At 47.1% G+C, this 121,896-nt stretch overlaps 1 protein-coding gene across 2 annotated transcripts; it reads right to left on the bottom strand.

Moving 5' to 3' along the window:
* Positions 1-10,018: 10,018 nt before the first annotated feature.
* GAA (alpha glucosidase) lies at positions 10,019-76,583 on the bottom strand. 2 transcript variants are annotated; one of them, XM_063960751.1, is made up of 20 exons: positions 76,507-76,583; positions 69,343-69,792; positions 60,935-61,080; positions 57,107-57,272; positions 49,165-49,261; positions 42,879-42,998; positions 41,862-41,980; positions 40,336-40,467; positions 40,121-40,231; positions 39,526-39,639; positions 38,573-38,657; positions 29,601-29,718; positions 29,245-29,378; positions 28,992-29,143; positions 26,871-27,019; positions 26,442-26,583; positions 17,443-17,541; positions 12,610-12,774; positions 12,376-12,528; positions 10,019-10,480 (listed from the first exon to the last, which is right to left on the bottom strand). In XM_063960751.1, exons 1-20 carry the CDS (start codon positions 76,525-76,527, stop codon positions 10,418-10,420), a joined length of 2,736 nt encoding a protein of 911 aa, XP_063816821.1. In that variant the 5' UTR covers positions 76,528-76,583; the 3' UTR covers positions 10,019-10,417. The 2 variants fall into 2 exon arrangements, with proteins under 2 accessions (XP_063816821.1, XP_063816822.1); XM_063960752.1 differs by lacking the exon at positions 76,507-76,583 and adding an exon at positions 76,440-76,466.
* Between the last annotated feature and the right edge of the window lie 45,313 nt (positions 76,584-121,896).

Below are 121,896 nucleotides of genomic sequence, written 5' to 3'. Positions count from 1 at the left end.
CAACTATCTCAATGTCACCCCTGCCTTAGTCACCTACTGTCCCCGTCACCACTGCCTCAGTCACTCCAGATCTTCCTGTCACCCCTGCCTCAGTCACCCACTCTCTCCCTGTCACCCATGCCTCAGTCACCCACTATATCCCCTGTCATCCCTGCCTCAGTCACCCACTATATCCCTGTCATCCCCGTCTCCCCAGTTATATGCTACCTCCCTGTCACCCACTATTACCCTATACACTTGGGGTTAAAATTGTATGACCAAGCTCTTTTCTTTTCAGCGCACGCTGTCCCTTTACAAAGTTTATCCCATCAAGGGGCGGCAAAATTTGTTTTTGCTTGCCAAAATAAATAAGCTTGAGCCGGCCCTGGGACACACACACACACACACACACACACACACACACACACACACACACACACACACACACAATAAAAGGGAGTAGTTGAGACACACAGAGAGGCAAGGAACTAGGGGGGGAGGGAGAGACACACAGGGGGACAAAGGGGCATATTCAATAGTATTTCCCCGTGGCTACCACCAGGGGGCACACCACAGAGAACTTCAATGGTTGCTCCGTTTAGAAGCCCAGTAGACATGGGGCTGAAATTTTTTCTCGCAGTCTCCTGAGGTGCGAGAATAAACGTGTGGAAACCCAGCACTTTGGTTGTCTAAACGGGAGTTTAGACGGGTTCAGCTGTTCTCAGTTTAAACGGGTTTAACTGTTTGTAGGCGGCTAAACCTGATCTGTTTGGGTGCGACATGCGTGATGTGCATGGCCACCCAAACACAAATGAATAGTGACCATTGTTTAAGCATCTAAAAAGTCCTGTGTAGACAGCATTTTTTAGATGCTCAAAACAATTGAATTAATGATAATAGAATGATGGGGGAAACAATGCAGGAGGAGATAATGGTTTGGCTGAGAGACGACGATGGGTGGGAGATGATGGTGTGCAGAGAGATGAAGCAGGGAGAGGTGATGGTGTGCTGAGACGACACATGAAGAGGTAATGGTGTGCTCACAGACTACGCAGGGGGAGGTGATGGGGTGTTGAGATATGATACAGGGGGAGGTGATGGTGTGCTCAGAGAAGACGCAGGGGTAGGTGGTGGTGTGCTCAGAGAAGATGCTGGGGTAGGTGATGGTGTGCTCAGAGACGACACAGGGAGTAGGTGATAGTGTGACTGAGACGCAGCAGGGGAGATGATGTAGCTGAGAGACGCAAGGGATAGAATGTGACATAGGTTACACGAGTCTGGTTGAACCGCTGTTCTGTAATGATGACCTTGTTAATATTCCCAAACAAACATGCATCTTCAGGACGATGTGATCTCCTACATGAATAGTGAATACCAACTGAAGACGACGTCTGCCTTAGAGGATACATTTCTTCAGAGGTTCCATATTGTGAGAAACCATCATATAGGTAAGGTTCATGTGGAATTGAAACGAATGGGGCAGATGTATTAAGCCTGGAGAAGTGATAAAGCAGTGATAAGTGAAAGGTGTTAACGCACCAGCCAGTCAGCTCTTAACTGTCAATTTACATATTGGAGCTGATTGGCTGGTGTGTTATTACCCCTGATGGCTGAATGCAGAAGGTTTAAAGCAAATAAAATCTCTGATTACAAAACGTGGAATAACTTTGTAAATGAATGCAAATGGTTTAGAAAACAGAACTCCGGTGATACTTGCAAAGCACATAGGGGGTCATTCCGAGTTGTTCGCTCATTGCAAATTTTCGCTATGCTGCGATTTGTTGCAAAATGTGCATGCGCTTAGTTATTTAACTTTGCTGTGGATTCTGCTGCGCTTTTCAGTCGCACTAATGATTGGTGAGTGATTGACAGGAAATGGGCGTTCCTGGGTGGTAACTGAGCGTTTTCCGGGAGTGTGATAAAAAACGTAGGCGTGTCAGGGAAAAATGCAGGAGTGTCTGGAGAAACGGGGGAGTGGCTAGCTGAACGCAGGGCGTGTTTGTGACGTCAAACCAGGAACTAAACGGACTGAGCTGATCGCAATCTGTGAGTAGGTCTGGAGCTACTCAGAAACTGCAAATAATTATTTATTAGCAGTTCTGCTACTCTTTCGTTCGCTTTTCTGACACTACAGAAAGGTTGTTTTAGATGTCTCAATTGTACGACTTGCAGAGCTCTCACCGCTGGTAAATTTTTTCATAACCCCTTTAGTGGTAAAAAATACTTTATTCAGCATAGGGTCACATGTACCACTAAATTTATCATTTATATGATTACTTGCCCCTGTGGCCTCAACTATGTTGGCAAGACCGACCGCACCCTACGCGAGAGGATTGCCAACCATAGAATGGCCATTAGGAACGCCTTAGCGACTGGTCGGAGTGACCAACCAGTCTCACGCCATTTCTTACAGGCAAAGCATAGTGTTGCCTGTTTAAAATACATGATAATTGATCATGAACCTTTGAGACAGCATGGCGGTGATAGATCGCTCAGATTGCTACAGAAAGAATCCAGATGGATTTATGAGTTACAAACACTTGCTCCCCGGGGACTTAACGAAACCCTGGGACTCCATTGTTTTCTCTGAATTGTACTTGTTGTAACATTATCGGTGTGCTGTTTATATCCTTGATATGCTCTGTTTTATCAGTATTCTCATCTTTATGTCTGCCATCTTTCAGTAAGGTTGGGTACGGACTCCCTGTTCCAAACCGCTGCAATATGTTTTTAAATACATTCACTAATTGTTTGTATCTGTATGGTATTGTGTTACTGTTTGTATTTGCTACACATAGATCGGCATTCCGCTGATCTTGTCTGAAACTGTGGATTTTTGTTTATGGTTGCCCCGGTTACGCGACGAGCGGTGATGACGTCATATGTGGGCGTCGGCACCCGCGCCGGAGCTGTTCTGACACGCTGTGAGCATTTATAAGGTTTGTGTTTCACTGTTTATATTGTCCTGATGAAGAAGTAAACACTTCGAAACGTTGCCTCACCCTGCTTGTTGCCTGACATTATTTCTGAGTGCCGCCCATCTGCTTGCTATTTTGGACCTTAAGCTATTGAGGTACCTAGGAGGGCACCAGGCAAGTAATCGTTGTTATTATGGAGTGCTGCCACAATTGCTATTTATATATTATATATTATATATATATATATATAAAATGATTTTTATACAGTAGAGTTGTGGGTACTGCATATGTGGATTAAGTAAATGAGAGGGGATAAATAATAAGAATTTACTTACCGATAATTCTATTTCTCGGAGTCCGTAGTGGATGCTGGGGTTCCTGAAAGGACCAGGGGAATAGCGGCTCCGCAGGAGACAGGGCACAAAAAGTAAAGCTTTTAACCATGTGGTGTGTACTGGCTCCTCCCCCTATGACCCTCCTCCAAGCCTCAGTTAGGTACTGTGCCCGGACGAGCGTACACAATAAGGAAGGATCTTGAATCCCGGGTAAGACTCATACCAGCCACACCAATCACACCGTACAACTTGTGATCTAAAACCCAGTTAACAGTATGATAACAGAGGAGCCTCTGAAAGATGGCTTCCTACAACAATAACCCGATGAAGGCAACAATAACTATGTACAATTATTGCAGATAATCCGCACTTGGGATGGGCGCCCAGCATCCACTACGGACTCCGAGAAATAGAATTATCGGTAAGTAAATTCTTATTTTCTCTATCGTCCTAGTGGATGCTGGGGTTCCTGAAAGGACCATGGGGATTATACCAAAGCTCCCAAACGGGCGGGAGAGTGCGGATGACTCTGCAACACCGAATGAGAGAACTCCAGGTCCTCTTTTGCCAGGGTATCAAATTTGTAGAATTTTACAAACGTGTTCTCCCCCGACCACGTAGCTGCTCGGTAGAGTTGTAATGCCGAGACCCCTCGGGCAGCCGCCCAAGATGAGCCCACCTTCCTTGTGGAATGGGCTTTTACAGATTTTGGCTGTGGCAAGCCTGCCACAGAATGTGCAAGTTGAATTGTGCTACAAATCCAACGAGCAATCGACTGCTTAGAAGCAGGAGCACCCAGCTTGTTGGGTGCATACAGTATAAACAGCGAGTCAGATTTTCTGACTCCAGCCGTCCTTGAAATGTATATTTTTAAAGCTCTAACAACGTCCAACAACTTGGAGTCCTCCAAGTCGCTTGTAGCCGCAGGCACTACAATAGGCTGGTTCAGGTGAAACGCTGATACCACCTTAGGGAGAAAATGCGGACGCGTCCGCAGTTCTGCCCTATCCGAATGGAAAATTAGATATGGGCTTTTGTAAGATAAAGCCGCCAGTTCTGACACTCTCCTGGCTGAAGCCAGGGCTAGTAGCATGGACACTTTCCATGTGAGATATTTCAAATCCACCTTTTTTAGTGGTTCAAACCAATGGGATTTGAGGAAATCTAAAACTACGTTTAGATCCCACGGTGCCACCGGAGGCACTACAGGGGGCTGTATACGCAGTACACCCTTAACAAAAGTCTGGACCTCAGGAACTGAGGCCAATTCTTTTTGGAAGAATATTGACAGGGCCGAAATTTGAACCTTAATAGATCCCAACTTGAGACCCATAGACAATCCTGATTGCAGGAAATGCAGGAATCGACCCAGTTGAAATTCCTCCGTCGGAGCACTCCGATCCTCGCACCACGCAACATATTTTCGCCAAATGCGGTGATAATGTTTCGCGGTTACTTCCTTCCTTGCTTTAATCAAAGTAGGAATGACTTCTTCCGGAATGCCTTTTCCCTTTAGGATCCGGCGTTCAACCGCCATGCCGTCAAACGCAGCCGCGGTAAGTCTTGAAACAGACAGGGACCTTGCTGAAGCAGGTCCCTTCTCAGAGGTAGAGGCCACGGATCGTCCGTGATCATCTCTTGAAGTTCCGGGTACCAAGTCCTTCTTGGCCAATCCGGAGCCACTAGTATCGTTCTTACTCCTCTTTTCCTTATAATTCTCAATACCTTTGGTATGAGAGGCAGAGGAGGAAACACATACACCGACTGGTACACCCAAGGCGTTACCAGCGCGTCCACAGCTATTGCCTGCGGGTCTCTTGACCTGGCGCAATACCTGTCCAGTTTTTTGTTGAGGCGAGACGCCATCATGTCCACCATTGGTCTTTCCCAACGGGTTACAAGCATGTGGAAAACTTCTGGATGAAGTCCCCACTCTCCCGGGTGAAGGTCGTGTCTGCTGAGGAAGTCTGCTTCCCAGTTGTCCACTCCCGGGATGAACACTGCTGACAGTGCCATCACATGATTCTCCGCCCAGCGAAGAATCCTCGCAGCTTCTGCCATTGCACTCCTGCTTCTTGTACCGCCCTGTCTGTTTACATGGGCGACTGCCGTGATGTTGTCCGACTGGATCAACACCGGTTTTCCTAGAAGCAGAGGTTCTGCCTGACTTAGAGCATTGTAGATTGCTCTTAGTTCCAGAATGTTTATGTGAAGAGACATCTCCAGGCTCGACCACACGCCCTGGAAGTTCCTTCCTTGTGTGACTGCTCCCCAGCCTCTCAGGCTGGCGTCCGTGGTCACCAGGATCCAATCCTGTATGCCGAATCTGCGGCCCTCCAATAGATGAGCGCTCTGCAACCACCACAGAAGAGATACCCTTGTCCTTGGAGACAGGGTTATCCGCCGGTGCATCTGCAGATGCGACCCTGACCATTTGTCGAGGAGATCCCTCTGGAAAATTCTTGCGTGGAATCTGCCGAATGGAATTGCTTCGTAAGAAGCCACCATTTTTCCCAGGACTCTTGTGCATTGATGTACAGACACCTTTCCTGGCTTTAGGAGGTTCCTGACAAGTTCGGATAACTCCTTGGCTTTTTTCCTCCGGGAGAAATACCTTTTTCTGAACCGTGTCCAGAATCATCCCTAGGAACAGCAGACGTGTTGTCGGAATTAACTGGGATTTTGGAATATTCAAAATCCACCCGTGCTGTTTTAGCACTTCTTGAGACAGTGCTACTCCCATCTCTAGCTGTTCTCTTGACCTTGCCCTTATTAGGAGATCGTCCAAGTATGGGATAATTAACACGCCTTTTCTTCGAAGAAGAATCATCATCTCGGCCATTACTTTGGTAAAGACCCGAGGTGCCGTGGACAATCCAAACGGCAGCGTCTGAAACTGATAGTGACAGTTTTGTACGACGAACCTGAGGTACCCCTGGTGTGAGGGGTAAATTGGGACGTGGAGATACGCATCCTTGATGTCCAAGGATACCATAAAGTCCCCTTCTTCCAGGTTCGCTATCACCGCTCTGAGTGACTCCATCTTGAACTTGAACTTTTTTATGTACAGGTTCAGGGATTTCAGATTTAGAATAGGTCTTACCGAGCCGTCCGGCTTCGGTACCACAAATAGAGTGGAATAATACCCCTTTTCCTGTTGTAAAAGGGGTACTTTGACTATCACCTGCTGAGAGTACAGCTTGTGAATGGCTTCCAAGACCGTCACCCTGTCGGAGGGGGACGTTGGTAAAGCAGACTTCAGGAAACGGCGAGGTGGAGACGTCTCTAGTTCTAACCTGTACCCCTGAGATATTATCTGCAGGATCCAGGGATCTACCTGCGAGTGAGCCCACTGCGCGCTGAAATTCTTGAGACGACCGCCCCCGAGTCCGCTTGAGAAGCCCCAGCGTCATGCGGGGGAGGGCTTCTGTTCCTGGGAAGGAGCTGCCTGTTGCTGTCTCTTCCCCTTTCCTCTGCCTCGTGGCAGATATGAATATCCCTTTGCTCTCTTGTTTTTAAAGGAACGAAAGGGCTGCGGTTGAAAAGTCGGTGTCTTTTTCTGTTGGGGAGTGACTTGAGGTAAAAAGGTGGATTTCCCGGCTGTAGCCGTGGCCACCAAATCCGATAGACCGACTCCAAATAACTCCTCCCCTTTATACGGCAAAACTTCCATATGCCGTTTTGAGTCCGCATCGCCTGACCACTGTCGCGTCCATAAACTTCTTCTGGCCGAAATGGACATAGCACTTACCCGTGATGCCAGCGTGCAGATATCCCTCTGTGCATCACGCATATAAAGAAATGCATCCTTTATTTGCTCCAAAGACAGTAAAACATTGTCCCTATCCAGGGTATCAATATTTTCAATCAGGGACTCTGACCAAGCTACTCCAGCACTGCACATCCAGGCTGTCGCTATAGCTGGTCGTAGTATAACACCTGTATGTGTGTATATACTTTTTTGGATATTTTCCATCCTCCTATCTGCTGGATCTTTAAGTGCGGCCGTCTCAGGAGAGGGTAACGCCACTTGTTTTGATAAGCGTGTGAGCGCCTTGTCCACCCTAGGAGGTGTTTCCCAGCGCGCCCTAACCTCTGGCGGGAAAGGGTATAAAGCCAATAACTTCTTTGAAATTAGCATTTTTTTATCGGGGGCAACCCACGCTTCATCACACACCTCATTTAATTCTTCTGATTCAGGAAAAACTATAGGTAGTTTTTTCACACCCCACATAATACCCTGTTTAGTGGTACCTGTAGTATCAGCTATATGTAACGCCTCCTTCATTGCCAAAATCATATAACGTGTGGCCCTACTGGAAAATACGGTTGATTCGTCACCGTCACCACTGGAATCAGTGCCTGTGTCTGGGTCTGTGTCGACCGACTGAGGCAAAGGGCGTTTTACAGCCCCTGACGGTGTTTGAGGCGCCTGGACAGGCACTAATTGATTGTCCGGCCGTCTCATGTCGTCAAACGACTGCTTTAGCGTGTTGACACTATCCCGTAATTCCATAAATAAAGGCATCCATTCTGGTGTCGACCCCCTAGGAGGTGACATCCCCATATTTGGCAATTGCTCCGCCTCCACACCAATATCGTCCTCATACATGTCGACACACACGTACCGACACACAGCAGACACACAGGGAATGCTCTAAACGAAGACAGGACCCCACTAGCCCTTTGGGGAGACAGAGGGAGAGTCTGCCAGCACACACCAAAAGCGCTATATATGACAGGGATAGCCTTATAATAAGTGCTCCCTATATAGCTGCTTTAAATATATATAATGCCACAATTTTGCCCCCCCTCTCTTGTTTTACCCTGTTTCTGTAGTGCAGTGCAGGGGAGAGACTGGGAGCCTTCCTGACCAGCGGAGCTGTGAGAGGAAAATGGCGCCGTGTGCTGAGGAGATAGGCCCCGCCCCTTTTTCGGCGGGCTCGTCTCCCGCTCTTCAATGGATTCAGGCAGGGGTTAAATATCTCCATATAGCCCCCGGAGGCTATATGTGAGGTATTTTATGCCTAAAAAAGGTTTCTCATTGCTGCCCAGGGCGCCCCCCCCCCAGCGCCCTGCACCCTCAGTGACTGCCGTGTGAAGTGTGCTGAGAGCAATGGCGCACAGCTGCAGTGCTGTGCGCTACCTTAAGAAGACTGAGGAGTCTTCTGCCGCCGATTCTGGACCATCTTCTGTCTTCAGCATCTGCAAGGGGGCCGGCGGCGCGGCTCCGGTGACCCATCCAGGCTGTACCTGTGATCGTCCCTCTGGAGCTTGATGTCCAGTAGCCAAGAAGCCAATCCATCCTGCACGCAGGTGAGTTGACTCCTTCTCCCCTAAGTCCCTCGCTGCAGTGATCCTGTTGCCAGCAGGAATCACTGTAAAATAAAAAACCTAGCTAAACTTTTTCTAAGCAGCTCTTTAGGAGAGCCACCTAGATTGCACCCTTCTCGGCCGGGCACAAAAACCTAACTGAGGCTTGGAGGAGGGTCATAGGGGGAGGAGCCAGTACACACCACATGGTTAAAAGCTTTACTTTTTGTGCCCTGTCTCCTGCGGAGCCGCTATTCCCCTGGTCCTTTCAGGAACCCCAGCATCCACTAGGACGATAGAGAAATATATGTATTTTAAATGTGCCGTATAAGTAGTGTTAATTTTTAATTGAGTTTGAAAACTAGGTGTGGAATATAAATAAAAGTGGTTTATTTAAAATTAAAGATGGCCACCGGGATTCAAAACGAGGCTTGGTTTTCTAGGAAACACCTTTGAAATTATGTTCAGACATGAAAATGAGGTATGGTATGGGCTGGGAAAATGGCTGCCGCAGTCTATAAAAGGAATGGGCTGAAAGTGAATCTTGGAACGCACAAGTAAGTGCGCATGCGCTAATCTGCACGGGATTTACAAATTACAGGGACTATTAAAACGGAGTCCACTGAGCAGTCATTCGAACTGAGGAAACCCCTGATGTGGTAGAGGGCGGAGAAACGAGTTTTCAAGGTGACTGAGCCAGGTCATATCATCTTTATTCATCACCATTTGAAACCCGCACCTATTCACGGCGTAATCATCAGTGCATTTGCAATAGCGGCTAAGTACCAGCAGAGGGAGCTGGAGCACTGTGGATGCCTGCAAAAGACTCAATACTCCAGATAGTCTGCACTAAACGGAAAAGGACCAGCAGAGGGAGTGGAATTACGGAGTACTTTTAATATGGAAATCAGCTGGAGGTGATATGAGTGATCTATATATATGATAACATTTACTATATCAATCAGTGTGTGCACACATTATTCATTAACCATCTTAAAGCAATTTCCAGGACACTTGAACGCATAGTGTTCGAAGATCAGCCCATACCTCTATAATACTTATATGTAGTCCAGTGGACATTACAAAGGAATGGTCCTATATAAAGGTTTTATAAGTTTGTGGCACATATTAAATTGTATGATATGAATTGGGGGAATATGCAAATATATGAATTGAGAAATTATATAATTTAATCATGGTTTTTTGATTGAATATTTATGCTGCAGCATATATGTGTGATATTTGAGTCTTTTAAATAAACTATATGAAATTTTATTGGTAATAAATTCACGTTGTTTCATTGATTGGCACAGACAGCGCCCCTCTTTATTTGCTGGAAGTTTACTCCCAGGCAAATTAGTGTGCAGCTACGAGATGGGAGATCAGTTTATAGACATAAAAATGCACAACAGCAAATAAGTAAAATTCCCGTAATAAACAGAAGCACCATGGAATCTAATGATACAAGAGAAAAAAGATTTTCTTGTAAGTTTATTAAAAGAACAGTAAAAGGACATGGAGTATACGCAGTCCTGTGCAATGTGCAGACCCAAAGGAAATTTTTGGGCAAAAGGGTAATAATATTTTTACAAAAACAGAAATTTAGATATCTTACAATGTTTGTAGGCAGCAAAGTTTCCAGTGTATTTCCAGCAGCAAATATTACCCTGAACTGCAAATGACAATAACAGAAGTCAGAACTGTAAATCACGCAATAATTGCATATACATGATTTTCTGGTATTATTGCACATCATCTTGATAATAAAAATGCCCAAATTTAGAATGTCCCACATTTCAATGCGTTTCCCTCTATGGTACCATATATTTAGCAGCTTCAGCAATAAAAGATCCCAGTCTGTAAACTGCAGCATCAAGACCATGTGATTGTAAACTGGATTCCTATAGGTAGATGGAGCTTCGATACTGAGAGAACCTATACAAAAATAAATATATTATTATACCAGAGCAGAGGAGGTATATCAAAAAGTTTGAATATAAATGTATTAATTACAAATCAAATACAATGGTGGGACACATATAAAAACAAACAAATGCACACAATGTATTACAAGTACTGTTTTTTTAAGCAGGCATTTGTAGGGTGGATGAGATATATGTGTATATGATTTATTAATTAAATATTAATATGTTTAATTATTTTTAGTGTATGACATAGCGCTATATATATATAATGTGTACCGTTAAGGGCTACAAATTATAGGGTAAATACTTAGATTAATAATAAATGAAACTAGATAATGGAATATGTGGGGTATGTGTGTATATTAAAAGAAAGTGTGTGTGTGTGTGTGTGTATGTATATATATATATATATATATATATATATATATATATGTAGCGCTATATGTATGTTTGAGGCTTGTATATATTATGATATAGGAATGAGGCTTGACTATGAATGGCAATATGGCCAGTATCCATACTGAGGCTTGTATATATTATGATATAAGAATGAGGCTTGAATACGAATGGCAATATGGCCGCCAATATCCATAATGAGGCTTGTATATATTATGATATAAGAATGAGGCTTGAACACAAGTGGCAATATGACCGCCGAAGGAGATATAAGGACGGAGTCCAGATTGAGGCTTGGAATGCACGAGCTAGTGCGCAAGGTGGCGCAAGAGATCTGAACCATGAACGCAATACAAAGAGACTGGGTGAAGCACAGTCATTTGAACAGAGGAAGCCGCTGAGGGAGCACTGAGGCGGAGAAACGCATTTTCAACTGACTGTGCCAAGAAACGAGCACCTCCAGATTACTGATACATTGGACTATGTAAATTCGTCCCACAGTGTGTTTGCAATACGGGCCATCACCAGCAGAGGAAGCCTGAACACCGTGAGTGAATGCATTTGAGCCATCTATTGCTTCTATACCTGCACATTAAGGATCATACCAGCAGAGGGAGCCTGATCATTGGACCCATACAAGCATTGTACTACCTGGGAGGTGACGTAATAGCAAGTATATATGGTAATTACCAGTAAAGTTATTTTAATGTGTGCACACATGTAAAAAAGGAATCCAAATGAACTTGGGACATTTTCAGGAAATTACCTAAAACAGGAATCCAAATGAACTTGGGACATTTTCAGGAAATTACCTAACTCATGAGTAGTCATTTATTGGGATCACGGAATTAGCGCTGCATGTTAGTGCTAAAAGAAGCATCTATATATATGATCCACTGGGACACATTTATTATCTGTGGACACTGTTTAGCTAAAAGGACTCATTATGGAGTTTAAATATATGAATAGGATATTGGCAAGCCTATAGGAATTTTAGATGTGTTAGATACGTGCAACTGTATTGTATATTATATATGCTGCAGCATTTTATTCATAGTTTTTTATTGAAATTCTTTTTGTGAATAAAAAGATTAAAATCGATTGTGAATTTGAGCATAAGGAAAATTATCAATACTAATTGTAGTAATTATGGGTAGTAGCAGCGCTTTTGGTTTGCTATAGGGATTTCTATCCCTGTCAGTAATTTTTTGGATGGGAAGGGTGAAAAAGGGACAACCGTGGGCCACTGCAGAGTGCCAGCTGGGAGTATACAAACTCCTTCAATCTTAAATGACAACACTCAGTTGGTGCCCATCGCAAAACACCTTGGTTAAAGTGCACACTGCATGCCCTAATTACAGCGCTGCATTGCATGACACACACTGAAGGGTTTGGGGGCCCCCCTGCATACAGTGCTTTCACATAGGTCTGCATTGTGCAGCTACTTTCATTCATAAAGTGCTTGGATTATGTAAACATAAATGGTGGATTTGTACAAGACAGAAGTACCTTGGTATCTGCTTTGTATGTGAAATCTTCAGTGGCCACCTGGTTAACCAGCACTTTGGTGGGAAGACTGAGCACCCCGTACACTTCCACTGATTCCAGCTTTAGGCTGTCTGCTTGGCAGTTCACGTGCAACACCTCGCTCAGCAGTGCATTCTGCGACACAGAACCAGTATGAACTGAAAACATGCTCAATTGTAGTACCAACAACAAGTATTATTAGATCACAGCCCTTACATTTGTAGCAATGAACATCAGTTGAGTATAATCTCTCCTTTCAATGGTTTCCAAACTGTCTCCATCATCCCAAAATAGATCTCCCCGGGCAAATCCCTGATCCGTAAGTGCCACCACCAGTGTCAGACTATTGTTGCGGGTTTCCTGTGTAGTCATACCTGGCACCTGGAAAGACAGGGGAGACAATACTGAGGGTATTCTAATCTAACTCAATACAAGTACAACATAAACATTCAGAGAAAGCATTTGCAGCATGAATGACACAATGACTGACTTACTGACAGAACTTGGATATGTCTTTGTTAGAAGGGGTGTGTGGCAGGATGTATGTGGATGTCATCTTACCTTGGTTCTGCCTGTAATATGTTAAACTGGGATCGACATACCGGGCACAGTGGTGCAAGTATATTTTCTTAGTAGTACAGATAGTAAAAATGGGCGTGGTCATGTGGGGCGTAGCCACACAAAGCTAGGGGAGTGGCTACATGACAATAGGGGCATGGCCACATTATGCCACACACCATAATGCCCCTTACTCATTATGTCACACACCGTAATGCCCATTACATATTATGCCACACACAGTTATGCCACTGACACCATTTTATGTCCCACACACAAAAATGACCCTTATAAATGATGTCCCAGTGGTGGGCTGGTGGTACAGAGTACCACCATCATATTTCTTAATGGTACTACGTACCACCCTGCTTTCAACACTGATCGGGCATATCGTCTAGTGTGTACCAACTAGGTCGCTGACTATGCGCGCTCCCACAGGTCGTCAGCGAAATCCTCAGTCGGGCCCTACATGCAGTCTCGATGGGGAATGTCGTTAGCGAGGGCCATGCTGCTAAATGCAGCATGCCCTCACCGTCACTGGAAGCACTTGCTGAAACTGGCTCCCTCGCCGGGTCCAAATGGGCACGATGTCGCTGGGTACACACATCGCATAGTATGTACTCTGCTTTAGAATAATAAGATAATCTCCGGCATGGACTTTAAGCGCAATGTTCCCAACATCAGTCCTCAAGGCTCACCAATAGGCCTGGTGTTAAGGACAACTCATGTGACTTCACTAGTACAGACAAACAGTGGCAGTTGCTCAATCATTTCTTGAGATAATTATATATCAGATTCTAGAAAAGGGGAGGGGTCACAAACAAACAGCCCCCAATAACATTCCCCCTTCCAGGTATCCCCCCAGCACACTAAAATTACCTGTAACCATACCTGAACTTATATGGTAATAGATTTTCAGATAAATTGGTTGCATGCGTTTGCAAAGACATGTTTAGCTGCTGAGCCGCATCAAGGCTTCTCCGATATCAGCAGTTCTAACACCACATAATAGCAGTGCCCACATAGGGCCATGTGATTTGTCTACAGTAAGGCCTCATGATAAAGTCTCATACTAAATTCCCATTCAGTGCCTCTCTGAAATTCTATTACCAGATAGTACAGGTGAAACTCACTAAAATTACCTGTAAACCATACCTGAACCTAATTTAATAAAACAATATAAATGTAACTAGACAGTTGGCACTAAGAATTCAGATAATAAATACAAACAAAAATGTGGATCCATTAAAATAAAACCAATATTAAAAAAAACAGTCTCACTTATTTAGAATCTTGCAACATGTTTCATGGCTCACCCGATTCCTGCCTAAAGATCTGCTCTGATATGTATGTACGATATGATGTTTGTTTAGGAGTATTGTTTATGTATTTTTGACCTGATGCTTCAAATAAAGATGTTTTATTTAAAAATAAAAAAATAAGCATCTCTTTGTTAAAATGGTTCATACTTGGCTACTCACGATTTTTTTCGGGTAGTCCTCCACACTTATGGAAAAGAAGTGACAGCATCTCCCCCCTCCAACCCGCAGGATGAGGAGATTACACATGGAATCATGGCACCGAATGGAGGGGGTGGGGCTATTCATGGCATTGAACCCCATCTCCTCCCATGGTCTCATGAATCACAGCATTTTGGGGGTGTTGGACCTAGTGACAGCCTGTCCTCAGAAGTGCCAAGTGTCTCATCTCCAGGCTTCTCCCGGAGAGAAGACCAGAAGAGTAGTTAACTATGCAATGGTGCCAACAGAAGGGGAAGGTAGGGGGGGGGGGAGAGGGAGAGTTGAAGTAGTGTCGCAACACCTCCTAGATCCCAAGACATTTCAATGTGAGGAGTACACAGAGAGCTTGAATCTGAGTCAGTCGCTGCTCCTTATACAGCTGTAAATAGCGAGTTTTAGCACACACCGCATGCAGTAATAAATGTACACATTTTTGTGCATCTCCCTCCGATTGGATTGGCGCTCTCTTCGGTTTAAATCGTCATTTCAGGGCAGCAACAGGGCAGTAATGCTGTGGTCGCATGCAAGAGATCTAGCTCGTGGAAGTGTGGTGACCATGTAGATAGATTTCCATGCTATTCTGAGTCACACTTACAGCAAAGGGAATCCAGTTTCCTACTGATCTCTTGCATAGTTTAGGTATAAAGCTGGGCATACATGGCCACATAACATGTCTGTCAGCCCGACAGGCATTTTATGTGGCAACCTCGAATTTTGCAGATATCAGGGACATATACTGTGAGCGCTCTCTCACAGTGTAAGTCGCATGTTATCGGCGCTCCGCCCCCCAGGGAGGAGACATTTCCCTGTTCCTTCCCATGTGAAGAAATAGGGGAAAAATGTCTGTCGGTTGGCCATGGTAGGGCATACACTGCCCAATGCAGCAGACTTTTAGCGACAAAAAATATTGCATTGTGCAGACATGCTGGACGATCCGGAATGCCAAACCCATCGATATAATCGGATCAGTCGCCCGTATACGCATTACAATTATCTTGGCAGGCTGCCGCGATCAGGCAGATTGGCTAGATTATAGTAGTGTGTATGCCCAGCGGGATCCAGTCTTTAAGTAGGTCGACAGTAAGCAGGTCGACATGGTTTCTAGGTCGGCAGGGACTCTAGGTCGACATGACAAAAGGTCAACATGAGTTTAAAAAAAATTTTTTATCACTTTTTCATACTTGATGATCCATGTGAACTAGAATTGGGAATGGTATTCTGTGCCGAACACAGCGGTAGTTAAGCGAGTGACCTTCCCAAAGCCATGCGAGGGAACATAGTGCACTAACTAGGGTTCCCGATCACTGTGCGGAGAAAATGCAAAAAAAGTTAAAAAAACAAACTCATGTCGACCTTTTCTCATGTCAACCTATAGTGTCTGTCGACCTACTTACTGTCGACCAATATTGGTCGACCTAGATACTTGTTGACCTAAGTCTAATCTACCTAACATACCACACCCATGCCCAGCATAAGTAAGAATGACTGACTGTTTCAGCTGTGGATGTAAAAACAGTTTTTGGGGGAGGGGCAGCTTCTCACTTGCAACCGTTCAGATTCTTGCATTAGCAGTAAATATGGCTGCATCATGCAAGTACAGACACTTTGTCTTTCTCCATGAGAGTGGGAAGTTTTTTTTTTAAATAGTCCCTATTAGTATTCATGCCCAATGGTGAATGTATTAAACAGAAAAAAAAAAAACCAAATACTAACAAAAACAACTCTGAATGAATAACTATAAAGTTCTAAAATCAAACTGTAATTAAGGAAAGCTTTCACTGTAATGGCTTATATGTCACTAAGATTTCTTTATTACGAGATCAAGGAATCAGTTTTATAACAATGGTTATGTCAAAATGTAATAATGAACCCTTTTGTGTCTGGGGCAGCTGACCAGACCAGCTCTTAATCTAATGTTTACTGAGCCCAGAGAGACATGTTCCATATAAGTGTAATATGGTTGTTTGGACTGTCTTTAAAATGTCTCTTGATTGGGAACTTTGTTGTATTATTATTTACTCCCCTTTCGCTTTTTCCTATTTGATATAGGGTTGACCTACTGTGAAATTTTTTGTATGTATTGCATATATTGCTTCAATAAAAATATGTTAAAAAAAAAAAAATGTAATAATGAAAGACTGAGGGTCTGATGCAGTGGGTTGCACTATGGGCCTGATTCATGTTCTAAGTAAAGCACAAAAGCAACTGGGCAAAACCATGCTACACCACTGCAGGTCAGGCAGATGTAACATGTGCAGAGAGAATTGCATTTGGGTGGGGTGTATTCAAACAGACATCTAAATTGCAATGGAAAAACCAAGCTAACATTTGTGGGCTACATGCAAAAGCAGGTATTTACCCTGCACAGAAAAAAATATAACCCACCCAAATCTAAATCTCTCTGCACATGTTACATCTGCTCAACCTGCAGTGCAGCATGGTTTTGCCCAGTTGCTTGTTTATTTGCTTTACTTACCAACATGAATCAGGCCCGCTGTGCAGAGAAATTTCTCATCAGCCCTCGGGTTTCTAATTTGTCCTAACCGGTGTCTAGAAACTCAAATGGTCTTATATCATCTCTGCATTGAAACCATCCAAGCCATCAATTTACATACAACTCCCATAATGCTACTACTTCCAAATAGCGACATGAAAATGTAGTATAGAACACTGTCTTTTGAGTAATGCGGACCATACATTAACCGGCGATTTCCGATTCAATGAGCCGATCGCCAGACTCAGATGATCATTGATTTTAATGGGGGAAAATACATGTTCTAAATCTCCGACTCCAACCCACAAAATGAATAAAGACTGTACAATTTGTTGGATTTTGCTTATTACTCGACCCAGGCATTGGCAGAATGGGGAATTGCCTCGATGCCTGATGTATGGGCCCGTTAAGTGTTTACAGAGCGGTTTACTATTTCTAGCACATACAGTTTACGGTCCAAATGTTACAGCTTCTTACCAGTCTGGGCAGAATGCTGCCACCGCGAATGTGAACATTAATAGTATCCATTGGTGCTGGAAGCGTGATCCACTGACCCTTACTTTTAATTTGTGAACCCTGTAAAATGAAAGTGAACATATATTAATCCATGAAATTTTAACATGCATTGCAAAAACTGAAAATGTAATAAAAGGTAAGAACCCTGCTCACAAAAGCAGCTTACAATCTAAAAATAAAAAGGAAATAAACCTCCCACAACAAGTGATTATTTGTACAATGAAAAAGTACTGTATTTCTACAAAGATACACCTCTATTAAATGTTTATGTTGTTCATTTAGTTATCGTGAATCCACACAACTAAATTCTCTACTAGAACACAAGCTGCAGTGACAAAGATGAGAGGGGAGATTTACTAAAGTGTGCTTTTGCAAAACCATGTTTATTGACCGTTTTATACACAGTTTAAAGCATTAGGCTGTATTAAAAGCAAAACCACAATTACAAACCCGCCACTGTGGAAACCGTCATATTTATTTTTACGCCTATGAAGAATATAATGCATGCAATGCATCAATCTGCGCTTTGCAAAACTGAACATCAAACCAGAGAAAAGGTTTAGTGAACAAATGTGAAGTGCCACAAGTACGTAATCTAAATGGTACCCCCATCATGAAAAACTACTTCTAATAATTAATATTGCCTGCCTAGTAAGTTTAATACTGAACCTATAATTAATAAGTCAGTGTTGATGTGGAAGAGATTTAGGGGTATATTCAATTGAAGTCGGAGTAATATCTCCCGATCCACGTGCCTTTTCGGCCATCTCAGTCCGACTTAAAAAAATGTCGGACCGAGATGGGGGATTAGAGCAGGAGAGGGGGGAGAGCCGCAGGAAGACGGGGGGACAGTCGCGGGCAGCCAGGGAAGATCAGCGCTACAGCAGGATGTCACACAGCCGCGCCGCTCACGGCAGCTTCCACCCGGCTCCAGCAAGTGAGATCACGCTTGCTGGAGCCGGGGGGACACTGCCGTGAGGTCGGGCAGCTGTGTGACATCCTCCTGCAGCGCTACTGTAGCGCTGATCTCCTGCGTCTGCCGGCGGCTGTCCCTGCTGGTCTCCCCGCAGCTCGCCCCCCCTCTCCTCCTCTGGGTCGCTCATCTCAATTCGACTTGAAAAAGTCGAATTGAGAGGAGATTTCAATAGGGATGGTCGGAACCATTCCGACAAATGCATGTCGGAATGGATCCGACTTCAATTGAATATACCCCTTATGCTCTGCAGAATACTGCAGGAACCCTAAATGGGGGAGATTTATCAAATCTTGGAGATAAAGTACCAATCAATCCGCTTCTGTGATTGTACAAGCTGTGCTAGAAAAAGGAGTTAGTAGCAGATTGGTTGGTACTTTGTCTCTTTCCAAGACTTTATAAATCTTCCCCAAAATATTCTCCAGTATTAACAGGGCTCTCAAGAGAGTTAAACATTTTCTAATGGGGCGACAGCAGAAAACATATATTGGTTTATATACAGGATCACCAATGGGACCTAGTCATTTTTCAACAATAGATGAAAAGTTGTCCAACAAAACATTTTTCTTACAGGGAAGAACAAGCTCCACTGTTGCATACAGCAGAATGTAGAAACGATTTAGGCCAGCATTTAGGAGCAGGATGGGTATTTAAATATAATCGTTATGGTAAAACTCACCGTTGATAACGGTATTCCTCCTAAGTCCACAGGATAACATCGGGATATGATGATGCGACAGCAGATTTGCACCAAATGGTCAAAGCTTTCAAGACCTCCTGGATTAGGCAAATCAGTTTTCTAAAGGTCAAGACAGGAGCACGCTTCCGTACAAGAAGGAAGAGGTTAGTGAGTGAAAGGATTCTCAAATCAGGTGTGTCAGGGTAGGATCCCGGTGGACTTAGGAGAAATAGCGTTATCAACGGTAAGTTTTACCATAACGATTATTTCTCCGGCAGGGTCCACAGGTTATCCACAGGATGGGATGTCCCAGAGCAATTTAGTGGTGGGGATGCTCCTGATTGGACAGGAGAATCGTTCGCCCCAAATTCAGCGTCCTGTGAGGCAAAAGGTATCAAAGGCATAATGTCTAATGAATGTGTTAATGGAAGACCATGTGGCTGCCTTACATATCTGTTTTGCCTAAGCACCACATTGTGCTGCCCATGACGGACCTACCTTACGAGTAGAGTGAGCAGACATTAGCCGGTACAGGGAGATCAGCTTGAGAATATGCTTCTGAAATAGTCATCCAAAGCCACCTCGGCAGTGTCTTATCAGCAGGCCACCCTCTCTTCTGAAATCCGTAGAGAACAAAAAGAGTCTGTTTTTCTGATGGCATTGGTACGATCCACGTAGATCCTTAAGGCACGGACTACGTCCAATGATGCATCTCCCGCACAAAGGTCCGGCTCCTGGAAGGCCGGGACTACAATTTCTTTGTTAAGGTGGAATCTAGACACCACCTTAGGAAGATACCCAGATTTGGTTCTGAGAACCGCTCTATCTGGATAAAAAACAAAACCAAACAAACCAGAAAAGGAGGATGACGTAACAAGCCCCTAAATCTGAAACTCTTCTAGGTGAAGCAATGGCCAGTAGAAAGAGAACTTTAGCTGTCAACCATTTAAGCTCCACTCGTTTTAGTGGTTCAAATAGTGCAACTTGATGGGCCTTTAGGACTAAGTTTAAGTCCCAAGACACTGCAGGAGGAACAAAAGGAGGTTGAATATGCAGCATTCCCTGGAAAAAAGTGCGCACATCCTGTAGGTTAGCAATTTTCTTTTGGAACCATACAGTCAATGCTGACACCTGTACTCTCAAGGAAGCCACCCGTAAACCTTTGTCCATTCCTGCTTAAAGGAATGCTAAGATTCTGGAACTCTGAAAGACCTAGGGTCAAATTTCCAGTCACTACACCATTGAATATAGGCTTGCCATATTCAGTGATAAATGCGAGCTGAGGAAGGTTTCCTTGCTCTGAGCATAGTTTGTATTTCATGTTGTGAGACTCCTCTTGCCTTCAGGATGGAAGTCTCAAGAGCCACGCCATCAAAGACAGTCGATCCAGGTGCTTGTGATAGCAAGGATCCTGAGAAAGTAGATCTGGACGTTGAGGGAGTAGGAATGGAGCATCCATAGACATACTCTGCAGATCTGTGTACCAATGTCTTCTGGGCCAAGCCGATACTATTATAATCACGGCACCCCTTCCTTGTTTTGTCTTTCACATCACCCTGGGTAATAGGGTGATTGGTGGAAATACATAGGCATGACAAAAGTCCCATCTCACTGACAGGGCATCCACAGAGATTGTTTTGGGATCCTTTGTTCTTGACCTGTATGCAGGAACTTTGTTGTTCTGACGGGACGCCATGAGATCTATCTCCAGTAACCCCTTCTTGTCTATCTGGAAGACCTCAGGGTGTAAAGCCCATTTGTTTGCAAGAATGGTATGTCGACTGAGAAAATCCACTTCCCAGTTTAGGACTCCCGGAATGAACACTGCAAACAAGGCTGGAAGATGACGTTCTGCCCACTTTAACGTGCGACTTACCTCCTTCGTTGCTTTTTGGCTGCGACTTCCTCCTGGATGGCTGAGGTACATTGAGGTACGCTACTGCCGTCGCATTGTCCGTGCAGATTTAAACTGGTTTCCCCTGAAGAATATCCTTTGCCTGAATAAGTGCCACGTATATGGCCCGAAGTTCCAATATATTTATTGCCAGGCAACTTTCTTCCTTGGTCCACTGCCCCTAGAAGCAACTCCCTTCTGACACAACTCCCCAGCCCTGAAGGCTGGCATCCGTTGTCAGAATTTCACAATCTGATATCCAAAAGGGTCTTCCCTTGTCCAGATGGGATGTCTGTAGCCACCAGGCTAATGACCTCGTTACTTCCAGCTTACTGCGTTTTTATTATCTGATGAAAACCATTCCGTTTGGCAAGGATCAGAAGTTGCAGAGGCCTCGAGTGGAACTGAGCATACTCCACCATGTCGAATGTTGATATCATCAATCCCATCACACGCATGCTGCATGAATGGATACCCTTCGAGTGAACTTTGGATATTTTGTTCAAAGGTAAAATTACTCTCTGAAGGCTCGAATCCAACACAGCCCCCAAGTGAGTCATCTGTTGTGACGGAACCAGAGATGACTTTGCCCAATTTATGAGCCAACCGTGTCTCTGCAAACAAGCTATAAGTCTGTTGCAGATGACACAGAAGCAATTCCTGAGATTGTGCCAGGATTAATAAATTGTCAAGGTATGGAAAAATCCTTATCCAATGCTGATGGAGATAAGCTACCATTACCACCATAATTTTGGTGAATACTCTGGGAGCTGTGGCCAGTCCAAATGGTAGGGACTGAAACTAAAAAAAAAGTTGTTTGAAGATAGCAAACCTGACATAGCGCTGATGGGACAGTGCTATAGGAACATGTAGGTAAGCATCCTGGATATCCAGGGATACCATAAAATCCTCCGGCTCCATGGCTAAAATAATGGAACGTAAAGTCTCCATATGAAACCGAGGCACCCAAATGTACTTGTTCAGCACTTTGAGATTTGTTATGGGTCGGAACGACCCATTTGGCTTCTGGACTAGAAACAGGTTGGGATAAAAACTTTGTCCTCGTTGCGCAGGAAGAACTGCAAACGCATAACCGTGAGATACTGCTTCTTGCACCCAGGCATCTGTGGCAGACTGCTGCCAGATCTGTGCAAACTGAAGAAGTTGGCCTCCCACCCTGGGGTCCCCCAGGTGGAGGCCCGCATCATCAGGCTCATGGCTTATCTTCTGATTTGGAAGCCGGTCCTCTGGTAGCCCAATGCTTTTTAGTCATACCAGACTTGTTGGATTGGGACTGTTTGCCATCACCCTTTCCTTTTACTTTTGCTTGAGTCCAAAAGGGCAGAAAAGTTGGCAATCTAGGCTTGAATTTGTGTGTGGAAGGAAACTTCCCTTTCTTGGAGTCTGGTTCTGACTCCAAAACACTCATGCTGAGGCTGATGCGTGAGAGGCAATTGTACCCATATCCAAGGCTGCTTCTTCCATAAACATCACCACCTGTTTGATATGTGCAATATAGGATTTTTGATCTCTAGATGCCATTGAAAGATCCTCCTCCAATGCATCAGCCCAGGCTGCCACTGCTTTTGCCATCCAGGCTGATGCCATGGCTGGTCTTATGATTGCCCCAGGCAAGGAAAAAACGTTTTTTAGACAACTAATCGACTCTCCTACTATCCATAACATCATTTAATGATGTTGATGGCAGAGGTAATGTAGATTTTTGCACCAATCAAATGACATGCGTATCTACTTTGGGAGCCACCTCCCTTTCTAAACAGTCCCTAGCCGGAAGAGGATAATTGGAGTTCCATTTCCATAGAATTCTAAATATCTTACTGGGCGTAACCCATGCTTCTTGCCTAATTTCCATCAGCTGTTCTGACCCAGGAAACTTAGTCCTAACTGTTAAGGGACGTTTAAACACAGGTGCCTTTGAGTTTTAACACAGGCTCTGCCGCCTCCTCTAAGGACAGAATGGTTTTCATTGCACACTAATCAGCTCAGATATGTCTACTGAGCTGAGGCCTTCCTCCTCATCTCCGTATGCAGACCCGAAATGTGATGAGTCCTCATCCTCCGACGAGTCCTTATCTGAAACATGTGTAGACTGTGAAGATGTTTCATGTCTATGTGATTTACTTACCACCGGCCTTTCAGCCCATTTCTGTTGAGAGTCTGCTGCTTTCCCTGCTGGATGTATTAAACCCCAGGTGGAACATTGCATGTAAGGGTTAATAGTGTAAGCTATCCCTGGTATAGAAGCTGGCATTATCCACTCCGTTATACTGGATAATGTCTGTGCAAATGTAGCCCATGGGGGATCAACTTGAACCCCTGCCTGCCTTGGATTATTCAAGAGGATCTGGTGAAAACTAAAGCAATTTGCACACAATCCATTTAGAACCAGATTCTGAGAGGCTAACTCAGCTTTACAGGACAAATATGACATAAGTGTTGGTGCTGCTGTGGAGGGTGTATTTTCCTCACCCTTGCCGCTCTTAGACATGTGTTAAACTACACAGCTTGTGACTGTAATCACTTTAAATTTTGTTTAAGTGACATACAATCCGACCCCACCCTGCTTTGCACCAGCATCGAGGATCGGAATACATAGAAAACTGACAGAATTATAGTAAAGTCAGCAATCACACTAGCAATCAGTCACAGGTTATACATTAGTATTATAAGCAATATGAGCACATAATCAACTACAAATACATTTTAAGTATGTAAGAGAACATGTTCCTACATTACCTTATATAGGAGTTTTAAATGTATTCAGTTGCGCAGCAAAAGAAAACAGCAGCAATAGTTATCAGACTCGTATGCATCAGGCACTTATTCAATTATTCATACACAATGGTAGATAGAGACTTAGTGCTGCATCAGCCGGTTCAGGAGAGTGGGATACAGGGAGACTTTAACTCGCTTCCAGGATCGATCAAATAAGTTAGCGAATGCTGAGTGGATCCAGACGCTATTAGTGTACATACTCGCCCCGTGAACCTACAGTGAACACAGACGCCCAAGTGAACACTGACACACCAGTCACACAGCCGCCTATGCTGCGACTGGGGCCTTTTAAATACACAGCACCTCAGACAGTTGTGGGAACTCCGTTCATGGTGGGAAACTCACAGGAAACTGGTCATGAACCAGGGGGAGGGACGACCAAGGGAACGTCTGACTCCCCACTGCTGATATCAATCCTAGGGATCGCGGACTCATACTAGCCCTGGAGCCTATGATCCTTAAGGCCTAGCGCTGGTGCACCCTAGGTGGCAGCCGCATCAGTGACTGTTCGCTAGTCTCCTCCCGAAACAGTGCAGCTGTGTCCGTGTTCCCCTACTAAGCGGAACAGATGCCTTACCTTCTCCACGTGCTCCGGCCACAGCCTGGTAACGTTTGCTGGACTTGCTAGTACATCCTACACAGACGCCCGCCAAAACAGCACTGTACACGTGGGTAAGCATTGTCACGACCTGGCGGGGAGTTATTGGAGCGACTCTTTCCAATGTACGTATAAGACGCTTTTTAGAAAGATCGCTCAAAAAATATATAGTAAGACTATAAAACAAAATAAAAAAGCTTATGGCTGCTAAAAACCAGCAGCCCATTGAATATGGTCCCTGCTCCTGCCGCACCAAACAAAAAACTGATTTGCCTGAGCCAGGAGGCGGGCATATATGGACGGGACTGCTGCATGCTGGGAGGCCAAAAGCTTTGACCGTTTGGTGCAAATCCGCTGTCGCATCATCATATCCCAATGTTATCCTGTGGATAACCTGTGGACCCTGCTAGAGAAATAAGCAATAGTCACAAGGTGCCTACGACCACCAACAGCACAGACTTTATAGCCGCACATCACTGATAACTGTATCCGAATGAAAAGATAACGCACAAAGGCTTTCTCCTAATGCAACAGTAAGTTCCATTGTTTCAATTGTAGTTTTTATTTCTATTCCTGAGAAACGACACGTGTCATAGCCTAGTCCCAATAGTTTCATTTCTGCTGTTCCTATCACAACTGCAACATGAACACAGACCTCACTCTCTGCACACATATTCTCTACTTAAATTTACTGAGGTCCATTAATATATCTTTTCTTCCTTGATCATACATAGTCCGACCTCCCTGCTGAAAAATCTCCATTTAAAAATAAACAAATTGATCAACTGTCTTCACAAAAGGGAAACAAGTGGCCGGCGAGAGAATTGGCTTGAGAGCTCTGGCTACTCTGTGTCAGCCATTTCACAGCATACATACTTACGTCAATGCTTTCCTCTCCGGGAGATGGCCAGAGAGGAGAAGCAGGTGAGTGGCAACAGGGGCGGGGCCAGGCTAATAGAATCATTACCTCCCCCCCACACCCGCACAGAGCGGAAAACACTATGATTGGCTATTATTTACATAGGGGTGTGGCTAAATTGACACGATTAGTATAGAATCTTGTCATTAGGCCCCGCCTCCTTCACCCGTATCAGAGATTCCCTGTATTTATCTCCGTATTCTGCTCACTTCACAAGGAAGCTAGCAGAATGCAGGAGGGGCGCGGGAACCACCCGAAAAACCATGCGTCTCCTGTAGAATCAGGGAGATTGGGAAGTATATAATTCACATTTGTTGTTCAAGGTGAATGGTATTTGTAAATGGAGGTTTTCCCAGATTTTAATATCTTCATGTTTGACTACTGTATACGGAATCAGCACCAAACTTAAATCTGTCCGACCATGGGCTGAGGGTAGCCCATCCTGCGGCAGATAGCTGCCCAGGATCACACATTTAGCAGATCTGGGGTTCATTTCTGCTCAGTGGCCAGGCTGTGACACCTGAAGTTGGTTGGACTGCACTGACAGCAGTAGGTAGACTGCACTGGGAACTGGGAGGGACGGGTGCAGGGAGCTGCACTGATTGGAGGAGCTGTCAGATCATGCAGGCACTATACTTGCAGCAGCATAGCAATGATTCTGACTGCACATTATATAGGATTACATAATACAGTGTTCCCCAACTCCAGAATTCAGGAACCCCTAACAATGCATGTTTTACAGATCAGTAATACAACAACTACACCAGGCACAGAAACAAGAGACAGATGTGTAAAAATACTTTCAGTCTCATTACTAACGTCAAACACAAATGAGGCATTTAGGACCTTTTCCTGGACATTGTAATGATAGCTTATGAAAACACACACTTATAGATGCAGAGGAATTATATAGCAGTAAAAGTTTATAAAAAATACGGTTGTGTAAATAAAATAAAAAATGCAAACATACCATGACAAAGCAGTGTTATTTTTGCAGTACCCAATACTCAAACCAATCTACTGTACCTGTCTCCTTAACAGGTATATTTGCCTCCTCCGCCTATCTAAGCACAATGTGTGGGGAACAGAAGAAGCACTCACCGTCTGAAGTGAATACCATGTCCCGAGAGGAAAGTACCCATTGACTTCAGTTTTTCCTTGCTCAAGGACTGGGGTAATCAGTAGACCATCTCCCCAAAGGAATTGCCGGTCAATTGTCCATGTATTTTGGTCAGTGGGGAACCTGCAGGAGAGAGATATCTGATCTTATTTGCCGACTCTCCCTGAATGTCATTGAGACACCCTGAAAAATTGTCCCAGGCCAGCTGGCACTCGCACAGTGAGTTTAAGTTAGTTTTAGGACATCCTGGCAAGATGGAGAAGTACACACTCTCCTCAGCACTGCAGGCATAGGTGTGACTTTCACAAACTTGCTGAAGGTTTTTGGTTGTTTTTGAAATTAGGCAAATATGAGTCAGATCCTATATAGTACCCTCAGCAGAGCAGACACAACCAACAAAGTATACTTACTCCAGAAAGAGAGCACGAGCCACAGTCTCCCCTAAGTTGTGGGCTTTATAAAACAATGTGTACAGATAAGGAAGCAGCGAGTATCGTATGTGCAATGCATTCTTCATAGCTGCCTGAGATTCCTTGCTGAAAACATATGGTTCCTGTGGCTGAAAGAGCAGTGAAATGGAACATGTTATACACATATACACACACACTCACCCGACCAGGCTTACAGCTACTTTTTGTAATCCAGCCAACAGGGGTACTTTGATACATTCTACAGGTTGAGTATCCCTTATCCAAAATGCTTGGGACCAGAGGTATTTTGGATATTGGATTTTTCTGTATTTTGGAATAATTGCATACCATAATGAGATATCATGGCGATGGGACCTAAATCTAAGCACATAATGCATTTATGTTTTATATACACCTTATACACACAGCCTGAAAGTCATTTTAGCCAATATTTTTAATAACTTTGTGCATTAAACAAAGTGTGTGTACATTCACACAATTCATTTATGTTTCATACACACCTTATACACACAGCCTGAAGGTCATTTAATACAATATTTTTAATAACTTTGTCTATTAAACAAAGTTTGAGTACATTGAGCCACAGAAAACAAAGATTTCACTATTTCAGTCTCACTCAAAAAAGTCCGTATTTCGGAATATTCCGTATTTCGGAATATTTGGATATGGGATACTCAACCTGTATTACTAATTACTAATGCTCAAACACTATTTCCCTCTCTATGAATGTTGCACAGTTGTGCAGTAGTACAATGGAAAACACTATTCATGGATAGAGGCCACCACAAAACTCGGATTCTCCTGGACCTAAAGCTACAGCACTGTATAGATTAGTTACTTGTGACCTGATATATACCAAGGGCAGCATGTGTGGCCCTCTAACCTTCAAACACAATAGAGGTAACCAAGGGGGTAATTCAGACTGGATCACTGCAGCGGCAGCAATCGCAGTCTAAATGATTTTGTGGCGTGCTGCCGCGCAGTAGGCACACTGCCAGCGCGCACCCCGGGAGCCCAGTGAGATGCTAAAAGAATCTCTGGGTTGCGATTGCTTCTGCCTGATTGATAGGCAGAGGCGGTCACGGGAAGGGAATGGGCATGCCAAAGGAGTTAGAACGCCGTTGGCAGAGCACGGTTCGGAGAGCAGAGGCGGCCCACATTAACACGCATCCACTGCGACCTGGGATGCGGCGAGTAGCGGCCTGCCAGCGCGCAGGAGCTGCGCTGGCAGGTATCTACTCAGCAGGTGCAAAAGCATCGCCGCTGTACAATGCTTTTGGGGGAAGGGTAGGACCAGACATGCGGGACGGACTAGCCCTGTGCTGGGCGGGTCTGAATTACCCCCCCACAGATGACAAAAGACAACACTTATAACAAACTGTAGCACATTCAGATGCTGCATGTCCTCCAAAACGCCATCCAGACTTCCAAGTCTCTGGGAGTGCCACTGTCCACCTACAACTCATTGACAATGACCACTAATCAACAGTTACAATTATAGACTGCCATCTGCCTACAAAGTACAGTATGTTAATCTTGTCTTTGCCAGGCTTCAAGAATGATGATCTTCCCTGTGGAGGATGGAGGGGTGCGAGAGTGCTAGACCCTCCAGTGGCTTTACCTCCCCAGTACCCAGCACTGCCTTAAGTCTCGGCAGCCTGAATATTGGTCTTGGTTTGGTAGAGAAGAAATATATATGTTACATGAAAAGATGCAGACCCAGGCGGGTAATCCAAATAGAGGTGAATTAACATCGGGCGTTAAAAATGTACATTTTTCACAATTATTCCTGATGTTTCACCCATATATTTTTTTACTGGCTATCCAATTTGGTCGCCTGCAAAAAATATATATTTTCTACCAAAAACTGCTTCCGGGGTTATTAACCGTGGCTAATTGGATACCCCCACTGGTGTTTTCACCGGGACAAAGATTGTTGGAATGTCTACATTTCTTTGGATGTAACAGCAATTTAAACACAAGTTCACACGAACCAGGGATGTAGCTAACAAAATATGTGAGCACAAACAGTAAAATGTTGCTATAAAACGTAACATCCAGAGCGGACCATATTAGCCATTACATGTTGTCTTCCCTCACCCGGGCATCACGATTGTTGTGGTTTCTCATGAATGGATAAAAAGCACCAAGTTGACTCCATCGTACACACATCTCCTCTGTGGTGTTTCCAACAAATCCACAAATGTCTGCCCCCACCAGTGGGATACCATACATGTTGAAAAGTAACATAGCTGGAATACAGGCAAAAGAACAGAGGAAACATCATTTTTACTGAAGGGGCAATGTGACATCAGCGTGTAGGTTAGATAGTAATGTGCACTACATAACCTACCTGGCACTGAGTAGTACAGCTGCTCCCAAGTGCTGGCTACATCACCCGTCCAGTGCCCTGCATAGTGGCCATGGCTGGCAAATGTCGATCGTGAGATAATAAAAGGACGCTTTCCCCGGATTTTCACCAAAGCACTAGTAAGAGGTAAATTGTAATCAAAGGATGTCCAAAAAAGGCAATCTTATGTAAACTATTACAGTTTTGAAGGATGTATGAAGAAAATTATAAGAGAACATGGTATAACCCTGGGGCTATGCATACATACATACATACATACATACGGATCACGGGGGATTTATATAGCACTGTTCTAGCAGCCTAATTCCACACATTCAGAATCCTCTCTGCTCACTTACTTGTGGGAAGCTATTGCCTCAGAGAGTCCATACAAGTTGTGCAGGTTGTAGTGTGTGGAGACATGCTGCTTGCTGGAAGCACAGATGGTAGCGTGCTGCAGCGCACCTCCTATTACAGCTGGAACAGTAAATGAATCAGATATTAACAATTGTATCATACTGGGGAAAATAGGAATAGCTGAAGTTTTCCCAACTTGCCATCTAATATAGATTCAACAAGATAAATAAATGTATTCATGGATAACCTGGTAGGATGCTTAACTTATGTTAATTTTGTCTATGTAGATTGTTTTTTAACATAATAGTAGTTTACCTTGCTGTCAGCAGCCACTTTATGCAACTTATCAATTCAGTATATACTGAAATCTGCTTTATCATTACCAACTCTGACTAAAGGGGGGTACACATGGAGAGATCCGTGCTTAAATTCTAAGCAATCTGACTAGATTGCTTAGAACTTAAGCACAGATCTCTCCGTGTGTATGTCCCACCGCTGGGTGAAATGAGCGCCCCCCTCGCTCAGCACACATTGCGCTGTGCTAAGCGGGGGAGAGAAGTGTGCGAAGCGGTCTGTGCTAGATCAGTCAGCACACATCTCCCTCATGTATACAGCCCTTAAGGGCCTAATTCAGACCTGATCGCAGCAGCAAAATCTTTCTGTAATGGGCAAAACCATGTGCACTGCAGGTGTGGCAGATAAAACATTTGCAGAGAGAGTTAGATTTGAGTAGGTTATTTTGTTTCTGTGCAGGGTAAATACTGGCTGCTTTATTTTTACACTGCAATTTAGATTTCAGTTTGAACCCATCCCACCATAATCCAGCGCTCTCTGCAGTGCACATCTGCACCCTCCTACCTCTGCAGTGCACATCTGCACCCTCCTACCTCTGCAGTGCACATCTGCCCCCTCCTACCTCTGCAGTGCACATCTGCCCCCTCCTACCTCTGCAGTGCACATCGGCACCCTCCTACCTCTGCAGTGCACATCTGGCACCCTCCTACCTCTGCAGTGCACATCTGCCCCCTCCTATCTCTGCAGTGCACATCTGCCCCCTATCTCTGCAGTGCACATCTGCCCCCTCCTACCTCTGCAGTGCACATCTGCCCCCTCCTACCTCTGCAGTGCACATCGGCACCCTCCTACCTCTGCAGTGCACATCTGGCACCCTCCTACCTCTGCAGTGCACATCTGCCCCCTCCTATCTCTGCAGTGCACATCTGCCCCCTATCTCTGCAGTGCACATCTGCCCCCTCCTACCTCTGCAGTGCACATCTGCCCCCTCCTATCTCTGCAGTGCACATCTGCCCCCTCCTACCTCTGCAGTGCACATGGATTTGCCCATTAGAGAAAAATATTGCTGCTGAGATCAGGTCTGAATTAGGCCCAGAGTCCCAATTTGTTTTATTCAGGGAACATTACATGTTCATGTCACTGCCAGAAGGGTTATTGGTACAGTAAGCCAACAAAATTACATCAGTCTTTTAGTGTTTGTCAACCTACTATTCATTTTCTATTTTAGCCAACCTGATTGTAGTGTGCAAACCGAACTACATTCTTCATAACTCAGGAACATTCCTTCTGCTTTATTGACATTTAAAGGAAACGAAATAGCATAAGGGTATTCACAGATTCATTTTAAAGGGAGACCATCTGTGTACTCTGCCATTTCTTACAGTAAATATATTGTCCGAATTGGCAATGCTGCATTCCGACGGAGGATGTCGCCGACAACGCGCAGGAGCGTGCACATAGTCAGCAACATTATGCATACACTCTAGACGATATCATGAACAATGTGTCGGAATCAGGTACATCGTCCAAGATATGGTCTAGTGTGCACCCAGCTTTAGTTTTTTTATAGGATACATTGTTTTTTTTGTTTTGTTTTTTTACAATAAAACAGTTTATTTCTCACTACGCTTCTGACTCCACAGCAGTCATTATAACGATCAGTCATCTGCCAGTTTGTAGAGGCATCTTCTGAGATTGCGGTGCAGGAGCACACCTTGTGGTTGGCTGGGTTCTCCATTGTAAAACCCCAATACTCTCAGATTTTAAATATACCTCAGTGTTGCAGTTTGGCCACTAATAAATATAATAGGATCATCAGAAGGACAATATGCTAACATCGGAAACAGATACACACCATAGAACTCCTGCTCCAGGTATGCATAAACACAGCACATTAATCCCTGCTGCTACTCAAGCTGTATGTAGGAACAGGATATCAGAGGTGCATGTGACGGGTGGCACTTGATATACCGGCTGTCGGGATCCCGACCACCAGTATACCAACAAGTATTCTCCCTCTTGGGGTGTCCACAGTTGAGAATAAATAGCGTATCGCACCACCGCACCCGCAGCATGGCAAGCGCAGTGAGCCCGCAAGGGGCTCTTTTGTGCTTGCCCCGCTGCCTGCAATCCGGCGGTTGGGATCCTGCCACCGGTATGTAGGGCGCCGGGGAAACATACCACACCCGCATTTGACACCAAAGTCTTTCCACAGAAAGAACCCAATACTCACTTATTAGAGGACATCAAACCTTTACTATTCAACTACAATACCAATGGCGGGGAGTGTCTGCAAAAAATTTTTTGTCTTACCTGTTAAATCCTTTTTTACTGAAGCCATGGTAGACACTGGATGACAGTGGGTACAGTCAGCTGTTCAGTCAAGGCACCAAGGAGTTAAACTTGTGGAGTGCAGCCTGGGAAGCCCATCCTACCCTATACCCAGCCTGCCTCAGGCCAGTCAGTTTATTTACCATACAAGCCAGGAACAGGAAATGAAGGCAGAATAATAGAACAAGCACCCATACAACCCCAATATATGTAGGGGAACATGTCCATAAACAATGTCGCAAGGAACGGAAGGGTGGGCGCCCAGTCTCGACCATGGCTTAAAAAAAAGGATTTAACAGGTAAGACGAAAATCTTTTTTTCTGTCAGTCAATGGTCTCACACTAGGGACAGTGGGACGTCCCAAAGCAGTCCCGGTATGGGCAGGAACGCTCCAGAGCTGCACTGAGGGCCCGACGCCCAAAGGCTGCATAAGCAGAGCTGAAGGGGTCGAACCTATAGAACCGAAGAAAAGTATGAGCCGAAGTCGCTGCTCTGCAGAGTTGCTCTGCCGAAGCCCCGCGGCGGGCCACCCAGGAAGTGCCAACTGATCTGGTGGAATGGGCCTTAACCAATGCCGGAACCGGCTTCCCAGCCAACAGGTAACCCTGCTGGATCGCAACGCTCAACCATCTAGCAATGGTCTGCTCTTTTATGCACATCATAAAGGACAAACAGAGAATCTGTTTTCGAAAAGTACTAGTGTGTTGCACATAAATCCGCAAAGCCCTGACCACATCCAGTGTAGCCATGGCGGAATTGTCATCTGAGGAATCTGAAGAAGAATAGGAAGGTACCACTATTTCCTGATGTATATAAGAAAACTAGAGACAACTTTAGGAATGTAATCAAGGCATGTACGTAGAACAGCCCTATCTGGATGGAAAATCAAAAAGGGTGATCTTTGAGACAGAGCTCCCAAATCCGAAACTCAGCGTGCCGAGGCGATGGCAAGAAAAAATGCTGTCTTCCAGATGAGCCAGTGAAGATCAACCTCCTCTAAAGGCTCAAATGGGGCCTGTTGTAGAATCCGAAGGACCAAGGACAAATCCCATGAGTTAACCGGAGGTACGTAAGGTGGTTGGATATGAAGAACCCCCTGCAGAAATGTGTGAACAGCGGAGCATCAAGCCACTTGCCTCTGGAACAAAACAGACAGAGCCGAGACCTGTATCTTGAGAGAAGCCAGGCGAAGTCCAGCATCTAATCCCGAATGTAGGAAATGCCAAGAGTCGGAAGAGACGATACTGGAGAGGGTACAGACGGCGAGCAGCACACCACTTAAAATAGGTGCGCCACACAAGATAGAAAATCCGCATTGTGGATTGTTTTCCTAGGAGAGATCATAGTTATAACAACCTTAGAAGAGAAACAACTAGCTCTCAGGACCAACCGTTCAATAGCCAACCCGTGAAATTCAGACGAAGATCCGGATGCAGACAAGGAACCTGAGACAGCAGGTCTGGTTGTTGAGGGAGGTGGCATGGCGGAGCTACGGAGAGGGCGAGTAGACTTGTGAACCAAACTCTGTTTGGCCACTAGGGAGCAGTCAGAATCGCTGTTACCACTTCTGATTTGAGCTTGCGGAGAACCTTCTGCAGAAGTGACACAGGCGGGAAGAGACAAACCATTTGAAAGGGCCAAGGAACCGCCAGGGCGTCTATGAGATACACGCCCGGGTCCCTTGTTCAGGTTCCGTAAAGGCGAAGCTTGTGTTTGTGTCGGGAAGTGAACAAATCGATCTGAGGTTAGCCCCAGCGAGCGACCCCGGATTGTAGACTGCGGAAATGGGCGGTACAAACTTTTCTGCCTATCGCAGAATGTGGCTGACCTCCATCATGGCTGCCAGACTGCGAGTGCCATCTTGGTGGTTTATGTAGGCCACAGCTGTTGCGTTGTCAGACTGGATTTTCAGGGGACGGTGATAAAATGATGGTTCCGCTTGAGACAGGGCTCTGAAGACTGTTTGCAGTTCCAGAACATTGATGGAGAGCTTGCTCTCCTGACACGTCCATCGACCCTGAAAGGAACGATCCTCCACCACAGCGCCCCATCCCCGTAGACTGGCAGCTGTCGTGAGGATGACCCAATCGAGAATGCAGAACGTACAACCCTTGTTCAATTGGGACGTGTGAAGCCACCACAGGAGTGATAAACCGGTGTCCCTGGAGGGGATGATCCTCTGATTTGAGATGCAGCGCAGAGTGATCCCAGTTCTGCAGGAGTTCCAGTTGCAATGGCCTGGAGTGAAACCGTGCAAACTCCACCATCTCAAAGCAAGTGACCATCTTCCCCAGAAGTCACATTCAAAAATGAACTGAACTCTTTTGAGCCAGGAAGGGTCGAATAATCTCCTGGATGGCTCTCCGCTTGTCATCCGGGAGAAAGATTGTCTGTGCCTGAGAATCCAATAGTGCTCCCAAATGAATCATGTGCTGAGATGGTGTGAGGCTGGATTACCGCCAATTGATCAGCCAGCCTTGTGACTGCAAAAATATCAGAGTGGTGCAAATGTGTTCCTGAAGACTGACCTGAGACTGCGCCTCCAGAAGGAGAACGTCCAGGTAAGGGAGGATGCGGATTCCCTGCAACCGCAACTGGGCCGTCATTACTGCCATCACCTTGGTGAACACTCGCGGTGCCGGGGAGAGTCCGAACGGCAATGCCTGGAACTGGCAATAATCTTGCTGAATTGAAAATAACGGAAACATTTCTGGTGACTTTTTCCCGTATGGGGATGTGCAGATACGCATCCTCGACGTCTAAACAGGCCATAAAATATCCCTGTTCCAAGGCCTGCAAGATGATTCTGAGGGATTCCATGCGAAACTTCAGAAATCTGAGAAATCGGTTGAGGGTTTGTAAATTGAGTATAGGACGGAAAGAACCGTCCGGTTTTGGAACAAGGAAAAGGTTTGAATAAAAACCCGTACCACGTTGACGAATTGGAACAGGACAATAACCTCCCGTGATAGTAGGTATTGGACTGACTGCTGGAGTGTCTTGCCGAGGTCTGAAGGCAGACGCATGGGAAAGAATCATCTGGGGGTCTGTTCATGAACGTGGGGGCGTAACCTTTGGATACGAAGCCCGTAATCCACATGTCTGACGTCGTCTGCTGCCAGACCTCAGCGAAGTAAAGGAGACGACCGCCCACCCTAGAGGCCTCCAGGGGGGATACCAGACAGTCATGCTGTAGTCTTTTCATCCGGTTTGGGAGCCTGGCATTTTCCAGACCAGGCTTGACATCCTTTTACCTTAGTAGGTTAAGCAGAGGTAGCTTGGAAACGGGAAGACGGCTGACCACGGGCCTTACCTTGCGGCTGAAAGTAACGAAAGGTAGAAGACTTAGTTTTAGGTGCAGCGGAGGGCATAAAAGCAGTCTTGGAAGCTGCTACTGTGGTTACTCACCGAAGAGCACCTCTCCTGAAAAGGGTTGGGGACTCTAATGCCTTTTCAGAATTTTCATCCGCGTGCCAAGAGTGTAATCAAAGGGCACGTCTAGTCGCTACCGATGAAGCAGAAATCTTGGAGGAAAACGTGCCTGCGTCCAGCACTGCTTCTCCTAAGAAAGTGTTGGCCTCCCTAAAATTGTCAACCTACTTGATGAGGTCAGAGCGTCGCATGTTTGACCGTAGACCCTCCGTCAAGGCATCCAACTAACCGCCAATAGCCAAAGAAACCCAGGCTGAAGCAATAACAGGCCTGAGAGCCACTCCTGCATTGGAGTATATGGACTTCAGGAACTGCTCCAGTTTCCTGTCTGTAGGTTCCTTTAGAGACGTTACGTCTGGTATAACTTAACCAGGCGTGCAACGTGTGCGTCCACAGGTGGCAGAATTTCCCACTTTTTTCGGTCCGATTCCACCATGGGATACAAGGAGGAATTACGTTTGGTCAATAAAAACTTTTTATATGGATGAGACCAAGGCTCCTTAAAAAGATCCTCCAACTGCGTGGAAGGGGGAAAGCCAGACGGATCTTTCTTGTCTTTAAAAAGAGGCGTCTGTGCATCGGGTGGAGCATCGATATAATAACCGCCTTGACTAAGGCTTCCACCCTAGCTAAGCTCATGTGATCATCTGAAGTAGGAGACTCCTAAGCTTCCGAATCCTGTGGATCTTCCCCTTACACTGAAAATTCCTCTAGGAATCCTCTGACGGTATAAGAGGTAGCGCCGATGAGGATTTACTTCTGCGCTTTGATAAAGACCCCAAGGCTTGTTGTAGATTAGTGGAAACCTGAGCCAAGCCTTGGACCGATTGAGACAAACCCTGGACCCATGCTGGTTCAGTAGATTGTTGGTGCTGCTGTGTCTGTGGAAGGGGAGGGTCTGCACCTACCGTTGAAACTGCGACCTGTGGAGCTCTGTTAGCTGCTAGCTGGGAAGTCAATTCCTTCATGGCCAAGGCCAAAGAGGTAGCCCAAACCGGCTCCAACGAAGTAGAACCCTCCGCAGTGGTACTGCCAGGAACTTTGACAGAGCAACGGTCGCAGAGCCCCGTGTGGTCCTGTACCATACAAGAAAATTGGGGGGGGGGGGGGGGGGGGGACAGTGTGGCGGCCGGCAGGGGAGCCAAGATTGGCGGTCGGAGCTGGCAGCGAACGTGATATCTGTGGCGGCGGGGGAGGCACTGCAGGGAGAGAGGTGCCTCGCCGGGGGACGGTCGTCAAGGTACCTCTCATCCCCGATCACCGAAGCCTGCTGCACCGCTCCCCATCTCCTCACCTCAATCCGACTTGTTTTCAAGTCGGATTGAGTTTGTCGGAAATGGGGCCAAAACCTGTCGGATTTGGCCCTGTTTCCGATAGCAGCAGGCGGATTGGCTGGTATTCCACCGATCCACGTGCTGTCCGACAAGTCGGGTTTCCCGAATTGTCAGAAAAAATGTGCCCGTACTGAATAGGTCGGAACCCCTTCCGAAGTATTCCAATCGGAAACTGCCGTCTTTCAGACTCTTATTGAATACACCCCTATATCACTAACTTAGTGCACTACAATACCCCTAGCAGTGTGTAACAGACAGAGAGAAAACTGTCATCATTTATCCAATACATACACCATTAGGTGAAGTATGGACTGTACAACCTGACACCTGGTGCAATGCTGATATAAGGGAGGCAGGTTTGGGTCTTCCCCAAGAGCTTGTGGCAGTGTATGGACCTGCACAAACTCTCCTTCACATAAAGTGCTCAGCGTTCTGCTGCTTCTAAAATGGCCGCGAGTATGTAGAGATGGGAGGGGTGAAGGATGAGGAAGGGAGGAGAAAGCACCCAAAAGCTGCTGTCCTACTGAAAGGAATGCGCAACAGGGCTGGGGGCGGAGCTACGGGATATACCCCCCGCAGCCTCCACAGGGACCATTCCCGCAATGTAATATGTCCCTGGTGGTCTAGTGGTAGCTGAAGAGAAGACCCAGTGCAACTTTCAGGACCGCTGGAGCTGCCTCCCCCCCAGCGGTGTTCGCCGCGCTGTCGGTCTCCCTGGTTCCTGTAAACCTCCCTCTGCTGCGGCTGCTCCCGATGCCTGGGAGGTGCTGGGGCAGCTGGCCGTGGAGACTGGGACCCGGCTTGCAGAACGGAGCGGTGAAGCGGGCAGCGGTAGCGCTACCAGCGCTAGCCACTGCCTGAAGTGAAAGTAAAGCAAAAAAAAATTAAAAAAAGGATGCACTTTCCTGAGCACCAAGGAAAAAAACTGACTGGCCTGAGACAGGCTGGGTATAGGGGAGGCTTCCCAGGCTGCACTCGACAAGGTTAACTCCTTAGTGCCCTGACTGAATGCCTGGCTATACCCTCTGTTCCCAGTGTCAGACCACTGGCTGACAGAAAAATACAGGTGCGCTGAGACAGTTTCTGGGGCGTGTCTCTGTGTATGACGGATGTCGTACACATAAAACATGGCACCAGCGTCGCAGCTCCCACGGCTATTCTGCGCAGCCCAGGAGGCACGCAGGAAGTCAATGTTCATTGCACCTGCTTTGTGGTTGTGATATGCAGGCGCTGAGCATGTTGTGATAGCTTTTGTGGGCATCCCTGTTCACTTGTGGGTGGCTGCTACACTTGCGATGCCTCGCAGTTCCGTCACTAAAAAAAGATTGCTGCTGTATTGGCATTGCAACCACATCTGAATCAAGCCCATTAAGAAGACTTACAGAAACAAGGGCTGTACAACTTCTGGTGGATTAACGCCATTTATATGAAAGTAACTTATTTCAGCTATCAAACAGTGAGCAAGCAAAACCCATTATCAACTCTAATCACAGCTCAAACCATGTGAGGAAAGAGTGAATATAGAAGCAGCCTCCAAATTCTCAGGGTAAATTGGTACTTCCCGTGGGAATATCAAAACTCACCTGGGACATATGGGGGTTTTTCTAGTTTGTTGTCTGGACAGTTATCTACTGAACCCAGGACAAAGTTAGACGGCTCATTCATGTCCTGTCACGGAAAAAAAAAAAAAAAATGAATTTTACCATATTGTATCATATGAGGGCAAAAGATAACCATAACCTAGTAATCAATTCGTGTCACATTTTTTACATTACATTATAAAAGTGTCCACCAGGAGGACAGGTGAAAGGTAGTATTCTGCGCTGCGTAGGAAACATCGCTGCCCAGGTTATCACAATTTTGTATCCAATGTTACAAGCTCTGATAGCCCCTGAGTCTGGAACCCGATGCCAATACATCCATCTGAATGACATGTGACCAATTACAATGATGTTAATTGTCATTAGTGGGTTCTACTAGGGGCCATACACAATTAAATTGGGTGTAAAAATAGCATAGCTGTCTGATAAAATGGCAGCGACTATGGGGAGCTTTGTTTTTGGTTTCATCAACAACTCTAAAAGTTGTGACATTATGTACAGTCACCACTGTCTACATCATGGCACATCTTTACGCCAATACAGTATAACAAAAAACAGAACCCCCTCAAACTTCATTAGATGTAAAATAATGACATTATGTTATTGAAGTGACAATCATTTCAGATATAGCTTACGTTACTCATTCATGTTTTCAAAAAGGATACTACACCATAGATGTCTCTATTATAACAGTACAACAAAAGATTACCATTAACTCAATAGGCCCAATTAAATTCTGTCTCAGTTCTTTCAGTCTTCCCATAATTTCTGGGTTCATAATTAAGGCCTGCGCCTACTTATCAGGTCCTATCTAATAAAGATAGTGAAAACATAACCTCACAGGAGTATATAAAACTATAAATGGACTACAAATTAATATGGATGTATGCAGATATAAGGGTAAGGCAACTGACATACAGTATTAAAATACTTACTATCCACATTCCATCAAAAGGCACCTGGTCATAGAAATTCTTCACCATATCATGCCACCAGCTAAATGTGTCAGGGTTTGTAAAGTCGGGGAAGACAGTAAGGCCTGGCCAAACCTGCATAACAGCGAATAAGAACATAACTGACAAGAGTGGAGAACATACATAGAGCTATGAAGTATATGCATATGTAACATGACTCCAAATCAATATGCCATGCAGCCCATTACACAGCTGCATTTCTGACTGCCATTCGGCCTCTTCATTAGGTTTATGGCTTGTATTTTATTATTACAGCAGATTCCCAGAAACTGTCCAGAGCACATGGCGTTAAATACAGTTCTTTTAAGTAGTGCAAACTAAATTTAATAAAACTCCTTAATGAACAAAGGGTAATTTCAGGCTTGGAAGTCCAAAGATTGTGTGACATTATTAAACTAGCGAGTAGACTGTTTCATGACTGCATACCTATTTTACTCACTACTCACGGTGCAAATATGTACGCCTTCCAGCTGAACAAGTATCCGTGGCAACACTTTGTACTAACAAATAAGGTCATCACTCACAAACCAGTGTAAGGAACCCAACGATCACGTACCTTGCCCACAAGAGGTTGGCCCGTCTCATTAGTAATGAAAACTCTTCTCTTTAATCCCTCATCATAAGGCGGGTAACTTCCAGGGGGGCTGGAGCTGCTTATTGCTGGGTCCTGGAAAATGTCTTAGACTGTTATTCACTACTGAGCCTTTAAATCAAAACCCAGCATTCCAAATAATATCAAACCAGGCCCCTGTTTTATAGAACGCTCCTTACCACAATCATAATGTATTTTAGACCTTGCGCATGGAATTCTTTAACCATCTCTGGATAATCTCTGAAACGTGTTTTGTCATATGTAAAGTCTCGATATTCATCCATGTAGTCAATGTCATTCCATTGTACATCCTGAGGAGAATCACACAGACAAGTTGGTAACTAAAGACAATATTTACAATGAAGCATTTTCAATCCTTAGCACTCACAGGAACTCATAAGTACATGTGTTTTAAAGCTTTGAAAATGTAGAAAAATAAATGTACTTCTGTCCCGCAGGGCAGTCTAAGGGCTCAGCCGCAAGTTCAGTCATGGCTCAAGGAAGTAAGGCTGTATGCGCACTTATATTATATAGGGCTGTGTACAAAAATCTGCGCATCCAGAGGTAGATTAGACCGGGAGGGGTGCGAGTTGCAGTGCCGTTACTGGTGTTTCTGCACTGTTACAACAAAACTCGCCTCCTTAGCACCTAAGTGGTGGCTTGTTAAAGCTAATGCTTTTTCTCAAGATAATATCACCACCAGGTGAAATGTTCCATTGTTGCCAAAAAAAAAGCATACAATATACTTTAGCAGCAGCAAGATAAAAATATTATATAGTAAATAAATAAAACAATGTACAGATCAGCCGATCCTTGCACATTTTGTGCCTTATTTAGATATGGAATCGGTTCACGCGGCAGCTGTATTAAAACTACCATGGTCCCTGCAGTGTGACTGAGGTTGGGGCCATTCCTCCTCTGTGGCTGTCCTACGTCCACGAGACAAGCCAGGGCAACTAGTATCTGCCCCACCCCAATCTCGGTGCCCCTGCATACTTTGCATAGTGGAAATGATACGTCTATTATGTTTTTTTTATAGGGACTACATTATACCCAGAACATTTAATCATTCACATCAGACACTGCCCTTTTTCCTGGGAGTAGTGCCCGGGTTGTGTTGTATTTTCACCACAATCTGGCTGCCGAGAATGATACATACATTATACTTCCCTGACATGCCAGTATGCCGAACATGTGAGCCCAGCACTAAAGCTACAGGATAAGCACGGACAACTGAAGGGTCAGTGGACGGCTAGAGGGTTATTATAACGATTACAGACTGGAACCTGGTCAAAAACAAGTGTGTTGGCTATTTTGTGAATAACTGAAGACTCAGATATCACAGGTTAGCTAGCATATTAGACTTCTTCCGGATTTATTACCCAGTTAAAAAAAACAAAAAACAAAACAACAACGTTCTTTGAGATATATATTTTACAATATTTAATCAAAATTGAGTTTAGAGTTACCCAGGTTAAAATAACTTGATTTTAATTATGTATAAAGATTTTCTCTTATATTTAACATTGAAGTAAAAAAGCATCACAGTTCTACAAGTGCATATACAATGAACATATTTAAACTTAGCATTATGAAATATGCACCTAATAACAAGTGCATGAAATAACTGGAAAGCTAGAATGACAACACATGTATAAGCCGTGACCAGATGGAAAAACACTTCAATTTCACGTTGTTCTCTTACCAAAGGTATACTGGCTTTACTCATATTTCTCACCACTTCCCGCGTAATGTCAGACGTGGAGTAACCCCAGCGGCATAAGTGGAAGCCCAGGCCCCAAAAGGGCGGCATGAAGGGAAGCCCTGCACAGATAATGTCATTGTTACATGGCTTAGGAATGGAGTCGTTCTCTTGTGGTGGTCAGAAAATATTATACATATATAAAATTAGCAACAGAAGAGTAAAGGAAATGTCTTACCAAAGCTAGGAGTAACACACCTGCTTGTACACGTGTGCTATCCTGCAGAGAGGTTTTTTGTTTTTTTTGCGGGGTGCGGAGGGGGGGGGATGTATGAATCTAGAAAAGAATTGCTCTCCCATCCCGAGATTTTCCTCTTTTCCAGTGAAGAAACTGATTGCTGAATTACTAGACCGCAGACACCCACCCAACACTGCAATGATACAGCTGCTCTCCAAAGTACCCATTAACAGATCTATGGTGAGAGATTTACGGAGCATCTCACACAAAGCAGAACTGGTTGAGCTAAACGATGCAATCAGGCACTCGGTTCCCCAAGTTCCACCTGCTTTTGCACACGGTATGTAGTGCATAAATACTGGGCAGCGCTGCCATTGAATGATAATTTTGAGTTGAGCTAGGACACACCACTTTCCAACTCTAAATTGGTCTACTCATTCTAATCATTTGACATTCCTCCAACCTGCATTTAAAAATGTTTTCCAAGATGCAAGTTAGCTCCTTTTGGGACAGATTTATTAAGCCTGCTGAAGTGATAAAGTGGAAGGTGATAACTCACCAGCCAGTCAGCTCCTAACTGTCATTTTTCAAACCCAGCCTGTGACATGGCAGTTAGGAGCTGATTGGCTGGTGCGTTATCACCTTCCACTTTATCACTTCACCAGGCTTAATAAATCTGCCCTATTTGTGCTTTGCCCCTGCCTCTACAATCTGCCCTGACTGTTCCAGTAGTCGCTTCCATCATGTTTCAGCACAGTCTTCTCTGTTCCCATCATTCTTACCAATCGCTTCCTGATACTGGCGAATCACTGCCTTGGGGTCTGGGCCCAGGAACATATAGAAGTCCAGGATTCCTCCTGTAGTTCTCCAGGTCAGGGCTGGAGCTGGCTGCAGAAGAACATCTACAAAAACAAAAAAATTAGGAAAAGAAATAAATAAAAAATATTGCCAAGAGACATTACACCTGGTTCAATCATCAGTCTGAAAGATTTATTTATTACCATATCAATTACCAGAAATGACTGATGAGGAAAAGTGATCATTCAGCATATGATGTTCAATCCATTCATGTGCTTTACAGTGAATAGCACAGGGGTATGAAGTATAACATGCAGGGTATTCAGAACTATACAATAAGTATTGAAAAGATTCATTAGCCAAAATTTTTTTTTTTTTTTTAAAGTGTTGCTGTAAAGAAACATATAGCATAAGCATTTTCACAATTCATAGTGGACAGAAAAAATAAGATTTTACTCACCGGTAAATCTATTTCTCGTAGTCCGTAGTGGATGCTGGGGACTCCGTCAGGACCATGGGGAATAGCGGCTCCGCAGGAGACAGGGCACAAAAAGTAAAGCTTTTAGGATCACATGGTGTACTGGCTCCTCCCCCTATGACCCTCCTCCAAGCCTCAGTTAGGATACTGTGCCCGGACGAGCGTACACAATAAGGAAGGATATTGAATCCCGGGTAAGACTCATACCAGCCACACCAATCACACCGTACAACTTGTGATTTGAACCCAGTTAACAGTATGATAACCGAGAAGCCTCTGAACAGATTGCTTCCAACAATAACAACCTGATTTTTTTGTAACAATAACTATGTACAAGTATTGCAGACAATCCGCACTTGGGATGGGCGCCCAGCATCCACTACGGACTACGAGAAATAGATTTACCGGTGAGTAAAATCTTATTTTCTCTGACGTCCTAGTGGATGCTGGGGACTCCGTCAGGACCATGGGGATTATACCAAAGCTCCCAAACGGGCGGGAGAGTGCGGATGACTCTGCAGCACCGAATGAGAGAACTCCAGGTCCTCCATAGCCAAGGTATCAAATTTGTAGAATTTTACAAACGTGTTTTCCCCTGACCACGTAGCTGCTCGGCAAAGTTGTAAAGCCGAGACCCCTCGGGCAGCCGCCCAAGATGAGCCCACTTTCCTTGTGGAGTGGGCATTTACAGATTTAGGTTGTGGCAGGCCTGCCACAGAATGTGCAAGTTGGATTGTGCTACAAATCCAGCGAGCAATCGTCTGCTTTGACGCAGGAGCACCCATCTTGTTGGGTGCATATAGTATAAACAGCGAGTCAGACTTTCTGACTCCAGCCGTCCTTGAAATATATATTTTCAAAGCTCTGACAACGTCCAGCAACTTGGAGTCCTCCAAATCGCTAGTAGCCGCAGGCACCACAATAGGCTGGTTCAAGTGAAACGCCGAAACCACCTTAGGGAGAAAATGAGGACGCGTCCGCAATTCTGCCCTGTCCGAATGGAAAATCAGATAAGGGCTTTTGTACGATAAAGCCGCCAATTCTGATACTCTCCTGGCTGAAGCCAGGGCCAGTAACATGGTTACTTTCCAAGTAAGATATTTCAAATCCACGGATTTGAGTGGCTCAAACCAATGAGATTTGAGAAATTCCAAAACTACATTGAGATCCCACGGTGCCACTGGAGGCACAACCGGGGGCTGTATATGTAGTACACCTTTGACAAAAGTTTGTACTTCAGGCACTGAAGCCAATTCTCTCTGGAAGAAAATTGACAGGGCCGAAATTTGAACCTTAATAGATCCCAATTTGAGGCCCATAGACAATCCTGCTTGCAGGAAATGTAGGAATCGACCCAACTGAAATTCCTCCGTCGGGGCCTTCCTGGCCTCACACCACGCAACATATTTTCTCCAAATGCGGTGATAATGTTGTGCGGTCACTTCCTTCCTGGCTTTAATTAAAGTAGGAATAACTTCCTCTGGAATGCCCTTTTCTCTTAGAATCCGGCGTTCAACCGCCATGCCGTCAAACGCAGTCGCGGTAAGTCTTGGAACAGACAAGGTCCCTGCTGAAGCAGGTCCCGTCTTAGAGGTAGAGGCCACGGATCTTCCGTGAGCATCTCTTGAAGTTCCGGATACCAAGTCCGTCTTGGCCAATCCGGAGCCACGAGTATTGTTCTTACTCCCCGTAGCCGTATAATTCTCAGTACCCTTGGTATGAGGCAGAGGAGGAAACACATACACCGACTGGTACACCCACGGTGTTACCAGAGCGTCCACAGCTATTGCCTGAGGGTCTCTTGACCTGGTGCAATACCTGTCCAGTTTTTTGTTGAGGCGGGACGCCATCATGTCCACCTTTGGTTTTTCCCAACGGTTCACAATCATGTGGAAGACTTCTGGATGAAGTCCCCACTCTCCCGGGTGGAGGTCGTGCCTGCTGAGGAAGTCTGCTTCCCAGTTGTCCACTCCCGGAATGAACACTGCTGACAGTGCTATGACATGATTTTCCGCCCAGCGAAGAATCCTTGCAGCTTCTGTCATTGCTCTCCTGTTTCTTGTGCCGCCCTGTCTGTTTACGTGGGCGACTGCCGTGATGTTGTCCGACTGGATCAACACCGGCTGACCCTGAAGCAGCGGTTTTGCCAGGCTTAGAGCATTGTAAATCGCTCTTAGCTCCAGTATATTTATGTGAAGAGACGTCTCCAGGTTTGACCAGACGCCCTGGAAGTTTCTTCCTTGTGTGACTGCTCCCCAGCCTCGCAGGCTGGCATCCGTAGTCACCAGGACCCAGTCCTGTATGCCGAATCTGCGGCCCTCTAACAGATGAGCACTCTGCAACCACCACAGAAGAGACACCCTTGTCTTTGGCGACAGGGTTATCCGCTGATGCATCTGTAGATGCGATCCGGACCATTTGTCCAGCAGATCCCACTGAAATATTCGTGCGTGGAATCTGCCGAATGGGATTGCTTCGTAAGAAGCCACCATCTTTCCCAGGACTCTTGTGCATTGATGCACGGACACATTTCCTGGTTTTAGGAGGTTCCTGACAAGTTCAGATAACTCCCTGGCTTTCTCCTCCGAAACACCTTTTTCTGAACAGTGTCCAGAATCATTCCCAGGAACAGCAGACGTGTCGTCGGGGTCAATTGAGATTTTGGAAAATTCAGAATCCACCCGTGTTGTTGAAGCACTACTTGAGTTAGTGCTACTCCGACCTCCAGCTGTTCTCTGGACCTTGCCCTTATCAGGAGATCGTCCAAGTAAGGGATAATTAATACGCCTTTTCTTCGTAGAAGAACCATCATCTCGGCCATTACCTTGGTAAAGACCCGAGGTGCCGTGGACAAACCAAACGGCAGTGTCTGAAACTGATAATGACAGTCTTGTACCACGAACCTGAGGTACCCTTGGTGTGAAGGGCAAATTGGGACATGCAAGTAAGCATCTTTTATGTCCAGGGACACCATGAAGTCCCCTTCTTCCAGATTCGCTATCACTGCTCTGAGTGACTCCATCTTGAACTTGAACTTTTGTATGTACAGGTTCAAGGATTTCAGGTTTAGAATAGGTCTTACCGAGCCGTCCGGCTTCGGTACCACAAAAAGTGTGGAATAATACCCCTTTCCCTGCTGTAGGAGGGGTACCTTGACTATCACCTGCTGAGAATGCAGCTTGTGAATGGCTTCCAATACCGTCGCCCTGTGTGAGGGAGACGTTGGCAAAGCAGACTTTAGGAACCGGCGAGGGGGAGACTTCTCGAATTCCAACTTGTAACCCTGAGATACTACCTGCAGGATCCAAGGGTCCACCTGAGAGTGAGCCCACTGTGTGCTGAAACTCTTTAGTCGACCCCCCACCTCCCCTGAGTCCGCTTGCAAAGCCCCAGCGTCATGCTGAGGGCTTTGCAGAAGCCGGGGAGGGCTTCTGCTCCTGGGAGGGAGTTGCTTGCTGCAACCTCTTACCCCTTCCTTTGCCTCTGGGCAAATATGACTGTCCTTTTGCCCGCTTGTTCTTATAGGAACGAAAGGACTGCGGCTGAAAAGACGGTGTCTTTTTCTGTTGGGAGGTGACCTGAGGTAAAAAGGTGGATTTTCCGGCTGTTGCCGTGGCCACCAAATCCGATAGACCGACCCCAAATAATTCCTCCCCTTTATACGGCAATACTTCCATTAGCCGTTTGGAATCCGCATCACCTGACCACTGTCGCGTCCATAAACTTCTTCTGGCAGATATGGACATCGCACTTATCCTCGATGCCAGAGTGCAAATATCTCTCTGAGCATCCCGCATATAAAGAAACGCATCCTTTAAATGCTCTATTGTCAATAAAATACTGTCCCTATCCAGGGTATCAATATTTTCAGTCAGGGAATCCGACCACACCACCCCAGCACTGCACATCCAGGCTGAGGCTATTGCTGGTCGCAGTATAACACCAGTATGTGTGTATATACTCTTCAGTGTAGTTTCCAGCCTCCTATCAGCTGGATCCTTGAGGGCGGCCGTATCTGGAGACGGTAACGCCACTTGCTTTGATAAACGTGTGAGCGCCTTATCCACCCTAGGGGGTGTTTCCCAGCGCGCCCTAACCTCTGGCGGGAAAGGGTATAATGCTAATAACTTTTTTGAAATTAGCAGTTTTCTATCGGGGGTAACCCACGCTTCATCACACACGTCATTCAATTCCTCTGATTCAGGAAAAGCTACAGGTAGTTTTTTCACACCCCACATAATACCCCCTTTTGAGGTACCTGCAGTATCAGAGATATGCAAAGCCTCCTTCATTGCCGTGATCATATAACGTGTGGCCCTACTGGAAAATACGTTTGTTTCTTCACCGTCGACACTAGATTCGTCCGTGTCGGTACCTGTGTCGACTGACTGAGGTAAGGGGCGTTTTACAGCCCCTGACGGTGCCTGAGACGCCTGGACAGGTACTAACTGATTTGCCGGCCGTCTCATGTCGTCAACCGACTTTTGCAGCGTGCTGACATTATCACGTAATTCCATAAATAAAGCCATCCATTCTGGTGTCGACTCCCTAGGGGGTGACATTACCATTACCGGCAATTGCTCCGCCTCCACACCAACATCGTCCTCATACATGTCGACACACACGTACCGACACACAGCAGACACACAGGGAATGCTCTTATCGAAGACAGGACCCCACTAGCCCTTTGGGGAGACAGAGGGAGAGTTTGCCAGCACACACCCAAGCGCTATAAAAATATATACAAACAACCCTATAAAAGTGTTGTTTCTGTTATATGCGCTTAAATATATATAATATCGCCAAAAATTTGCCCCCCCTCTCTGTTTTACCCTGTTTCTGTAGTGCAGTGCAGGGGAGAGTCTGGGAGCCTTCCCCTCAGCGGAGCTGTGCAGGAAAATGGCGCTGTGTGCTGAGGAGAATAAGCCCCGCCCCCTATTTCGGCGGGCTTTCCTCCCGTTATTGCTGAGACCTGGCAGGGGTTAAATACATCCATATAGCCCTAGGGACTATATGTGATGTATTCATTTTGCCAGAAAAGGTATTTACATTGCTGCCCAGGGCGCCCCCCCCAGCGCCCTGCACCCTCCGTGACCGCCGGTGTGAAGTGTGTGACAACAATGGCGCACAGCTGCAGTGCTGTGCGCTACCTCATGAAGACTGAAAGTCTTCTGCCGCCGGTTTCTGGACCTCTTCGCTCTTCGGCATCTGCAAGGGGGTCGGCGGCGCGGCTCCGGGACCGGACTCCATGGCTGGGCCTGTGTTCGATCCCTCTGGAGCTAATGGTGTCCAGTAGCCTAAGAAGCAAATCCATCCTGCACGCAGGTGAGTTCACTTCTTCTCCCCTAAGTCCCTCGTAGCAGTGAGCCTGTTGCCAGCAGGTCTCACTGAAAGAAAAAAAAAACCTAATAAACTTTCTCTAAGCAGCTCTTTAGGAGAGCCACCTAGATTGCACCCTGCTCGGACGGGCACAAAAACCTAACTGAGGCTTGGAGGAGGGTCATAGGGGGAGGAGCCAGTACACCATGTGATCCTAAAAGCTTTACTTTTTGTGCCCTGTCTCCTGCGGAGCCGCTATTCCCCATGGTCCTGACGGAGTCCCCAGCATCCACTAGGACGTCAGAGAAATAAATAAAATGAAAATGTATATTGATAGATAGGATAGAATACAGTTCCTTTTTTGTAACGGAATATTATCAAGAGTAAATGACTGTTGCCTGTGAGCGATTCCCATCATAAAAAGCATATATTATTATTTTTTCAGTGTTCGGTATCTTGTGAAGAACACTTACCCATGGCATTACTGTTGAGCAAGAACACCCCATGAGCTGAACCATCTTTTTCCAAAGCCAGATAGAATGGATGAGAACCATAGAGGTTTGCATTTGTCTAGAATAGTAAGCAGGCAGATGGTCAGAAAGGCTGTAATACTAGCTGCAAACGGAGCAGAAACATTTGTTACTGAATAATGTAACCACGCTTAATAATAATGTCACACTGCTGTGCATTGATTGAATGTAGTAAAAATGCTCAAAAGCTTTTTGTCACATCTTCTCATAAATGAATGGCTGAAGCGTTTAACCAATCAAGTACATTTGAGACATGGTGGAAAATCTCATTTACATTTTTTATCCCATCACCAAAATTAAGTTACAAAAAAACCCCAAAAAAAAACAAAACAGGATTTTAATACCTACCGGTAAATCCTTTTTTCATACTCCATAAGGGATATTGGGGGAAACTAGTACGATGGGATATAGACGGGTCCAAAGGAGCCAGTACAGTTTAAATTTCTTCAACTGGGTGTGCTGGCTCCTCCCCTCTATGCCCCCTCCCACAGGCAGTTATAGGTAAAAACGTGCCCGAAGGAGAAAGGACATATACGAGAGAGAAGAAACATGATAACAGAGTGGTGAGATTTAACACCAGCACACCACGAACATATAACAACCAGCAACGGCTGGAAACAACAGCAACAGCTGTACAGGGAACCACATAAAGAGAACCTGCAGAAAAGTCAACACACTGAGGCGGGCACCCAATATCCCTTATGGACTACAAGAAAAGGATCTACCGGTAGGTATTAAAATCCTATTTTCTCTAGCGTCCATAAGGGATATTGGGGGAAACTAGTACAATGGGGATGTCCCAAAGCTTCCAGAACGGGCAGGAACAGGCGGAGACTGCTGCAGCACCGCCTGCCCAAACTGGGTATCCTCTTTGGCCAGGGTATCAAACTTGTAAAACTTCACAAAGGTGTTCTTCCCCAACCAGGTAGCAGCTCGGCATAGTTGCAAGGCCGAGACTCCACGGGCAGCCACCCAGGAAGAGTCCACTGATCTTGTAGAGTGGGCCTTCAGAGACCTTGGAACAGGTAAGGCTGCCAACACATAGGCCTATTGGATAGTAAGCCTAATCCAATGAGCAATGGACTGCTTTGAAGCAGGGCAACCATTTTTCTGCGCATCATAGAGCACGTAAAAGGAATCTGTTTTTCTAACCCGAGCCGTGCGCTTGACATAGATCTTCAAGGCACACACAGCATCCAATGCATCCGGAGGAGCAGATGCATCAGAACTGGACGGAATTACAATAGGTTGATTCAGGTGAAACGCGGAGACAACATTGGACAGGAACTGTTGTCTAGTCCGGAGCTCCGCTCTGTCCTCGTAGAAGAGCAAGTACGTACTTTTACACGATAAGGCCCTCAATTCAGAGACACATCAAGCAGAAGCAAGGGCTAGTAACATCACAGTCTTCCACGTGAGGTACTTGTCTTCTACCGTCATCAGAGGTTCAAACCAGGAGGACTGTAGAAATTCCAACAACACATCCAAATTCAAGGGTGCCGTAGACAGCAAAAAAGGGAGGTTGTATGTGGAGTTCCCCTTGCAAGAAGGTCTGAACTTCTGGCAACACTGCCAGTTTCTTCTGAAAGACAATGGAGAGAGCTGAAATCTGGACCTTAATGGAACCCAGACGTAAGCCCTTATCCACACCAGCCTGCAGGAAACGTCCCAAGTGGAACTAAGCAGGTGGATAAGTGCATTCCTTGCACCAAGAGACATCTCTTCTCCAGATATGATAATCTTGTTTTGACGTCACCGGTTTCCTGGCCTGAACCATGGTTGCAATAACCTTCTTGGAAAGGCCCTTGTGAGCTAGGATGTTCCGCTCAACCTCCATGCCATCAAACAAAGTCATTGTAAGTCCGGGTAGACTTATGGTCCTTGTTGAAGAAGATCTCTTCTGTGTGGTAGAGGCCAAGGGTCTTCGACGGACATGTCCAGAAGAGCGGCGTACCACGCCCTCAGAGGTACAACGTGGCAATTAGAATTGCTGGACACCTTGATTCCTGAAATGCTTTAGCACCCTTAGGAGCAATGGGATCGGAGGAAACAGGTAGACCAGCCGGTACGGCCAAGGCAACGGCAGCCCGTCCACTGGCCTCGTCTGAGGGTCCCTGGTCCATGAGCAATACCAGGGAAGTTTCTTGTTGAGACAAGAAGTCATCATGTCTATTTGTGGGCAACCCCACCGGTCGATGATCTGCTGGAACACCAGATGGTGGAGTCCAAAACTCCCTCGGGCGGAGATCATGACAACTCAGGAAGTCCGTCTCCCAGTTGTCCACACCCGGAATGAAGATTGCCGACATGGCTCTTGCATTTCTTTCCGCCCAGAGGAGTATCTTTGACACCTCTAACATGCTGCAGGCTCTGCTTTTTGTCCCTCCTTGTCGATTGATATACGCCACCGTCGTGGCATTGTCCGACTGAACCTGGATCGCTTGTTCCTTGAGCAGAGGAGGGGCCTGAAGCAGAGTATTGTAGATCGCCCGAAGTTCTAGACTGTTGACTGGAAGGAGACTTTCGTGGGCTGACCATCTGCCTGGAACTGCGCCCCTTGGGTGACAGCTCCCCATCCTCTCAGACTCTTCGTGAGGAGGGTCCATCCCTCAATCCCAAAACTCCTTCCCTCCAAGAGATTGGAGGACTGTAGCCACCACAGGAGGGAAATCCTGGTCTGACGTAACAGCTGAATCATCCGGTGCATCTGGAGATGCGATCCAGACAACTTGCTCAGGAGATCCAACTGAAATGTTCTAGCATGGAACCTCCCATACTGGATCGCCTCGTAGGAGGCACCCATCTTTCCTAGCAATCTTATGCCAAGATGTACGGTCACTTGAGTAGGTCGGAGAACCATGCGGACCGTCTCCTGAAGTGTTTTCGCCTTGTTCTTTGGTAGAAACACCTTCTGGGCCACAGTATCCAACAACATCCCCAGGAACAGGAGCCTCTCAATTGGCTCCTGGTGGGACTTCTGTAAGTTGAGAATCCACCCATGGTCAGACAGAAGACAGATGGTGCAGTCAATATGTAGCAGCAAAAGCTTCCTGGATCTTGCCTTTATCAGAAGATCATCCAGATAAGCATTGAAGCGTCATCTCCGCTATCACATTCGTGAATACCCTCGGGGCTGTAGACAGGCCGAAGGGCAGTGCCTGGAATTGGAAGTGATCATCCAGCAGGGTAAACCACAGGTACGCCTGATGAGGAGGCCAAATCGGAAAATGGAGATAAGCGTCCCTGATATCCAAAGAGACCATAAATTCCTGTTCTTCCAGGCCCGCAATCACTGCTCACAGGGATTCAATTTTGAACTTGAACATGCTCAAATAAGGATTCAAGGATTTCAGATTCAGAATGGGTCTGACCGAACCGTCCGGCTTCATAGAAACATAGAATTTGACGGCAGATAAGAACCACTTGGCCCATCTAGTCTGCCCCTTTTTTTTATCCATTTGAACCTTAATTCTTTGTAAGGATATTCATATGCCTATCCTAAACATGTTTAAATTGGTCTACAGTCTTAGCCTCTACCACCTCTGATGGGAGGCTATTCCACTTATCCACTACCCTTTCTGTGAAGTAATTTTTCCTAAAATTTCCCCTGAACCTCCCCCCCCTCCAGTCTCAGTGTATGTCCTCGAGTTCTAATTCTTCTCTTCCTTTGAAGAATGATTCCTTCCTGAACTTTGTTAAAACCCATGATATATTTGAAAGTTTCTATTACGTCCCCCCTTTCCCTTCTCTCCTCCAAACTATACATGTTAAGATCTTTTAGCCTTTCCGGGTAAGTTTTGTGATGTGGGCCATGCACCATTTTAGTTGCCCTTCTTTGTACACTCTCTAATGTATTTATATCCTTCTGGAGATATGGGGGTAAATTTACTAAGGTGGGAGATTTTTAGAACTGATGATGTTGCCCATGGCAACCAATCAGATTCTACTTATCATTTATCTAGCTGCTTCTAGCAGATAATAGATATAATCTGATTGGTTGCTATGGGCAACATCACCAGTTCTAAAAATCTCCCACTTTAGTAAATTTACCCCATGGTCTCCAGAACTGGACACAGTATTCCAGATGGGGCCGTACCAATTGACACCACAAACAGGTTTGAGTAAAACCCCTTGCCGAGTTGCAGTAGTGGTACTGGAACAATGACGTGGGACTGGGCCAACTTTCGGATAGCCTGTTGCAACCAACTTGCATATCCTCCGAAGCTGGTAAGCTTGATTTATAAAAAAAAAAAAAACCTCAAGCTTGTAGCCCTGAGAAACAAGCTCTCTGACCCAGGCACCCGGCAGGAGGTCTCCCAGACGCGGCTGAAGTGACGCAGTCGGGCTCCCACCGCGAGGTGGGTGGGCAGTCATGCTGAGGCCTTAGTGGAAGCAGAACTGGTGGACTGTTCCTGAGAACTGGTTCTTGCAGGTTTTCTGATCTTATCTCTGGTGCCTCTAGTCGCATTGGAGGCACCTCTGGCCTTTGATCGAAATGTGCGAGACCGAAAGGACTGGACAGATGGCCACGGATAGGAGCGTCTTGACACATGCCCACAAGGCCCTGCGCACCGACACTGCCATGGCAGACGTCCTAGCATTAATGTTCCCCATATCCTTGAAGGAATCACAGAGAACACGGGTAGTGTCCTGAATGTGCTTCAGGAGGAAAACCATAGTAACTAAGGGCATATCCCCCAAGAGGCCCCCCTGAATTTGCATGACCCAGGAATGAATAGCATGGGTCATCCAGCAACCCACAATGACCGGTCTTTGTGAAAGGCCGGCTGCAGTGTATATAGATTTTAGGGTAGACTATCTTTCTATCCCCAGGATCCATCATAGTAAAGGAGCCCAGGGCAGGCACTACCGCCTTCTTAGACAGACGAGAGACTGAGACTTCCACCCCAGGGGGTTCCTCCCAACATTTTCAGGGGCAAATGGGAAAGTGCGCACATTTTTTTTGGATTCTTGGAATTTTTTGTCTGGATTTTTCGAGGCCTGTTTTAATAAGTCATCTAACTCTGGAGAATCACGGAAAGTGACATTGGGCTGGTTTTGGACAAAGAAAAACGACTGCTGTGATGCAGCGTCCTCTAGAGGGAGCTTTAACATGTCCCTTATAGCCAAAATGAGGGGTTCAAAACCCTGAGCAGAATCGGAATCCCCACTAATGGGATCCCAGTCATCCCCATCATCTTGAATATCATCTGAATCTGATAGCAGAGCAGGTAAACCACACTTCTGTGAACCTGCACGAGAGGGGGGGCTGTGCATCTGCACTAGCAGCTAAATCTGCAACAGCTTGTTGTAGTAGCTGAGTCTTCTGCACATTAGCAGTGAGTTGGGAAGACATATCTAACATCATAGTCTAAAGAGACCCTAACCAGTGGGGCTGTGGACCCTCTCCCCCAGCCCCTTCACTGATTTGTGAAGATTGACTGCATTGTTCACAGGATACAGAATCAGTAAAGGAGATAATCTGGTGTGACATACTCTGCACAGCTTGTGTTTACCCATGTTTCACAGTAAGCACAATAACAAACACATACACACAGACAGTGATAATGCAAGCCTGCCCTACTGTATGTGAGAGGAGACACAGATGAGAGAGGACACCAGCACACCATGAGCTGCACAGCCCCAGTGAGGCTGTCAGCTTTCTAAACACAATAAACACTAACAATGTAAGTCCTACAGAGGATCAGGATAGTGTACAATAGCGGCTCTCCCTCTTTGCTACACCCTGTACCAGTTTTCCAGCGTGTCTTTGTGAGGCAGGAATTACTGTTTGTGCTGTAGATGACTGCTGTAAGTAGAGGAAGGTGCCAAAACACCTCAAGTCCCGCTCTGTGTTAGCTCCGCCCCCTCTAATGGCGCCGGAGCTATAATGAATATTTATACTGGCAAAGTCTCCTTCATAGCTTAAAACATCACACAAGTGCTGGTCATGCCCTTTTGTGCCAGTTCTACACAAGGGATCTTAGCGGGACCCCCCCAGGAGGGTCCCGTACGTCGCGCCCGTGGTCAGCCACACTTTGAACCGGGGGATCCCCTAGTGGGGCCCCCGGTTTGTACTCACCACCGATGTCACCTTCAGGCAGCGTTAGGGGTGTGCGGCGTGCTGCGGCTGTGACAGCCAAGGCGCAGTGCCCTGCTGAACAACCACCCCTCAGGACAGTGGTCCTGTAGCGGGGAAGCGGCTCTGCACCTCGTAAGGCCGGTGACTGCCCCCCTTCCCCTAACTCACACGGTGCAGGTAAGCTGTTGCCCAGACAGCATACCGAAAATAAGAAAAGTTAAAAGAAAATGAAGAAAACTCTCTGGAGCTGCGAAGATGTGCATCCTCTCCTGAGGGCACTTTTTTCTAAACTGCCTCTGGGAGGGGGCATAAAGGAGAGGAGCCAGCACACCCAGTTGAAGAAATGTAATGTGCACTGGCTCCTTTGGATCCTGTCTATACCCCATCGTACTAGTTTCCCCCAATATCCTTTATGGAGATATAGAGAAGCACCTATAAAATATATACTGTCCACTAGGAAAGTTGGAGTCATCCCAAAGCAGAGGACACGTGGAAACATTATTTCCCCCTGAGTAGACTGCCCTGGGCCAAGAAAGGATTACAGAGGCTTCAATCAATAAATAATGTGGATTACAGCTGATCGACAACAGTTCCAACTGGTTGCCTAAGCCTACCCACATCCTTATAACATGACACCTCTGGGGTTCTAAGTTCTGGTCCTGGCTGGTGACTGACAGTCCCCAGCCTACTGCTATGGGTACATTATGAGTTTGCCAAATACCCAATCACCTGCAGGGTTATACAGAAAGGCCCTCTGGCCATTCCCTAATGCTCACCATTGAATACTGCCTGGATTTAACATTATAGTGTTCATCAATGAACACCGCCAAGATCCAACTTGCAGAGACATTAGATGGGGAGTTAAACGCACAGCTTAGTACAGGGACAGCAATGTAACATAACTGTAAGTACATAGACTTTATACATGAATCTACCAAGCAGTGCTTTGTGTTTGCCAGCATTATTTGGTTAGTTACATATAGATGAACTGTACTGCAATTCCACAGTTCACTACTAACATTATAACTGGTTACTCAGTGTTTCTTCACATATGTAGTACTGGCACCCTACTACTGATAAACCACACATTTATTCTATTACAGGGCATCATTCCTAGGCCCCATACAAACGGGGCAGATGGTGCTGAGCAATGTAACACAGACCGCTCAGCACACATCTCTCCCCCTGATATGCACAGTATGATGTGTGCTGAGCAAGGGAGGGCTCACTTCACACAGCAGTGAAGTGAGCGATCTACTAGATTTGGCATGCTTGCGTGCTAAATCTAGAGTCAGCGTTAGCGACGCGCAACGCTATCGCTATGGGCATACACACGGAGAGATCCGTGCTTAATTTCTAAGCAATCTAGTCAGATTGCTTAAAATTTAAGCACGGATCTCTGTGTGTACCCCCCTTTAATGTTTGAGATGAGATTCAAAGGGGCAGATGTATTAAGCCTGGAGAAGTGATAAAGCAGTGATAAGTGCAAGGTGATAACGCACCAGCCAATCAGCTGCAATATGTAAATTATCACCTTGCACTTATCACTTCCTTATGCTGTCTCCAGCCTTAATACATCTGCCCCATTAGAAAACAGTTAAAAAAGTCAGTTGCCTTTCCACATAATATTTCATAGACAAGGAGTGGCTTTAATACTATATAATTGACTGTCATTTCCATAAAGAGTGAATTTGGAATTTATCCAAGTATTAGTTTATTGAACAGGGAAGTAAATAATAATAGGTGTTTCCACTATTGCAAAGTTAATCTTCTCACAGTAATAGTGAGGCCCGTGTTCCTTACCTCTGGTGAGATGTCTCTGTTCCAGAACGTGAGACGGCTCCAATTGAGGTCTAGGTTGATGGACGTGAGATGCTCCCCCAGACCATACAAATACTGGGAAGGGAGGGATGTGGAAATCTGTATGAACTGATCTGCAAACAGCAGGGGAGCCAGGGCCGTGTTCATCCTGTAATGAGCACACATCAACCTCAAATATGGGGCAGATAAAGTGAGAAAACCCCTGTTCCTTAGGGCACTGAACAGAAAAATATACTATTTCTATAGCATCATTTTTATTTTGGTGGCTGGATATGGGAGCTATATTTATTCTCTGGATGTACTGTTTCTCTAGTGGACCTCCTGAATATTTATAGTAAGAATGTTCCATTATTGCGAATGAGCAGAATGAAAATTGCAGTTGAAACATTCTATAAACCTATGATTCCTTCTTAGAACCATGTGTTTGTGCAATATAAAGAATACACACTAAGCCCCACACTTCTGCATGCGAGTGGATACAAAATGGTGCATGGTAGCTGGGTAATAGTGTTATATGGTGTAAAATATCCTAGAGATATTGGGAACATCATGCGCTTTTGTAAGCCAATCACAGGTGCAGTGGAAGGGGCTAAAAAAAAAAGAGCGCTACTAATGGTAAAGTTGTGTCAATGGGGGTAATTCCAAGTTGATCGCAGCAGGATTTTTGTTAGCAATTGGGCAAACCATGTGCACTGCAGGGGAGGCAGATATAACATGTGCAGAGAGAGTTAGATTTGGGTGTGGTGTGTTCAATCTGCAATCTAATTTGCAGTGTAAAAATAAAGCAGCCAGTATTTACCCTGCACAGAAATAAAATAACCCACCCAAATCTAACTCTTTCTGCACATGTTATATCTGCATCCGCTGCAGTGCACATGGTTTTGCCCAATTGCTAACAAACGTGCTGCTGCGATCAACTTGGAATTACCCCCAATGTTCCCTTTGTGATCAGGACCAGGAAGTGACAGCACAAGAGGGCAGTAGATAACCTCAGACGAACAGAGAATGGATAAAACATTTACGTGCTGTAAGGGCGGAAGTTATTTTGTTTTATCTCTGCACGCTTCGGGCTCAGTGTCTCGCTCCACTCTGCTTCGCTCGCCACAGGTTACTATTCCAAATAGTAAGCAGAACAATTACCCAGAGAGGATAGGTCATTTAGAGAGGGTCCTTTTTAAGATAATCAGTGGGGTTGTTTTCCCTGAACCCAGTCTGATGGTTTATGTACTGGGATGTTTGTTTTTAGGGGTTATTAATTTGCCCCTATATTCATGCATGTACATTTTTTAATGTACATGCATGAATAACTGGGTGGTTTTCCTAGGCAACAGCAAGAACACTGTTATAGTCAAACACACCAAGGTTCATAGGTGTTCATTTATTTAAAAAAAAGACACTTTTTAATGCACATGCATGAATAACTGGGTGGTTTTCCTAGGCAACAGCAAGAACACTGTTATAGTCAAACACACCAAGGTTCATAGGTGTTCATTTATTTAAAAAAAAAGCCACTTTTTAATGCACATACATGAATAACTGGGTGGTTTCCATAGGTAACAGCAAGAACGCTGTTGCAGTCAAACACACCAAGGTCCACAGGTGTATATTCTTTTTAAGAAAGTAACTGTGATTAATACATTTTCATCTCTCTGTTAGAATCTTTCTGAGAGAGGGAAATTTATGTTTAAGGATATAATGTATCTTTTTGGAAAAAGAGATTTGTATTATGTATGGTTTGGTCTGATGTATGAGAATAATAATAAGAAGTATAAACATCTATAGGATGGAGAGTGATTCTATATATTGGATTACTGACCATTCATTAGGTTACATAGATAAACTGATATATGCATTAGGTTTCCAAATTTGTATTTTTATTATTACATATTTGTAATGGTGTTCAAATGTAAATTATATCATGATAAGGGCTATGCAGTATTGATATATCTGAATATATTATATCTTTTAATCTGTATTCATGTGCACTATATTATGGAGACACTATAATGAGCAGTGTGAATGTTGAACTACTACAAGTCTGTTTCAGATTGAGATAATTAATCCAACTAGGTATAAATAGATGGACTGATTAAAGGGCAGCACTTCTGATGAAACAGCCTCATTACCAAGGCTGAGAAACCGGTCAAGCAGTGCCCTGTTTTCACGATTTCTTGACCCTGCACCCAGAGCCACAGCACAGGCTTTCAGCGCTCCGTACTGACAGCCGGCGTCTGTGCAGCAGCATGAGCAGACCAGTGGACACAGGCGGTTCCCAGTCATCACATACGGATGCGGCTTGCTCCGTCATGCCAGCTTCTTACAGACATCTGCTAACCACGGCTCCATTCAACTTAAAGTACATCACTCCTGCATAAGAGATTTCCAACCCCGATACAGCAATTCACCTGTATTCATCTTTAAACGACAGGTGAGGGGTATCTTAACATATGGAACTGTTGGAGCAGGAATCTGCTTAAATTGAACTGTCCTGGAAATGTTTGCCACATTGTAATTTCTATCATAAAGAGTCTGATTCAAGCCCATTGTGGAACTAAAAAAGACTGGTGCAGTGTTGTCTCTAATTGGACAGTCTTATAAATATAGACTTTTTATTATTATTTCATTTTTTTACTCCTTTTTAATTTTTGAAAAGCGCTTTTCCTCCTGGTTAAATTCACAGCTGTTCAGTTATTATTGGATAAATTGAAATCAGTCATTAATGCATGTGACCTTTTTAATTGCTTAATACATGTTTTTTTGCTGGGAGGGATACTGCGATTAATATTTGTGGTATGTCAATACATATGTGATCTATTGAATAAATCAAAAAATTACACCTTTTTCTTTATGGATGGCGCTTCTTTAAACACCCCCCCCCCCCCCCTTTTTTTTTTTTTTCTTGTACAACATTGAGATTTCGCAAACTCCATTTAGTAGCTGCAGTCCGGGGAACAGGTGTAATTCATTGGCAAATACCTATAGACAATTGTGTAGTCTTTTTTTTTTTTTCAAGCGTCTGCAAATCATTTCACTAGCGCCCACACTCTTCCATTTATTCCAAATAGATTGTGACATGGACTCAGGGGTTTATGGGAAAGGTCCTTCCCACGAAGGGTAACTAGACGCTACCCTAATGGTAACAAGATTACTGACAAGAAGTCTACTGTGCACAGCAAATTAGCTTCCCTGGCAACTAGTCTGTGGTGAGAAGACTCTGAAACGTTCACATATACAAATTTGTGACTAACCAGCTCTCTAATAAAAGAAGAAAAAATTGTGTTACGGGATTAGTGGGCTTGCAATAGGCAATTACAGGGACCACTTACAGGTAAATTAGATTTAGTTAGGAAACTGGCTGCTCCAACTACAGATAGAAATAAACAGACAAGGCCTATGGGATAGCAAGCTTGACCAATCATCTGCATGTCAGCAACAAGGATTTTGGTTTTGTCTGTTAGTGTCTATTAAATAAATGATTTCAAAACCTCTGACTAATCATAGGCAATTTACATTATCATTTTAGAAATACATTAGGCCCTGCAACATAAGAAAGCTCAATGTGTGAAGGTCAGTGCTGAAATGTTATGTTTGGGAGAACCCAATGGGGGAATTTCAATTATTTGCAAAGTTCATAGTGAAGGCTCAATTTACTGTGCACCCCATATATGGGGGGAAAGCAGTGAGGGAAAATGAACTACCCTACACTGGCACATTCTTTGCAATAGAATAGCCCCCAATAAGTCTATAACAGCAGCGATCTAGTACATACAGTAGCACAGACTGTGCATGGCAATCACCAGAAGCACTCACAGGATCTGTAAACTGGACTTTCTTCTGACCAGTATGCTGAAGGACTCTGTAGTGGTTTGGACATCATAGAGAGCATTGGCTGCCTTCCCTTTGGTACAAGGTGTGGCTATTGGAACCTCATAGCGTTTCTGAGCTGGGTCCTTTATCTGCGAATGAATATGAAGAAGAAGCAAAACACAAATATTAAAATATAATGTCAAAAAAAATAACTCCCTGAAATTGTCAAAGACCATCCCCATTCCATTTAAATAGGGGCACCACAGTATCTTTCTATTTGCCCCACCTAACTCTAGCTAAGCCACTTTCAGCAGGAAGATATAGGAGTATATAGGCAGAACAGATTCCTACTGTACTAGACAATGGAGCACTGGCTGCAGAGATCAGGATCAGTCATGTTGCCTTAAGTCATGTGTCAGTTTAAATATAGCTGTGGCATCCACTTACCCCTGGAATAATAAACTCCCATACATACACATTTATATTGCCACCCATTAACCAGCAATTAAAGGTTGGACTATGTTATTACATGCTTGAGCTGTGAGGCTAAACAGGTCAATTAAATAGGACCGAGAAAAGGCACGAGACTACAAACTGCTGGTGGCAAGTTAAAGGGGATTTCTATATAAGAGAAAAAAAATCCTGACGGTTGCCCAATGCCTATACCTATTATTTTTATGGGTTATGATTTCCAAACACCAGGTGAGTGGTGTTCTGCCCCCAACCTGCCTGGAAACATGAGTGCCCTCTGTATACATATATTCTAATTGACTCTATGTAGTTTTGAACTGTATGTACTGTTCAGTCTAGGTGCTGATCAGTGAGGGGGACAAATTTCAGTTTTGAACGACAAAATTTTAGATCTAAATCGGCAGGATGTAATGGAGTCTTAAGATCTGCGGAGGAAAGAGATGCCAGCTGATCGCGGACGTTTTCTTAAAGGGGCAATCACTTACAAACGTCCAAGATCAGCTGACATCTCGCTCCTCCACCAATCTCGGACTCCATTACATATCACCAAATGTATCGCTACAACTATTGTAATTATAGCAATATATCATGTCTAAAACTTTGCCCTTCAAAATGTGCCTCAGCACACTTGCGGGGGTACCTTGGACTGGTGGTCCAGGACCAATGTAAATTATTTATGGTCAATGTGATAGGCAAAACCAGTGCTGGTGGCTGCTAATCAAAAAATATGTGGACAAACAGAAGCAAATCTTGTCCCTCACCACACAATAGAACCTATGGATGACATATAAACACAATTTGCTTAATTTAGTATTTCTTTCTAGATGGTGGTAGAGTGGCCAGACGGGAGCCACTCCTTAGTAAAAAGCACATGGCAGCCCACCTGGAGTTTGCCAAAATGCACCTGAAGGAATCTCAGACCATGAGAAACTAAATTCTCTGGTCTGATGAGACAAAGATTGAACTCTTTGGCGTGAATGCCAGACGTCATGTTTGGAGGAAACCAGGCACCGCTCATCACCAGGTCAATACCATCCCTGCAGTGAAGCATGGTGGTGGCCGCATCATGCTGCGGGGATGTTTTTTAGCAGCAGGAACAGGGAGACTAGTCAGGATAGAGGGAAAGAGGAATGCTGGATGAAAACCTGATCCAGAGTGCTCTTGACCTCAGACTGGGGCGACAGTTCACCTTTCAGCAGGACAACAACCTTAAGCACACAGCTAAGATATCAAATGAGTGGCTTCAGGACAACTCTGTGAATGTCCTTGAGTGGCCCAGCCAGAGCCCAGACTTGAATCCGATTGAACATCTCTGGAGAGATCTAAAAATGGCTGTGCACCGAAGCTTCCCATCTAACCTGATTGAGCTTGAGAGGTGCTGCAAAGAGAAATGGGCAAAACTGGCCAAAAGATATATGATGCCACAAGCTTGGCACACCTATATGTGATTTCTTCATTTTTTATTTTTAATAAACTTGCAAAAATCTTAAAAAAAAAAAAAAGTTATCAATATGGGGTATTGTGTGTAGAATTTTGAGGGGAAAAATAAGATTTTAAACCTACCGGTAAATCTTTTTCTCCTAGTCCGTAGAGGATGCTGGGGACTCTAAGGACCATGGGGTATAGATGGGCTCCGCAGGAGACATGGGCACTATAAAGAACTTTAGAATGGGTGTGCACTGGCTCCTACCTCTATGCCCCTCCTCCAGACCTCAGTTAGAGAACTGTGCCCAGAGGAGACGGACAGTACGAGGAAAGGATTTTTGTTAATCTAAGGGCAAGCTACATACCAGTCCACACCGTACAACTTGGAACATACGAACCAGTTAACAGTATGAAACAAAACAGCATCAGACCGAGACTGATCAAAACTGTAACATAACCCTTATGTAAGCAAACACTATATACAATTCTTGCAGAATTTAGTCCACACTGGGACAGGCGCCCAGCATCCTCTACGGACTAGGAGAAAAAGATTTACCGGTAGGTTTAAAATCTTATTTTCTCTTACGTCCTAGAGGATGCTGGGGACTCCGTAAGGACCATGGGGATTATACCAAAGCTCCAGACCGGGCGGGAGAGTGTGGATGACTCTGCCGCACCGATTGAGCAAACATGAGGTCCTCCTCAGCCAAGGTATCAAACTTGTAGAATTTAGCAAAAGTGTTTGAACCCGACCAAGTAGCCGCTCTGCAAAGTTGCAATGCCGAGACACCTCGGGCAGCCGCCCAAGAAGAGCCCACCTTCCTGGTGGAATGGGCCTTTACCGAATTTGGTACCGGCAATCCAGCCGTAGAATGAGCCTGCTGGATCGTGTTACAGATCCAGCAAGCAATAGTCTGCTTAGAAGCAGGAGCACCAACTTTGTTGGCCGCATACAGGACAAACAGTGCCTCTGTTTTCCGAACTCGAGCCGTCCTGGCTACATACATTTTTAAGGCCCTGACTACATCAAGGGACTTGGAATCCTCTAAGTCCCCCGTAGCCACAGGCACCACAATAGGTTGGTTCATATGAAATGACGAAACCACCTTAGGCAGAAATTGAGGACGAGTTCTCAACTCTGCTCGATCCACATGGAAAATCAGATAGGGGCTCTTGTGAGACAAAGCCGCCAATTCGGACACCCGCCTTGCAGATGCCAAGGCCAGCAATATGACCACTTTCCAAGTGAGAAATTTTAATTCAACCGTTTGAAGAGGTTCAAACCAGTGTGATTTTAGGAACTGTAACACCACGTTAAGGTCCCATGGTGCCACTGGGGCCACAAAAGGAGGCTGGATGTGCAGTACTCCCTTCACAAAAATTTTGGACTTCCGGGAGAGAAGCCAATTCCTTCTGAAAGAATATTGATAGGGCCGAAATCTGTACCTTAATGAAGCCTAACTTTAGGCCCAAGGGGGTGATTCTGAAAGAATATTGATAGGGCTGAAATCTGTACCTTAATGGAGCCTAACTTTAGGCCCAAGGGGGTGATTGCTTTTAGCAGCATTGCACACGCTAAGCCGCCGCCTACTGGGAGTGTATCTTAGCATAGCAGAATTGCGAACGAAAGCTTCGCTAATTTTCTCGTAACGATTACCCCGCAGTTTCTGAGTAGCTCCAGACTTACTCTGCCATTGCGACCAGCTCAGTCCTTTTCGTTCCTGGTTTGACGTCACAAACACACCCAGCGTTCGCCCAGCCACTCCCCCGTTTCTCCAGACACTCCTGCGTTTTCACGTAGAACGCCTGCGTTTTTCTGCACACTGCCATAAAACGGCCAGTTTCCACCCAGAAACACCCAATTCCTGTCAATCACACTACGATCAGCACAGCGATGGAAAAGCTTCGTTATGCCGTGAGTAAAATACCTAACTTTTGTGTAAAATAACCAAGCGCATGCGCAGTAAGCGACTAATCGCAGTATATCAAAAATCGGTAACGAGCGAACAACTCGGAATGACCCCCCATATCCACTCCTGTTAGTAGAAAGTGGAGAAAACGGCCCAGGTGGAAATCTTCCGTAGGAGCATTCTTGGCTTCACACCAAGATACATACTTCCTCCAGATACGGTGATAGTGTTTCGCCGTCACCTCCTTCCTAGCCTTTATCAGAGTAGGGATGACTTCCTCCAGAATACCTTTCCCAGCTAGGATTCGGTGTTCAACCGCCATGCCGTCAAACGTAACCGCGGTAAGTCTTGGAACACGCAGGGCCCCTGCTGCAACAGGTCCTGTCTTAGAGGAAGAGGCCACGGATCTTCTGTGAGCATGTCCTGAAGATCTGAATACCAGGCCCTTCGAGGCCAATCTGGAACAATGAGTATTGTCTGCACTCTTTTTCGTCTTATGATTCTCAATATTTTTCAGATGAGTGGAAGAGGAGGGAACACATAGACCGACTGGAACACCCATGGTGTCACCAGGGCGTCTACCGCTACTGCCTGAGGGTCCCTTGACCTGGCACAATATCTCCGAAGCTTCTTGTTGAGGCGTGACGCCATCATGTCTATTTGAGGAAGTCCCCAACGACTTGTTATCTCTGCAAAAACTTCTTGATGAAGTCCCCACTCTCCTAGATGGAGATCGTGTCTGCTGAGGAAGTCTGCATCCCAGTTGTCCACTCCCGGAATGAAGACTGCTGACAGAGCGCTTACGTGATTTTCCGCCCAGCGAAGAATCTTGGTGGCTTCCGCCATTGCCACTCTGCTCCTTGTCCCGCCTTGGCGGTTTACATGAGCCACGGCTGTGACGTTGTCTGATTGAATCAGCACCGGTAGGCCGCGAAGAAGATTCACAGCTTGTCGTAGGCCGTTGTATATGGCCCTCAATTCCAGTACGTTGATGTGTAGACAAGCCTCCTGGTTTGACCATAGTCCCTGAAAATTTCTTCCTTGTGTGACTGCTCCCCATCCTCGTAGGCTCGCGTCCGTGGTCACCAGAACCCAGTCTTGAATGCCGAACCTGCGACCCTCAAGAAGGCGAGTACTCTGCAGCCACCACAGGAGAGATACCCTGGCGGACAGGCTTATTTTCTGATGTATTTGTAGATGGGACCCCGACCACTTGTCCAGCAGGTCCCACTGAAACGTCCTTGCATGGAACCTGCCGAAGGGGATGGCATCGTAGGTCGCCACCATTTTTCCCAGTACTCGAGAGCATTGATGGACTGACTCTTTTTGGTTTTAGCAGGTCCCTGACCATGCTCTGGAGCTCCTGGGCTTTTTCCATTGGGAGAAAAACCCTCTTCCGTGTCCGGAATCATGCCTAAGAAAGTTAGCCGAGTCGTTGGCATCAACTGTGACCTTGGTAGATTTAGATTCCAGCCATGCTGCTGCAACACTCTCAGGGAGAGCGACACGCTTTTCAGCAACTGATCTCTCGATCTCGCTTTTATCAGGAGATCATCCAAGTACGGGATAATTGTGACTCCCTGCCTGCGCAGGAGCACCATCATTTCCGCCATTACCTTGGGCCGTGGAAAGCCCAAACGGCAACGTCTGAAACTGGTAATGACAGTCCTGTACAGCGAATCTCAGGTACGCCTGATGAGGGGGATATATGGGGACATGAAGGTTTGCATCCTTTTATGTCTAGAAACACCGTAAAATCCCCCCCTTCCAGGCTGGAGATAACTGCCCGGAGCGATTCCATCTTGAATTTGAACTTTTTCAAGTACATGTTTAGGGATTTTAGATTCAGAATGGGTCTGACCGAGCCATCCGGTTTCGGGACCACAAACAGAGTTGAATAGTACCACTTCACCTGTTAGACTAGGGGAACCTTGCTAATCACTTGCTGTTGACACAGTTTTTGAATTGCAGCTAAAACTATTTCCCTCTCTGGGGGAGAAGCTGGTAAAGCCGATTTGAAAAATCGGCGAGGCGGCACCTCTTCGAATTCCAGCTTGTAGCCTTGGGATACAATTTCCATCGCCCAAGGATCCACGTCTGACTGAACCCAGACCTGGCTGAAGAGTCGAAGACGTGCCCCCACCGGCGCGGACTCCCGCCGCGGAGCCCCAGCGTCATGTGGTGGATTTAGTAGAAGCCGGGGAGGACTTCTGCTCCTGGGAACTAGCCGTAGCAGGCAGTTTTTTCCCTCTTTCCTTACCTCTGGCGAGGAAGGAAGAGCCCCGACCTCTTCTGGACTTATGCGACCGAAAGGACTGCATCTGATATTGTGGTGGTTTCTTTTGCTGTGGGGGAACATAAGGTAAGAAAGTAGATTTACCCGCGGTAGCTTGGAAACCAGGTTCGCGAGACCCTCCCCAAATAAAACCTCACCCTTGTAAGGCAAAACTTCCATATGTCTCTTTGAGTCGGCATCACCCGTCCATAGGCGGGTCCACAGGGCTCGCCTAGCAGAAATTGCCATGGCGTTGGCTCTTGAACCTAACAGCCCAACGTCTCTCGCAGCGTCTCTCATATATAAGGCTGCGTCTTTAATGTGACCCAAGGTCAATAAAATGATATCCTTATCTAGGGTATCAATGTCAGATGACAAGTTAACTGCCCATGTTGCTACTGCGCTACATACCCAAGCCGACGCTATTGCCGGTCTCAGCAAGGCACCCGTATGTGCAAAAATTGGATTTTAAGGTAGTTTCCGGTCTGCGATCAGCAGGAACCTTGAGGGTTGCCTTGTCTGGTGACGGTAGCGCCACCTTTTTGGACAAGCGCGTCAAAGTCTTGTCCACCCTGGGTGAAGATTCCCACCGTAACCTGTCCTGTGCGGGGGAAAGGATACGCCATTAGAATTCTCTTGGGAATCTGCAGTTTCTTGTCTGGAGTTTCCCAAGCCTTTTTCAAATAACGCGTTCAGCTCATGAGATGGGGGAAAGGTTACCTCAGGCTTCTTTTCCTTAAACATGCATACCCTCGTGTCAGGGACAGAGGGGTCATCTGTGATATGCAAAACATCTTTTATTGCAATAAACATATAATGAATACTTTTGGCCACCCTTGGGTGTAACCTCGCATCATCGTAGTCGACACTGGAGTCAGAATCCGTGTCGGTATCAGTGTCTGCTACTTGGGACAGGGGACGTTTCTGAGACCCTGGAGGGCCCTGTGATACAGCCAAAGCCATGGATTGACTCCCTGTTTTTTCTCTGGACTCTGCTTTGTCCATTCTCTTATGTAATAAAGACATTTGCATTTAAAACATTTCACATATCCAACCAATCAGGTGTCGGCGTCGCCAACGGAGACACCACAATCATCTGCTCTACCTCCTCCTTAGATGAGCCTTCCGCTTCAGGCATGCCGACACACACGTACCGACACCCCCACACACTCAGGGATAGAGATATATATATATATATATATATATATTATATGAGAGAGAGAGAGAGACAGTCCCCCAATAAGGCCCTTTGGAGAGACAGAGAGAGAGTATGCCAGCAAACACCCAGCGCCACCGGACACTGGAATAAAATCCCAGTCAGTACAGCGCTTTTATATAAATATACTCACTGCGCCAAATAAATGTGCCCCCCCCCTCCTCTCTTTCTTGCCCTCTGTACATGTGTTCAGCAGGGGAGAGTCCGGGGAGCCAGCTTCTCTGCAGCGTGCTGTGGAGAAAATGGCGCTGGTTAGTGCTGAGGGATCAAGCTTCGCCCCCTCAACGGCGGGCTTCGGTCCCGCTCAAATCCTTATACTGGCGGGGGTTTTTGCAATATACAGCCTCTGCAGTATATATCTATGCCAGTGTCCCTAGAGGTTTCAGAATTGCTGCCCAGGGCGCCCCCCCCTGCGCCCATACAGTGCCACCAGTGTGTGTGTGTGTAAATGCGGGAGCGGTAACGCTGCGCGGTACCTCATTGAAGATCTGAAGTTTTCAGCCGCCTTTGAAGTCTTCTTTCTTCTCATACTCACCCGGCTTCTATCTTCCGGCTCTGTGAGGAGGACGGCGGCGCAGCTCCGGGACGAACGGCGAGGGTGAGACCTGCGTTCCGACCCTCTGGAGCTAATGGTGTCCAGTAGCCTAAGAAGCAGAGCCTATCACTTAAGTAGGTCTGCTTCTCTCTCCTCAGTCCCACGATGCAGGGAGCCTGTTGCCAGCAGTGCTCCCTGAAAATAAAAAACCTAACAAAAGTCTTTTACAGAGAAACTCAGTAGAGCTCCCCTGCAGTGCACCCAGTCTCCTCTGGGCACAGGATCTAACTGAGGTCTGGAGGAGGGGCATAGAGGGAGGAGCCAGTACACACCCATCTAAAGTCTTTAGAGTGCCCATGTCTCCTGCGGAGCCCGTCTATACCCTATGGTCCTTACAGAGTCCCCAGCATCCTCTAGGACGTAAGAGAAATGAATTTATTCCAGTGTGGAATAAGGCTGTTACATAACAAAATGTGGAAAAAGTGAAGCGCTATGAATACTTTCCAGATGCACTGTAGACCATTATATATCAAATAAGTAAAGGAGTACTATTGTTTGTTGACTATTGAAAATACTCACAGTAATACGCAGTCTTGAATCAGTCTGAAATGAAACTTCCAGCTGTAAGGTCATTATATCAGTGGGCATGAAGGTCTTCACGCTTCGTATGAGCGTGGCAATAAAACCATTTTCTGTCTCGGTTTTGTTGGACATCTTATAGCTGGGGTAGGTGGGTGGGTAAAAGCACCAGGGTTGTCCAATGCCTGGGCCATCTGCTGCAGGAGAATAACAGCACCCCCGAGCCTCGCATTCTTCTTTATTTACACCTTTCTCTGGTGCACAGTCAAACCGACTGCCAGGGTCCACAGTGCACTTTGAAGGGTCAGACCCTTTCACATAAGAGGGAACTGCATAACAAGCTGAAACGCCCATAAGAATAACACTGAGCCCTAATGCTAGATTTTCAGATCTTAGCGGCCTTCTTCCCGGAGAGCTTTTCCCAGGCATCTTGAAGCAGCTGTGGATCCCCTGCAAGAGACCAAACAAGTATTAGGATCTACAACTTCAGGTAACATGTTGCACAGCAGTTTCAAGGAGTTAATTTAACAAAAAACAAATTCTGCAGGGTGCCAGGCAGAAAGGTTAAATACAAGTAAAAAAAAAAAATTGAATAATAAGCACTTCCACTGACATTAGTAACATTTCTGTGCTAAAGCGGTTTTGGTTTGGATTTATTGTTAAATTATCTACTCCTGAATTACAAAGAGGGATTAATGTTTACATGTAACATAGGATGACACCTTTCCAACATTTCAGTTCATGAAAGTTCTGCTCTGCTCGAGCTATCGTGCTACCCTGGTCAACTGTACGTGCTGCTGTTGTAAAGCAAAAACATCTAGGTGCAGCAACGGCTCAGCCGTGAAGTGGTGGACCACTCAGGGGGAGATATATGGCGTTACTTTACGTGTTGTAGTTACCGCATCCCTGCAAGTAGCAATGCTTGTGATCAGAATGACATTATCTAAGTACAGCAGCAACGACAGACTGCCGAAGTGGTGTAGCAAGTTATGAATGGTCAGTGGCACTGACTGTTCCGACAAATGTGTTACCACACCACAAAGCACTGTCCCTGGCTGTTGGTACTGCTGGGAGAAAAAAAAAAAAAATATTAAAATAAAAAGATTGTGAATAAAAAAAATAAAAAGTTTTTTTTTCTTCCCCCTTTAAATAAAGCTGTAGGTGCTGCTGGGAGAAAATGACTGGTGCATGTGCAGAATGTATACAAGCGCCGGCCGATGATAGCTGAAAGGAGAAAGCAATTCGCTAGACAGTGAATTAACCCTCTGCTTTTTCAGTAAATGAAGTTATAATACATCAGGGCTGTGTCTGGCTTCTCCACGATAACATGCAAAGCAGGTCCAGACAATTACTTATTACCCTCACAGTCCTACATCTCCTCAGTTCACACAACAGAAGTGCAGAATCATGCACCAATACTCTTTCCTTCATAGCAGCACTCATTACAGAGCTCCAAAGTGCCTCAACATCAACACAAGGTTTCCATGGACATAAACAAGCCTTAGATGGTCTAGCAATGACAAACATCGCACGTCTCAATGACAAACGTCAATTGGAGTAGTATAAAGCACACCTTGTATTCTGAAGCAGTGGAAATGCTCGAGTGTAGAATCGCGCTCCGCCATCTGGCAGGGTTTGGTTGGAACCAGGAGAATGATTCCTGTACGAATTGGTGGCGGATGGCTATCTTGTGTGGTTTGGCCTGATTCACTTGGTTCCAGGGAAAGGGAACCTTAATGCTATGGCAGGCATGGCCTACCTGTGCCTCGCCATCTGTTGTGAAACAACACATACCAGCATGCTCTGCCACATTTATACCATTCCTTACTTGCAAAACTGTAGCAGGGCATGCTGGGATGTGTAGATTCACAACAGCTGGAGACCCACAGATTGGCCAAGCTTGTGCTATAGCATACAATTCATTTTTAAACTCTGCACAATCTAAAGAATTGTGGGCATCCAACTTTGTGCAGAGAAGCTCTTTCCTGTTTCAGCATGATAATGTCCCCATGCAGAAAGTGAGGACCATAACAAATTGGTTTGCCAAGTCTGGTGTTGTAGAACTTAACTGGAATGCACAGAGCCCAGACTTCAAGCCCATCTAACACCTTTGGGTTGAATTAGAATGCCGGATGCGAGTGAGGCCTTCATTCCCAACATCCTTGCCTAACCGTTCTCTTGTGGCTGATTGGATGCGAAACTGCAACCATGTTCCCACAACTGGTGATAAGCTTTCCCGGGAGAGAAGAAGCTGTCTCAGGAGCAAAAGAGGGAGGGTAACTCCATATTAATGCCCATGGTTTTGGAATAATAAGATGTTCAACAAGAATATATGAATGTGATATTCGGGTGTCCACATGCTTGTGTATATTCATGATGCATAAATGCACTTACAGGCAACTCTAATTCAGTCCTCCAAACTACAGTGGTCCATTGATTGTTAATATTAATTTTCAAGGTTCCACAGACTTTTTTTTTAGATATATTTTCCAAAGTGCCATATAGAAATATTATTTTCTGCATTTAACATACTAATCATATTTGCATGATTAGTGAAAATGATCCCAAGTATTACATATTAACAGAAAACCGAGAACTTGTTAGGGAAATGTAACTAGTGGCACTGAATCACTATAGTGTGAAGCAGGTATACCTTGAGAATATGAACTAATAAAATATTGCATACAATGCTGCAAAACTATATGCAATATATTTGTTTTACAAGCTGCATTTGGTGTTACATGAGGTGAATATACTGTATAATGCAGAGGTTCCCAAACTGTGTGCCGTGGCTCCCTGGGGTGCCTCGGGACACTTGCAGGGGTGCCCTGGGTTGGTGGTCCAGGACCAATTCAAATTATTCATGGTCAATATAATAGGCAAAACCAGTGCTGGTGGCTGCCAGTCATAAAATATGTGGCCAAACAGAAGCAAATCTTGTCCATCACCACACAACTGACCCTAAGTATGACATATAAAAGCGATCTACTTAATGTAATATTGCTTTCTAAATTTCTCAATTAGAAATTTTTGGCCTAGGGGTGCTGTGAAAAAAATTCTGATATTCTAGGGCGCCGTGATTCAAAAATTTTTGGAAACCACATGTATAATGCACAGATCACTGCACTAGGACTATATTTCAATATCCCAACAGCGGTATCCTGCCCACCAGAATGGGGCGAGTGCTAAGAGTCCCCTTGTGGGCTCGGTGCAGGGTGCTAGATGAACACTAAGGGGTCTAGTCATGAAGCAGTGAAAAGTGTGTAGAAGTGGGCCAGTGGAGAAGTTGCCCATGGCAACCAGTGTTGAGGCAACAGTCATAAAGTGAATTCTATAAAATTATACGTAGAAGCTGACTGGTTGCCATAGGCAACTTCTCCACACTTTTCACTGCTTCATGATTAGACCCCTTACTGTTCATCTAGTACCCTGCATCTGTCACAACCCATGCAGTTCCTCTTTGCTAACTGTGGTGTCGCTCTCTGTTCTGGTGCTTCTAGCACACTCTGGTCTGTATGCTGATATAAGTAGTCTTTGTTCCACTGCAAAACTTTCACCCTTATTTTGAGTTGCATGCACTTTGTGGCTCCTTGTAATTGGAAAGGTTGATCACAGACATTAACATGCAAGTGCAGTACAACAGGGGTGTGCAGACACAAAAATGGCTTTTTTGTGATGCCTGTTATTCTTAATGACATGGACCCTGAAATTTGCTCAATATGAGGTGTACATTTTGCATGTGCATAAATCAGGTGTCGATTTTGGAGTGTATGACGAGTGCATATATACTCTAGAATCAAAGCTGCATGTAATTTAAAATAAAGCAGAAATAGTCTACAGCGCTCTGGTGAGCAGTGTTTGGGTTATACTGTATGTCAGCAGCCAGTCAGAAAAGGGAATTGCCAATGTAATTTCAGTACTGTGGAAGCTCCAGTCATAGTGCGTGGCTGAAAATACTGAATAGCTCAGGCAAACCTGTGATATGATTCGTGATACCCACTGTGGTGTATAAAGGTTGGTGGCAGTGCATTTCCACTAATATGTGCGCATGGTCCAGCGCTCCAATAGGAAAGGAACCCCCAATTAGACAACCACAGTGGATCTGTGGTAGATTGCCCACATACGGCTGGGTGCAGCTGAAGATGAGGTACAGTAGCCGGACACGCTATAGATCAGTGGGTGGCAGCAAACGTACAGCGGGGAGCTTGTGCATCCGCAGCCGGAGTTTGAATCGCGCTGTAGGCACTGCAGTTAGAGATCTCCGAGAGCAGGTGAATCCATGCAGCAGAGGATATGTGTTGTATTTATGTGAAAAGAAGGCTTTATAAATTTCCTCCAAAATGAGTCCAGACAATGGTAATCACGCTGTTAGGCTGGCACAAGGTGGTAGCACTCCACAAATGAATGGGCCTGTATCCTTAACGCGTTTTAATGCCAGCAGGGCGTCTTTTTCAAAAGGCAGGTGTAATTTAAAATGCCTTCAACTCAAGATACAGATGTGGAAATGCCAAGTGTCCAGACGCATTTTTGAACATACTCAAACTTCATGTTCAACTGTAAATCAGACTATGCACATACCTCAGCTATCAGTGCTTTAATAAAGAGGTTATACTGGATAGTTAAGATCTACGTTATACCCAAATAGGTTCCCATTAACCAACAGGGTGTATGTAGGTGTGGGCATAAACAAATCTAATTATGGTCTTCTTTTCATAAATCTTTAATGACATGCTGGGAACTATAATTTATCAATGCTCCAAATAAACATCTTTAATGTTAAGGATTGTGAGTTAACCCTTCCTTCTGAAGTTGAGAAGATTCTTTATGTAGTTTAATGGACTAGGTGTCTGTTCTACATGGATTTGGTACATCGTGCTGACGGTCATAATATGGACATACAACATCATGATAGGGACAAAATGTAGACAAGCAATTTTAAACCTGACATGTCTATTGTCGACATCATAACATTCTGGTGTCGACCTTATAAATATTGACATAATGAGTTTTGACATGGTGATCACATACTGTTCCAAACCACGTGTGGGGCCTAATGTTATTAAAGGTAATTTCTTCTAGAAGAGTCAGCATTTTTCATGCTCATAAAAGTCTCAGGTACATAAATGATTGCATGATTATACATATTATATATCTCATTTAAGTGTATATGAAAGGTTGGAATACCAATACTGTGAGAATTCTACAAGCTCTATAACAGTCCAGGACAGACTATTGTAAAAGTCTTCATAGATATCTGAATGAATTTATGGAAACATAAGGGGAAAAAATAAAATAACTTTAGACATTACTCTATTACAATATAAACCCAGTGACCCTATCACCAAGCGAATCAAATCTAATTACATACTAGGGAACATAGATGTTGAGGTAAACAGTAGCTCAATCATTTCATTACAAACAGTGGGTCAAGGACACTTTATTTTCTAATGCTGGAATCATACAACCCAAAGACATAACATTTTGGCACTGCAATGGAAAAATGATGATGCTGTATTTGGATCTGGTCACCCCTTTAATGGAGCGGGGGAGCGCGTTCCACTTGACTCTCCCCGACCTTGCAAGGCTTCAAACGGCACTAAAAACCTACCTATTCATCCAAGCCTACCCTTCCGATGCATAACCTAGTCCTGAGGCTGCTCCTCCATCCCCTTGCCCCATGCCTTGAACATCTCAGCTTTGCTTACATACTGCCACCAGGCTACCTCGCACCTCATGTCATCTGTCTGTCGACCCTTCCCACTAGATTGTTAGCTCTTCAGAGCAGGGCCCTCTTTCCTCTTGTTATCCAAACCCTCTTCTCAACGACACATTTCACTCGTAGCTCTCCCCTACTCAGCGACCATCTTCACCTGCTTTTTCTCCTGCTGGTAAAGGCTCATCTCCATCTGTGGCCACCAGTCCCAAGTAGTACGATGATCACTCCCTCACTACTTACATCTCAGCTGTATTATGGGGGGTCATTCCGACCCGTTAGCACGCAGCGGTTCATCGTTGCGGTACGAACAGTTCGAAACTGCACATGCGCAGCGCACGCGCGTCGTTGCCCAGCAACAGCCGTCGTCTGGCAACGATCAGAAGAAAAAAAGAAAGTGATCGCTAGCACGATCGCAAAAAAGATTGACAGCGGGGAGGCGTTCCGGGGCGGATACTCACCGGTTTACAGGCGTGGAGATCCTAATGCAGGCGTGTCCAGGTGTTTGGAGGACGGTTGTCTGACGTCATTTCCGAGACCTTCATTGCTGGATCCATCGCACAGGGTAAGTAACTGCAGGGCTAGTCTAGTTTTACATGAACCTTTTTTAGCATAGCAGGGCTGCACAAACGATCGCAGCCCTGCTATGCTAAAATACACTCCCCCATAATTGATCGCACGAGCAGCAAAAAGTTGCTACGTGCGAGCAACTCGGAATGACCCCCATGACTTGAGAATTGTGATGCTCTTTGTTACCTGTACTCTATTTTTGTTATTTACTGTAATGCCAACTTTTGTCTCCCTGTACTGTCCTTTGAACAGCGCTGCGAAACACTTGTAGCGCCTTATAAATAAAATATAATAATATAATAATAATAATAATAATAATAATAATAGGAATAAAGGGGAGAAAATATACCTATACCCTGCATCTATGGCATTAGCTGGTCACTTGCTAGTTGGCATATCAGCTAGCATTCATACAGCATTACAAGTGACTATTGCTATATATGTAGATAGAGAGGGGGAGTGGATCAAGTCCAATTACCAGAAATCTGGTCCCCAAATACACATCTGACTATGGTTATAAACTAAACAAGGAGAAAAACACTATCAAACTACATTTGTAATTTGTACATGAACCACAAAAAAAACAACTTAATCAGGCCATTAAGTGTGCAATACATAAGTCAACACATTTACATTACTAACACACATCCTCTACAAAGCCAAAATGCCTAAACACATTATTCTACACACAGAAACAGACATGCATAGTACATCACTGAGCCGTATCCCATTTACCCATTACATTGTTTATACATATAATAAAACACAGGTACATTAGTAGATACTTTCCAAGACCATGGAAGCCATAACATACAATCAGGCTCATCAGGGTACTGAATCTGGAGATGCTCGATTGCGGCTTATTGAAAACATCCACTCACCGTTCCCACACGCAGCAGCATCTACTCCCCGACCTCTGAGCCAGCAGCAGGTCCATTAATAACACATAGTCATGTGACTTTAAAGCCATGTGACTTAGAACGTCACGTGACAGGGCAAGCAAAGAGGGAAGTGTGATTGTGTGCAACAGTGCATGAATCTCTGACCGAAAGTTCAAACACTTATTGCTTATAACGAAAAACGTAGTGTATAATTAATTGCAAGTATGCACGTTGCACAGCCTGCTCCCATTATGCCTTACTAAGCAGAATATGACTGTCACCTAGAACAGAGTTGCAAAAAGACGGGATGAATCAAAGGTGAAGAAACATATAGGGGGTATTCAATTGTTTGAAAAGTCAGTTGGGAATCTGTTTTTTTCCCATCTAATAGACAGGAAAAAACACATCCAACCGACTTTTCAAACAATTGAATTCCACGTAGAGACTACATATACACGAACATCACACAGATCAAATGTGTGTGTGTCTTTGTATAGGTGTATTTGTATATACATTTTCTCTAACGTCCTAGAGGATGCTGGGGTCCACATTAGTACCATGGGGTATAGACGGGTCCACCAGGAGCCATTGGCACTTTAAGAGTTTAAGAGTGTGGGCCGGTCACAGCTAGGGGAGCTCTCCTGAGCTTTCCTAATAAAGTCTAGTTTTAGAGTATTTATTTTACAGGGAGGCTGCTGGCAACAGACTCCCTGCAGCGTGGGACTAAGGGGGGGGCAGTGTCCGCCCTGTGGGGTCTGAGCCACTGACTCCTTTGACTGGACACTGAGCTCCAGAGGTGCTGATCGGTCTCTGCCGCAGGGGAACCGCTAACCCCGTACAGAGCTGAAGCAAGTGGTGAGTTAGTCAACGACCCCCCTAGCAAGCGGGGGTCCGGTGTGAAGATGGCGGCAACAGTGGGCGCTCCAGGATGGTTCCAGAGGCACACTGTGCAGCGCTGTGAGGGGCGCCCTGGGCCAGCGCCTACCCCTCACAATTGGTCAGCAAGCCTGTCGGGCCCCAGGGATCCCAGCCAGCACAACTCCTCAGACCATTTTCAAACTCGGTTGAGCGGGAAGACAGCGCCATAAAGGGGGCGGAGCTTCTCAGAGCGGACCCTGCAGCGTTCCAGCGCCATTTTCCTGCATGCTGTTTGCTGAAGGAAGATCTTGGTCCCTCCACAGCAGCTCCAGATTACTTTAATGGTACCAGGGGGTTGTAGAAGAGAGGGGAGGCTAATTGTTTGACTGTGTGTCCTATTAAGGTGCACAAGTCAGCGCTGGTAAGGGGGTTTTCTCCTGTTGTTAAGCGTTGATGTGGGTTGGCTCCAATCTCTGTCTCTCTCTTGTCATTCTTGGGGGGGGGGGGGGGGAGAGGGGGAACTCTGTCTTACCCATCCTGTGTTTGTGTGGTGTGTTTGGTGGTCACCAGCAGCAATGTCCAGGGATACAGTGTCATATGCTGCAGAGGATTTATCTTCCCAGGATGATCCCATTCCATGTAATCAGGTTAGCACTGGTTTAGCACAGATTCCAGCAAGGGAACCACAGTGGTTTCCCTCTATCAGGACTTTGATTACTCAAATTTCTGACAGGGTTAACAGTAATGAGTTGGCAACCCAGGTATTGCAGTCCTCTAACCCAGGTATTGCAGTCCTCTATGGCTGTGTGGCCCTTGTCAGGTACCTCAGGTCACCCCTCTATATACCCCCATAAATGTGCTCTTGCGCAGGTAACACAAGACTGACACTACAGATGGTGATGGGGATGTATTGCGGGGGTCCGCATCTCTTGCAAGAGGGGTGCAGTTGTTGATAGAGGCTATCAGGGATGTGTTAAATGTTAATGATGCCACACCTGAGCAGGTTGAGGAGGCTTTTTTCATGGAAAACAAGAAAGCCTTGCGAACCTTCCCTGCGTCAAAAGAGCTGAATGCTATATTTGAAAAGGCCTGGTTGAATCCTGAAAAGACGTTTCAGATCTCTAAGAGGATTCTGGTAGCTTTTCCTTTCCCTGAGGAGGATAGGAAAAAGTGGGAAAACCCGCCAATTGTTGACGCATCTGTATCTAGACTCTCAAAATAGGTGGTTTTACCGGTACCGGGATCTACCGCCTTAATGGAGCCAGCGAATAGAAAAATTGATAATACTCTGAAATCAGTGTACACTGCTTCAGGGGCTATATTACGTCCCACTATTGCTAGTGCATGGATTGCTAAGTCTATAGTGAAGTGGTCGGCTGCCTTGATGGAGGATTTGGATACGATGGAAAGGGATGACGTTGCATTGTATTCACGCAGCATTCATGATTCTGCAGGTTTCATGGTAGAATCTATGAAAGACCTGGGTTCCATGGCTGCGGGAATTTCTTCAATGTCTGTTTCAGCTCGTCGGGGACTGTGGCTCCGCCAGTGGTCAGCCGACGCGGAAACCAGAAAAAGTGTGGAGTCGCTGCCCTATACAGGTCAAGCTCCCTTTGGGGAAGCCCTAGACACGTGGATATCTACCGCTACAGCGGGTAAGTCTCCGTATCTTCCCTCAGCAGCTCCTGCTCCGAAGAGGTCCTTCTCCTCAGCTTCGCAGCAGTCCTTTCGGCCCAGCAAGTCCAGAAAGGCCAAATCATCCGGTACCTTCTTCAGGGGAGGAAAGGTTAAGTCCAAGAAACCTGCCGCTGCAGGTGACCAAGAACAAAAGACTGCTTCAGGTACCCCTAAGTCCTCCGCATGACGGTGGACGGGACCGCCCGGTGGTGGGGCCCGTGGGAGCGAGACTCAGACAGTTCAGTCATGTCTGGGTCTCCTCCAGCCTGGATCCCTGGGTGGTGGATATTGTCTCTCAGGGATACAGGTTGGAATTTCAAAGTCTCCCTCCTTATCGTTTTTTCAAGTCGGGATTACTAACTCTGTTGGAGGACAGCACAGTGCTACAAGAGGCTGTTCAAAGGCTGGTAGAGGCACAAGTCATTGTGCCAGTACCACCGCACATGCTGACAAAGGGTTACTTTTCGAACCTTTTCGTGGTACCGAAACCGGATGATTCACTCAGGCCCATCCTGAACCCCTTTCTAAGGGAGTTCAAGTTCAAGATGGAGTCTCTCAGGGCGGTGATATCAGGTCTGGAAGAGGGGGAATTCTTGGTATCCCTGGCTATCAAGGATGCGTACCTTCACATTCCGATCTGGCTACCGCATCAGGCTTATCTTCGATTCGTGTTGCTGGACTGTCATTTTCAGTTCCAGGCTCTGCCGTTCGGCCTCTCCACAGCACCAAGGGTGTTTACCAAGGTGATGGCAGAGATGATGATGCTACTCCGAAAACAGGGCGTGAACATCATTACTTATCTGGACGATCTCCTGATAAAGGCATCGTCCAGGGAAAGGTTGCTGCAATCCATTGTTCTCACAACACGGCTGCTTCAGAATCACGGGTTGATTCTGAATTTTCCAAAATCACATTTGGAACCAACTCGGAGATTGTTGTTTCTGGGAATGATCCTGGATACGGAAGTACAGCAGGTATTCCTTTCGCGGGACAAGGCGTTGGTGATCCAATCCATGGTCCGGGGTGTCTTGAAGCCACCCCGGGTGTCGGTTCATCAATGCATTCGCCTATTGGGAAAGATGGTGGCGTCCTACGAGGCTCTCCAGTATGGGAGGTTTCATGCTCGGACCTTCCAACTGGACCTCCTGGACAAGTGGTCGGGTTCTCACCTCCACATGAATCAGAGAATTCGTCTGTCACCAAGGGCAAGGATTTCACTCCTCTGGTGGCTCCATTTGCCTTACCTCCTGGAAGGCCACAGGTTCGTAATTTAGGACTGGGTCCTGCTAACGACTGATGCGAGCCTCCGAGGCTGGCGAGCAGTCACTCTAGGGGTGACCTTCCAAGGAAGATGGTCGAGCCTGGAAGCTGGCCTGCCCATCAACATTCTGGAACTAAGAGCCGTCTACCACGGTCTTCTTCAGGCAGCCCCTCTTCTAAGAAACGGGGCCATTCAAATACAGTCGGACAACGTAACTACAGTGGCTTACATAAACCGACAGGGCGGAACGAAGAGCAGAGCGGCGATGTCAGAGGTCAACAGAATACTCCTCTGGACGGAAAAGTACGCGTTGGCACTGCCAGCCATCTTCATTCCGGGAGTAGACAAATGGGAAGCAGACCTCCTCAGCAGACACAATCTCCATCCGGGAGAGTGGGGCCTTCATCCGGAGGTGTTCAAGAAGGTAACAGATCTTTGGGGTCTACCCCAAATAGACATGATGGCCTCTCGTCTCAACAAGAAGCTTCAGCATTATTGTTCCAGGTCGAGGGACCCTCCACCAGTGGCGGTGGACGCCCTGGTGTCTACGTGGGTGTTCCAATCAGTGTACATGTTTCCACCACTCCCACTCATCCCAAGAATCCTAAAGCTCATAAGGAAAACAAGGGTTCAAGCGATCCTCATTGCCCCAGACTGGCCAAGACGGGTTTGGTACGCGGACCTTCTGGATCTACTGCAAGAAGAGCCGAGGCCTCTTCCTCTTCGGGAGGACCTGCTGCAGCAGGGTCCGTTCGCCTATCAAGACTTACCGTGGCTACGTTTGACGGCATGGAAGTTGAGCGTCTGAGTCTTGCTCGGAAGGGTATTCCGAAAGAAGTGATTCCTACCCTCATACAGGCTAGGAAAGGGGTAACGTCTACACATTACCATCGTATTTGGAAGAAATATGTCTCTTGGTGTGAGTCCAAGAAGTTTCCTGCGGTGGAATTTCAACTGGGACGTTTCCTCCTCTTCCTGCAGGCAGGAGTGGATATGGGGCTGAGATTGGGATCTGTGAAGGTCCAGATTTCAGCCCTGTCCATTTTCTTTCAGAAACAATTGGCTGCCCTCCCTGAGGTTCAGACCTTTTTGAAGGGGGTTCTGCATATCCAGCCTCCCTTTGTACCGCCTACGGCACCTTGGGACATTAACGTGGTGTTGCAGTTTCTCCAGTCGGATTGGTTTGAGCCTCTACAGGAGGTTGAGCTCAAATTTCTTACATGGAAGGCGGTCACTTTGTTGGCCTTAGTTTCTGCTAGGCGTGTCTCTGAGCTGGGGGCTTTGTCATGCAAAAGCCCTTACTTGATCTTCCAAGGAAACGAGGAAAGAGCTGAGCTCCGGACTTGTCAGCAGTTCTTTCCAAAGGTTATGTCGGCATTTCATATCAACCAACCTATTGTGGTGCCAGTGGCTACTGACTCCTTGATTACTTCAAAGTCCTTGGATGTCGTGAGGGCTCTGAAGATTTATTTGAAGAGAACTTCTCGTCACAGGAAGTCGGACTCTTTGTTTGTACTATACGATCCCAAGAAAATTGGGTGTCCTGTTTCTAAGCAGTCTATTTCTCGCTGGATTAGGTTCACTATCCAGCATGCCTATTCTACGGCAGGATTGCAGTGTCCAAAATCTGTTAAGGCCCACTCTACTCGTAAGGTGGGGTCTTCCTGGGCGGCTGCCCGGGGTGTCTCGGCAATGCAGCTTTGCCGAGCGGCAACTTGGTCTGGGTCGAACACGTTTGCAAGGTTCTACAAGTTCGATACTTTGGCCTCTGATGATCTGAAGTTCGGTCAATCCGTTCTGCAGGTGCCTCCGCGCTCACCCTCCCATTCTGGGAGCTTTGGTACATCCCCATGGTACTAATGTGGACCCCAGCATCCTCTAGGACGTTAGAGAAAATAGGATTTTGGTACCTACCGGTAAATCCTTTTCTCGTAGTCTGTAGAGGATGCTGGGCGCCCGCCCAGCGCTTCGTTTTCCTGCATATGTTGTTTGGTTCAGTACCACTTTGTTTAGTTGCGTGCTGCATAGTTACTGGGTAGGTAATGTTTCAGCCATTTGCTGATTAGTTCAAGCTAGTTGACTTGACGTGCCTTGTATATGTGAGCTGGTATGAATCTCACCACTATCTGTGTTAAGTCCTTCTCTCAAAGTATGTCATCTCCTTGGGCACAGTTTCTAGACTGAGTCTGGTAGGAGGGGCATAGAGGGAGGAACCAGCCCACACTCTTAAACTCTTAAAGTGCCAATGGCTCCTAGTGGACCCATCTATACCCCATGGTACTAATGTGGACCCCAGTATCCTCTACGGACTACGAGAAAAGAATTTACCGGTAGGTACCAAAATCCTATTTATACGGGTGGTATTCATGTGACCGGCGGTCGGGAGATAGGTGGTCACATGACCTCCACCAACATCCCGCCCCCTCACTATCCCGTCGGTCAGCATGCCGACCAACAGGAACTATTTCCACTTGTGGGTGTTCGTGACACCCATAGAGTGGGAACAGAACCCGTGGCCACCGACCCCCCCACCGGGATCCCGGCGTCCGTATACCCTATTTATACATTCACAATTAAGGCTAGATGTACTAAAAACAAAATGCAGCCAAAACTTCGCAGTTTTGCCCACAGTCCTCAAGTGATTATGCACAGTACCAAGCTCTGGCATGAGATACTTTCTGGAGCATGACCCATTAGGCAACGCTATCTATTGATGGTGTTATATAATGGAAGTCTATAGACTTCAGAGAGGGAACCACTTGATTACCTATCAGTGTCTCTTGCAGCGGGATGCAATCAATTTGCCGGCAGTCGGAATCCCAGCGGTAAGGATACGGATTCCGGAATCCTGACGCCTCCCCATGCCTGCTCCTCTGACATGTTTTGGGGGGGCATGCTGCCCCCTTGCTCCCCCATTTCCGACACCTTTGATGACACCCAAAGGGGGAGATTTAAATGTTTGAAAAGTCATTTGGGAGTCTGTTATTTCCTATCTAATGGACAGGAAAAATAGACACCTAACCGGCTTTTCACACATTTGAATCTCCCCCATAGAGTGGGAATAGAACCTGGGCAAGGGCAGCATGACAAGCGAAGCCAACCTGCTAGGGGACTCTTAACGCGCCCCCCCTCCCCCTGCTGCCGGCATTCTGGCGGGTGGGATGCCGCTGTCAGGATCTTGACAGCCGGCATCCGACCCACCGGTAATTAGTACGTAACCCCTTGCAGCACCTACATCATCCAGTGTATGTGCAGAAGGATTCCCGGGGCATAAACCGAGGAATCCTATCGTCACTTAAAGAGCTGTCCTTTGTGATTTTAATTGCCATTCTAAGTGCATACCAGCATTACTAATGCCACAATGCACCTAAGTATCGGTATGTAGCGCAACCAAAATGTGTGTGTGTGTGTGTGTGTGTGTGTGTGTGTGTGTGTGTGTGTGTGTGTGTGTGTGTGTGTGTGTGTGTGTGTGTGTGTGTGTGCACTCGTATTCCTATTCTTATGGGGACACAGACCGGACAGCACACCAACACTGGTGGCACTTTCAACATGGTGGGGACCTGAAATGAGGTCCCCACAAGTCAGACCCCAGGAGGTGATAGTAAGGGCATGTCCCAACTACCCAGCATCAAAATCGGGCATGTCCTCGAGAATCACATTTGCCAGACCATACTGTGTGTATGTGTGTGCAATGCAGATTGTGTTAAAGCAACTGATTGGTTCATTAAAAAAATATAGATTTAGATATTTTAGGGGCCCACTGCAGTTCCACCAGGCAGCCACTGGAGGTGCCGCGCATTCCCCCTTTCCCTTAAGGAGCAGCAGACAGGGTGCCTCCCTGTAATTTTGGGGACCCGGGAGGCCTTCTAATAATTTTGGGGGCCCACTGCAGTTCCACCCGGTGGCCATCAGGGGGCACCATTTGTTCCCCTGCAGGAGCAGCAGACAGTGCGCCTCCCTGCAATTTTGGGGACCCGGGGCGCCATCCAATAATTCTGGGGCTCTGCTGCAGTTCTGCCCGGTGGCCACCGGGGGGCACCGCACGTGCCCCCTCCATCTCCCCCCTGCAGGAGCAGCAGCTGGGGTGCCTCTCCGTAATTTTGGTGACCCGGGGTGCATTCCCATAATTTTTGGGGCACCGCTGCAGTTCTGCCCAGCGGCCACTGGGGGGCGCCACACGTGCCCCCTCCATCTGCCCCCTGCAGGAGCAGCAGACAGGGCGCCCCCCCATAATTTTGGGGACCCGGGGCACCTTCCAATAATTTTGGGGCCCCGCTGCAGTTTTACCCGGCATCCACCGGGGGCGCCGCACGTGCCCCCTCCCTCTGCCCCCTGCAGGAGCAGCAGTCAGGGCGCCTCTCCGTAATTTTGGGGACCTGGGGTGCATTCCCATAAATTTTGGGTCCCCGCTGCAGTTCTTCCCAGCGGCCACTGGGGGGTGCCGCGCATGCCCCCTCCATCTGCCACCTGCAGGAGCAGCAAACAGGGCGCCTCCCCATAATTTTGGGGACCCGAGGCGCCTTCCAATAATTTTGGGGCCCCGTTGCAGTTCCGCCCGGCGGCCACCGGGGGGTGCTGCACGTGCCCCCTCCCTCTGCCCCCTGCAGGAGCAGCAGTCAGGGTGCCTCCCCGTAATTTTGGGGACCCGGGGTGCCTTCCCATAATTTTTAGGGCCCCGCTGCAGTTCCACCTGGTGGCCACCGGGGGGCGCCGCACATGCCCCCTCCTTCTGCCCCCTGCAGGAGCAGCAGACAGGGCGCCTCCCCATTTTGTGGACCCGAGGCGCCTTCCAATAATTTTGGGGCCCCGCTGCAGTTCCACCCGGCAGCCACCGGGGGCGCCGCACTTGCCTCCTCCCTCTGCCCCTTGCAGGAGCAGCAGTCAGGGCGCCTCTCCGTAATTTTGGGGACCCGGGATGCATTCCCATAATTTTTGGGGCCCCGCTGCAGTTCTGCCCAGCGGCCACCGGGGAGTGCCGCGCGTGCCCCCTCCATCTGCCCCCCTGCAGGAGCAGCAGACAGGGCGCCTCCACATAATTTTGGGGACCCGAGGCGCCTTCCAATAAATTTGGGGCCCCACTGTAGTTCCACCCGGAGGCGCCGCGCGTGCCCCCTCCCTCTGCCCCCTGCAGGAGCAGCAGTCAGGGCGCCTCCCCGTAATTTTGGGGACCCGGGGTGCCTTCCCATCATTTTAAGGGCCCCGCTGCAGTTCTGCCCGGCAGCCAACGGGGGGCGCCGCACGTGCCCCCTCCCACTTTCCCCAGTACGGGCTCTAGCCGGGGCCCTTCTTATAATTTTCACGGGCGCTGGAGAGGAGCTATTCGACTTATCTCGATAAAAAGTGTTGAATTTCCCATTCTGGAACTCCCCCAAATGTGTGTGGACGTGTATCCCTCGTGCCTGGACACGTTTCCAGGAGCTAGGGTAAAATATGAGCATGGCCCACTAGAATGACGCACGCTCCACCCGATCTGCTACCCTGAAAAGAACCCCTCAGGCATATTGATATGGCCAGATCCTCAGGGGATGGTGATGTGGCTGAGAGGCTGGAACTGCAGATAAGGATCTGTGACAAAAATGCCTTGGAGCTCAGAGACTGGATACAGGCTGAACAATAGAGAGAGATCTTCCCTTTCATAGGCAACCCAGCCATGGCTCCGATGCTGAAATGGGGCTCCTCCGGGCATCGGTTGGAGCCCGCGGACCGGGCTTGGACCGGCTCCCTCTCCCCTGGCACAGCGCCCCCTGTGGCAGACAGGGGAAGCGCAGTCCCACCGGGACTTCCAGTCTTTCGTTCCTCCGATCTCCCCTCCGAGGCTGAAATGGGGCTCCTCAGGGCATCGGTTGGAGCCTGGGGACCAAGCTTGGCCCGGCTCCCTCTCACCTTGTGCAGCGCCCCCCTGTGGCAGATGGGGGAAGTGCAGTCCCACCGGGACTTCCAGTCTTTCGTTCCTCCGATCTCCCCTCCGAGGCTGAAATGGGGCTCCTCCGGGCATCGGTTGGAGCCTGCGGACCGGGCTTGGCCCAGCTCCTTCTCGCATGGTGCAGCGCCCCCCTGTGGCAGATGGGGGAAGTGCAGTCAGACCAGGACTTCCAGTCTTTCGTTCCTCCGATCTATCCTCCGGGGCTGAAATGGGGCTCCTCCTGGGCATCGGTTGGAGCCTGCGGACCGGGCTTGGCCTGGCTCCCTATGCCTGGGAGCAGTGCCCCCAGTGTGCTGAACTGGGTACTACAATTCGTGGAAATCATGCTGATGAGTGTGTATGGCTGAACCCTCAGGCTGGGAGTGGTTCCAAGAGCCTGGGGAAAATAGGAGAGTGTACTGCAAAAGTGTTGCGCGCATCACCTGTCCTGCTACGTCCAAGAGAACTTAGCTGAGAGATTCACAGGATGAGAACAGAGTCCAGCCGGGAAAAGATGGGTACTCGATAGAAGGTCCTCTTTTCTTTGTCCTGCAAACCCGATCGATGTGGCTCCCTGTGCCTCGGCGGGGAGGGCCATTCGCTTTGCCGGAACCCAGGGGCCCCGGGCAGCTCCAGGCGAACAAGGCCCTCCTTCTGCCCACGGCGTGCCTGGAAACCCTCCACTGTAAGGGTTTACTAGTCCCCAAATGTCCGCCCAGTGCTCTTGGCCAGAGCTGGGTGGGCCTTGTTTCTGACTCCAGTCAGTATGGTCTGCTCTGTCTATCAGCCCAGCAGGTGCCTGACAACACCAGGGGTGCTGGGGAAGTGTCCCCATCACCTAGCAAAGCTCACCATTGGACCCTGGTGGAGCACATGATTTCCTGGGAACTGCACAAGTGCCACCATGAACCAATGATGTGGTCTGTCAATGGCCGCAGGTGGCTGCACGGAAGGGTTCAGCTGTGGGGCCCTGCGGAGAGAAGAGCCAGACAGGATGGAGGTAGAGTGAGATAGAAAGTGTGCGAGAAAGGGGAGTCTCGTATGGCGTGAGAGAGAAGCACAGGCTCTGAGCAAAGCTGGCTGGAATCCGTCAGTAGAAAAAGGGAGAGTGGGAGGCCCCTTTGGAGGGATCCAGTGGAAGCTGCGCACTGAGTGGGCCTGGGACCACCCATGTATCATTGACGGTATCCCGGAGAGTGGCACAGCCCTTTACGATATGAACCTTTTACACCCCTTCACCCCCCCCCCCCCCCTCCCCCCGGGACAAGATGAAACCAGTCAGGTGTAGATCGGGATGTGGTGGGTTGGGGGCAGCAGGGTTCCCTGGGGGCGGACGGCTCACCCTCGCCTCGACAGGCGGGGATCTGGGTCGGGAGGCCTGAGGTGACCTTTTTAAATCGCTGCTTACCCAAACTGTCCCCCAGGGCGGCTTGCACTGGTTTCCTAGTGAACGGGTTGTCGGGTGAGGAGAAAAATGTGAGATCGAGTGGGTGCTGTCCCCCTTTATCTGGGGGCTGTTCAATGTGCATCTGGGCACCACGCAGAGCGGGCCCCACTGTCCATCTGACTCTGAACTTCTCACTTGGCCCGCACTGATGGCCATCCACCGGGCCTACTCCTCTTGCTGGTGCCTGCTTGGTGTGTGGCTCCTTCTTCTCTGTGGGGTTTCCTGCTGCTTTCGAGATGGCGGCTGGCTCACCCCCTGTCACCGCTGGCTACCGAGAGCTACCTTGTTGATCCTGCCAGTAGCCTTCCGCATCAACGCAGAATCTGGACGGCTGCTGTAACCCAAAATGCTTGCCCTCAGCTGAGTGCCGGGTGGGTCGGCGGAGGGGCCTCTCCCCTGGTCCTCTCGTCCCCGGTGGCTGGTCCCTCCCTGGGCTTAATATTCGACCGGAGCCCCCGCTCTCCGGGCTTAATAGTCAGGGGCCGGCGGCGCGCGCAGTGTCCCATCCCGGGGACTTGGCCGGGGACAATGCGTTCGGCACGAGGGTCAGCGCCTCCGCCGGCCGGGTGGGTCGGCGGAGGGGCCTCTCCCCTGGTCCTCCCATCCCCGGTGACTGGTCCCTCCCTGGGCTTAATATTCGGCCGGAGCCCCCGCTCTCTGGGCTTAATAGTCGGGGGCCGGCGCGCGCGCAGTGTCCCGTGTCGGGGACTTGGCCGGGGACAATCCGTTCGGCACGAGGGTCAGCGCCTCCGCCGGCCGGGTGGGTCGTCGGAGGGTCCTCTCCCCTGGTCCTCCCGTCCCCGGTGGCTGGTCCCTCCCTGGGCTTAATATTCGGCCGGAGCCCCCGCTCTCCGGGCTTAATAGTCGGGGGCCGGCGGTGCGTGCAGTGTCCCGTCCCGGGGACTTGGCCGGAGACAATCCGTTCGGCACGAGGGTCAGCGCCTCCACCGGCCGGGTGAGTCGGCGGAGGGGCCTCTCCCCTGGTCCTCCCATCCCCGGTGGCTGGTCCCTCCCTGGGCTTAATATTCGGCCGGAGCCCCCGCTTTCCGGGCTTAATAGTCAGGGGCGGGCTGCCCCTTTCCCAGGGCTGAACAGCCGGGGAACACCCGCCGGCCGGCGGGTCAATGGCGGAATGCAGATACTGGACAGCCCCAGCCTGGGGATTTTTTTTTCCATTTTTTGGGGGGGATTATTGGGGGAAGGTTTTTATTTCCCCCCCCTCCCATGGGCTGGACACACCTGCTGCTGTCCCATGTTTTTTTTTTATTGTTTATTTTATTTATTTTTTGGGGGGGGGGGTTATCTACGCAGGCGCTGCAGCGTCAGCGGATGGGGATTCTTGGCATTCCCGACGCCGCCACAGCTATTTTTCCCGTACTGTATTTTTTTTTTTTCTGGAGGGGGGGTTTGTTTGTTTGTGGGTGTATGTGGTTTTTCTTTTGTTTTGGGATTTGTTTGGGGGGGGGGGGGTTTGGAGGTGAAAAAGGGGGGGTGCATTGTTCTTGTTTATTTTGGGGGGGTCTGTTTGTTTTGGGTGTTTTTGGGTGTGTTGTTTTTCTTTTCTTTTCTTTTCTTTTTGGGGGGGGAGGGGGTGTCTTGTTCTTGCCCCAGGCACTGCAGTGGCGGATGGGGATACTGGACAAACCCCACTGCCGGACAAGGTATTTTTCCAGTACTGTTTATTTGGGGGGTCTTTTTTTTGGGGGGGGGGGGGGGTTGTGGGGGGGGGGGGTCTTGTTCTTGCCCCAGGCACTGCAGTGGCGGATGGGGATACTGTACAAACCCCGCTGCCGGCCAAGGTATTTTTCCGTACTGTTTATTTTTTTGGGGGGAGGGGGGCTCTTTGTTTTTGGGTGTTTTTGTGTACGTTGTTTTTCTTTTGTTTTTTTGGGGGTTTTATTTGGGGGGGGGTGCTTTGTTCTTGGGTGTTTTGGGGTGTGTGGTTATTCTTTTGTTTTTGGGGTTTTGTTTGGGGGGGGGGTCTTGTTCTTGCCCCAGGCACTGCGGATGGGGATACCGGACAAGGTATTTTTCCAGTACTGTTTATTTGGGGGGGGGGTCTTGTTTTTCTTAGGTTTGTTTTTTGGGTTTTTTTTGTGTGGGGGGGGAGGGGGGTGTCTTGTTTTTGCCCCATGCACTGCAGTGGCGGATGGGGATACTGGACAAACCCCGCTGCCGGCCAAGGTATTTTTCCCGCACTGTTTATTTTGGGGAGTCTTTTTGTCGTTTGAAAAATTGTTTGTTTTTGTGTATTTTTGTGTGTGTTGGGGGGGGGTTTGTTTTGGTTTTGCGTGTTTTTTTTTTTTACCCCTTGTGCTGCAGCCGTGGATGGGGATATTGGACAACCCAGCTGCACTTTTTTTTTTTTTTTTTTTTTAACTGGGCAGGGTCAAAACACACAGCATCACACACTCCCAGAAGTCCTTGGTTTGTCTCCCACCCCCAGAAGTTCACCATTATATCTCTCACTCCCAGGAGTCCTCGGTCTGTTTTCCACTCCCGGAAGTCCCTGGCTTGTTTCCTTAAGACAATGAACGTGGATGGGGCAGACAGTAAAACGGATGGCAGTGATGAAGACTATCTCCCCGACTCATCTGAGTTGAGCAGTTCAAATGACAGCAGCGGGGAAGAGACATCTTTTCACAGGAGACAGGCACTGGAAGAAGCCGAGGCTTCCTCCACAGACGGCGGCCTGAACCGACAGACACAGCGCGGCGTGTCAGTCTAGGTTCTTACCCAAAAAGGGGTTCCAGAACATATAACAAGAAGAAAAACTTCTGCCTATGGTGTGAGAGGCCATATTCCAAAATTGCGAGGCACGTGGAAGCCGTCCACCGCAGTGAGCCAGAGGTAGCAAGGGCACTGAGCTTTGACAAGAACTCCAGGGAAAGGTCAGTGCAGCTGGACCTAATTCGCCACCGGGGGAACTTTGCACATAATATCGGTGTTCTCCGCGAAGGCAGCGGTGTCCTACTACCTTGCAAGCAGCCGGCCAAAGCAGCAGCTTCCCAAGATTTCATGCACTGCGCACACTGCCAAGGTCTGTTCTCCAGGCGACACCTGTGGCGACATGTGAAGAGGTGCCCTCTTCGAAAAAGGGGTGGCCACCCCAAACCTGGTAGAACTCGGGTCCAGTCCCTGTGCACTTACGCCACACCCGTTCCGCCAGGTGTTGGCACCGGCCTGTGGAAGTTGTTGAGCCAAATGAATTATGATGATGTGGTACCTGTGATCAAGTGGGACAGCTGCATCATGCAGTTCGGGCAGCACCTCTACAACCGACTGGGGTCTGATGTCGGCAAGCACGAGTACATCCGCCAGAAGCTCCGAGAGGTGGGTCGTTTCCTGCTGCATGCGATGAAGGTCACTCCATTGCGGAGCATGGAGGATTTCATCCGCCCACCCAACTTTTTCCATGTGGTGCATGCCGTCAGGAGCCTGGCTGGCTACGATGACAAGACCAACACCTATAGGGTCCCCTCGCTGGCCCTGAAGGTGGGCCACAGCTTGCAAAAGATTTCCGCCATGGTTGAGTGCCAGGCGCTGATGGAGGGCAGTGCCCTGACAGTGGAGAGCGCACGGAGCTTCAGGAAACTGTACGAGGCGAGGTGGAGTGAGCTCATCTCAACTGCTGCCCTGAAGACCCTACGAGAGATAAAATGGAATGCCCCACTCCTCCTACCCTTCACTGACGATGTGAAGCGATTGAACCTGTACCTCCTTGACCGGCAGCGGGAGTACTTGGATGGGTTATCTGCCCACCCTTCTGCAAAGCAGTGGTCAATGCTGGCCAAGGTCACCCTCACACAGTTGATCCTCTTCAACCGCAGGAGGGAAGGTGAGGTGTCCAAGATGCGGCTATCCTCATTTGAATCACGGCACACAGCCGACCTGCAGGGTGACGTGGCCCAGGCCCTCTCGGAGATGGAGAAGGCTCTCTGTCACCACTTCACCCGTATTGAGATACCTGGTAAAAGAGGCAGGAAGGTTCCTGTCCTGTTATCCCCATGCATGCAGAAAGCCATGGAGCTCCTGACCGAGCATAGTGTGGTATCACCCCTGACAATTTCTACATGTTTGACAGGCCGGCCGCCTTATCACACTTCAGGGGATCCAACTGCATTCTTCTCTATGCCCGGGAGTGTGGGGCCAAGCATCCCGAAGCACTGTCCTCCACCCGCCTCCGGAAGCATGTAGCCACCCTTTCCAGGATCCTCAACCTAAGCGACACCGAGATGGACCAGCTAGCCGATTTCCTCGGACATGACATACGGGTGCATCGACAGTATTACCGTCTTCCAGAAGGTACCCTGCAGCTGGCCAAGTTAAGCAAGCTCTTTGTGACCCTGGAGCAAGGGAGAATGGCTGAGTTCAGGGGCCGCAGTCTGGAGAAGATCTCCATTGATCCAGATGGTAAGTATCACTGGACGAGTGGCTCCAAGGACTGACACTAAGTGGGCTGGTGTGACGGGGTTTACGGTCTTTCTCTATTTCCAGAACCAATACAGGTGGCAAGTGATGACTCTGGGGATGAGCCAGAGAGGCAAGCCAGTGAGATGACAGTGGTGCACACCGAGAAAGAAGCAAACAGTGTGGCAGTGGAGGGAGCCACTCCTAAAGGTGGGTGCAACCTCCCATGCTGATGGGGGGGTTGGGGGGGGTGGCCTTTGCTGGTGATGGCTTTGCAGGGTGACTGACCATTCCTCTCTCACATAGGTGACAGCAGAGGTGCTAAGAGAAAACCATGGACCCCAGCGGAAGTCAGAGCCGTTGAAAGACACATGATGCGGTTCATCCACTCCTGCAAGGTTTTGGGCAAGAAGGATTGTGATGCGTGCCTAGGGGCTGAAACCCAAGCACTGAAGGCTCAGAACTGGCTTTCAATTAAATTCTACATAAAGAACCGAATAACTGCGATAATGAGAAAGAGCATGAAATAAATAAATAAATAATAAGTAAACAAACACATGCATACATACACAAATAAATAAATGAATAAACAAATCAATACATAAAATGTGGGTGCCACAGCACCTGGTGGCCACCTGGGGGGAGGGTGTCACACATAAATTGATCCATATATTATGTCCCCATGGTCCCCTCCCAGGCCGTGCACGCCCGCACCCTCTGTCCCCTTGCACAGGCTCCAGGCTGGGCACTTCCAGGGGTAAGGGAAATGGTGTCCCCATGAGGGATGTTCCATACATGGGTCCCGATGAGGTCACAAAAACAAGTGTGTGTGTGTATATGTATATATATATATATATATATATATATATATATATATATATTTCGCGAACTTACTGATGGGGAGTTGGGAAGAGGAACACATCCACTCAAATAATCCATTCTCCAGTCAACTGATAATGTACAAAAGGTACATCGATGACATCATCATTATCTGGGATGGCACAGAGTCTTCTTTTCTAGAATTTTTCAACAACATCTCACTTAACCAGTTCAACCTTAAATTCACAGAGAAGCATGATCAGGTATCGATGGAATTTCTGGATTTAACACTTTCGTCAAAGGTTCTAAAGATTACTACCTGTAACCATATTAAAAAAGTGGACACTAACAGTTACCTTCATTTCAAAAGTTGTCATCAACAAAATTGGAAAACGAATATACCTTACTCCCAATTCCACCGAATTCAGAGAAATTGCAGTTCCAGAGAAGACCAGGACAAACAACTCAAAATCTATGCAGATAGATTTAAAGAAAGGGAGTATCCAGAGGACGTTATAGAAATAGCATTAGAAAAAATCCGCATCAATCCAGAACCTAAGAATCGGGTGGACATTAATCCAATGGAGAAAAAATTCATGGCCCCTTTTATTACAACCTACAGCTGAAAAGACCATTTGCCAGTCTCTGAATAAGCATTGGAACATTTTAATGATGGACCCGGGTTTTAAAAGATATACTGCCTCCTCGACCACAAATGGTTTTTAGGAAAACACAAAATTTGAAAGAGATCTTGGCACCAAGTTTATTGAAACCCGTCACGACCAATCAGACTAAGAAATGCCAGGGTTGTTATAAATGTGTAAACTGTAACGTTTGTAAACTTGTCCATCAGAATCGGAAAAAATTCACCAACAGCGACAACTCCCGGGAATACACAATTAAACATTTTATAAACTGTAACTCCACAATGGTGATCTATCTTCTGGAATGCCCATGCGGTTTAAAGTATATTGGAAAAACAAAAAGAATACTTAAATTGCGTATTCAGGAACATGTGAGAAATATCAGAAATAAAATCACTACACTCGCAATTTACAGGCATTTCCATGATGTCCATATGTCAAATCCTGGAGAACTGTTTTTTTTTAAGGAATTGAAATCGTTCAACTGGGAGAGAGAGGTGGAGATATTCTGAATAAACTGTCTAAGAGAGAAATGTTTTGGATATTCGAATTACAGACACTTGCACCTTTTGGTTTTAATGAAGGCTTCGAAATTGCCCCTTTTTTATGAACCATGGCCCTCATTCCGAGTTGATCGGTCGCAAGGCGAATTTAGCAGAGTTACACACGCTAAGCCGCCGCCTACTGGGAGTGTATCTTAGCATCTTAAAATTGCGACCGATGTATTCGCAATATTGCGATCACAAACTACTTAGCAGTTTTAGAGTAGCTTCAGACTTACTCTGCCTGTGCGATCAGTTCAGTGCTTGTCGTTCCTGGTTTGACGTCACAAACACACCCAGCGTTCGCCCAACCACTCCCCCGTTTCTCCGGCCACTCCTGCGTTTTTTCCGGAAACGGTAGCGTTTTCAGCCACACGCCCATAAAACGCCGTGTTTCCGCCCAGTAACACCCATTTCCTGTCAATCACATTACGATCGCCGGAGCGATGAAAAAGCCGTGAGTAAAAATACTTTCTTCATAGCAAAGATACTTGGCGCAGTCGCAGTGCGAATATTGCGCATGCGCACTAAGCGGAATTTCACTGCGATGCGATGAAAAATACCGAGCGAACGACTCAGAATGAGGGCCCATATATGATCCCCTTATTCTGTTGGGACTCTTTTTTTAGTCATCTCACATTCACTCTATGTGCACCCTATGTTTTTTTTTTTTTTCATATGTATGTGCATGCATCACTTTATGCTTATACGTGCATATGTAATTCACTATTTATACATCAGATGTCACCACTTATTTTGTCAATTACTTTATATCACCATTAATACACATTAGGATACAATTATCCTCTTTTAATTAATTTATTTATTTATCATTGTTTCAATTTTCTAAAAAAATTGGCTGTGTTTTTCATTTCTTAAAGTATAATGCTGCTTATAGTGGCATATAAAAGATGGCCGTGCGTTCCAGGATCAATCCGAAAATGACCATAAGACTGCTTAGCTGCTGGCTGGTGTTTCTCTATAAACCCGGACCGGAAGTGACGTTCAGCTGCCGTTGGTCATAAGAGGAAAATACGTAATTTGCGGCTCACAGTGCGTTTCAGCACTGTATGGTGTGACTACCGCCTTTCCCGCACAACTACATCCGGCAGAAGTGATGCGGCGCGGTTCACCGTGTGCCTCACAGTAAGGAGAGGGTTTCCTGGTTTACCCTCTACCGGCGGAAGTGACCTCATCGCGGCTCAATGCCGCTGTTTAAGACATTCCACTACTAGTTTTTTACTGTTATTTCTGCCCTAGTACTATATGTATTAGAAGAACTCTAGACTGCTGCCATTAGCTTCTGTTTTTTTATATATACACCTGTGGTTCCTACTGTTTACAGGAAGTGATGTCACACTTCCTGGCCCATGTGACCCCTGTATGTCTGTTATTTAAACCCTGCTTTGCTCTCAGTACACATCCCCTTGATGAAGTCCTGTGCTATAGGACAAAACGCGTTGGAACTGGAACTTGCTGCTTAACACTGAACCTCCCAGAGTGGACAGACAAGCTGATTTTACTTGTATTTCCTGTACGTTTGCTACCTGCATTTGCTTCAGGATTTTACTTCTATTTGTCATACTCTTGTTATCAGATCAGGAGTTGCTGTTTTATCCTTCTTTCCCTGAGTGGACAGATAAGCTGTTTTTATTGTTATGTTCCTGATGCTCAGAACTCGAAAGATGTTGCAAAGAGTGTCCAGAGTACCAGGACGTGACCCTGAAATAGGGAGGGAACGGAAATAGCCCCTAGCATCCTACCTCCGTTGTTTTACCCGTGTGGTCAGTTCACGTCTGAGTGACTATGGTTTCTTGGGCCCACGGCAGCCGCGTTTGAAGGGCGGATTAGGTCTGCCCAACTCCGATGCCCCCAGGTCTTAGCGTGAGACAAAGCGTGAACCGAGACTGGATAATAACAAGGGGACCTCTAACTAAAGCAAACAGAAGCTAGGGGCTACTAACTACCCTAAAACTAAATTTATGTGCGGCACGCCGCCAAAGAAAAAGAACAACAAAAGATATCACTGTCCACTCCCCCACACGGCACCGCCGAGTTCCGGGGAGGACAGTGAAAAGAGGAAACCTCCGCAAAAACCACCAATACAAAAAGTACCAACAGGACTAAGCGGCCTAGGCCGCAACACGCGTCAGAAGCCGCTACTCACGAAACCGGGAGAGAACCCCCAGATGACTGCAACAGGTTCACTAGAACAGGAAGGATTCCCAGGACCGGCTTCAGAACTCCAGGACTCAGGAGCACAGGGAGCAGGATCGACCAGATACAGCTGACCAGGAACAGACGTTACAAGGCAGGAACAGCATACAGGAAGCTATCACCGGCGTCTGTGCGAGATAGTGAGGGAGAATATAACAGGGAGCCCTCCAATAGCTGCAGCGAAGCTTAATTAGTAATGTCGTGCAGCTGCCCTGCTGCACGACCAGAGCTAACAGGTGTATTGATTGATAGGAAGCAACGGGGAACGCGGTTCGTCTGTGGCTTCCCCGTTGCTAAGGGTCCGGCGGCTATGCGCGCACGGCGTCCCAGCGTTGCCAGGGACCCGGCGGCTCAGCGCGCATGGCGTCCTGGCGTTGCCAGGGACCCGGCGGCTCAGCGCGCACAGCGTCCGGGCATTGCTAGGCACCGGGCGGGCAGGAAGGGAGGTGCGGCGGCTGTGAGCGTCGCTCGGAAGCAGACCGAGCGGCGCCGCGGCACCTAACAGTACCCCCCCCCCCTTGAGGAGGGGTTAAAGAACCCCTAAAGCCGGGTTTCTGAGGAAATTCCTGAAAGAATAATCAAGTTTAGGGGCATGTAGATCCTTATCCAGGACCCAAGACCTTTCTTCCGGGCCATAGCCTTTCCAGTGAACCAAAAAATAAAGCCGGCCCCGAGAAACTTTGGAATCCAAAACCTTCTCCACCAAGAACTCTTGTTGCACCTGAACATCCACCGGAGGTCTACCCTGGGAAGTCTTCCGAGGGAATCTCCTGGAAGAAAAATACTGCTTCAGAAGGGAACAGTGAAAAGTATTGCCAATTTTGAGTGATTTAGGCAAGCGTAGCCAAAAAGCAACTGGGTTGACCTTGTTAATGATAAGGAACGGTCCAATAAATTTGGGTCCCAATCTAGCCGAGGGTTGTCGGAGCTTGATGGTGCGGGTTGACAACCACACCTTATCTCCCACCTTAAAAGTGCATGGTCGTCGGAACCTATCAGATTTTTTTTTTCTCGGAAGGCAGCCTTCTTAAGGGCAAGGTGCACCTTTTTCCAAATCATTCTGAGACGGGAAGTTAAGGTCAACGAGGAGACTGGAAAATGAGGGTAAAAAGAATTGGCTCTAGGATGAAAGCCCAAGACCGAAAAGAATGGGGACTCCTTGGTGGAAGAATTACAAGAGTTATTATAGGCAAACTCGGCCAAAGGAAGAAATTCAGACCAATCATTCTGAAGTTTGGCCGAATATAGCCGTAAATACTGTTTTAACGACTGATTAAACGTTCAGTTTGTCCGTTAGACTGTGGATGGTACCCAGATGTTACAGAGTTTCATATTTAATGAGGCACAAAAACGTTTCCAGAAACGGGCGATGAATTGCGGTCCCCGATCAGAGACAATATCCCTGGGTAAACCATGGAGCCTGAACACATGGCGGAGAAATAAAACTGCCAACCCTTGAGCAGAGGGTAATCGGGGGAGAGCAATGAAGTGGGCCATCTTACTAAAACGGTCTACTACCACCCAAATGACTCGAAATCCAGCTGAAAGAGGAAGGTCCACCACGAAATCCATGGATATATGTGACCATGGCCTGAGAGGAATGGCTAAAGGTATGAGTTGCCCGACCGGCAATGATCGAGATACCTTGTACTGAGCACAAACCTGACAGGAACGGACAAATTCCTTTACATCTTTAGAAAGATTAGGCCACCACACTGAGCGAGAGATTAACTCCAAGGTCTTAGTGATACCCGGATGACCAGAAACCTTATTATCATGAAACTCAGCTAGAACAGTGCCTCTCAGAAATTCAGGGACGAAGAGACGATCTGCAGGAGTGACTTTGGGAGCCTGCTGCTGAAGCTGGACTAGCTGTGTAAATAAATCCTGTGTGAGGCCAGCCCGGATGACAGACGATGGAACTATGGGGGTAGTAGCCGGGTGGTTGTTGTGAACCGGAAGAAAACAACGTGACAGGGCATCGGCTTTTGTATTCTTGGAACCGGGCCTGAAGGTGATAATAAACCTAAAACGAGTAAAAAACAACGCCCAACGTGCCTGTCGAGCATTAAGCCGTTTAGCTGACTCAATATACTGCAGGTTCTTGTGGTCAGTAAACACCGTAATGGTATGCCTGGCTCCTTCCAGCCAATGCCTCCACTCCTCGAAAGCCCATTTAACTGCCAACAATTCTCGATTACCAACATCATAGTTGGATTCTGCGGAGGAGAATTTCCTGGACATGAAGGCACATGGGTGTAATTCCTGAGACTCTGGGTCTTCCTGAGAAAGGATAGCCCCCACTCCAACCTCTGAGGCATCTACCTCGACAATAAAGGGGAGCTCCGGGTTAGGGTGTCTGAGCACTGGAGCTGAGACAAAGGCCTGCTTTAAGGCCAGAAAGGCAGACTTGGCTTCAGGCGACCAATTGGAAGGGTCCGCTCCTTTTTTAGTCAATGCTACTACAGGAGCAACCAAATCAGAGAAGGTATGAATAAAACGCCTATAGTAATTTGCAAACCCTAAAAAGCGCTGAATTGCTTTTAAGTTCGTGGGTTGTGCCCAATTTAGGATGGCCTGGAGTTTTTTTGGTTCCATGAAAAACCCCTTAGGAGAAATAATATACCCCAGGAAGGACACTTCTGTGATGTGGAAATCACATTTCTCCAGTTTGGCGTATAAATGATTTTCCCGTAACTTCTGAAGAACCAGTCGCACATGGGTAATATGTTGTTCTAAAGACTCGGAGTAAATCAAAATGTCGTCTAAATAAACGACCACGAACTTTCCTAGAAAGTTGCGAAGGACGTCGTTAATGAGATCTTGAAATACAGCAGGAGCATTTGACAGCCCAAACGGCATCACCAGGTATTCATACTGTCCCGACTGTGTGCTGAAAGCAGTCTTCCACTCATCCCCAGATTTAATTCGGATAAGATTGTAAGACCCTCTAAGATCGATCTTGGAAAAGATAACGGCAGTCCGGAGCTGATCAAATAGTACTGAAATCAGTGGCAAGGGGTAGGTGTTTTTAACAGAGATTTTATTCAAAGCCCGAAAATCAATACATGGTCTGAGCGACCCATCTTTTTTCTCAACAAAAAAGAACCCTGCACTCAATGGAGATTTCGAGGGCCTAATGAAGCCTTTTTTTAGGCTCTCCTGTACATAATCATTCATTGCCGTAGTTTCCGGCCCAGACAGGGCATATAGTCTCCCCTTAGTTAAAGAGGCACCGGGAACTAAGTCAATAGCGCAGTCATAGGACCGATGAGGAGGCAGAATATCCGCATTACCCTTGGAAAAAACGTCGGCAAAGTCCTGATATTCCAAAGGAATAAGTTCTGGGGTGACTGCCGCAACCCGGACTGGACGGGAAATACATTCCTTAACACAAAAGGGACCCCATCGGGAAATCTCCCCAGACTGCCAATCTATGGTGGGATTATGAAAGGCAAGCCAGGGGTGACCCAGAACTACGGGGACAGCCGGACAATGGGTAAGGTAAAATTCGATTTTCTCTGAATGTAGGGCCCCCACTGTCAGTTGTACTGGAGGTGTGCGGTGAGTGATTACCCCGTTAGAAAGCGGACCACCATCCAAGCCGTGCATGGTGATACGTTTATCCATAGGTATCTGTGGAACGCCCAAAGCCTGAGCCCAACCAAGATCCATGAAATTTCCCGCAGCTCCACTGTCGACGAAGGCCGACACCAACGAACTGAGGCTACCAAAGGAAATTTTTACAGGAACGAATAAGGAATCATTAGAGGAGATTAACTGCAGACCCAAGTGAACCCCCTCACTATTCACTTGGTCAGAGCGTTTCCCTGCTTATTCGGGCAATTACGTGCGATATGTCCCTTGCCACCACAATACAAACAAAGACCAGAATTTAGCCTTCTGGTTCTTTCCTCTGGGGACAGCCGGGAGAGACCCATTTGCATGGGCTCCTCGACGTCCTCAGGGAAAGTATACACACATGAACTAGGCCTGAAACTAGCTCCTCTTTCAGCCCTCCGCTCCCGGAGACGACGATCAATTTTAATAGCAAGCTCCATGAGTTTGTCTAGAGTCTCTGGAGCGGGGTACTGAAGGAAACTGTCTTTAATAACTTCAGACAAACCGAGGTGAAACTGACTGCGCAGGGCCGGATCATTCCAGCCACAGTCGTTCGACCAACGGCGAAACTTGATACAATACGCCTCTGCTGGATTTTTCCCTTGCTTAAGTGCACGCAGGTGGCTCTCAGCCGACGCTTCTCGATCAGGGTCATCATCAGGGCCGGCTCCAGGCATGTTCGACTAGAGCGGCCGCGCGGGGCGCCACTCTTACAGGGCGCCGCACGCTGCGGCCGCCATTTTCCTGCCTGGAGCCAGCCTCTGTGTGTCCGACTCCCGGCCGCTTGTGTGCGCGCTATGCAGCGCGCTGTGCGGCGCCGGCGTCTGACGTTGGACGCCGGCGCCGCGCAGCGTGCATAGCGCGCACACAGTTTTGTTCCTCCGTCCGCGGCCCGCCCACAGCAGTATTCCCGGCTCCCAGCAGCACCGCAGTGTCAGTGACAGACAGGTAAGTTAAAATCTGTCTGGCACTGTGTGGGGCCGTTTATTTTTCTGGCACTGTGGGGGCATTATTTTTCTGGCACTGTGGGGGCATATCTGCACTGTGGGGGCATTATTTTTCTGGCACTGTGGGGGCATATCTGCACTGTGGGGGCATTATTTTTCTGGCACTGTGGGGGCATATCTGCACTGTGGGGGCATTATTTTTCTGGCACTGTGGGGGCATATCTGCACTGTGGGGGCATTATTTTTCTGGCACTGTGGGGGCATTATTTTTCTGGCACTGTGGGGGCATATCTGCACTGTGGGCATTATTTTTCTGGCACTGTGGGGGCATATCTGCACTGTGGGGGCATTATTTTTCTGGCACTGTGGGGGCATATCTGCACTGTGGGGGCATTATTTTTCTGGCACTGTGGGGGCATATCTGCACTGTGGGGGCATTATTTTTCTGGCACTGTGGGGGCATATCTGCACTGTGGGGGCATTTATGTTTCTGGCACTGGGGGCATTTATGTATCTGGCACTGTGAGGGCATATCTGCACTGTGGGGGCTTTTATGTTTTGTGGCACGGCGGGCATTTATTTATCTGGCACTGTGGGGGCATTTATGTTTTGTGGCACTGGGGGCATTTATGTATCTGGCAGTTATGTATCTGGCACTGTGGGGTCATTGATGCATCTGGCACTGTGGGGGCACTTATGTATCTGGCATTGTGTGGTCATTTATGTATCTGGCATTGTGGGGGCATTTATGTATCTGGCACTGGGGGCATATCTGCACTGTGTGGCCATTTATGTATCTGGCACTACTGGGGGGCATGTCACGTGTAGCTGGCACTGCTGGGGGGTATGTCACGTGTAGCTGGCATTGCTGGGGGGCATGTCACGTGTAGCTGGCACTGCTGGGGGGCATATCATGTAGTGTATCTACTAGGCGTCTGTGGCTAGGCAATGTGTCTATCGTGCGCTGCCTGGCGCAAAGTGTCTATCGTGCGCTGCCTGGCGCAAAGTGTCTATCGTGCTCTGCCTGGCGCAAAGTGTCTATCGTGCTCTGCCTGGCGCAAAGTGTCTAACGTGCTCTGCCTGGCGCAAAGTGTATAGGAGGTTCTACCTGGTGCAATGTGTATTAGCTGCACTACTATGTGGTGTAATGCGAATTGCCACTACTCTGTGGTCATGCACCTTCCCCACGAAGCAACGGCCCTAAATTTTTGCTGCGCGCCTTCGGCGCGCACTGTCCCTGCTTCAGCATGTGGGTGGAGGAGCACCAAGCATTACAGTATGTACATCATTTTGCCCTCCTTACTTAAAAATGTGCCCTCCTTGTGATCAGCACCCTGCCCTAAAACGTGAACACTATCATGTGTAGCTGGCACTGCTGGGGGTCTATTGTGTGTAGCTGGCACTGTTGAGGGGCATGTCATGTGTAGCTGGCACTGCTGCGGGGCATGTCATGTGTAGCTGGCACTGCTGCGGGGCATGTCATGTGTAGCTGGCACTGCTGCGGGGCATGTCATGTGTTGCTGGCACTGCTGCGGGGCATGTCATGTGTAGCTGGCACTACACTGGAGACATTGTGTGTAAGGAACACTACTGTGGCTGTTCTGCATAAGGCTGCTAATTGTGTGCATAGAGGGGGTGTGAAAAAATATATTTATTTATAGTTTAATAATATGAAGTTACGAGGCCACACCCACTTTCCCAGGAGGCCACGCCCACTTTTCCCGAAGCGCGCGCGCCTTCGGCGCGCGCATAGGGGTTAGGGGGCGCTTTTACATTTTCTCGCACAGGGTGCTAGTAGGCCTGGAGCCGGCCCTGGTCATCATACAAAAGGCCTAAGGACTTAAAAAAGGCATCTACAGATAGCAAGGCAACATCATCGGCTTTTAGCCCAAAAGCCCAGGTTTGTGGATCGCCTTGTAGTAATGACATCACAACCCCAACCCGTTGAGACTCAGTACCAGAGGATCGGGGCCTTAAACGAAAATAAAGCTTACAAGCTTCCTTGAAATTAAAAAAATCCTTTCGGTTACCCGAAAAACGGTCAGGTAGATGCTTCTTTGGTTCTGGAATCATACTCGGGGAGGCTTGCAAAAGATCTTCCTGCGATCTCACCCGAAGAGTAAGATCCTGAACCATCTGAGTTAGTTCCTGATTCTGGTTGGCCAAAAGCTGGCTGGGATTCGGTCCTAATACTGCCGGATTCAGGAGGCCGAATTTCAAAGCCCACCAAATACAAATAACTATTTTTTGTGTGTGTGTTTTTGTGGCCGGTGATAATGTTACGTTCCTGATGTTCAGAACTCGAAAGATGTTGCGAAGAGAGTCCAGAGCACCAGGACGTGACGCTGAAACAGGGAGGGAACGGAAATAGCCCCTAGCACCCTACCTCCGTTGTTTTACCCGTGTGGTCAGTTCACGCCTGAGTGACTATGGTTTCTTGGGCCCACGGCAGCCGCGTTTGAAGGGCACATTAGGTCTGCCCAACTCCGATGCCCCCAGGTCTTAGCGTGAGACAAAGCGTGAACCGAGACAGGATAATAACAAGGGGACCTCTAACTAAAGCAAACAGAAGCTAGGGGCTACTAACTACCCTAAAACTAAATATATGTGCGGCACGCCGCCAAAGAAAAGAACAACAAAAGATATCACTGTCCACTCCCCCACACGGCACCGCCGAGTTCCGGGGAGGACAGTGAAAAGCGGAAACCTCCGCAAAAACCACCAATACAAAAAGTACCAACAGGACTAAGCGGCCTAGGCCGCAACACGCGTCAGAAGCTGCTAATCACGAAACCGGGAGAGAACCCCAACAAACGAGAACCCCCAGATGACTGCAACAGGTTCACTAAAACAGGAAGGATTCCCAGGACCGGCTTCAGAACTCCAGGACTCAGGAGCACAGGGAGCAGGATCGACCAGATACAGCTGACCAGGAACAGACGTTACAAGGCAGGAACAGCATACAGGAAGCTATCACCGGCGTCTGTGCCAGGTAGTGAGGGAGAATATAACAGGGAGCCCTCCAATAGCTGCAGCGAAGCCTAATTAGTAATGTCGTGCAACTGCCCTGCTGCACGACCAGAGCTAACAGGTGTATTGATTGATAGGAAGCAACGGGGAACGCGGTTCGTCTGTGGTGTCCCAGTTGCTAAGGGTCCGGCGGCTACGCGCGCACAGCGTCCCAGCGTTGCCAGGGACCCGGCGGCTAAGCGCGCATGGCGTCCTGGCGTTGCCAGGGACCCGGCGGCTCAGCGCGCACGGTGTCCTGGCGTTGCTAGGCGCCGGGCGGGCAGGAAGGGAGGTGCGGCAGCCGTGAGCGTCGCTCGGAAGCAGACCGAGCGGCGCCGCGGACTGCGGCACCTAACATTTATATAATTATCTTGTACGTTTGCTACCTACATTCGCTTCAGGATTGCTATTAAATAGTTTTTTATTTAATTATTACATTATCTCATTCAATGTCTGGGACCAGCAAGGTACCTAATTGAGAAATATGTGGTTTATGCAGTACACATTATGTTTCTTTTTCTTCTTTAATTTACATGCATAAAAGTGTCATCAGAATTGAAGACGTTTAGAGAGATAAGTTGTTCTCTGAAATATCTATATTATTTCACGTCTCACATGGTGAATTATCACGCATTTAACCATTTGTATGCCAAAAACACCAGTAGGCGCTCTTGTGCACTTCATTTTGTATATTTGTATCCACCATTGGGCAGGAGCTGCCACCCACAGATATATGGGGGTGTTGAATGGTTCTAGCTATATCGAATATTTGTTTTTTGTTTATAATAGGATCGCCTCGGGCGCTATTCTCCCCTTTTATATATATATATATATACACACATACACACACACACATTTATATACTGTATATTTATATATGTGACAGTGAACTGAAGCAGTAGAAGAGAAGGCAGTATCATACCTCCCAACATGACCCTCTCCAGGAGGGACAAAATGCTCTGCTCCTGAACTTTCCTCTTAATTTATGATTGCTAGAACCTGTTTTGAACAGATTAATGGATGAGAAATATACTTTATGGTAAGAACTTACCGTTGATAACGTGATTTCTCTTATGTCCACAGGTATCCACAGGATAACATTGGGATATAGTTGAGCGACAGCGGAAATGGCACCAACACGGTCACAAGCTTTCTGGCCTCCCAGGATGCATCGGGGCCTTCACCATATAGTCCCGCCCACTGACTCAGTCAAATTAGTTCTTTCCACAGCGATTTTAGGCAGGAACATCAGGTAGAGACCTGTTTAGGCGATAAGAACACACATGCACACCCTTCCATACAAGAAGGAAGAGGTTTTAGTGATTGTCAAGATCCTGTCAGGTCCGGGTGTTTTTGTGAATCCGTTAACCCGGGACCAACCACAGGTGTAGGTGCTGGGCTATGAAGAAAGCAGGGAGGACGAAGAAAGTTCCGATTCATATATTTATTCAAAATAACAATTCAGTAAAGAGTTAACTGACAAGTTGTTAATCATCATATTATACTGAAGTATTGCAGGAATAATATGCAAGAGAAAACTCAAAAATACATAAAAGAAATGTTCATGGAAACATATGCAAAACAAGCTGATGAATAAATGTTGGATTGTCCAAATATAAACGAGCTTTGATGCTGAACTGCAGAATATGATTAACTGGATAATGCAGACATGAAGAGATAACTGTAAGGATTTGCAATGGAGTTTTGAGAGTTAACTGAGAGACTGTGAAGAATTATCCTTGTTATGACAACATAGCAAATATAAACAAGCTTTGATGCTGAACTGCAGAATGTTATTAACTGGATAATGCAGACATGAAGAGATAACTGTAAGGATTTGCAATGGAGTTTTGAGAGTTAACTGAGAGACTGAAGAATTATCCTTGTTATGACAACATAGCAAATATAAACAAGCTTTGATGCTGGACTGCAGATTGTGTTTAACTGGTTAATGCAGACATGGAGAATTAACTGTAAGAATTGGCAATGGAGCTTTGAGAGTTAACTGAGAGACTGTGATGAATTATCCTTGTAATGACAACATAGCAAATAAAAGTACTGAATTGGGTTACTTGCGGGTTCCGGAGATCACTGTGAAACTGTAGTAGAAGACAAGGTGATGAATGGGTTAAATGCAGAGTTGAACAAACGAACAGCTGAGAGAAACAGAATCCTCCAGACTTTGAATGATAGGCAGACTGACAAGGTAACCTCATGCAGGACACTGGGAATCCAACTATTTCCAATAGGAGTGCAATTAACTGACAGCACAGCAGAGAGCCGGTGGATCTTTCAGCAGTGAAGGCTGCAGACGGACCTCTGGGAACGGAGGCGATATCTGGACCACGGGAATCACACAGGAATGCACGGAGAGAGCTCAGAGCTAGAGCACAGCTTTGATACAACAAAGCACTGGCCCAGAGTAACATAATCCCAGCCTACTTAAAGGCAGCACAAGCACGGGATTGTCTTACACCTGCCCACAGGTGTTTTCACAAGTGCTCTGTATTAGCTATTTGGTCTCCAACATGGCCACCTCCTATACAGCAGACACACCGCAGTGCCTTAGGCCATTTGGTCCCCGCACTCACAGTTCCCAGACTCTGCATTACCTGTGCCATTGATCACGCCGTGTCCCCACATGGGCGCACAGCACCGCGAGCAACCGCACTGGCAACGGATGAACCCCAGAACCCGCAGAGGTAAGAGACCGGTTCGTGACAGATCCTCAAATCAGATGCATCAGGGTGGGATCCCTGTGGATACCTGTGGACATAAGAGAAATCACGTTATCAACGGTAAGTTCTTACCATAACGTATATTTCTCTGGCTGGGTCCACAGGATTATCCACAGGATAACATTGGGATTCCCAAAGCCATTTTAGTGGTGGGGACGCTCCTGATTGCACAGGAGGACCTTTCGCCCGAAGTCTGCGCCATGAGAGGCAAAAGTATCCAAGGCATAATGTCTAAAGAATGTGTTTATGGAAGACCATGTGGCTGCCCTACATATCTGTTCTGCTGAAGCACCCTGTTGTGCTGCCCAAGAAGGACCTACCTTACGTGTAGAGTGTGCAGAGACATTAGCCGGAGTAGGGAGATCTGCATGAGAATAAGCTTCTGATATTACCATTCGGAGCCATCTCGCCAGCGTCTGTTTACTAGCAGGCCATCCTCTTCTATGGAATCCGTATAGGATGAAGAGAGAATCTGTTTTCCTGATGGCACTAGTACGATCTACGTAGATTCTCAAAGCTTGGACCATGTCCAGCGACGCTTCTCCCGCAGATAGTCCCGATACCTGAAAAGCTGGGACTACAATCTCTTCATTCAGGTGAAACTTTGATAACACTTTTGGAAGATAACTAGATCTCATTCTGAGAACTGCTCCGTCTGGAAAAAAACTTAGGAAAGGAGACTTACACGATAATGCTCCTAAATCTGACACTCTTCTGGCTGACGCCATTGCCAGTAAAAAAAGCACTTTAGCCGTTAAACATTTAAGATCTGCTCTCTTAAGTGGTTCAAACAGAGGACCCTGGAGAAATTTAAGAACTAAATTCAAATCCCAGGGAGCTGCAGGAGGAACAAATGGAGGTTGAATATGTACGACTCCCTGAAAAAAAGTATGTACATCCTGTAAATCAGCAATGTTTCGCTGAAACCATACAGTTAACGCCGATACTTGAACTCTCAAGGAAGCAACTTTCAAACCTTTATCCAATCCTGCTTGAAGGAAATCCAAAATCCTGGACACTTTAAAAGATCTTGGATTGAAATTTATTCCAGTACACCAATGAATATAGGCTTGCCATATTCTATGATACACACGGGCCGAAGAAGGCTTTCTTGCTCTAAACATAGTTTGGATTACTTGATTCGAAAATCCTTTAGCCTCTAAGATAGAGGTCTCAGTAGCCACGCTGTCAAAGACAGGCGATCCAGATGACTGTGACAACAAGGACCATGCATTAGCAGATCTGGACGTTGAGGGAGCAGTATCGGTGCTTCCACGGACATCCTCAATAGATCTGTGTACCAATGCCTTCTTGGCCAAGCTGGAGCTATTAGAATTATTGCTCCTTTTGCTTGCTTTATTTTTCTCACTACTCTGGGTAACAAAGATATTGGAGGGAACAGATATGCCAGCTGTAACCTCCATTCTACTGACAGTGCGTCTACAAGGACCGCTCCTGGGTCCCTTGTTCTCGAACCGTACCTTGGAACTTTGTTGTTTAGACGAGATGCCATGAGATCTGTCACTGGTAGACCCCATCTGTTCACCAGTGTCTGATACACTACTTGGTGTAATGCCCATTCGGTTTCCTGAATGGTGTGTCGACTGAGAAAATCCGCTTCCCAGTTCAGTACACCCGGGACAAATACTGCTGACAATGCTGGGAGATGGAGTTCTGCCCATTTTAGAATGGGAGCTACTTCCTCCATCAGTCTCTTGCTGTGAGTTCCTCCTTGATGATTGAGGTACGCTACTGCCGTAGCATTGTCTGCGCGAATCTGGACTGGTCTTTTTTGCAGACTGTCCTTTGCCTGAACTAGAGCCAAGAAAATGGCCCTTATTTCCAATCAGATTTATTGGCAGGCGACTTTCCCTTGCGGTCCATTTTCCCTGGAACCACAGGCTTCCAAGTACCGCACCCCAGCCTTGCAGGCTGGCATCTGTTGTCAGGACTTGCCACTCTTTTATCCAAAAGGGTCACCCCTTGTTTAAATGGTCTGTCTGTAGCCACCATGCTAGAGACCTTTTTACGATTACTGGAAACTTTATCATCTGCTTTTTTATCGTCTGATGATTTCCGTTCCATTTGGTCAGAATATGGTGCTGCAATGGTCTGGAGTGGACCTGCGCATATTCCACCATGTTGAAGGTTGATACCATCAGACCCAACAGTCGCATTGCTGCATGGACTGACATTGTCTGGGCGTGCAACGCTTCCTGAGTCATGACCTGCACTTTGACTATCTTTTTCTCTGGTAAGAGAACTTTCTGTAGGTCTGAATCCAATATGGCCCCCAAATGAACCATCTGCTGTGACGGATTCAGGGACGACTTTTCCCAATTTATGAGCCACCCGTGTCTCTGTAAACAAACTATTGTCTGTTGAAGATGGCTCAACAGTAAATCTTGCGAATGTGCTAAGATTAACAGTTCGTCGAGGTATGGGAATATTCTTATCCCCTGTTTGCGCAGACAAGCTGCCATAACCACCACGATCTTGGTAAACACCCTGGGTGCTGTAGCTAGCCCGAAGGGCAGAGCTTGGAACTGAAAATGTTCTTGGAGGATGGCAAACCTGAGGTAACACTGATGAGACCTTGCTATAGGCACATGTAGGTAAGCATCCCGTACATCCAGAGATACCATGTAATCTCCCGGTTCCATAGCCAACATTATGGAGCATAACGTCTCCATGTGAAACTTTGGGATCCATATGTATTTGTTCAACATTTTCAGATTGAGAATTGGTCGATATGACCCATTTGGCTTCTGGATTAGAAATAGATTGGAGTAAAACCCCTGTCCCCTTTGTGATGGAGGTACTGGGACAATCACACCTGACCAGAGGCGTAGCTAGGGTTTTTGGAGCCCAAGGCAAGATGTAAAATGGCGCCCCCCACACACACACAAAAAAAAAAGCACACAAAAAGAAGCATGTGCGCGCGTCGAAGGAGCGTGCGTCGAAAATGGGAGTGGCCACACACCAGAAGGGTGTGGCCATGCTCCAGAAGGGGTGTGGCCACTGAAAATGGCCCACAGTGCCAGATACAATGCGCCACAGTGCCGGATACATGCCCCACAGTGCCGGATACATGCCCCACAGTGCCAGTTACATTGCCCCACAGTGCCAATTACATTGCCCCACAGTGCCGGATACATTGCCCCACAGTGCCGGATACATGCCCCACAGTGCCGGATACAATGCCCCACAGTGCCGGATACATGCCCCACAGTGCCGGATACATTGCCCCACAGTACCAGTTACATTGCCCCACAGTGCCGGATACATGCCCCACAATGCCAGTTACATTGCCCCACTGTGCCAGTTACATTGCCCCACTGTGCCAGATACATGCCCCACAGTGCCAGTTACATTGCCCCACTGTGCCAGATACATGCCCCACAGTGCCAGATACATTGCCCCACTGTGTCAGATACATGCCCCACAATGCCAGTTACATTGCCCCACTGTGCCAGATACATGCCCCACAGTGCCAGTTACATGCCCCACAGTGCCAGATACATGCCCCACAGTGCCAGATACATGCCCCACAGTGCCAGGCCCCACTCAGTGCCAGTTACATGCCCCATTTGGTGCCTGATACATGCCCCACTGTGCCCGTGCCCCCCCCCCCCCCCGTTCACTCACCGGCTGCTTATGTGAGGGGAGGAGAGCGCAGCACAGCGCCTCTCCTTCCCCTCACCGCTCCGTCCAGGTCTCCCGTCTCGTCTCCGGCGGCTGTGTCTGGCGCCGGTTCGCTAGCCAATCAGAGCTCGCGGACCGGCAGCCAATCAGGAGCCGGTCCGCAAGCTCTGATTGGCTAACGCCGGAGACCGGACACAGCAGCGCTGCTAGTGCTGGCAGCGGCGGTGAGGGAGAGACGCTGCGCTCTCCTCCCCTCACATTTAGGGTTGACGGGGGCGAGTGGGGCATGATGCCCTTGCCGCCGGCGGCGCCCCCCTCTCCTGGGCCTGCCAAGGTGCCCAGGGCACGTGCCCCACTCGCCCTACCCTAGATACGCCTCTGCACCTGACTGCAGTAATTTTTGGACTGCTTCTTGCAGGGCATTGGCCTTCAACTCTATACGAGATGGGCTGGTGCAAAAAAATCTTTGAGGAGGCTGCCTCCTGAATGGGAACCCATACCCTTGAGATACTACCTTCTGCACCCAAGCATCTGTTGTTGACTGTTGCCATATGTGTGCAAAATGAAGGAGTCGGCCCCCAACCCTGGAATCCTCCAGGCGGAGGCCCGTCTCTTCAGGCTGATGGTTTCTGTTCAGGCTTGGAAGCTGGCTTTTTGCCAGCCCACTGCTTCCTACCCCTAGATTTAAACTGGGGTTGCTTAGGCTCCTCTTTAGCTTTCGCTTTGCTTTGCCAACGAAAAGAGCGAAATTTTAAACCCTTGGACTTAGGGTTATAGGTAGCCGGAAATCTGACCTTCTTCGATTCAGCCTCTGATTCTAGGATATCCGATAAAGGTTTTCCAAATAATATATTACCAACGAAAGGCAATGATTCCAATTCTTTCTTGGATTCCGCATCTGCCTTCCAGGTACGTAGACAAACTGCTCTGCGAGCGACTCCTGTCAAGGCTGAAGCTTTAGAAGCAACTGTACCTACATCAATTGCTGCTTCTTCCAAGTACTGGGCAGATTGTCTTAAACGGCAAAAACGATCCTCTTGCTCCCTAGTAGGAGAAGGGATGTCATTCTCTAGTTCCTCTATCCATTCGCCCATTGCCTTTGCTACCCAGGCCGAAGCCATAGCAGGTCTTACCACTGCTCCTACTAGAGAAAATATATTTTTCAAAAGGCTCTCTACCCTTCTGTCTGTGACATCATTTAGTGAGGTAGATGACAGTGGTAAAGCAGATTTATGCACGAGTCGCAGAACATGTGCATCTACTATTGGAGGAACTTCTCTTTTCGAACAATCCACAGCTGGAAATGGATAATAAGAATCCCATCTTTTAGGAATCTTGTACTTTTTACTGGGCTCCGCCCAAGACTCATCCATCATTTCCGTCAGCTCATCTGATGCTGGGAATTCAGCTTTCACTGATTTTGTTTGTTTAAATACAGGTGCTTTAAGCTTTTAACACTGTCTTGGCTGGCTCTTCCAACGAGAGAACAGCCTTCACAGCATTAATAAGTTCAGCTACATCTTCTGAACTAAAACTCTGCGACTGATCATCATACGGAGTATTCGAATCTACTGTATCATCATCCGTTGTATCATCTTGTGTAGTCTGCCACATAGACGTATCTGTCTTAGTCTTACCTGTCCCTTGGTTGCTTGTAGAAGCTACTGGAACCAAGCCATAGGAAGGGAGCTGCATATATGGGTTCATAGTGTAACCTAACCCTTAAGGTGGTGCTACCGGAGTTAATCTGTCCGCTATAGAAGATAGAGTCTTTGCGAACATATTCCATGGTGGCTCTGTTGGTGGTTGAACCAACTCCTGTTTTTTTACTTCGCTGAAAAGCGAAACAGTTTGCATACAAACCCTCATAAGTGACCAATTGATTCATATCAATTACCCCTGACTTACAAGATAAGCATGTTAGGGCTGTAGGAGTGCTTGATAAATTCTCCTCGTCACTTTTGCCGCTCACAGACATGGTAATAATCTGTTATTGACTACACAATTTGTGACTGAAAATCACCCTATATGTAAATATATAGAGGTGAGATCAATCTGACCACAGTGCACCTGATTTGAGGGTCAGAACAGGACTGACATTACACAGAAAAGTCAGCACACATACTAGCAGTCAGTCACATGTTAAAGCATTAGACATTGTCATATGAGAATACAACCTCCATAACAACTTATACATAAGTAGGAAAATTGTACTTCTGTTTTTAACTGGTTCTTTTTTCAACATAACATGCAGAAAACACAGTAATATACAGGTCTCATATGCAATAGGTACTAAAAATTAACAATTCATACTAAGAAGTAGAAAGAATTTTTAGTACTGTATACCCTGCCTCCGGAGAGCGGGATACAGGGAGACTCACCACACTTCCATATCCAAGCAAATACGCTTGTAAGACGCTGAGTGGATTCAGACGCTACTGATGTACACTACCGCTCCTGATAACTGATAACGGACACGGTCGCTCACTGACGGACATGGACGGTGAGCGGCTTCCACGTGTATGCAGACGCTAAGGCCTGCGACTCGGTCTGGACGGGATTTATATAGTGTACACAACCACAGCGTCTAAGCTGCGACCGAGTACCGTCGTGGTAGCGTCTGAGCCGGAAGTGAGGTTATTCAGTTCATGAAACGAGAGACCCGCGGAAACTGGCCATGAACTCGGACGAGGGGCAGCCAGGAGAGCGTATGAATCCCCCTGTTGACTTAAACTCCCAGGATCGCGGCCTCTACCTAGTCCCGGCGCCTATGATCCCCGGAGCATAGCGCTGTCGCACTCGAGATGTTCGGCGCATCAACACACTGTTTGTAGTCTCCACCAAATCAGTGTAGCTGTGTCCTGACCCCTCTAGTAAGAGGAAGTCCATAGACTCACCGTCTCCCCATGCTCCGGCTACAACCTGGTTACGTCTGCTGGATCTGCTAGAACATCCGACACAGACGCCCGTCGAGACAGCACTAATACCCGAAGGTAAGCGTTGTTGCGACCCAGTGGGGAGTTGTTGGAGCGACTCTTTCTAGTATGCGTTTAAGACGCTGTTAAGAGAAGTCGCTCAAAAAAATATAGTAAGTCTCTAAAAATAAAATAATAAAAGCTTGAGGCTGATTTCTCAGCAGCCCTGTGACCATACGGCTTCCTGCCGCACCAAGCAAAAAACTGATTTGACTGAGTCAGTGGGCGGGACTATATGGTGAAGGCCCCGATGCATCCTGGGAGGCCAAAAAGCTTGTGACCGTGTAGGTGCCATTTACGCTGTCGCTCAGCTATATCCCAATGTTATCCTGTGGATAATCCTGTGGACCCAGCCAGAGAAAAGTGTCTCACCACAGGTGATGGCAATCATACATTAAGAGGGAAGTCCAGGAGCAGAGCATTCTGTCACTCCTGGAGAGGGTCATGTTGAGAGAGGTATGTATCTGCCAAACCCATACCTCCCAACATGATGCTCTGTTCCTGGACTTCCCTCTTAATTCATGATTGCCATCACCTGTGCTGAAACACCTTTGTTATCCATTTACCTGTTCAACACAGGTGACGGCAGTTTTAAATTACGAGAAATATACAGAAGCAAAGCATTGTGTCCCTCCTGGAGAGGGTCATGTTTGGAGGTATGCAGTATATCCACCTATACCAGTGATGGCTAACCTTGATGCTCCAGCTGTTGTTGAACTACACATCCCAGCATGCCCTGCATCAGTTTTGCTATTTGGCCATGCTAAAACTGATGCAGGGCATGCTGGGATGTGTAGTTCAACAACAGCTGGAGTATCAAGGTTAGCCATCACTGACCTATACCATCACATTTTCAGTAAACAATTTCTATTTGCCACGAGTGCCCGCTATCTAGTGATGTGCACCGGAAATTTTTTACGTTTTGTGTTTTGGTTTTGGGTTCGGTTCAGCGGCCGTGTTTTGGATTCGGACGCGTTTTGGCAAAACCTCACCGAAATTTTTTTGTCGGATTCGGGTGTGTTTTGGATTCGGGTGTTTTTTTCAAAAAACCCTAAAAAACAGCTTAAATCATAGAATTTGGGGGTCATTTTGATCCCATAGTATTATTAACCTCAATAACCATAATTTCCACTCATTTCCAGTCTATTCTGAACACCTCACACCTCACAATATTATTTTTAGTCCTAAAATTTGCACCGAGGTCGCTGGATGGCTAAGCTAAGCGACACAAGTGGCCGACACAAACACCTGGCCCATCTAGGAGTGGCACTGCAGTGTCAGGCAGGATGGCCCTTCCAAAAAATTGTCCCCAAACAGCACATGATGCAAAGAAAAAAGAGGCGCACCAAGGTCGCTGTGTGACTAAGCTAAGCGACACAAGTGGCCGACACAAACACCTGGCCCATCTAGGACTGGCACTGCAGTGTCAGGCAGGATGGCCCTTCCAAAAAATTGTCCCCAAACAGCACATGATGCACAGAAAAATGAAAGAAAAAAGAGGTGCAAGATGGAATTTCCTTGGGCCCTCCCACCCACCCTTATGTTGTATAAACAGGACATGCACACTTTAACAAACCCATCATTTCAGCAACAGGGTCTGCCACACGACTGTGACTGAAATGACTGGTTGGTTTGTGCCCCCACTAAAAAAGAAGCAATCAATCTCTCCTTACACAAACTGGCTCTACAGAGGCAAGATGTCCACCTCATCATCATCCTCCGATTCCTCACCCCTTTCACTGTGTACATCCCCCTCCTCACAGATTATTAATTCGTCCCCACTGGAATCCACCATCTCAGGTCCCCGTGTACTTTCTGGAGGCAATTGCTGCTGGTGAATGTCTCCACGGAGGAATTGATTATAATTCATTTTGATGAACATCATCTTCTCCACATTTTCTGGAAGTAACCTCGTACGCCGATTGCTGACAAGGTGAGCGGCTGCACTAAACACTCTTTCGGAGTACACACTGGAGGGAGGGCAACTTAGGTAGAATAAAGCCAGTTTGTGCAAGGGCCTCCAAATTGCCTCTTTTTCCTGCCAGTATACGTACGGACTGTCTGACGTGCCTACTTGGATGCGGTCACTCATATAATCCTCCACCATTCTTTCCATGGTGAGAGAATCATATGCAGTGACAGTAGACGACATGTCAGTAATCATTGGCAGGTCCTTCAGTCCGGACCAGATGTCAGCACTCGCTCCAGACTGCCCTGCATCACCGCCAGCGGGTGGGCTCGGAATTCTTAGCCTTTTCCTCGCACCCCCAGTTGCGGGAGAATGTGAAGGAGGAGATGGTGACGGGTCACGTTCCGCTTGACTTGACAATTTTCTCACCAGCAGGTCTTTGAACCCCTGCAGACTTGTGTCTGCCGGAAAGAAAGATACAACGTAGGTTTTAAATCTAGGATCGAACACGGTGGCCAAAATGTAGTGCTCTGATTTCAACAGATTGACCACCCGTGAATCCTGGTTAAGCGAATTAAGGGCTCCATCCACAAGTCCCACATGCCTAGCGGAATCGCTCTGTTTTAGCTCCTCCTTCAATGTCTCCAGCTTCTTCTGCAAAAGCCTGATGAGGGGAATGACCTGACTCAGGCTGGCAGTGTCTGAACTGACTTCACGTGTGGCAAGTTCAAAGGGTTGCAGAACCTTGAACAACGTTGAAATCATTCTCCACTGCGCTTGAGTCAGGTGCATTCCCCCTCCTTTGCCTATATCGTGGGCAGATGTATAGGCTTGAATGGCCTTTTGCTGCTCCTCCATCCTCTGAAGCATATAGAGGGTTGAATTCCACCTCGTTACCACCTCTTGCTTCAGATGATGGCAGGGCAGGTTCAGGAATGTTTGGTGGTGCTCCAGTCTTCTGTACGCGGTGCCTGAATGCCGAAAGTGGCCCGCAATTCTTCGGGCCACCGACAGCATCTCTTGCACGCCCCTGTCGTTTTTTAAATAATTCTGCACAACCAAATTCAAGGTATGTGCAAAACATGGGACGTGCTGGAATTTGCCCAGATGTAATGCACGCTGGCGTTGTCCGATGTCACAAATCCCCAGGAGAGTCCAATTGGGGTAAGCCATTCTGCGATGATCTTCCTCAGTTGCCGTAAGAGGTTGTCAGCTGTGTGCCTATTCTGGAAAGCGGTGATACAAAGCGTAGCCTGCCTAGGAACGAGTTGGCGTTTGCGAGATGCTGCTACTGGTGCCGCCGCTGCTGTTCTTGCTGCGGGAGGCAATACATCTACCCAGTGGGCTGTCACAGTCATATAGTCCCGAGTCTGCCCTGCTCCACTTGTCCACATGTCCGTGGTTAAGTGGACATTGGGTACAACTGCATTTTTTAGGACACTGGTGAGTCTTTTTCTGAGGTCTGTGTACATTTTCGGTATCGCCTGCCTAGAGAAATGGAACCTAGATGGTATTTGGTACCGGGGACACAGTACCTCAATCAAGTCTATAGTTGCCTCTGAATTAACGATGGATACCGGAACCACGTTTCTCACCGCCCAGGCTGCCAAGGCCTGAGTTATCTGCTTTGCAGCAGGATGACTGCTGTGATATTTCATCTTCCTCGCAAAGGACTGTTGGACAGTCAATTGCTTACTGGAAGTAGTACAAGTGGTCTTCCGACTTCCCCTCTTGGATGACGATCGACTCCCAGCAGCAACAACAGCAGCGCCAGCAGCAGTAGGCGTTACACTCAAGGATGCATCAGAGGAATCCCAGGCAGCAGTGGCATGCGGTGAGGTCAGTGGCTGGTGAGGCACTGCAGCCATAATGTCTGCCGAATCCTGCCAATGACCCCTACCGCCGCCAAGCCTATGCCCGCTACTGCCCCTGAGACGATGCCCGCTGCCACCGCCAGTGGCTTACAAACTCGCCCACCATCAACTGACCCAGCCCTCCGCCACTAATTTGCATCTCAGTCCGATGCCGCCAATTCCCGCTGCCTGCCTGCTCATCATACTTGTGATATATTGTACATTTTTATAGAAAAAATAATAATAGTTAGTGTTTGGGACTGGGGAAGGGAGTGGGAAGAGGACATGAATGCAATTTTGTTGTCCAGGGCTTCCATTAACTTAATAGCACCGTGGATGTGGCGCTATTAAGTTAATGGATGTCCTGGACAACAAAATAGCCAGCAGAGGGTGACGCCAGAGAGAGGGTGAAAGCAGTGGGTGACATGGAGTGAGTGACGCCAGAATGTGACAGGAAGAGCGTGACGCCAGGAAGAGCGTGACGCCAGGGAGAGGGTCACCAGGGAGAGGGTGACAGCAGTGAGTGATGCCTGGGAGAGGGTGGCGGGAAGGGTGATGCCAGGGAGAGGGTGACAGCAGTGGGTGATGCCAGGGAAAAGGTGACAGAATTCTGTCTGGTGTCTGGAAGAAGGAGCAGTAGCTCCGAAACGTTACATCGATAAACATACCATCTTTTTTATATGTTCTACCCTGTGAGTGCCGTTCATGCCGCGTTTGGAGAATGATAGATAGATAGATAGATAGATAGATAGATAGATAGATAGATAGATAGATAGAACGGAGAAACAATGGCGGCACTCTGGAGACTCGGTTAAAGATGTGTAGAAATAGTGCTGTTTATTCAACGTTTCGGGGTACAAGCCCCCGTCTTCAGGATACACAACCGTTAGTGTATCCTGAAGACGGGTGCTTGTACCCCGAAACGTTGAATAAACAGCACTATTTCTACACATCTTTAACCGAGTCGCCAGAGTGCCACCATTGTTTCTCCGTTCCATATATGCAGACCGCTGTGTTTGTTGAGGAGGGCACTGGAGCAGGAGCTTACAGTAGCTCACTTTGCCCATGGGTGAGTGCCAGACTTGTTTGCCTTATATATATATATTACACATACAGTACATGCACATATTCATACACAAACACAATCACATGAATACATACTGTACATACACAATTGCACAAACTCACAGACATACTGTACTACATGCAAACATACAAATACACACAAACATTGGCTTTAAACTTACAGAGTCCATCTCGGGCTGGGAGCAGAAAGGGTGGCAGTGGTGGAGATGCTATAAGCAGAGAGCTCCTTAGCTCTCTCTTGCTGCTGCAGATCCGCGGTCGCGATCGCGGTCGCGGCTTTTGCTGAGACGGAGACAAAGCTGTCTCCGTCTCTGTGTGCGCCACTGCAGAGTCGTGCAGACTATTCCTCTTTTCAGCTGCAGACCCGGGTACCGTTCTGTCGGTCCCCGCAGACCCCACTTGATGACGCTCATGGCCGGATGCAGTAACAGTGACAGGGGCATGCTTTCAGATACGCTGAAAGCACGCCCCTGCTGTTCAGCGGCACTTGGACAGGTGCCGCTTCCATTCATTTTTTCAATGGGCTTTTACAGCCCTCTGCTTGTCCCTGCCCCCTGCCCGCCCCCTGCTTCCGGACCATCACAATGGAGAGCAGGAGGCACCGTTTTCGGTGCCGCAAAATACATTTTAACATCAATTCAAACTGTAAAATGATTCACATAATATAAATAAAATACTTATGACACAGAATATGTGTCATAAGTATCTTCTTTGTATTATTTTAATCATGAATGACAGGGGAGGCACTGCCTCCCCTGACTGCACGTCCCTGCCAGGCAGGAGAGGACTCGTCAGAATTGCCAGTGACATGGCCTGCAGGACTATTGGCATTCCTGGGGAAGGAGGAAATTGACACTGAGGGAGTTGGTGGTGTGGTTTGCAGGAGCTTGGTTACAAGAGGAAGGGATTTAGTGGTCAGTGGACTGCTTCCGCTGTCACCCAAAGTTTTTGAACTTGTCACTGACTTATGATGAATGCGCTGCAGGTGACGTATAAGGGAGGATGTTCCGAGGTGGTTAACGTCCTTACCCCTACTTATTACAGCTTGACAAAGGCAACACACGGCTTGACACCTGTTGTCCGCATTTGTGTTGAAATAATTCCACTCCGAAGAGCTGATTTTTTTTGTATTTTGACCAGGCATGTCAATGGCCATATTCCTCCCACGGACAACAGGTGTCTCCCCGGGTGCCTGACTTAAACAAACCACCTCACCATCAGAATCCTCCTGGTCAATTTCCTCCCCAGCGCCAGCAACACCCATATCCTCATCCTGGTGTACTTCAACAGTGACATCTTCAATTTGACTATCAGGAACTGGACTGCGGGTGCTCCTTCCAGCACTTGCAGGGGGCGTGCAAATGGTGGAAGGCGCAAGCTCTTCCCGTCCAGTGTTGGGAAGGTCAGGCATCGCAACCGACACAATTGGACTCTCCTTGGGGATTTGTGATTTTGAAGAACGCACAGTTCTTTGCTGTGCTTCTGCCAGCTTAAGTCTTTTCTTTTTTCTAGCGAGAGGATGAGTGCTTCCACCCTCATGTGAAGCTGAACCACTAGCCATTAACATAGGCCAGGGCCTCAGCCGTTCCTTGCCACTCCGTGTCGTAAATGGCATATTGGCAAGTTTACGCTTCTCCTCAGACGCTTTTAATTTTGATTTTTGGGTCATTTTACTGAACTTTTGTGTTTTGGATTTTACATGCTCTCTACTATGACATTGGGCATCGGCCTTGGCAGACAACGTTGATGGCATTTCATCGTCTCGGCCATGACTAGTGGCAGCAGCTTCAGCACGAGGTGGAAGTGGATCTTGATCTTTCCCTTTAACCTCCACATTTTTGTTCTCCATTTTTTAATGTGTGGAATTATATGCCAGTATCAATAGCAATGGCCTACTACTATATTTACTGCGCAAAACTAAAATGCACCACAGGTATAGAATGTAGATGGATAGTATACTTAATGGATGACGAGTGACGACACAGAGGTAGGTACAGCAGTGGCCTACCGTACTGCTATAAGTATATATATATAGTATACTGGTGGACACTGTCACCAAACTGCAAAACTGTCTAAAATGCACCACAGGTATAAAATGTAGATGGATAGTATACTTAACGGATGACGAGTGACAACACAGAGGTAGGTACAGCAGTGGCCTACCGTACTGCTATAAGTATATATATATATAGTATACTGGTGGACACTGTCAGCAAACTGCAAAACTGTCTAAAATGCACCACAGGTATAAAATGTAGATGGATAGTATACTTAACGGATGACGAGTGACGACACAGAGGTAGGTACAGCAGTGGCCTACCGTACTGCTATAAGTATATATATAATAAACTGGTGGACACTGTCAGCAAACTGCAAAACTGTCTAAAATGCACCACAGGTATAGAATGTAGATGGATAGTATACTTAATGGATGACGAGTGACGACACAGAGGTAGGTACAGCAGTGGCCTACCGTACTGCTATATATAGTATACTGGTGGACACTGTCAGCAAACTGCAAAACTAAAATGCACCACAGGAAAAGAATGTAGATGGATAGTATACTTAATGGATGACGACACAGAGGTAGGTACAGCAGTGCACTCTGCACTGTACTCCTCCTATATAATATTAATTATACTGGTGGTCCCCAGTCCCCACAATAAAGCAGCACACTGAGCACAGATATGGAGTGTTTTTCTTCAGGCAGACAACGTATACTGGTGGTCACTGTCAGCAAAACTCTGCACTGTACTCCTGCTATAGCTGCTCCCCAGTCCCCACAATTAAGCAGTGTGAGCACTCAGCACAGATATATTATGCAGCACACTGAGCACAGATATGGTATGGAGCGTTTTTTTCAGGCAGAGACTGGATAAAAACTGGTGGTCACTTATCAGCAAAACTCTGCACTGTACTCCTCCTAACAGCTGCTCCCCAATCCTCCCCACAATTAAGCAAAAGCAATGAACCAATCAACTTCTAGTTCTACAATAAACGGAGAGGACGCCAGCCACGTCCTCTCCCTATCATCTCCAATGCACGAGTGAGAAAATGGCGGCGACGCGCGGCTGCTTATATAGAATCCAAATCTCGCGAGAATCCGACAGCGGGATGATGACGTTCGGGCGCGCTCGGGTTAGCCGAGCAAGGCGGGAAGGCTCTAACCTGCCTCGGACCCGTGTAAACAAGGTGAAGTTCGGGGGGGGTTCGGTTTCAGAGAAACCGAACCCGCTCATCACTACCGCTATCTAATGTGAAGGGTTTTTATGGCTCAGCAAATTTTTCAATTCTTTATCAGTAGAATATACACAATGTAATATAAGACTGTTTAGACCATGGGTCTTTAAACTGTGGCCCTCCAGCTGCTGCGGAACTACACATCCCAGCATGCTGCCAGTTTTGCTATTAAGGCATGCTAAAACTGAGGCAGGGCATGCTGGGACGTGTAGTTTCACATCAGCTGGAGGGCTGCAGGTTGAAGACCAGGGGTACCCAACCAGGGGTCCTCGAGAGCGACCAACAGTTCACATTTTCCAGCTCACCTAGCAGGTGCAGTCATTACTCACTGACATTTTAAAAAATCCACAGGTGGAGCTGATTACTTCACTTGTGATTCTGTGAGGAGACCTGGAAAATGTTAACTGCTGGTAGCGCTCGAGGACCAGGGTTAGCTATCCCTGGTTTAGACTATTAGTTCCTGATGTGTTATAATCTCAAATATCGAACTATCCAATATTGTATAGACCCCCAAGAGTTCAGCGGGATGGAGCTGAAAATTTAAAGGGCCATTAACATTCAGTATACAACACGCCAGGCTTTACACTGAC

This window comes from Pseudophryne corroboree, chromosome 3 (genome assembly GCF_028390025.1).
Source record: "Pseudophryne corroboree isolate aPseCor3 chromosome 3, aPseCor3.hap2, whole genome shotgun sequence".
Lineage (NCBI taxonomy): Eukaryota > Metazoa > Chordata > Amphibia > Anura > Myobatrachidae > Pseudophryne > Pseudophryne corroboree.
Note: the sequence above shows the minus strand (reverse complement) of the source record. Positions and strands in the feature narration are given on the sequence as shown.

Bases quoted from the DNA above. Each gene is read 5' to 3' on its own strand.
- GAA (XM_063960751.1), bottom strand. From the start codon at position 76,527: ATGCTGCTGCGTGTGGGAACG. The intron at 41,981-42,878 runs GTAAGAATGATG...TTATCTGTGCAG, and splicing joins CCAGTATCAGGAAGCGATTG to GGCTTCCCTTCATGCCGCCC. The intron at 40,468-41,861 runs GTAAGAGAACAA...GATTCTCCTCAG, and splicing joins GTAAAGCCAGTATACCTTTG to GATGTACAATGGAATGACAT.